General features: G+C 36.7%; 5 protein-coding genes across 12 annotated transcripts; 3 read left to right on the top strand and 2 right to left on the bottom strand.

The window, feature by feature from the left end:
• Nucleotides 1–30542: 30542 nt before the first annotated feature.
• On the bottom strand, nt 30543–35109 carry PDP2 (pyruvate dehydrogenase phosphatase catalytic subunit 2). 3 transcript variants are annotated; one of them, XM_062586405.1, is made up of 3 exons: nt 34455–34515; nt 33862–33923; nt 30543–32672 (listed from the first exon to the last, which is right to left on the bottom strand). In XM_062586405.1, the coding sequence occupies exon 3, from the start codon at nt 32614–32616 to the stop codon at nt 31012–31014; it is 1605 nt and encodes a 534-aa protein (XP_062442389.1). In that variant the 5' UTR covers nt 32617–32672; nt 33862–33923; nt 34455–34515; the 3' UTR covers nt 30543–31011. The 3 variants fall into 3 exon arrangements, with proteins under 3 accessions (XP_062442389.1, XP_062442388.1, XP_062442391.1); XM_062586404.1 differs by lacking the exons at nt 33862–33923; nt 34455–34515 and adding an exon at nt 35037–35109; XM_062586407.1 differs by lacking the exon at nt 33862–33923 and having other exon boundaries at nt 34455–34534.
• An 8876-nt stretch (nt 35110–43985) lies between these two features.
• On the bottom strand, nt 43986–52229 carry CA7 (carbonic anhydrase 7). The gene is made up of 7 exons (XM_062586854.1): nt 52190–52229; nt 50095–50292; nt 47421–47539; nt 46448–46543; nt 46145–46207; nt 44376–44531; nt 43986–44108 (listed from the first exon to the last, which is right to left on the bottom strand). The coding sequence occupies exons 1-7, from the start codon at nt 52227–52229 to the stop codon at nt 43986–43988; spliced, it is 795 nt and encodes a 264-aa protein (XP_062442838.1).
• A 5146-nt stretch (nt 52230–57375) lies between these two features.
• On the top strand, nt 57376–72799 carry NAE1 (NEDD8 activating enzyme E1 subunit 1). 3 transcript variants are annotated; one of them, XM_062586898.1, is made up of 20 exons: nt 57377–57485; nt 58519–58622; nt 58743–58803; nt 59725–59755; nt 60371–60442; nt 60732–60811; nt 61979–62088; nt 62451–62560; nt 63119–63181; nt 63436–63499; nt 64855–64946; nt 66294–66353; nt 66444–66577; nt 68230–68305; nt 68641–68680; nt 69726–69812; nt 70605–70697; nt 71088–71202; nt 71284–71333; nt 72512–72799. In XM_062586898.1, the coding sequence occupies exons 1-20, from the start codon at nt 57430–57432 to the stop codon at nt 72619–72621; spliced, it is 1608 nt and encodes a 535-aa protein (XP_062442882.1). In that variant the 5' UTR covers nt 57377–57429; the 3' UTR covers nt 72622–72799. The 3 variants fall into 3 exon arrangements, with proteins under 3 accessions (XP_062442883.1, XP_062442882.1, XP_062442884.1); XM_062586899.1 differs by lacking the exon at nt 66294–66353 and having other exon boundaries at nt 57376–57485; XM_062586900.1 differs by lacking the exon at nt 63119–63181.
• TERB1 (telomere repeat binding bouquet formation protein 1) lies at nt 72782–90824 on the top strand. The gene is made up of 19 exons (XM_062586856.1): nt 72782–72864; nt 75674–75732; nt 76638–76748; nt 76960–77088; nt 77557–77688; nt 78155–78215; nt 78293–78408; nt 78550–78672; nt 79186–79338; nt 80492–80623; nt 81805–81930; nt 82910–83073; nt 83839–84191; nt 86215–86276; nt 87327–87419; nt 88675–88845; nt 89238–89318; nt 90214–90327; nt 90760–90824. The coding sequence occupies exons 2-19, from the start codon at nt 75699–75701 to the stop codon at nt 90822–90824; spliced, it is 2220 nt and encodes a 739-aa protein (XP_062442840.1). The 5' UTR covers nt 72782–72864; nt 75674–75698.
• A 3216-nt stretch (nt 90825–94040) lies between these two features.
• DYNC1LI2 (dynein cytoplasmic 1 light intermediate chain 2) lies at nt 94041–121588 on the top strand. Of its 4 annotated transcripts, none has more exons than XM_062586905.1 (14): nt 94041–94189; nt 94838–94911; nt 95876–95992; nt 101554–101784; nt 108184–108347; nt 108684–108777; nt 109353–109488; nt 109971–110082; nt 110269–110328; nt 110720–110761; nt 111222–111339; nt 112213–112329; nt 117724–117791; nt 120783–121586. In XM_062586905.1, the coding sequence occupies exons 1-14, from the start codon at nt 94095–94097 to the stop codon at nt 120822–120824; spliced, it is 1470 nt and encodes a 489-aa protein (XP_062442889.1). In that variant the 5' UTR covers nt 94041–94094; the 3' UTR covers nt 120825–121586. The 4 variants fall into 4 exon arrangements, with proteins under 4 accessions (XP_062442889.1, XP_062442887.1, XP_062442885.1 ...); XM_062586903.1 differs by lacking the exon at nt 120783–121586 and adding an exon at nt 118733–120751 and having other exon boundaries at nt 94043–94189; XM_062586901.1 differs by lacking the exon at nt 120783–121586 and having other exon boundaries at nt 94043–94189; nt 117724–120751.
• The last annotated feature ends 308 nt before the right edge of the window (nt 121589–121896 follow it).

Here is a 121896-nt window from a genome sequence, read left to right on the forward strand (position 1 = left end):
AAACATACTGAAAATAAGTAACAGCAGGGTTTCTGTGAAGAGAAGGAAAAAGCAAGGGCCTGGGCAGGGAGTGCAGGAAGCAGGCAAGGGCAGTTGTTCCCATGATTTTTATTTATTTATTTACTGGCTATTTGATTTTGGGTAAGATATTCTTGGTAGACCAAACTATGGTGATTGTATCCCCTCTAAGTCCAGTGAAGTTTTCCTAGGAATTAACTAATTCCTCTTTCTCTCATAAGTCAAAAGTGGGAGAGGATCGATGGCCTCATTTCTTTTCTTGGCTGAGAATATCCAGTGATCAAAGTCAGTGTCCTCAAAGACAGCACTTTTACCATCTTGTCTAACAGACTTCAGTGACAGTGATCTCCAGAGTGTAAAATGTTTCTGCTGACTGTAAGTTTTAGAGAGGCATTGACAAAAGACAGATGGAAGAAAAAAAATTCAGTGTGCACTGTGAGAAGGCCTGGTGAAGATTTGCTGGATCCAGCTCATCCTGTCATGGTAAGAAAGTAATTTCTTACCTTTCCTTAACATTAGTGTGAAATAGGTGAAAAGTCCCAAGCAAATGTGTTATTAGTTATAAAAACTGTATTCCACTGAGCGAGGGGTACCTGACACGAGCAGATTTGAAGGTCTCAAAGATGAAGTGCCCGTTATTCATTACTTTCAGTAAACACCTCAAAAATGCTTTTTATGCTTGTATTTGTATCCTACCAAGTAATTTATTTCCATAGATTCAAACAGATGTAATTGTTGTTATCTCTTCTTTTTGTTTAGCATCTTTATGGCGTATTTTTACCCATCCTGTGAATGCTCTGAACTGTACATTAATGTCACATTTCTTCCTCTTCAGTTTCAGAGGAAATCATTTTTCTTTTGTGGTTCAGTGTAATATGCAGTATACCCTAGGCTCTCTTGAGCCTTTTTGGTCTTTTTTTCAGATTTGTATTGTGGGTAGAATGGAAGTCTAGGCAGGTGAGGTTTACTGTTAGATCCATTCAGCACATGACTAGTGAATTTCTTTCCTTAGTAACCCAGCCTACCCTTTTTGTACCATGGGGAATATTTTCCTAACTCACAAAAGGGCTGTGAGTCTTCTGACAGAGCATTGAGCTCATCAAAGAAAATACACTGGGAAGGTCCTGCTTTGTAAGTCCTATGCTTATATTTGAGATTTCACAAAAGCAAAGTGAACTGAAGATATCAGAGCCCCTCAGCAGTTTAGAAATTTTCTTGTCCAAATGTAGTTCTATTCTATTTTAATACACCTCACGTTTTTAATTCCTTGTTACTTTAGATCAAATTCAAGCATACCCTAATGACAGCAACCAAAGTCATCTTCCTAGTTACATACTAAAAAAAAAAGAAAAGTTTCTGGGATGAGAATGTCCCCCTAACTACTAAGAAAATAGTTACAAATAAAAAAATAATAAAGGGTTTCATTAACATATTTTGTTTGAGGATATATTGTATGCTAATTTCGTGAACACACAGAATAACCCAGCATCTCTAGGAGTTTTGGATTTGAACAGACTAAGTCTAAAGAACAGGGCTGACAGTTCAGACTGAAGGGCTCAGCACACTTGGCTTGTGCTAGTAACCTCTCATTTTAAAGTTTGTTGCTTTGTTTTAATGCTTGTTTCTAAGCATTAAAAATGTTTCTTGGGGCTTCCAAAACCTTCAAAGTAGTAAAGTATTTATTTGATTTATTAATAAAAATTGTAAATCATGTTCTTGTAAGAAACCAAATTTTCCAGTTCTTTAATGACTTTTCCCCAGTGGCTTAGAATTATGTTTTATAAACAAGTTGTCTTTTTTAGAGGTGGGATTTTTAAAGGGCTTATTTAAAATTGGCGGTCAGTTCTCTTTGTGATTAAAACAAGAGCTGTGAAAAATACCAAAATTTTTCCAAATTGCAACCATGGGTCCAGAAACTGTTTCCAAATATATTTTTGGAATTTACTGATACCTTGTAACTTTACTCCAGAATGTCATCATCAGGTTTGAACAGTTTTGCAGAAGAGGTCTTATATTCTCTCATTAGCTGTATATGTGCCTGAATGAACCCAATGGTAGGATGCAGCAGGATGAAGTCTGCTTTCGGTAATATCAGCTGCCAGTAAACTCAAGAGGCCTATTAAAAATAGAAATAGAAATAGTTAAGAAGTGCAGCCACACGATTTTTTCCTGGCGGAAAAGAATGAGGATGTGTTGGAGCTGCTACATAAATTTCAGGCTAACCCCTCTGTTGTGGTGATCTCACCATAACTTCTTCAATCATCAAAAGGTGCTACTTCATAATAATGGCTTAGCTGCAAAGTACCGTTTTTCCTCATTTGATGAAGATTACAGAAACTCCAAAATGACCTTTTTCTGCTCATTTTTTAGTTTCAGAATTCAGTCATTTAGGTGACACATTCAGAAAGCCAGGATATGGTAATTTTTTTGTTTGTTTATGCATTCCCTTATAATTCACCTATTTCTTTTATATTTTAGCCCTGTTTAAGACTGGGTGCCTTGATAATTTGTGGTTTTGGGGAAAATGATAGATAAGAAAAACTAATTTCTTCATTTCAGCTTATCAGGGATGAAGATTTTGAAATTAATTTGGTGAGCTGACTGAGGAGCGTCCACAGAATTGCCAAAATATGGAGTAAAGCTACAAAGAGGGAGGAGAAGAAGTAAGTTTGCAGAGACAAAGTGAGTAGAAAGACACAAAATAGATCTGTATTTCAGAGCTTCCCAAAGTGACAACAAAAGCAGGTTGTTCTTGTGGAGTCAGTAAGATTCAGAAAAGCATACCTAAGGAAGACTCAAAATGTGATGAGATCACAGATTTGAGAAAATGAAAAACAGTCACATTCTTCCTCCAAAATGCCCTTCAAACCTTGGCATGCAAGATTAAAAAGTAAACAAGTAACCAATCAAACAAACAAAAAGTCTAGACCCAGACACAGGTTCTTGCATTGCTGTTGCTTTCTCTCTCTGCACCTGCCACCAGGTCTGGCAAGACTGAGATGAGAAGCTTGGCAAGGAAAGGCGTCTTTCTTACTGGGTGCTGCCTCTCACTGCTGTTAGGAACTGATGGCTAACTGGGGCATGGTGCTCCCCACATGGTTCCTTCCTGAGGAAGGCCTAACCATTTTTCCTGTCAAATCAACAGTTGTGAATGGCACACGAAAATAGGAGGAAAGTAGGTTTCCTCACTGACTATGGCCTCATTAGTCTACATGGGCACAAAAGTTCAGCTCTTCTCTATGGTAAATCTGCTGATACCAACAGGCACACAACAGAGATCATGAGTCAGGACAGTGCCTTGCAAGCCTTCTTGAACAGTCAGTTTGATCTCACCGTGGGAGAGTACCTCAAATTGAAAACATAAGCAGCCTAGTAAAAAGGAATTAAATCAGTTACTCAGCAAAAGGGAAAACTCATTTCTCCCCCACTCTTTTGTCTGAAAAGTCACCTTGCACATTGCAAGAGCTTTCCCTGCCTAACTGACAGCTTGGCAGCCCTGACAAGAACAATTTGACTTTGGATGGAAGCTGGATCTGTGGCAAGCATATAGTTACAAAATAAGTCATGCTTTCCTTCCACTGAGTGGCATGTTCTATTTATAGTACATTCCAGATTATGCAAGGATTCCCAGAACACTGCAAACTCTGGTTCAAAATTATATCTGCATAACATGCAGTGAATTGAGCAATATTAAAAAATCCCATTGATAGCCGAATGAGCGCCTTACAGCTATGTCTACATAAGAGATGAGGTAAATTTGGAAAGATAGCATAACGTAATGAAGAATACTTACAAATCATTTTTTTTGTTCACTAAATCATTTTGATAAATAGTGTATTTTGCAAAAGCAAAATAGGAATTGTATATGAAGCATGAAAAGCCAAAATAAATAGTTAAATTGATAAAAAAGATTTTTATCATGTTTTAGAAAACACGTTTTTAGAATATATGAATGAATGCTTTAGAATAATTTAGAACATAAAAATATTAGAATTCTGACCCTTTTATGTCAATATCATCTCCAAATACAGTTATGACAAAATACAATACCCTGCTATCCATTCAGCCATGGGATAGGAACTTTCAGTGAAACTGATTTGTTTTGTGATGCAAACCTCACAAATTTCATAAAGTTTTAAGTTGAGAATACCAAATAGTAAGCTTGTTTCAGCAGTGATTTAAAAATTGCAGTGATACATAAGAAGTTTCATAGCCTCAAGAAAAGCAATACAGCAGAAGAGCCATGCAGTTTTAAAAGCAGAACAAAGTATCACTGAATGTGACTCTATTTTTCAGTTTCTGTGTGTTTTTCAAGCACACTACATATGTAAAGCATTTCCTGTCTTTTCCTCACTCCTCAACTCTTATGTCATCAAACATGGCATACTCTTATACTTTGAAACAGGTCAACTGACAAAGCTTATCCTGAATTTTCAAATGACTTATCACTCCCAAATATGAGGCAGGAACTTATGAAAGGCTGGTTCAATAATATCAATTGGGAAAACTTGGCAGAATTTTATCAAAAAGAAGTAAGATTCATAATTATATGATAAAGTTTATCATCATTGAATCATCACAGGTTTTCACTGAAACATCAAATACCGACATAGCTTTGGGTCAAGACTATTTAAATATATAAACCACAGTGACCACTTTCATGCCCGTGCTATCTACCAGAATTCACAATCTGGACTAATTTTAAAGAATTGGTTTATTGATTGATTGGATGTCCTAGTCTATTTTGGATAACAAACTCATTCTAAATTGTTATCTGTTTTGTTGGCTCTCTAATCAATCCAAGAACAAACTGTACTCTTTCAATACTTTAGTAATTTACTGCACAATTTCCAAGCCCTATTACCAAATGAACTTTGTAATCTAACAACAAAATATGTTTACAGAGAAAGTCTGCAAAATTATCTTCAATAATAGGTTAAATTAGCAATATGCCTCAGCTTAACTGTAAACTTTTGCAAGGTGTCTTAAATGCATTGTAAAGCAGAGTTGATACATTTAGAATTAAGTAGCTGACCCTCAGATACCCAAACTCAAACATTTTTGCTTGGTTTAGAAACCGAGGGTTGACGAAGTTAAAAAAGAGAGAAAGGCCACATCTATTTTGCATTCCATTGTATATAAATGTTGGTACTTGTCAAAACTCTAATAACGCAGTTGCCATTGGTCAAGAACACAGCATTCAGGTCACTGTATGCCTATGTATCGGATTGTGCAGTGTTTCAGTGTATTAAAAATACAAAATAAATGAGCAAAGGGGAAGGAAGAAAGGGGAATATTTTCAGACACAAATGTCATGTGGAAGGGCATTTTTGTGGAATTTTTATTTAGTAGTATCACCTATACTTTTTGTGTCACTCATATTTTAATCTCTGAGGCACTATTTTTCCGTCAACAAATTATGGAAAAGGTCATGTGAGCTCCTGAGTTGTCTATCCAATTATTCATCATTAATGGGCTGAGTCGCAATGAACACCGGCATGCGTAACTGGAGTCAGAAAGAAGCTAGGTTAGACAGTTTTAATTACCAAAGAGTCATCATTTGAACTCTCTCTTTTCCTATGCTTTCATTTTTAAATCAAGTCTCCAGTCTCACATATAGGTTTTAGCACATCATCCACTAGATACTGGAATAATTTACACAAGGTGTGAAGTAGTCTGTTTTTAGCTATCTGTTATAAAGTTAGCAATGTTACTATTCTTACTCTGCACAGTGTGTAAGATATATTCCCACACTAGGACAGTATTTAGTAAGGTCACAAGGATGCCCAGTCCTTATCAAACACATTCCCTGGAAACTTGGCAGGGCTTTCACTTTACAAGAATTCAGGGGCAAGTCAATGGTATTGTTTTTAATCTTATTTAAAATTTTCAATGTTTGTGCAGAAAACAGAATTTGTATTACCAACTAGTTAAAGAGAATTTGTCAGTAGAATTCAAAGTCTAATTTTGCTTTGTGTACATTGGTTTTGAATCCATTTAAATCACTAACTTCACTAAGGTCACTTCACATTCACACTAGTGAAACTAATGTAAAAGAAGTAGGCTGTATTCACATCAGTGAGATTTATTTTGTCTATTTAATTGTTTCATAAAGAAGAATAAGGGTCATACAAGACTGAGCTTTTTACATAAAGATGATAACATCAAGGCTGCAGGCAAACGCAGATTAATATATGCAAAAAGTGCCTGCAAATATTTTCTTCATTGAAAAAAGATTTTATGTAACCCAGAGAAATAGAAGACAGAAGTGTGCCTATAAATTAAAACAGAATCCTGCAGAAAGGAGGACTTGGTCAGAGCGCTATGCCTATAATCTGTGGGAAAGACAGAAGTATTCCCAGCTTTTGTTGCTTATCATTTTTCCAACATTTTTCTCGAAGTCTCCATGTAGTATAAAGTCACTGTGCATCATGGGAACGTTGCCAGGTACAGTGAGGTACAACTTGAACTCCAACAACTGTTTACCATCTTTGCAGCTCTCCCAGTCTACGTAATAGTACCATCTCTAGATTCTGCTTCCACAGTAAACCAAGCTACCTATCCAGCAAAGATGTGTTAAATAAAACATGTCACAGTGTACCTAGTGGAAAAAGATGTGTTCTGTTCTGTGTACTGTTGAGGATTAGAGAAATGTGAGCAGAGGAAGCCTTGTTTCAGGGAAGTCTTTTTTTTAAAAAAAAAAAAAAAATCTAAGAGGTAAAAAGAAGAGCAGCAGCAGCAGAATTAGTTATTACCATCCACAAAAGCTGAATATAGCTTCAGAGTATAATCATAAGTGAATGAGGGGACTCAGATCTGAGAAAGTGTGTAAAACTAAGTTATGAAACCTAGCCAGTATTATACTGAACTATGTATCCTGAAAGCAGACTATATTCAGACAATCTACAACATAAAATGTTTGCTTTGACATCATCTGTTTTTTGCCTATTTACTATGCATTGAGGCCTACCTAACTTTGTTTAGCCTCAGCACTGATGAACTCAAGAAGTATTAGTTGATATACTGGAATCTGAAGCTGGATAATTTATTGGTTTTAATTAACAGGAAAAAGACTAAGACCTAAATCCCACCCTTATACTGAACTTGTGCCAATTAGCGACTGTGGGTTACCATGTATCCCTTTCTGCCTAAACACAAGGCATCAGACAGCAGGCACATTACAGTGCACAGCAGCGAAGAACAGCTGGCTAAAGTTGCCACCCTATGCTGTGCTTTTCTCTTGTATCTTCTCCCCCTGCACACTGGTATGGCATCTTGCCATGTGCAGCAAGTTCTAGCCAGAAGACTGCGTGTGGAACTCCACTTGAGAAGTCCAACAAAATAAAGTGACTCAGCCTATCCCTCATAGTGAAGTCTTCTTCCAAAGGATACCATTTGCCAGAGGCTGGCAGTCCTGCAAAGGACAGCTACACTTAGAGTATTTACATTCAAGTCCTGCTCCATCAGAAGTTTCTTGTGTGACTTTGAACAATTAGTTTGTCTATGCCTCAGTGTTCCTCCTGAAAATATTTGCAGAAATGTTCAAGAGTAGGACTGCAAACCCCTCAAATACAGTGGTATTGAGAACTAGAAACATGGATAGATACAGGCTTTTTATGGAAGCACAGCTTTCTACTTCAACTATCAAAAAACCCCAACTGTACCAGAGTTCAAGTATGGGGGGTCAGAATAGGCTGTGATAGCTCAGAGCATTCAGACTCTGTTCTTGGGGAATGAACATGTCTAACGACACTTAAACAACCACTGGTGGCTGATAAACAATGCAGCATCTTGCCCTTGTGGCCTGAAAGCAGGGTCATCACACACAGGGCCTTTGAGTTGTTCTGGGAAATGAAGAGATCTTAGCAGACTTCACCAAGAGCAATATAGTTTTGTATTATATAATTATAATTTCTTCTCAAAGACACAAACCTCACAGATGGTTATGTACTCTGGCTTTACTCACGTGAGAGTCACTGTGTTCTTTGTGCAGCATTGCTCTTGGAGCTCACGGTTCAGTAACTTTCTATCTGCCTTGATTGTAAGTGGCAGTGTCAACGCTCAGACCAAAAATAAACCCTCCTGACTAATGACATGGATACTCCACAGGCTTAGAGTCATCTTTTTATAGCAACCCTTTGATTTTAGATACCAAACATCTGCTATTTTTGGCACAAAGACTGGGGAAAACTTTCATGATCTGTAACCTACATGACCAGTTTTGCACACTGCTCAGTTTCTGTCATAGTGCTTGTGGCTTCTGTTAAAGATAGTGAAATGTGTTTATTCTAGCGGGTATGTGTACTCACTAGAGAAACAGCTGACCTAGAAAATGGAGACTATGCTATCACAGTAGATTTTTCCACATTGTTGCTGGGATATTAAGGACTTGTCACTTCAAGAGGTTTTAAAAGGTCTGATGGTTTGATGCTTAATGAGAATAATTTTGAATTGAATTAACTAACAGTGAAATGTCACCAGAGATGACTTGGATGTGTTTCCTCACTTAATGATCTGGAGAGGATATATTTAATTTTTTTTTTTCTCAAGTAAGAGAATGTGTTACTAGTGGCAGATGCCAAATTCACCCTCTGGCAGGTAGAATTTCACTCCTTATTCATAGCACAGACTGTACATGTCCTTATCCAGACTTTTTTTTAAGTCAAAATTTACATCTAACACAACTCTACCAGCCATAAACAACACTAGAAGCTGTTGTATATTGCTATTTCTTGCCATTTTGCCCCATACCAGCTCAGTACAACTGGATAACAGAGTAGTAAAATTTTCGCAGCCCTACCTGATGTAGTCACTGCTGTCAATGTTCTAGTGAGTTATATTTCTGATGTTTACTATTGCAGTCAGAGTCAAACTTCAAGGAAGTGTATATTGCTACTAAATATTTGATAGCTGAAGAATATTTGCCAGATTAGACCTACTTTATCATTTATCATTGTCAGTACAGAATCTGGAAAGATTACTATGGAAGAGAGAAGGTAATTTATTTTCTGATCCTTGTACATCCTAATATCACTGGTCAGATTTTTCAAAGATTACCATTTTCATGATGATGTCATTAGTAGAGGATTAAACACTAATCTAGAAAATCAGATCAACCTTTACCTAGGAAACCATAATACAGAGATGGAAACAGCTATACTGTCTGGAAGGACAGCTTTAAAAGAGAGATGAGGCCATGTGAGAGGCCGTATCTGGAGAGGTATGTTCAGTTTTGGGCCCCCCAGCAAGTAAGGATGGTAGGATCTTGAGCATATGAGCATGAGTAAGATTACGCTGAGGGAACTGGCTTTGCTTAGCCTGGAGAAGGCCAGCAGGGAATTTAGTCATTGTCTTCTACTACATAAAGGGAATTGTTATAGAGAAGACCGCACCAGACTATTCTCGGAGGGACAGAGGAAAAATGCAAAGAGCAGTGGTCACAGGTGGCAACAAGAGAAAAGTATAAGGAAAATATTCTTCATAACTAGAGTGGTTAAGCACTGTAAAAGATTGCCCGGAGATGTTTGAAAATCTTGAAGGCTGAAGATTGCACAAACTCAGCTGGTCAAGACCCTGAGCAATCTGATTTAACTTATAAGTCAGCCCTACTTTGAGCAGAAGGTTGGACTAGAGGACCTCCACAGGTCTATTCCAATCTAAATTTTTCTATGACTCTATTTTACAAGCAAAATATAGTACTCCACATCAGCCTATGGAGTTACAGTAGTTCCTTTATGATCCAAAGCTGTTCATTTCTTAACTTGATGGTTTCCAACAAATATTTATTTAAATTATGGCAGATACTATTAGTTTTATTAGGTTTTATTTCAACACTAGTTCAGTCCTATGGGACTGTAAATTTGCTTTAATGCCTACAGTTCAAAAAGTTTCTAGTCCTTGTACTAGGTGCCACACAAACGTAGAAGACTGCCATCTTAATCACTATTCTGGACAGGGGAAGGTACAGAAGCATAGCAAAATGAAACGCATGGCTGACCAGCAGAAAAACCTAGAATCCTGGTCCTCACCTCTCAGTTTAATGCTTTTTGCCTTAGAGTTACTTGCTCTTGTTCACCATCTGATCAATATAAGCTAACAGTCGATCTATGCTATGACCCTGCAAGTGAAATGTCACTGCTGTGGGCACTGTTGTGTCTAATACACTTCTACCAGTATCTGAAATACTTTTTAAAGTGAATTTCACAAGAAGCCTGTGAATAGGACCCGGTTTCTTCTGTAAATAAATATGGTCCTAAATACCAGTGCATTAAGGCTGCTTAAGGCTGAAAGTAGGATGATTCCCACTTGTCCTATTTTAGAAGACCTCAGGGTATACTTTCTAAGACTACTGAATGCAATTCATTTCACAATTACTTTGAAAGGATTGAAAATCTGACCAGATTAGATTCAAAGCCTGAGTACCAATTGCTACAGCTGGACACAGAGCTTCATATACCTATTTGTTTTAGCTGTTCACTGCTGTTATCACCCACTGGTCATTAAGTCAAAATTCAGTCTGCTAGACTTTCTCTCTAAGACACGAACTTATTTATGGATATTAATCCAGATAGTGAGTTGTTCTTCTCCCTCTGTACATAATCCCCACCTCTTTTTAATGTATGACCATTTTAAACCCTTAAAGAGAGACTATAAATTCCCATGGAAAGCTTTTCCTGTAAACACTGAATTTAAAAGAACAAAAGAAAGCAAAAGGATTGAAAGAATGTGGTCTTCCTGTCCTTGTTGGATAAGTTAAGGGAAAAAAAAGTATTCTAATTCTAAAAGCAGATATACGATTTCTATACATACACCTGTATGTGTATCATAGAGGATATGTATATATCCTTATGCTTTAGCAGATTTCTTCTTTATCAGACCTCTACGATCAGATCTGACTACAGAGAACAGCCCCACAGAAGAGTGGGCCTCTGTATGTATCCTGTTGTACTGTATCTGTCAGTAGGCGCTTTATTTGGGAAAACAACAGAAAACAGGCTAGACTAAAATTAATAGTGAATCATTATATACAATGTAAACCAGAATAGGAGCAACAGAAAAAGATACAGTAAAGACAATCAACTCTTGCAGCATAAGAGAGTGTGGGAGAAAAATCCCTCCTTTACCTTAGAAATTCAGCACTGATTTGTAACTCTGATACTTGTCAGTAAAAATATTAAAATACTGCTAAGTATAAAAGCTTAAAAGAGATGCAGTCACAATGAGGGAGAAGCTGCATTGTCATACACCAGATTTCTGCTGTGCTCATTTTTATTATCTTTATAAAATATGAAAGCTGGAAGATTACAACAGAAGAAACCTTTTTTGCTACACTTTTCTAGGACAGACCCGATCATTGCTGGGGAGTGACTAACAGGCTTGTCTACAGCAACGCCATTAAGCCAGGGTAAGGAAATACTATGTATTATCTATTTTCCAGTACCTCCTGTGTGCATACACTTCAAGAAAGAGATTAACCCATATGCACAAAGATGCTTACTTCAAGCTGAGGACATGCCTCCCCATAAAATGGAATATGGTTCAGATATCCACAGCAAGCTGTGACTAGAACCAAATTGAAGCAGTTGTATCAGCACCACACTGTACTAAAGGTGCTGCCAACAGTTCATTAAATAAGGAACAGCATTGCATCCCAATACCTATTTGCTGTCTTTGTAATCTGAATTGATCACTCTGATTCAGTGCCATGCTGTAGCTAGCTATATTGTTTAGCAAATGAAACTTCACTGTGTACCATATTTCATTATGGAACTCTCTTAAGAGGGCACACAGTTGCCACAAAATAGCTAACAGACTAAATTCATACCATTAATGTGCGGCAATTTCCTTTGTAAACAAGCTCTTGTTCAGTCTTCTACTCATCTTACTATAGACTTCTCAGCTTACATACTCGCTTTAAAGGATGATAGTTATTACCTGCTATGGAGAACTTTGTGATACATTATAAATACCCAAGCTTAGTCTCTGATGTACATTACACTTGCGTGGACTCAGTGACCCCAATGAAATAACAACTCTTGCAGATACATCCACAAGTAAAAGGTCAAAACCTTGATTATTTTCCTTTTCTACTGCCTTGGTTGTCTATTTTGAAATGGAAATACTATTTGTATATCTTAAATACATAAGGGTTGTGATTAGGTTACTCAATTTGAGTTAGGGAAACAATGAGAATACTTGAAACAATACACTTAACCTGCAATGGACAGCAGGTTGCCAGGTAGAAGTGGGTGATTCCGAATTCTCTTCATTTGGAATAAACCTGAATAACTCCAAGAAAAGTAAGTGTCATTATGCAGGCTACAGACAATTAATGTAACTTAACCTTTAAAGGGGGAGGATCAAAATAACTATTAATTACAAAGACCATAGAGCAGTATGTTGTCTTTACAAATACGGGTGGTTAGTTTATTTCCAAGCTTTTTTTAAAAAAAAAATTGATGTCAAAGGTGATATCATTGTTTGAGTACACAGGCAGACTGTCAAGCACATAATCTTTAGGGAGGCTTTTCCTATCCCCAGTTTGATGCGCTAGGTGGAAATGAAGACTCTGCTGACAGCAGGCCAGATGACTGATAATGTACACATCTAGCATTGAGTCAAATACTCCACCATCCCAATATACACACATGACAGAGAGACAGACATTTGTGTAATTAACATCTGGCAAGCAAGAGGCAGATAAGTAGTTAGAGACTGTTTACTAAGAACTGATTTGTTCTGTTCATCTGTGTAATACGTGTACCAGCTGACAGTCAGAGCTTGCGGGGGGGGGGGTCTCTAGACTGGCAGTCATGTGTATTCACCCCTTCTTAGCCCACAAAGGAGGAAAGAGGCGTAAATAAATAGACTTCTTGGCAGTGGTTAATGCAAAGCAGATTAGCAAATTTCTGTATGCACAAGATACAGGCTGGAACTATGGTAAGCTTACCTGATTTAAAGAATTTCTGCAGTCAGAACTATAAAAGTCTAAAGAATCTATGCTGAGAAATAGATGTACTAGAGACATTTCTGGTACAAGTTCCTATCAGGGCTCCTTCTGCATTTTCTCATGCTGGAAATCAAGAGGGTCCTGCAAGTGGAGCCCTATACACTCACAGCAAAGGATGCGAAACTAAAACATCTTTACCTTTTCTTAAAGACAAACAGATCCGAACACAGTACCTTGGCTTCTTTCACCTCAAACTTTCACTGTAGAGCAGACAGTGTTCAGCATCATCTTTTGAACAAGTTATTTGGTCCACATGCTCTGAGTTATGAGACAACTCAGAGCAACCTCAGTCTGTTGCATCTCAGCAACATACTTGCTAAAACAAAAACCTGGAAAGATGCCTTTATCGCCAGCCAGCAAGAGTGTTTCCACTATTGTCTTCCTTCCTTTAGTTAACACTCCAAAATGTCTAGAAATTCTACCCACAGTAGTATTAGTTGAAAAGTATTATTCTGTTTTTGAAAAATGAGGGAAACTTTCTTCTGTGAAATTAGTATCAAAAATAGTATGTGTGACGCATAGTCTGTTCAAGTCATCCTTGCCTTAACATGGTCAAGCATAATGGCAGCTGATAGAATTCAGCAGAATTTCAGACATTTATGGTAGCACATAATTTGTCTCTTCTTTTCACAAGGATAAGTCAATGCAAATATAAGCAAGAGGAAATTCACAGTAAACTAAAAGCTTGAATTCAGTTCAGATTCATTCTAGATTTTATACTACATCAGTGTTTTTCTGGTACAATTTTGAAAATATACCGAGAAAAAGCAAATTATTCATTGACTAATAGCCCTTTCTCTACAAGTCCAACCTGTAGAGAACACCAAACACCCACACCCTGGATGTATAGCCATTAGCAAGACAGATTTTTGAAGTGCCAAATTCACATAATCATTGGTCTTTTTCAGAAAGATGTGCAAGTAAACCCAAAATAGTAGCCATAGAAAATATTCCTGAGTTCACCCATGAGACAGGCAATTTGGATACTGTACAAAATCAATTATTTGTAAGTAAGTCAAATGCTTAAATATTTGGCTTTGGCTGAGACTTTATCACCCTTCCCTTTGCAAACCCAAAGTACATTTACTCAGCCAGAGCAAGCAGTACAATGTAGTAATTTGACAACTCTGTATTAATACAAGTTCATATGCATCCAGTTGTGCTTTTAACTGAAAGTGTGCCTTCTAAACTGTAAACAAAATATATTCTATTTCTTTCTCTTCCCTAATCTTTTTCTGTACAACTGTTGGTTTTGAATTAAATACAATGCAAACAAAATGAAACCAATCATAGAATTAACATTTAAAATGCTGTGTGTATTTGGTCAAAGACAATCTCATCACTTTGCAAATTCCAGTGCCTTGCAAAAGATAACTTTATCCAGTTAGTCCTGTTGTTCTCCTTCTAAGGAGGCAGAACACTAGTTAAAAGAAAATGAAAGTAAAACAATGGATAAATGGTGTTTGATGCTAGATCATCAGAGCAAAGTTAAGCATAGTGTCAAAGCATTTCAAAATGTGCTACATTAAAGTTAGGGATCTGCTCATTCTATTTTGCCTAGGTAGACATAAACATAAAGCAGTTCTTTTTACCCAATCTAACATGCAAGAAGACAGGCATATTTCATTCAACTGATGCAAAATTTCTCTTTAACTTTCTACCTATAAAAAATTCACAGTCCTCACAGAACTCCTTGTCAACAGAGGACATCTCTTCCCTGATTCAAAGAAACACAGCAACAGAAGACAGCTTAAAATGTGTTTATAAGTGTACGCTAGCCTGTTTACTTTCCCATGTTCCTAATACTTTCATCTTGAAACCACCTGCTATTTCAGAAGACAATGTAATAGTCAAAACATCTCGTGTCATCACCTGTGTTTATAGTAAAATTTAAATTTACAGAATATGGGCGAAAAGCAAAATGAGGCTGCAAGTACAGAGATTACATTTTCTCAGTTAACTATTAGAACAGTAGGAACACTGCAATGTTGGAAAATGCCAGATTTCAATGAGGTTTCCAGTGATGGTGGAGAATATTATGAAGACCCTCAATTGTATTTTGGATGTTCAGACTCCTCCATCTGATTTCTGTTCATGTAAACATAAATTTAGTCAGTCTTGTCTCCTGATCATAGCTGAGGGAAGAGTTTTTCCTCCCAGTCCTTTACAACCAAAAAAATGCCTTCATATTGAATGGACATTTTTCTTAAGAAATTTGAATGATAACTTTGGAAAAGAAAACTGAAAAAAAGCAAGGAATAATGAGCCCTGAAGAGTAAATAGAAATGTATGAAACAAAACTGGACCTACGTCAGAAGTGAAAGAAGATGCATTATGAAAATCAAGTGTCCCAGATTTTCAGGGATCCGAGGATTAAAAGTCAGAAATTGAAGCTACAGAAAGTGACAAAGGTAACACTTCTACACAGATCATAATACTGGAGACTATCAATCCTTATATCTTACAAGTGGATTTCACTCAGCTAGTTGAAATCTCCAGATACTCAATGGTATAGGAATAGAGTTTTTAAATTTAAAATGTGAGATAGGAATTGCAAAGCTATGCCAAAAAATCATTTGGTTTAAAGATTTCTCCTCCATTTCCTTGAGTTTACAATTAGCTTCTTTTTAGCTTGACTATATTGCCATTGGGCACAAGCAGATCTTACAGAGTATCTAAAAGCTTGTAATAGGTTTACTGTGCCCATGAAAATGCCAGATTGAACATTTTGTTTTCACCCACTCTCTGCATATATCATTTTACAACAAAGAAGAAATAGACATTTCTAACCATCATTTCATAACAACAGGGTTGTTATGGCTTTCTGATCTAGTGCATAGGATCAGTTTATTTTCAAATAATTACATTCTAGTACCATTGGCACATACACAATCAACCCAGAACTGCTAGCCACCTTTGCAAATTTGCTAGCATCGTATCTCAGCAAACAGTCTCAGATCCGAAGTAGACCTGTTCAGCATGGGATAACAAAGAGTTACTGCTTTCCAAAAAGTATCTAAAAGCTAGACAAACCATTCTGGACCAAATTACAGGAATAATAAATATTAAATGTCTGATTTTATTTTTTTCTTATTATTAATAAAAGTATCTTCAAATGAGTCAATTTCTCTAATCATGAGATGCCATCAAAGAGCTTTCACAATCTTGTGCCATTAGTCAGCTCTCCTGGCAGTATGTTAGATCCCCTGGAATTCTCAGGCAATTCATTAAAATGTGCAATAATGCTAAAAAAAAAATCACTAATAGAAGTCAGCCTGTAGCCTGTTACCATTCATAAAGGAATTTGAAACAAGCAAGCTTTTTGTAAGGAATGATCCATATTTCTACTGTGTAGGAAGCCGCAGGTTTCCAGTTATGGCACAAGTATGAAGTTTCTTCACAAGGTAAGGTGTAAAGAACATGGCCTTAAAGACTAATGGCACTATATCTTCATGATTCAATTAGAATCAGCCTGCTCAAGCTCTAGGCTGTAACACTTAAAAATTGAAAAACGTAAGTCCTTTCTCTTTTTATGTCATTATTAAATATATCGTATTGTATCCTATTAGCTTTTGCATAGCTTAAAGGGTATATGTACTTCATAGGTGCCACTTTTTTCCTGAAAAAAAGCATTTGCATCCCTTACGTCTTTAGGATGCGTTCATTTCACACTGTGCCACTGTGCTGTGGAAGGTTAAAAGATTCCAAAACATTTTTTTCTAAACATTTTTTAACATGAATTAGGAACCTGTAAGTTAAACAGTGGGAAGGAATAAAAGAAGTAATGGGTCTAAAGACTCTTGTTGTGCTACAAGTGTGCTGTGGGACATAAAACAGCTGTTCTGTAACAGCTGTCCTTTACCCACTCCCGAGTGATGAACAAGCTTTATTTTGTCACTTTTATTGGCACTCTCTCTTCAAATGAAGGCAAATGAAAGAATATTGGGCTAGTAATTTTAGTGTTGAAAGGAAGTTGTATTGTGAAAACTTTTGGGGAAAATGCAGAAAGATTTTGTACAAGAAGAGAAATGAGGAGGAAAGTTGCAAAAAAAAATCCTGTGAAATAATTTGAAGATGGTGAAAAGACAGTTAAGATTCTGGACAAGAGTTTCATCCTGGTTGAAGAAGTAGGAAGACATCAGCAATGAAATTAGAGACCGTAATGACATGTTTTTTTCCTGGAAAAGCTCCACATACCAAAGCTCAAGCTGACGTGGAAGGCAAGCCTGGAGGCTGAGATAAAACAGAAAGGTGAAAGAGTAGCATAGGAAACCAGTAGTGATATTGAGAGAGAAAAAAATGAAAGGAGATGAGAACTGACAGCACATGACAGCTCACAAATACCAGTGGACTGGAGATCATAGAAACACCAGCATGATGCAAAGGAGCGCACTCATGAGCCAATTTAGTGGTTCTGAGTGAAGACCAAATCAACAAGAAACATTTTTTGATTAGATAGGAGAGCTGAAATCAGAATACAGGCTGAGCAAAGACATGAGGAAACACACAACAAATAAATTAGATGGGTCACTAATACACAAGTTTTAAAAAATATATCATAGAGGATGAGTAAGAATTGGAAGTCAAATGCAGAGAAGCTAAAAGGAAAGAGTTAAGTGGCAAGTATGTAACAACATAGATGAAAATGAGAGAAGAGCTGGATTTGAAAACTGTAGGAAAGGAAATTTGATCCGAACAATCCAATTTTTGTCATACAGAAAAATCAAAGTGTATCAACAATGTGTGTCTATGAAACATTTCAGTTTAGCTTTTTTCAAAAAAATCAGTTATATACAGCAAAGGCTGTAAATGCTTGGAAACTTTTCTTAAAGAACCTTTTCATAAATTAAAAGTGACCACTTTAATTCACTTCTTCACAGAGACTGCTGTAATGCTGCAGCTTGGCAGATTATAAGTTTTACAGACAAGCTATAAATCCTCCAAACAGACATTAATAATAGAAATAATTACACAGTCTTTATAAAGCAGTATGACCAGCTATAATGCAATATAAAAATCTATTCCCCACTATAACCAATGATGAATCAGATGCCCATTAATGAATAAAGGTTGTGAATCATCATCTTTAAAAGATTTAAGACTGTGCAGTCTAACAGCTTCTTAAAATCTGCTCCCTAATTTATTTGTATTCACAGCTGCATGACCAGAAATGGGTTAACAAACAACTAGAATTTTGATTCACTGACCTATCCTGGGTATTTGTCTGATCTGCATCAAAATTGCTTTGGTATGGCTTTGAAATGCAGTACTGCGTGGTATCAGCAAACTCCTAAGGACAACAGTCCTTGTAGCACATTGGAAAAATACTGTGCCCTCACTTAGACCACACAAAGTCACACATTTTAAAAAGACATTTTCACCAAGCAAAAAGGCCTAGTTTAACACAATGACATTTGTAAGGAGTTTCTTATTTTATCTGAAACAATTCATTCATCCATCAGTATCCAATTAAATGTGGTATGAGTCAGATTGTACATACTATATTGTCTGCTGATGACTAATAAGCCAGGTCAACATCTATACATAGAACTGTTCAGTGAAGATGCAGTGATTGGCAACTTTGATTAAAGTGACCATGAGCACAGTATACATGTTTTAATAATGTATATTATTTTGTTAATCCAGCAGCCTAAGAAGTCAAGATAAGTTATCCTATTGAACAATTCCAGTTTAATATTGCTTGCTAGTGTTTGTGTACTTTTGTTTTGTTTTTGGAGATGGAAATAGAAAATTGTATTCAGGCATAAGAAAAGGAGTACACAGTGAAATTTAAGCCTTCGTTTTCCTTCTTTTGAGTTCTGAATGCACTAGTTATCTGTTTTAATAGCTCTAATTTTACAGAGAAATCCTTTGTCAAAGAGATTTATCTACACAGTTACATCAGAGCTTTCCCATTTAGGGAAGTAAAAGAATGAATTTCAAAATATAACAGTCTCAGACAGAACTGAGGAGGAAAGACAGACATCTCTTTGAAGTTACATGTATTAACAACTGAAATGAAATGTCCAAGAAAAAAAGACAGGACTAAAATATTCATTCTTTTTGCCATTTGAATTAAGATTACAGTTAAACAGAATAAGAACATGTCTTCCCAATTATTCTTTTTCTTATTAGCTGTTCTTGCTTACCGAAAAATAAGCAGACTCCTTATCTGTCAGTCATGCAGACTCACTCCCAGAGAATGCAAACAACATGCATTGTTCAGTATTATCCTAGTGTTCATCTTTGCCATCTAGACCCCTGCCCAGTTCACCACTGTGACACCAGTGCTATGCAATCGACAGTTGTTCCAGAGAAATAACATACATATGCAACTTAGCAGACAGAGAATAGGATATACATACAGGGCTCAATAAAATGCTCTGCAAAAAACCTTTAACAATTTTAACAAGATATATTTGATACTAGGCATGTTCCAGCTGCAGTGGGGGGGGACGCTATCCAAGGAAATGTGCCCCTCTTAAGGTGGCCAGTTCGTCCAGGCAAAGTGCTGAACTGCTACTATCTAGCTTTGGAGCTAGCTCAGGTATCTCTGCATCATACTTGCACCTGCTACAGCATCTCTGAGACTGGTTCTGTATTTAAATTGTTGATGAGAGGTAGCTCCGTATTCCATTAACCCTATGAACCACACAGGCTCTCAGTATTCAGACTGCAAGTCTCGTGATTGTCTAAGAAAAAAACCCACTATGTAAGGAAAGGTAGCTTGTCAAGTCACACACACAAAACTAACTACAGATAGTTCGTATGTCCTTTCCCTTGCTTGTATGAGTGAGTCTATAATAAAGTCTACAGTCCTTTCTGTAAGTTCAGCGATCACCCTGATCACCTAAAAGACACATGTGAAAAAAATAGTTGGGAAAATTAACCACTTGTCTTGCCTTTATCATTGTTTCTTTTCTAGATGCACTGCTATAAGCATAGAAAATTTGTCTTAATCCTTTAGATACAAATATGTTAGGCTGCTTTATTTTAAAAGTAGATTTGTAGTCAGTGCAATTTTTCCAAGCTAAAAGCATCTTTTCAAATAGTCTTGTCAAAAGATCAAGTGCCTAGTATAACTAGATCAGTTTTGCAGTTCTGGGTATCAGCAAGAAAATACCTGATGGGAAAGGCCGGGCTTCCACCAGACACATCTATTCCACACAGCAGAGCCCGAGTTAAGGGCTATGCATGAGCAGCAGCTTGACACACGAGTCCAGTGGCCTGCACCCTATCAGCATTCCCAGGCTTCATCTGCTCCTTTGCTCCCACAGTGGTCTGATCCCAGGGAATTTTCTCACTTTACCAATTTCTCTTTCCACCTTTTATTCCTTTTGGGCATTTACAGCATACTGACTTGGCTGTGAAGTGCACGTAGGGCAGAGCACGACAACCCTGACAAGCTCCACACCTCTGTAATGTTCTTAACAGTTGGTTTTCCCTGCCCTTTATTACTAGCTGCTCTTTAGAAAGGTATATGGTCTGCTGCCACTCAAACCATCCACCCTGTACCTGTGTTTGGTTCATTTGCATTCACAGGCCCCTTATTTAAAGCACAATCATTTAAAATAGCTAGGTTACGAAGAAAATCATGTCATCAGTTTCTCTTGTAAACTCTTGGTTCTAGAGACAACAGATGGACTCATCTGGTTTTAGTATGTGATTAAAAAGCTGGAGTGAAGCAGACCTAAGCGGGCCGTAGAAAACGGTGAGATAATGTCACTGAGACCATGTCATTGTTAAATAAGAAAATGTACATATTCCCAAAAAAGAGCCTGCAGTTTCTCCTCAGTTGCTTACCAGGTACCAAGATTAGAGTCTTCCCCTGTACAGTATACTTTGTTTCTCGGTAAGGAAAGAGGAAGTAAAGATGATACACATTAGTTGGTTTTACTGTCATGAAATAATGTCTTAATTTATCTAGGCATCCATGTTTGAAGCCTACCAGGAAGAGATGAGTTGGGCCGAAGTCTTTGTGCATGCCCCAACACCAGAGTTAAAATTCCAGAGTTTCAAATTTCTGTACCAGAAACTTTTTCAAAGCAGAACTTTTGCATAAATACATTATTCTTGAGGAAATATTTCTGGGCTGATGCCATAAGAGTTTACTCTTCCATGAGAGTAGAGGATTTCTGCATTTTCCATTAGTAATACTAATAATCCTTAGGTAATCTACTTGAGATATTGAAATAGAGTCACATCTCCATAAATTTACTTTACCACTTCAACACCAAATGTTGATAGAGAAGACATACCTGCTTTTAACACATGAGGAAGATAGGCAGAGCTATTTTGTAACAAGAGTTTAATTTTATGCAAGCCTCATCTGAAGCAGATTGCTCAGAATACCAGAAGATACCAAAGTTACCATTTATCCCACTGTGTACACTTCATGCTTATCCCTTAATATTAACTAGTCTATTTTTTTCTCCTTTCTCTCTCTCTTACAATATATGCTGCTTGAATCTCTTTTCCAAATGGTTTCTATCACCCTTAACTGCAATACAAAAATAGTCCATTTGTAATTTAATGGTTTAGAACCAATTATCTAAGTCTTTGCCTCATTTCATCAGCTCAAAATTTCTGTATATCGAAATCACATTGTTCCAGATGAGATCCTAATGAACTAGAATTTCTCATTTTCATGGTTCCTAAGTTCTATTTATAGGATCCTTTCCAACAATGAATTCATCTGTTCAGAAAACAAGGTCTGACTGTGCTCAAAAATAAGTTATAATGAGCCATGTCAGCAAACACTAGATAAAGGTAGTGCTGAAAGAGGGAAATTAATACTTCAAGCTCATTTATGATTTATAAGTTCAAGCTAAAATGGAAGTGGCATATACTGAAGAACAATGGAAATATCTCTTCTTTAGAAAGTGAGGATGAATTGAAATTTCAGGCTTGAATAAGTTATTAATAGATTATTGATCTAAACCATTTCTGTTACCAAAATTCCCAAAAAACCCAGAAGTTCTAAAACTGCCTAGTGATAAACAACAAGTATATCCTACCAGCTAATAGTTATAATATTCCTGTGTGGCCGTAAGACTATAGAACTATAATCACTAGAGTCATTGGTATTGCACATCTAAAACTGCATCTTCATTTGCAGATGCAGTGTACATATTCAGGAGTCTCACACCCTTACTCCTTCCAAGTTTTTCAAGGAGAGGTCAATTAGCTCTGGACTGAGTCCCAGCTTATTATGCTAATGAAATACCATGTGATCTCAAGGAAAAGCAGAATGGGCCATTCTCTAATGCAGGCCAGGGAATCAAAATTCCCAGGCCATTTGTTCAGTTTCTAGTCTACCAGTTTCAGCCTCAGCCACAACTCGGATAATAATCCTGTTGACCAAGTACCTGAAGAAGTCTGACTTGTAGGTGTTGTCTCACATCACTGAACTTTATTTTAAGTGAACACCATCTTGGAAATCAGAACCAGACTTTGACATATTCCTAACGAACGTATCAGAAACATGAAATCATCCTCTAATGAAATTCACAGGAGAGCTCTCAAAGGAGCTAAGATTTTTTCTACCTAGGAAGTATAGAAAACCTCTTTAAATAAAAATAACATAAAAATCACATTTTTATATTACAGAAACACAAAATGTATTTAAAAAAGCAGAATACTTATATTTTTGATTATCTAGGAGCTCTCCTACAGTGCTTGCTTTTTCACACCAAATGATTTTTTTATATACACAATATATATACTATTACATACATATATTATACACATTATTATATATGCATAATTATATGCACATGTATAATATATATAAAATTGCATAAATCAGCCTATCAAACAATACAATGTGTTTCAAATGTATGTCATCTTAATGTGAAAATTTTAACTAGTTATATAAATACCTGTGACAGTTCAGTTTTTAATAACATTTTTTCCAAAATATGGTTTGATGAAAGCTAATTACAGCTAAGTCATTTGTTCATTTTTAATAAAGAGGTACTGCCAATTAAGCTGAGATAATGCTATCAATAGTTTGGCTACTTAAGTAAGAAAAAAGAAATATCATTTAGCTTGAATTTCATTCAAGTTGTGTCTCCTCAGATATCTACATAAATATGTTCTTACGCTGGCTTGAAATAAGAATCAGTATCATGGGTGTTTTCTTCTCATCCTCAATGTATATCACCAATAGATTTATTCTCAGCTCCAGTCCCCCAAGACCAGTAACCATTCTCCTGCATGTATAGTACAACTGCCATAATACAAGAGCACCAGTGTTTGAGGAATAAGGATTTCAGTACAGCTGTGCAAATCTATACTACTGAAATTTTAAAGAAATATAAGGAAAGCCATTTGATTTTTAGCAGATTTGCATTTTACAGTAAGAACCTAAAGGAAGTGCAGATTCACCTGTTGCTACATTTATTGGATTGCATTCTCTCTGTTGCTTTTAATTAAGTCAGAACTTTAAAATTTCAAATTTCTTCAAAAACATATGTCAAAGTAATAGAAAATTCTTACACTAAGGTGAAAAAGGATCTATTACTTTTGTAATGCGAAAGTTTTTGTACTCTTTCAGCAATAGAGGTTTCATGGGAGATTGTTTTCATCAGCAGGATGAATAAAAGATGAGTTGGCAGGTGAATAAGGCAGAAATATTTATTACGAGCATTCATTGAAAATGACACTAGAATGCCTCTAAAAGCCTGGTGAGGGAAAAAAAATAAAAAATAAAAAAAGCTTAAAAAATTAACTAGCACTCCAGGAAAGGAAATGGAGATAACTCAAGACATTTTCCTTGATATCAGCTTGTTAGAAAACCACACAGAAATCAAAGTCAAAATAAAACTGAACCTTTTTCTTCTTTTAGTAACACAATTGGAAAAAGGCAGCAATGTGGCATTACAAGACAATTTTTGCAGATTTTATAGAGGATCACACACTCTATTCTGCATAATGGCACCAGAGAAATTACTAAAAGTTCTACGGCCTGCCAAGATCTATTATATTGTAGACAGAGATTTCAAAGACGTGGGGATAATTTTAAATAAAGTTACAGTAAAAATAAATAAATGTAACCTTTTCAGTGATGTTAACCGCATTTTTCTGAAAAAGATCATGGACTTCAGGGAGTTTACTCTCTACTATAATCATAGTTGAACAAATATGGCAATTATCTCTTACTCATAAACACAGCTCTGCAAATGAGAGAAAGATCCTATATATGTGCCTTAGGAGATATAACAGTAGAGAAAAACACCTGCAAACAGATAAGCTTCTTAATGCATGTTAACATCAGAATTATGGATTGATGCATAGCTTTTATGTGCTTAACAAAACCCTATTCAATATACATGCAAACAGCGAGAGTTAACTACCTTATGCTTTGTTTAAAATAAGAAGGTACAACATGATCCTTTCCCCTACAGGTTTTAATCATGACCTAGTTTCTCCAAAAATCTAGCCAAATGACTAGATTCCATAATAGAGAGAGAACACAGCAAATCATCGAATAGGTTTAGATAAGAACTTGATCCAAGTCCAGTTTTGGAGTAAATTCATGGAGAATGAACTCTGTAACCCAAACAGAACAAACATGTCCAACCCTATTGCTGCCCACATTGTAATCTTTCAGTTGAGCTTCCAGTATTGCCCAAACGCTTTACTTTCAAGGTTAAAATGTTAAGAACAGAGCTTCAAACATAACTCTAATTGAAATTTGGGATAATAAAGAAGGTAAAGTTGGTCTACAAGGAAGATATATGTCTGTTATCTATGATAATGAAGAGGACAAAGCAATTACTCCGTATCTCTTAACACTTCAGTGCTTTCATGCAGGGGATTCAGTACTACACCTATCAACAGTAAGTCATGAAGGTAAAAGCAGAGATTGCAGGGTAACTAGCTGTGATCTCATGTGCATACCTTAAGTTCACTTGGTGAATACAACAGAGGGTTCTGCTATAACTTTTTGGAGAACCACTTGTGTGCACACCTAGCTGAAAGGATGTCCTACAATTCCCTTACCTGCTGTCTTTAGAAGACAGCCATATCCCCCTTTTCATATTGCTTAAAAAAAGTTTGCTCCTTTTCTCAAAGCACTTGTCCAGAACAAGAAACAGGAAACTAACCATGGAGAAAGGGTAAAAGAAGAGTGTGGGGTGGGGGGAAAAGAATAACAGAATAAATATGTAAGAAATGCAAGCTCTGATGGTCACAGCATCAAGTGCAGGCAACTATGTCCAGAAGAAAGAACTGCAGAATAAAACCACTCCCCCCTCCACAATCCTCCCCTCTCCAAAAAAAAAAAAAAAAAAAAAAAAAAAAAAAAAAAAAAAAAAAGAAAGAAAGAAAGAAAGAAAGAAATGCACACCAAGATTTATTTCTCAAACCCTCAGCGTATTTTAGAATCCCAGCTGGCCCAGTTCACAACAAAAAGTTCATGATATTTCTATGAAAACACTTAGGCTGAACAGGAGGTCTCCGTCTCCTTGCAGCAACAGACTCTTGAAGGAACTTATCAATGTAATTCTAAGGCTCTAGATTTGTTCAAAGCAAAACAACTTAACCTAAGCCACAGAGTGGCCATGGAGCAGCTGTGACCATTTGCAGTTGCTGAGCTGCATGACAGCAGGAACTAGACACACAGATAATGGTGGAGCAAAGCTCTCCTCAGCTCGGGAAGTGCTTTTCCTTCTTGTGCAATTGGGGCTCTTTGGGAAATTCAGACAGGTGCCTTGACTTCACTTTCATGTTCTAAGAGTGCCAGGACAAGGAAACTGTTTTCTTTAAAGTTTAGCCACTTCAGGTACTTCAGGCCATTAAAACTTGGTTTTGGCAGAAGACTCAGACTTGTTCAGATTACCCAATTCATACATCTGAAGTACTAGATAGCTGCTAATAAATCCCTTTAAAATGTATTTTGGATTTTTGTTTTTCATTTGTATAACAGCACCTGAAACTCATGCATTATGAACATGAACCTAATACTAAGAGAGACGGAAGTAAACATAGTAGTACAGCTTTCCTTTTGCAAAATACAGCTGACATCTCCTGGCCAAGCTTGGTTCTGCAAGTATGAAATCGAAGAGTTACTCAGTAAAGCACCGAAATTGAAATCCTTTTTGTTAAGAAAAATGCCTCACAGCTGTGAAGCATAAAATAGTAATACAATAGTCATGCTATAGCAAAGATCATTTCAGAGAACATAAAGCAAAACATCCTTAACAACAGTAGAACAAAGCATGTCAGATCGGAGCTTGGATACCCCCCAGGACAGTAAGCCACTGGTTTCTAATGCACATTTTGTAGTCTACACTCAGAAAGAGCCGTTTCCACAGCTAGCATCTCTTTTGGCTGGTTTGAGAGAACTACCAAGTCAGAGACTAAATTAGACCACTCGCTCCAGAGCAAGTGCCCAGAGGACTGGCTCCAAAATTTCAGCAGGGACGCATGACAAGTTCATGATCACTGTTCCTCCAGTCAAACTAGACACTTCCATGGATGTGTAAGCTCTTTCAGGAGCATTGATTTAAACTATGCAAGTTGAAAAAACCTCACCAAAGCCATGTGTAAGTTGGGATTACCAGAAGATGCTTTATGACCCACTTAGCTGCTGCATATGGTTCCTGCACTGCTAATTGCCAGCATCTTTCCCCTCTGCCCTGTATTTAATTTGGAAACATTCATCAAAAGGCAAAACCGGGTACTTTTTTCCTCTTTAAGAAATGGGAAGTGTCCTACTAAGAAGTTTCTTTGCTCATTCTGAATAGAGACAATAATTATATTTTAGACTAATGCAGGCCAACTGGCAAAAGTCCCAGAAAAGTGGTTAACTAACACAGTAACAGAAAGAATTCTTAACTGACTGATAACTCAAGAATCTAGAAGTAGTTTGAACTAGTTTTCTCAGATCCAGAAGACAAAGATTTGGCAAAATTTCAAACATTTTATTTCACAATAATATTTTGAAGTTTAACCTCCCAGCAACAGATAAAGAAGGGAAAACATTTCTTGCATTCTCACTTTTCTGTGCTTTCTACTGAAGTATTAGGCCGCAGCATTAAGTAGTACGTAACACCACTGCAACTGGCCAGCAATCAATGGATATCTGACAATAACACAAGGACTTGTGCACAGTTCTACTTCCAGTTCTTCTCAGCACAGTTACTGTTCTGAACAGAAGACTTCCCAAACAGTGATTAAAACACCGAAAGAGCCTTCTTAAATTTTAGGCAAATATTTTGTTATCCAAAAAAAGTTGCCCAAAAAATGCCAAGGGAGAGGAGAAAAATGAGGAATCTACCCTCCCCCCAATCATTCTCTTCCCTCTTTACTGAATAAAACACTAACAATTTGCATTAATTTGAAGTTAAATCTTGAACGCTGAGTACATGAACACTTGTGCTGCTACAGGTCTGTTATAATTCAAGAATTTTATCAGTGTTTGAATAGATTTTGTATTTCTAGTTTTTTGCATGGTTTCTAGGGCACAATTTGAGCACACATTTTATGTGAATGTTAAATGATTTTTTTAGCTGTAGGTGAACATATTTATCCCTCTATATATGAGCCTATCAAAGTTAAAAATATTCTATGTAGATTGTCAAATTACCTGAAGCACAATTTGGACAGACTGATCATCGAACTCATGCTCCCTCTGCTGACCGATTAGTTTACTGGAAACAGTAGTATCAAGATACTCTGATATTTACATATTGAAAATTATTTCTATAGTGGGAAAACTGCAGAGCTACGAACATTTAAACAAATTCACAATATCTACTCAAATTATTTACTTTTATCCCAGCTTGAACATCTACACTCTCCAAAAAGTGTTTATTAATAAACAGAAAAATGTTCACAGGAAAATAGGCTAGATTCTAGTAAGGTAACTGAATCATTAACACTTTCATCCCTTTAAAGTTTAAAAAATAATTTTTATTAAGTGTAAAATGAATACTTGTATCTACAAAACAGTGGTCCCCCTCATTATTTACAATGAAGTTAGAAAAAAATAAATACATACATGATGAAGGCCTGAAGACTTAAATACAAATAAGTATAACCATTTAGGAACATAGGATAAGAGTTCTGGAGAAAAAGCAAAGTGACAAAGTTGCAGTTTAACCCAAGGATTAAATGTTAGGGAGGAAAAGTATATTTTTTTAGTACCTACATCAACACTTCACCTCAGATTTGCTACTTTAAGTCAAGAGGCACATCTGGGGCTAGTCAGGACTCATATTTGAGAAACAGACAACTGAGGTGAATTTTTGATTGTAGCTTCTGCAATATGGACTGTTAAGGAAGTTAAAAATTGACTTAACCTAAAGCAAGCCAACTGCCTCTAAAGATACTTGTTTCAACAAGTATTTAGGTTTTCATAAGACTGGCATCTAAATGTACTATCAGATCTTCATGTCGTTATGCTTACAGGAGCAGATTAACACATTAAGTTCACTCACTTAAATGTTGTTCTTGCATCTTGAAGTCCCAACACACTCTGCTTATTAATGCCACTAGCTATTTTTGCTCTTACAGATAAGAATGTCTGTGATCTGATTTAAACTGAGAAAATCGTTATAATCACAAGTAAGGACTGATCACTGCTGTTGGCCTGCAACAAAATGTCAGGGAGCATGTGGTTAAATCCATGATTTGTGTTCTTTTTTAAAATCAGTAATTGGTTTAATGTTATCCCTTTCCACAGTAAGATAATTATAGTGCTGCAAGTTAGTAGTACACTTCTTACTGTCAAATGCATTCCTCTAAACGATCATTATCAATTTGCAGTTACAACAACCTATATATAATAGTGTATCTAGGAGTAACATTTTAGATGACTTAATGACACAGTGATTCTCTCAGGACAATGCAGATTTCACCACAGGACTCTTTTTTAATTAGAGAAGGACAAGCCAGCTTACTTTTATTTTAAAACTATATATTAGCTGTTAACAGATTTGCTACACTACTTACACTGTTACAGGTTTGCTCTGTATTAAATGTTTTCTGGAATGTTTTTAATAAAAAACACTTCTTACCAACTCTGATATGTGGTTTATCCCCTTTGTTCTTCTAGCTACACTATTAAGCAATTTCCACCTCTATTAAGAGATAGTCTAGAATTGCTAGTCTTCTACTACTTTATGCCCAAAATTACAACAGGAATGAAGCATGCAACTAATCATACAAAAAACTTTGTAAATTGAATGGAAATGGGCCACTTAGAGCCAAAAGGGTTCAGGAATGCCACTTAAAAGAAGTCCCTTCCTCACCCAGTTGACCTGGAAGTAGGCAAGCCGCCTCTCTGGCTAACACTCAGCCTGACCTTCACTCTTCGTCTTTTTCTGCGGCTCAGGCTACCTAGTACCACTCTCGTGGTTGAGGGCATACCTACCACAGTAAATTGGACCCAAACTACAAGAATTTCAGCAGTGCCTATATTGTCTTACACACACCTGAACTCTTCCTAAAGCCCCCTACCAACAAGAAGATTCAAGTCTCAGATTTCTTGAGCCAATCCTGTTCTGTTGATATCAATGAGAATGAATTTTACCTGAAAAAAAACAGTAATACCTGCCTCCAGGCTGAATTGCTGGATGCACTCCAGTATGTACTAGAGTAGATTGTATTAAAGTGCTAATAGTAGTACCTGGAGTACATAGTATTCTACTATGTATTAGAGTAGATTACTCTAAGAACAGTAATCATACAACTGGTTCTTACTTCATAGCAACAGCTGTCAACAGGCCTCTACTCCCAGTACACACATGCTTGCAGGCAACAATTACTACTGCGCATAAACAAGGAAAAGAGTCACTAGAGAACACCATACCTGAAATTTAAGAAAACACAGCCAACTTTCAAGTTTTAGAGCCTGGCAATCTAGAAAGCACAGTATAAAAGAAAACTATTATAAAGTACACTTACGTATATTTTCTGGGATTAGAACATCCATTCACTACGGAAAATAACTATACAAATCTATGAAGTCAAGCTCATGTCCGAAAGCAAGAAGAAGAAGGGAAAAGATAAAATGTATTTTGGTGAAATAGCAGCTCTGCATTGCCACATTTATACTGAGATACGCTTTTGAACTTCTGGATCTGTAAGACATTTTTTAAATTACATTTGATGGATTTGATGTGCAACAGTTCAAAAATCAATACTTAATAAAAAGGTTATATTCTTTAAGCAGGTTAGACAGTGAACGCTGAAGCCAAGTACTGTTGATCAATGGCATTAGGTACTCATTATATTAAGAATATATAATATTCCTAAGAAAGGAACTATGAAGTCTCTCAAGTGCCTTTGAACTATAAAGGGTCACACAACACACAGAGCATATGCATTCACACTTTAAAAGAATTCCTGAAGAAAATATGCTTTTGTTTCTACAGTAGTTGTTAACGTATGACATTAGGAAAAAAAATCTTTCACAGTCCCAAGGCTGTTTAAACAGCCTTGTTTTGTTAAGCTTCCCAGATACAAAGCAATTCTTTAAAGTATCTGACACTGTTAAATCAAATAGTGGTTTGGGAGTTTATTTATTTATTTATTTCAATTACAGTGTTTCAATAGGAGGCTACTCATTTTGCACAAGACTGGAATGTTTTTTATACTCCAGGCAGCTACAGCTACTATCCATCTGCCTATCAAATTGTACCAGTCTCAGTGAAATTTGTCTCCCATTTGTTCATTTGGAAAGTTTTACTGTTGCTCCCATGGAACCAGACCTGGGTTGGCAATCTTTAGTTCGGTTATATTTCAGTGAACTTTTAGCAAAGCATTTTTCCTCAGTGTGCACAGACCTGGAAACCCACAAAACTTTCACCAAATTGACTTTTAGAAATGTATTATCAAGACTAGTAAGTAACCAAAAGTTTCAGGAACGTCCAAATGATGACACTTGTACCAGCTTGACTATCAGGGAAAACAAACAGCAATGGTTTCCAGTACCAAAAATGGCTAATGGTATAGAACAGCAGTAATGCAAGTCTCTATTCATTGTTTCTGTAATAATTTTCAATTGTTTCTGAATTAAAATACACCACAGTTACTGTGATATCATCTCTGTACATTCTTGCAAGGTCTTCAGGCAGTGTAAGCATTGCAGCAAGTTTCTCTTGGTCCACCTCCCCATACTCATTATTTCCAATTGCATGCCGTATTAAGTGAGTAGCTATGTTCTGATCAAGTGAGCCAATGCCCCTGTTTTTCCTCTGAAGCAGTAAGTTGTGCATATAACCCAGATTAATTGGTTTCTCAAAAGCCAATTGTGGTTTCTGCACATTAAGCTCTGCAAGGTGTCCAGCAACGAGTTTTACAACCTTCTCATTACTTAGCATCTCCCACAGTCCATCTGAAGCAATAACTAGAAACTTATCCTTGCCTCTTAATTTGTGGTATGTGACTTCAGGCTCTGCAGTCAAATAAGGGGGTGTATGGTAGTTTGGAGGAACATACTGATAAATATTTAAAGCCTCAGCATCACAGCTATTCTCCAGAACACTGTGTTGCAATTCTTTACTCCATTTTAATTGGACATCTCCAAAAGCTCTAGAGGGCATGAGAATCCCCAGTAATCTGTCATTCACAAATAGAGTTTTCTCCTCAGATTTTGGGTGTTCTCTCTTTAGTCTTTTAATTTCAGATTCATCAAAGGCATTGTGGTCTCGAGTTAACGGGAGAGTAGACCATGTTCCATCTTCTTCCTGTACCCCTAGAACTGCTCTGCAATCACCAGCATTTGCAACGTGCAAGTGAATGCCATCAACGTGAGCCACACAGGCTGTTGCGCCAGAGAAAGCTACTTGAAGGGCAATATTTCTCATCAATTCATTTTCCTGGGGAGCCTGAACTTCTAGTGATATGTCCGAGTCTAACCTTTTGAATGCACATATCATGGCTTCTTCTAAACTAAATCCTAGCTCAGTGTCTAGGTCCAGTAAATGCTGCCAATAAACCCGGAGGTTCTCAAAATATTGTGAAGTTATTTCTTGATATTCTACATCATTTGGATGCTTGTGCCACTGCAGAATAGGCAAAACTGGTTTCATGCACTCCACAGCAAGCTCAATCTCTTCCAAGGTTTGTCGAGACATGAGAGATACTGCTATATAATGAAGCAGTCTCTCACTTACTGCCTGAGCACATGCAGAACCTGCATGACCATCAAATACCCCGAACATCATCCCTTTGGTCTGCAAACAAGTGGCTGCACTTCTGCGGTCTTCAATCGGGGTGTTGGATGCCAACTGGTTACTTTCAAATCTCAACACAGAATTAGCATTTTTACCATCCAAATCCAGTATTTTATGGGATAATTCACCTGCTCTGAGTACATCATTGATTTGTGATGGAGACAGCTGAAAAGAGAATTGTTCTTCTTCAGTGGAAGTATGTCTGAAAGCTTTTCTTAGGGGAAAAGCATCATCTACACTACAGCTTCCAGAAGGGAAGAGGCGTGTTCTGCAGAAAATAAGCTTCCATTTTATCTTGTTTCTATTTGGGATACATCTGGAGTACAAACGTCCTTTTCCTTGTAAAACAATACTGTTTCTTGCTGAGCTTAAAATCCACGACGATACAGTTCTTGACATCATAAGTCACTCCTCGATCAAGAGAGACTTCTTTCAGTAATGTAGAATGCCTTTATACCCTGAAAGATGAAAATAGGAAATGTGTAAGACTTGTTTGTCAAGCTTCTTTTTCTTCATGTTGTTTTTCCTTAGCAAAGCTAAGAAGAAATTCCAATATTACAAGAAATGTAAATGTCAACTGTTCAACATCTAGCAAGATGCTGAACAAGCAGATCCAGTAAGTTAGAAAAGAACCTAAGAATGACAATTATTGTAACCTAAAAAGGGCAACCTGAATACAACTCTGTCAATATATTCTAAACATCAAAAGCAAGAGAAGATCAGTACTCAAAACTCTAGAGAAAAACTGAAAGATGTGGCAGACAAGCTAATGATTTGTCTAAATTACAATGATCATCACATCTACAAGCCAGACTTCTTTTCTAATTCTGTTCCAGTTTATAAGCTTGAGCTTTTTGTACCTTCAAGATCTTAACCAACCTTCAGTTAGATAGGATTTTTACATAACTGAAGTGAGATTCTACTGCTGGTTTATCACAGCATTGTTTTGATTATATAAAAGTTACAGTAGTTGCATTTATGCAACTTTTACAGCTTTACAGTCAGGCATTTTTATTTGAAGTACAATTAGAACAAAAAGGAGCTTTGAGCTTTGTTGTCAGCTAAGCAACAGTGCTGAAACCTAGAGCAGCAGGCATCTGAAGTTTTTCTGTTGCTGTGAGCAGAGGTGCCATCATATTGTTTCCTATTTTAAGGTATTCAGGGTAGGAGAGGTATAAACTGCTAAACACAAATACAACTAGATGCTTACTCCAGAACAGAATTTTGACCCAAGGATTTGAAAAATTGTATTTACAGCACTGCAAGTATACCCCCCGAAGTACACACCCAAAAGGTCATACTACCAACCCATCAAAACAATACAGCTTTTTATGAGCTCACCACTTTCAGGTTGCCTGTAGCACTATCTGCCTTAAGCCTCAGACCAAAGAGGCTACATACTACTGCAATATTGGATTTTTAGTAAAGCACTTTATCAGAAATAACAAGAAGCCAGCTCAACCAGATGCATAAAAATTGTTCTAAAGAAAAAAAAATCAGAAGGAGCTAAAACCAGAACTGAACAAGTCTAAACAAAAGGCATCCTGATACAACCCAAGGACTTCACTGAAATCCCGTTTGGAAAACAAAAGCAATGTGACACAAAGCGTATACAACTGATATCTGGAGGATATCGCCCATGCTTACCAAGAGAAAGGACAGGACAAGCTATTCCACTAAGGAGCACACCACTATCGCTCCTGGAGACTCTGTGAGGACAAGCCAAGACATGGTATGATTTTACTGCTGATAGAGCAGGTGGCGACGCCAATGCCAGCTCAGTGTTTGATGCTCCCCCACGGCCTCCTGGGGCGCTGGAATCTACCGAGATCGTGCCTGAATAAGCTAAGAGGGAGCCAGCTGATACTGCAAACATCCTCAGCTAAACCCAAAAAGCTCTGACCGTGCAAGACAAGCCTTCTTATTTGTCTGCATTTCCCAGATCATTCTCCATCTTATTTTTTCTTCTTTCTCTTCTCTTTTTATCCAAGCGAGATTGAAACAGTAACTTATGCGTTCTCGACTCAAAAGCTGACAGAAATAATGTTCTGAATAGCCTTGCACTGCCCACACCCTGGCTGACAGACAGGGCAAGCTCTTCCTACCAGCAGAGCTGCCTAATACAACTTGGCGTGTATTTGCCTAAATTCAGATAGCACTGGTCAGCCCTAGAGCATATTCCTGGACCACTACTTCATTTTTCGCCCATAACTACAGTTTCCACGTCCTCAGGTGCCTACCGAGACGCAGGGTGCAGACTCCGCTTCTGCCCAGGAAAGAAGCCCATCCACACTCGTAAGCTACTCCAGCACAATCCAAGGTAAAAGAAAGTTGCAGTACTAATAAAAGCAGGATGCTAAAGACCATTATGTAAGAGCCGATTACATAAATCTCACGTTCCTTGCGCGGCAGAGCTACCACTCTCGGCTCCAAACGCGAACAGCACCACGTAACCGCCGCTGAATTACCGAGCCGCCCCCAGGCAGCCCGCCCCGATATACCCCGTACGCACACACCCACGCAGTCCCCCACGCTCCCGCACCCTTCCCGTCCCCACGGCGGCGGCCCAGCCCCACCACCGCCCCGCAGCCGCCCGCCCGCCCGCCCCCACGGCCCCGGCCGCCCCACGCCGCCGCCGCACAGCTGGCAGCCCCGCCTGCCGGCCTGCCTGACGGCCTGCCAGATCCCCCCATCCCCCGCCGGCGCCCCGTGGGAAGGGCTCGCAGCCGGGCCGGCACCGGCCGCTCCCCGTGAAGCGGCGCGGCCCGTCCGGAGGCGGCTGCGCGGGCGCCTCGCTCCCCCTCCCGCCGGCGCGGACGCACCTCCGCGGCCGCGACGCCCCGCCACGCGGACCCCCGCCGCCTGCAGGTTCCGGGCTCGCCGGCGCGGGGCGGGTGCCGGCGCTGACTGCCAGCCGCGCCGCCCAACCCGCGGCCGCCACGCACGGCCGCCCGCGGGGCCCCGCCTCCAGCAACGGCCGCGCCGGGGATGGCGCGCGGGTTCCTGTCAGGACGGCGTGGGCGGGGCCGCGCGCGCGGCGGCGGCGGGTGCACGCGGGGGGCAGCGCCCCGCCGCCGCTCTCCGCCATGTTGTGCTGCCCGCGCCGGCGGCCGCCGCGCTCAGACACAGCCACAGGGGCGCCGGGGAGCGCTCGCTGCGGTGCTCTCATCGGGTCCCGGGGAGCGGGGCAGCCTCGAGCCGCTCCCCGGGGCGGCCCGCCCCGCCCGGCGCCTCGTCCTGCCCTCGAGCCGCCCGTGACCTCGGCCGCTCCGCGCTTGTTCGCCGGAGCTGCGTCCTCAGCTGCCACAGCGGCCTCCTGGCGCGGACAAACCGCTGCTTTCCGAGCTGCCGCTGGGGGAGGGCCAGGGAGGTTCAGTCTTGAGTTGCTTATTTTCGAAATAATAAGTAACAAAAGCATTCAGATGAGGTGCTTCAGGAAAAAAAGCATCAGCAAAATCATTTTTACTATCACTAATGAAGTTCAGAAAAGGTTATTTTGTTCTCTTGGGAGGGTTCCTCTTTTTTTGACTTTTTAAAATACAGTTGTACACCCCATCAGCCGTTAAGGATCAAAATCACAAAGCCATTTGAAAATGATGGGCTATATGAGTTCGAAGGACAAAACTTAAAGGTTGCTGGATCCGTGGTTTTTTAAGCTTCTATTGTCTACTTGTCTTAGCTAACATTTCCAATGACTGGGTTTATACAATGAAATAAGGAATGCCCTCAAAGTACATGCTGGTTAATAAGTAGTTATTGCTTAAGTATCAGTTACTAGGTAGTTGTTATGTTAATATGTAATAATGATTTTGCAAAAGTAGAAGCTCCGAAGTCTGAAGAGGCTTTGATACAATCAGTTCATATTTTATTCTACTATCTTCTTACATTGAGGCATATTTAATTTAAATAATGTATTACAGGTTCCCTAGATGAGATAAATGCATTCTCAGATTATCTGCCAAATGGAAGGATGTGTGATCGTACTTGTGAGTCTGAACTTTTATTTGTTTCTTTGTTAACACAATGAAAGATAATTTTATGTCAAATGGAAGACCAAAAAAATGGAAGGTCAACTTAGAGAAAAATGCCGGGACGTTGTTCTGGCACACTTGAGAACAAGTTATCTTAAATGTAGACAGTTCTTTTACTTGTCTGAGGAGTCTGCTGAACTGAGGGAGGTCATCTACAGCAGCCCTCACCTGCATCTCCCTGCTTTGTTCGACTGTTCCTGTATGCTGGTAGTGGTTCCTGAGTCCCCAAACAGTCTAGGGTTTTGGCCTTTGCACCATTTACATCAGTGATAAAACCTCATACAGCAGCCTGAAAACTAATTTGACAGTACTGTTTCCTGAGCTACAGGCATGTTAAAGTGCTTCGCTTCAGCTGAAAGCCATCATGCAGTAAATCTATAGAGTCATATGCAGAAGTTGAAATGATTTAGTAAATGTGGAAATGAAAATATTAACAGTCCTACAGAGTAAGGTGAGATGTTGCTTTCATTCTATATAGTCCAAGAACGTGGAGGAGTACTACTTGCAGATTTTCAGGAAACTTAAATGTTTTCAGTGTTAGCACTTGACAGGACAGGAGACTAAGTTAAACTGAGATTCAGATTCTGCTTTGCAGTGTTTGCTTATGCTGATGTTGTGGATCAGAATGACATATAATTAGAGTAAAAAAGTGTAAATGCTACTCATTAATATAATTTGATTTTGAAAAAAACAGTATTGCTCAACCTTGCAGTATTTTTGCCTTCAGAAATATATAATTAACAATGGCAAATTTCTTTGGCAACAGTGGCTTGGTTGCCATAGCACTCTATCTTGCTAATTTGCACTGAAAAAATCGTAATTCGGATTTCTTTAAATGAAGTTAGGCTTTGGTTTTGCTCTTTGTAAGTGAGCTAAAGTTCAGTCTTGAGTGTCCTACACCGGGAAGGAGTTCTTGCCAATAGTTCAAAGGAAATGAATGTAATTCCAAGGGCAATTAAAGTACAGTGATAAGTTAAAATGTAGCAAATGCTATATTTAGATTTTTCAAGGTATAATTTCATCTGTTGATTTGTATAGCCAGCAACTCTGATTCCTTTGCGAATACTTTTTTTTGCTCATTCCTATGTTGCTTGTTTAGGCCATTTTCCAGCTCCCATGAAAGTAGATTGCAGTTTCAACAGACTTCAGCAGATTTCAGATAAAGTGAAATGATTATCTGAGCCTGAAAGGTCAGTCCCAAAAGGCTATTGCATGAAACAGGTTGCGGTCAGGCCCCTGAAGCACATGACTGTTTCACTTGTGATATAAAGTTATTACCTCAGCAGTTTCTAAGCAGAAAATTCATGCCAGGTATTTGAAAAAGGAGTACACTGCTTAAGTTAATTCTGCCAGCTTGTATGTTTGTATGAATGGAGGAATGGGAAACTATGAAAGAAACTTAAAGATGAGTTTCGTATTATGTTGAATTTAACTACTAGAGATGTAGTCATAATCTCTCCTACATACTGCCTCTTCTGTCAAATTTAACTGTCATGTAATCTCATGGCAAATCAGGCTGTCATCAGATTTGACAAGCTAATAATTTGTTTGGTGGGATTGTGATCCAGCTTCTTACATGTTAATATGATCAAATGTTTCTTAAAAAGAAATGGTATATGAAAATAAACTAGGTACAGCTCTGAGTTTTTGATCCTTGGTTTAAGTTAAGAAACATACCTAGAAGGTATGTTGGAGATGGTAGAGAGGCTGTTTCAACTTTTTCATATCCTGTTATCGAAGGAGGCTAGTGTTGTAACTGTCTAGTGAAACTTCACGTTTTCTATCTTACTTTCCTTACACTGATACTGCACTCTTTGAGGCTTCCCTTGTTCCCATTAAACATTCCTTTTGCCTCTCTCCTTATTTGTTTGGACAACTGGCTGTGGCTAATTTTTGTGAGATATGTGTGCAGATTTCCATTTCCAGAAGTAGAAAACAGATGTCCATCAGTTATCACTGCCTTCACCGGAGGTGCTTATGTGCATTACTCTCTAACCAACAGACATTCATGAAATGTGCGGGACTGCTAGTGCTTTGCAAGTCCCCGTAAGGGGACACATGAAGAACAGAATTGTCAAATATACCTGATTTTCTTAAGAAGACAAGTTAAAATCAGAATAATATATCTAATGAATAACTAATTTTTTTTCCCAAGGCTACTAGTTAACAAACACAATTTGAATGCAATAGAAAAAGTTTACTTGACATTTTGCTGAAGAGGGAAGAAGGCCTTAGTCTAGCGATCTGCATTAGAAACTAGCCATAGATGCGAACACTTTTGAAGCTAGTGAATGCCTGTCATACCAAGGAAGGAAGGTGATTTGAATGAATTCAGTCTATGGCCCATAGTATGGAATAATAGTGGGATTAGAACCTGCTTCTGCACAAAATGTGCAACAGTATAACTGTGTTTTTGAAAGGAAACTAGTACAACTTCAGTCCACAAAACACTTGGATCCTTTCATGCTCAGAGCCTAGGTGTTTTGCCCTGTAAGCAATGACATACATTTTACCTGCTGCATTTGGCCTTTTGAATTTTCAGAAACACCCTAGATGCAAAGATGACTTCTTATAAGCAAAAGGATATAAATGAGACCTTGAAAATATAATTTTCCTCAAAGTTTGTTAGAACAATTCCATTTTCCTAGTTTGGAGCAGCAAATTCCAGTCTTTGATCTTTCTATATAATCTAAAATGAAGAGTCAAATGCTAGAAAAGCATACCAGATGCAAAAAATGTCATTGAACAGTGGTAAACACAATGAACAACTGTTGGCAAAGTCATTCCAGCTCTCTGACTTCATTTTACCTATGCTGTTTAGCAGAGACTCAACAGTATGTCTGTATGTGAAGTTGCAGTGATTAAACTGAAGATTCAGTTTAAGTTAATGTAATTGAACTGGTGCAAAGGCCTGTATGATTCCTGTAATTGGGATTTGAACTTTTTCCATGTTGTTTTTTTGCTTATGAGCTGTTTCAGGTAAAACTGAAAATCATGCCTGGACTGAAGTACATGTTTGCTTAAGTTTCTGGACTTTGTGTATAGAAGTGAGTTTAAATTTCTTGGAGACAGTTTACAAGTGCAGGCAATTCTTCTGTCTTTATCCAAAGTGCTCCAGTGTAGAAAAATAATTCTGTTCCTTTCCTCCCTCTTCCCCCTCCGCCTTCTTTGCCTCCAGCAGATGTATTCTGTATTCTGCTGTATTCTCTCCTGTATTGCTGCATTTCATCTTCCACTATACAGTGAACACTAAAGTAAGTGAATTACTGACAATTTACATTACTATATTGCTGTTCACAGCCTAGAGTTGAGTGAGTGAAATTTTTACTAAAATTCAAAGGTACTAAAATTCAAAGGGTAGTATTGTAAATGGAACAACAGAGGTGTGAGTATTCCCTGCCTTACAGCCATGCAAATTGGGAATAATTCTGTTAAAGTCAGTCAGGTTTCATCAGCATACAGCAGTTTCATCAGGGTAAGTGAGATGAAACTGGAGCTCCCAGAACTCCAGTTTAAATTCCCCCCCTTTTTTTCAGTCTTATTTCTGTTTTTTTTTCCTGAAATGCTCTCTTTTCTATCTCTAACCTTTGAACACCACCAAAAGCAGCATCTCATGAGGTACCTTGCAACACTTTTCCAGTGAAACTTATGTTTGGGTCACTTTACACCAGCTGTGAAACCTACCATCATAAATCACTGCTAGATTGCATCAACTACCTCACTGAAATTACTTAAAAATCATTCTGTTTGCAGAGGGTTGAAAAAACCTAAGTTAAACTAGAACTGTGAAAGGTAAAAAGCATCAGTTTCTTTTGTCTGCTGTATTTTAACTGAACTGTCCTGAAAAATGTTTTAAGCATTTTAAGCATTCTAGTAAAAAATGGAAACAGACCACTAGATGGCATTTTTAGTCTAGTTTTTACAGCTGTTCACTTTCAGTCTCTATCCCAAATATAAGGCCTTATGTTTTCTCAATCATGACAAATGTGATCATACTACAAGTTAGGCTAAGTCTTGCTGAAGTAATTAAGATTCAGTTGCTGCTCTTCTTTCAAGACAGTTGTTAAAAGACAAGTATAGGACATGTTTCAGAATTTGAATAACCTTGGTGAAAGAATTTTACTGACTATTGTTTAGACAGAGGTCTGTGCAGAGAAAGAGTTCAGAATGGAAGCAGAGAAAATGAGGTTTCAGCAAATCCTCAAAAAGTACTGATACATAGCACAGGTATTTGGCCCTAGGAAAAGCCTCTGAAGGGAACATTTTGTCAGAGGTGCTAGCTAAAATACTCCTAACACTGCAAACTGGTATTAGTTAATTGATTCCTATGATCTTACAAATGTGGCACTCTTGCAAATTGATCGTCATGTCTGTATATAGACACACCAAATTCTAGCTCAGCTCAAAAGTGGTGATAATAGTTGTTTGTATTTGCATAGTTACTATCCTCTGAGGGTCTCAAAGCAATTATGGTACAGAATTCCTGAAGTTCATTATCCTTGTCATAGATAATAGATAATTTTGGTAGAAGGAATCAAGGAGTTCTTTATTGAGGCTCTGAAGTTAACTGTATTTCAGCTAACATATCAACAAGCCAAGATTTTAAATATGGAATACAAATGAACATGAACTCTTATTCCCAAGAATATCATTACTGGGAGAACTTTGCTAAGTAAAAAGAATCATCAAGTGAGGCTCTTCATGTTATCCCTTCTGAAAAATAGCTTAGATTGATGATTTGTAATCTTGTGGGGAATAGTTTTATCAATACTAGCTTTGCTGCGTTCTTTCTGGAAGACTATAGGGAAAAGATAGTACAGTAAGGTTTTGACCTAACTGAATACTGTACCTTCATTACATCACATTCTTCATCGAGTATACAGTCAAATTTGTCATTTCATATATATTTCTTCCTATAATCTCAAAAAATAAATGAAGTACATTAACTTGTAGAATTTAGTATATAGAATTTATGTAAAAATCTATATTTATGCTGTTTTTAATTACAGCATCAGAGTTTCAAGAGGAAACAAGGAATGCAAAATAAGATTTCCTGTTACCAGTAAATTTTATTTCACCATAGTAAGATGTACCATATTCTTTAATCACACAACTGAAAAAAAACAGTAAATAAGAAAATTTATTTCTAAAAGAAGCTGTAGTAAACATCTCAAACTCTGAAGACCTTGAGGGATTCAACTTCTAAAGCTCTTTATAATAGCTAAGCTTTTTAAAATAACCTTGTGAACTAACTATTATCCTTTTGTTGATGAGTAGACCACACTTAAAGAAGCTTAAGTAGTGTGGTCAAGGTTACAGAATAGACAAATTCTATGGACAAATAAGATTAGACCAAGTGACTACAGTTGGGATGAAGTGGACAAGGTTTTGACATACAAGTCCTTCTTCACTGTAGAATAAGGAAAGGAATCCAAAGAGCCCCTTACCCTGGGATTTTATGAATTAGGCTTTAAGCTCTACTTGAGAGACTCTGAAGGAGCAGAAATCTACTTAATGCTTAGCAGGAGAAGAAAAAAATTACTGAAAGTCTTGAGAAGTGACCTGCCATAGTAATATATGCACTAATACAGCACTGATTTGATTATAAACTATATATACACACACAAACTCATGTGATACCACTTATTACGCATAGCTTAAGTTATAACCATGATAGCATTTTATTTCACACTTGAAAGGGATAATTCTTATCTGTATTTACATGATTGTACCATACCATACCATGGTTCCTATGATGGAGCAAAGCTATTTAATCATTCCTTCATCCAAGACTCATGCCTTGGTGACTTGCTCAGATCCTAGTGGCTGAAGATACTAAGCAATGTTTCTCTCTTAACAGTCCAAGGGGAAGATTAAAAAAAAAAAAAAAAAACACACACACACCCCCACCCACCAGAAGTCTACAGTGGAAAGTGGTCTCTTCCTCCTCTTTCCCTCCATTTAGGTTGGGAGAGGTAGGCTGATTCAAAATAAGGAGGGAGAAGATACATGCTTGCTTTTAAAACCTTATTTATTTCATTTGTTAAAGAAATGAAGATACAATAAGGATTTTTCTGCAATACCCATTTGCATTACTAGCCAGATTACATTAATAATAGTTAAAAGGATTGCATTTTGTAGTGATTTACCATTTCTTGTGAAATTTTGTGTGCAAGAATCTCAAATGTAAACAATGCTGAATTAGCCTTCATGACATCCCCATGAGGTTTCCTAATTTTACAGGAGAGGAAACTGAGGAATGCAAAAGTTTAGTACAACAACCAAAAAAAAAAAAATCTATAGAAGAGTTGGGTCTAGAATCCTGGTCCTCTATTCCTGGTACTATTCTTCAGGGTATCCTTTTCTGTAAAAATTTGCCCGTAGTAGCTATTTCTGTTCCCCTCTACCTTTATTTTTTCCTGCTTTAAGTTGTATAGCTTTGAGGAATGGCAATCTAAGCTAAGTTAGAGAAAACCAACCAGACATCAGCACTTCTACTTGAAGTTATAGAGAGTAAATAAAACACTTGAGGTCCAGAATTAAAACAACTGAAAATAGACTGAGAATAGTTACAGCTAACAACACTATTTCTTCCTGGGCAAAACAGAAGTCTAAAGAATTGCCACCAAAGCAGCAGAAGCAGTAATAATCCTAAAGTACAGCTTTTCTAAAGCAACTTTCTTTTGAGGAGGTAAAAATATTCAGGACTGATGAAACCTCATATTTATAGAGAGTATCTCTGACCTGCAACCATAATTAGGAAATGGTTTGCACAGCAGTGTGCATTTAGTGTGGTCAGTTTCTATCCATGTCAGGTCCCCAAAGCAGAGTGGTATGTCTACAATCTTATGGGAGCAGGGCAGGGGGAGACTACTGCAGGGCAAAGCAGCACATAACTGAGGTAGAGTTTGAACAATATAAAAGCTACAAAGTATGTGCCTGAATTGCTGTAGATGTTCAGCTAGAAGTAATGAGGGCATTATAATCATGCATGCTGCATGGGCTAAGAAAGAATATTCAAACAACACTATGCAGTAAAATGGCCTGCTTTTAAATTCTAAGAACATTTACATTATTTTAATCAATTATAGCATCATAGAACAGTAACTTTAAAACAATTATGCCATTTTTGTACCAGTGCTTATTGGCGGTAAAGAACAACTTTTCTAGTGCTAGTGATGTGCTCTGTTAGGTGTCAAAAGGCATCAAGAATGTGAAAGGACTCTAAGTCAAGGAAACTCAGCAAATCAGAGATGCTAACAAGTAAAAGATCTATGAGAAGTTAACAGGAAGATTTAACCTAATTTTTCTGTCAAAATTTTTGATTATTTCATCATGTATTAAATTAAACAATTAGAAGTTATGGTAATCAGTACTAATAGATCACTCATTTCCTATTTTATGTTATAAAATGTGATAGATCTGCTTCCCATTTTATATTAAATGGACTTTTAATTTCATCTTAATATTTTAGTTTCAAGTCCTGGAGAGCACTCCAGGTTACTCAGCTATCCCTTACATTTAAAAAAGTTTTAGTTAAAAAGATCTCATGTTTTTGAAAAGAAAGTCTTACTCAAATAAAATACAAACAGTAGATGATTTCTCCCCCTCTGAGTATAGAGTGCGCACAGAAAAGGCTATCTTGTGTGCTCCATGAGGGGGAGATCTAAAGACCAGAGTTTGGGTTGGTCTCTCAGATGTGGAAGCTCTTGGATATTTCAGGGCCATTATCAGTTTTCTTCAGACCTTGAAGGAAGCTCGAACAACTCTCCCCCTAAGAGGCTGAGGGGGGCGAAAATTATTCACCATTTGGATCCTCTGGTCTTCCTCACTGGTGAAGAGAAGAGTTCGGAATTTCTCCAGCTGTAAATTCATGTGAAATAACTTACTGCTTAAAGGAGAAATTGATATGAGTGTCTTTGAAAAAGGGCCGAAGGAAAGCATTCAGTACTTCACAATCTGCCAATAGTACAGATAAAAGTGAAGATCCTAGAGAGTATTAATAGGAAAAATAGAAGCCCTCTGATTAAATTATTCACAGCCTAACTTGTCCCTCTGCAAAATGAAACAGTCACTGCCTTTAATCCAAGGTTGAATCCTACAAAAACTGTGAGAATATTGGAAGTTTACCTGTTTCTCAGAAATCCTGATGGGTTCTTTCAGCACTATCCATGTTACACTCTCATTAAGAGGTGGTGTTGTCAAGGAACCAGGATATGTCCAATAATCTAGACTCAAAGGCAGGAGACATTTGGGGTTGAAGCTTCTAAACTGAGCTTTTGTCCCCTGGAAAAAATTGATACTTTAAATTTCTTTTTCTTCTTTCTTTCAAGTGCATATTAAAGGAGTCTAAAAAACAGTGAGAGGGAGGGGAGAAGAAAGCAAACGTATGGTGGTTTGACTGTCTCTTAACAACTGGTACCTAAGAGTAGCATGAAAATAGACTCAGGAAAACATTGCACATTGTATTATGGCAAGTGTGACCTCTATTGCTAGCTTCCTAGGCTTTGAGGGTTCTTGTCCCATTGCCTCTACTAGAGCTCAGCTTTTGTCAAAAAAGGTTGAAAAATAGCATACAAAATATTGTGTATAATGTTGAGTGTGAGTTGAGATAACAACATGTGACCCTACTTAAGGAATGACTGAACTCTGTCTTGTTACTTGCTATTTTCTATGTCTTCTATCTACTTCAGTAGACAGTTTGAAATTATGAAGAACCTGGCCCAAGACAGTCATTGTCTGCTGGACAAATATTGGCTTTAAAATAGAATATCCAAGTCTAAAAGCAGAGCAAGATAGATCAACCAAAAAAAGGAGGAGCCCAGATAATACTTTGCAGGTGCTGTATCCAAAGAAGTGATTGCCTTCAAGGCTACCACAGTTCAGGGCAAGAATTTTCAACCTGTGGTTGTATTCAGAAGTATCTGCAAGGTATTTAGTCACTGACATTAAGAATACTGTTCAACAGTTTAAAACTGCTCGTAAGAAACAGAATGAGCAGATTATCCCCAGTGGCAAACTTGCAGAGTTTCTATCACTACAACTGAGAGGTAACACTTTTTTTTCCTGTAAGTGGAAGACATCACTTTAAACATCAAAATATGGTCAAATATCTACATGTTGCCATTAACATTTATCTTCACTTTCCATCTTTCATATGCATATATGTAGTTTGCATACGTATATAGGCATATGAAAGTATTTTTATATATATATATACACACACACATATATGTGTATATATATATAAAAACACACAGGAATAATATGCCAAAATATGTCTACTCGGGTATTACATATAGTTTATTCTGAATTATTAGGACTCATGCATGTGACAGAATGCATTAACCCTATGGAAATCAAAGATTAACAGTGGTGGCAGACTGTCTAATCAGTCTGAGCTTCAAAAAAATGAAGCAGGTAGCCTTCAGCAAAGCTTTCAGTTGTATCTGTTTAAAGACTACCTCTAGGTCTCACTGTGGAAGCAGACTAGCTCTTACTCCCTGACAGAGCTTTCTAGTAGAACTAAGCTGGACAACCAGCTTTGACTTGTTCAAGGCTAGGCTTGGTAGAAACAGATTATTTTGCTCACTGTAAGAGCTGAACCTGAAGGGTCATGGAGCTTTTGATTTTAGATGGTCCAGGAAACAGAACCTCTGAATGACTAGATGGGATCAGTGTAGCTTTGGGAGGCATCTGAGGATAGGCAAATCAGCCAAAATTTGGAGAAGGGAACGAAGGCATTGGGCAGGGAGGATACAGTTTCAGTGATGTTCTAGTAATGGGAGGATTTATGGTGGGCAGGTTTTCATTTTTGTTGTTTGTTTCTCAGACTTGTACATGAGCTTAATGTTTAAAGGATTATTTCAGAAAGAAAATTTAAAGAGTTTAAAACTTACTTTAAATTTTACCATGTAAAAAGCATCAGTGAGTCTGTTCATATTGGCATGTTCTTTCCCAATCTAAAATAGTAATGCACAGATTAAGAATGACTATAATTATGCTTTGAATAGGTAGAAAATTCTTATCTGAATCTCAAAACTCCCACTAAAGTAGATTTAACAACAATTTGCAATAAGTTACTGCTTCCAATTAAGTCATCTGTTTTCCCTAAGCACCTCTTAAATATGTGGCTCAATTCTCAAACATTTGACAGTATGATGCTTCTCATCATGTAAACATGCTATTTTTGTGATTCTTACCTCCAAGAAAACACCAACTACTGCCAAGCCATCTGGAGCTGCTGCTGCTTCTCCAAATGTTGCATATTTTCTGGCATTCCAGTGAACTAAGTGGAGCTTTAAAAGAGAAATATAAACAAATTAAAGATAAAAGCTTTCAACATAGGTTGCCTCATGTGTAGCAGGCAGCAATACCAATTGGTAACAGAATACAGGCTTTGCTCAAAAGGCATATTTCAGATTAGCAAGCTCTAAATCAGTCTTTCAGATCAGTCAGTAAGCACAGACAGACACTAAGCAAAGAGCTCCTATAAATTTGAAACAAGTCAGGTGTTAAATGATTCTGTGAGCTAGCTAACTTCCCTGATAGGGAAGCACTGTGCTGCAGTCCTCACTGGTAGACTCTGAGATGTTACCCTGTTGTAGGATTTTGGGAAGCACCTGTATTTGGTCCTAGTTTTGCAGACTATTCTCAAGAGCCTCCAGACAAAGCCATTTCTAAGCTATGTATGGCAGCAACAAGGTCATTTTGGATTCAGTTCATCAATTTAACTGTGTCAGTTACGCACTGCTTCTCAGCATCATGTTTGTGAATGTCCTTCCTATCTGCATAAACAGAAGGGTGCAATGGATGGTGTTCAGCAGGCCGTACTAGGCAGCAGAGGACTGTTAGATGTAGAAGCAATTCTGTCTGGGAGCAAAGCAGCTAAACCATGGGACTAGCTGGGTCCTGCTGAACAGAAAAAGATGACTGAGAATCTTGTAGAAAGGGCCGCACTGGGGAGAGACATTTGCATTCCAGAACAGCATCATCAACAAATGAGAAAGCTTCAGCAGGTAAAAAAAAAAAATCCTTACTTAAGTCTGTGCTGACCTAATCATGGTGAGCGAACAGTCAGAATCCCAGTACATTTCCAATCCGTACTACAGACAAAAATTAGTTTGCCAACAGCATTTGAATCGATTAATCCCATCTGTGAAAACACATTGTTACCTCAGAGGGAAAAGGTTTGCCGTCAACCGTATGCTCCGATCCCTGACTGTGCTTTGTCCCCCAGTGAAAGTGAAACTGCTTTAGCCGAAAGGGATTCTCAAAGGGACCGCCACTGATTGCTAAGCAGAAATGAAGAAGGAAAAAATTATATATTCTGACATTTTAACTTTTTACTAAAAACTAACTGGTACAACAGTGGGAAAAAAAACCCCACAAGACAGCATCTCCCAGTTGCCAATACAAAAGGATGCATCATCCAGACATTTAGAAGGGTAAGATTTTTTTCCTGCAAATTCAAGTATTTTCCATGAAGAAATATATTAAAAAGGAACATTTTGAGTAGCTATTTATACAGAATTACATTTGTTTGGCTTTTAAAATAGTAGATCTGACACATGAAACTGTAGTAGCTTTGTTGTGCCCTTCCTATTTAACTTACAGAAAATTGAACTAATTTGAATATTTTTTTAAAAAAATCAAAATATGAAACTTTTGTGCACCTAATCTTTTTGCTATCTTTTTTTTTTTCTATTTTTCTGCTCCTACTTAGGATTTTGTGCAAAGAGCACAGATATCTCAATCAGGTAGACAATTCAGCTAAGTATTTCCTCTTTAGAATTCTTTCCTTGCAGTAGAAGTTCTCTATATTTTGTTTCCTTTAAATACCTGATCCTGTAAGAGAGGTAATGTAATAGCTTGTACTTGACATAACACCATTCAGAGGGTCTCAAATCACCTTCCAAAGGTGGAGAAGTGCTACACAAAGTTTATACCTCCTTTAGAAATAATACCTTTAACAAGAACAGAGGATGAATGTGTGTTAAGATGCCACCAATAAAAGATACTTTATCAGCATATCAGTAGTTCCCTTGTGCTTTTATGGGACATTAAAATCAATAAAATTCTGTCCAAAAGACATGAAAACCTGATCATTTACATTTTTTAAGAAATATTTGAAAGTGGACATAGTTTTGGTACAGCACTTTTCTATCCTCTGTGCTGGCCGTAACATTCTGTTCTTCCAAAAACCTTTGAATTCAGAGCATGCACTGTACCACCACATCTGTGTTGTTCCAGCTGGCCTTTGTACAGGAGATGGTCTTGCCAAAACAAAGCTTTAGTTCAGCAAAGCATACTAGAAGTTACTTAATTGTTAACTAATACTGTGTACTGGAGTGTCATAGTTTTTAAAAATCTAGTTATGATGGCGTACTGTCAGAAATCTGTTGTATAATATATGCAAAGCTGTGAGTCACTAGATCTATTTCAATAGAACTGAAAACACTTTAATCCAGCTTTATACTCCTAGCAGTCTTGTTCCTTGAAAGCATCACAAGGCTTCTCCACAATGTAGAAAGGGTAGAGGTTTTAATTTCTGCCTATGGTCTTGAGTCTGCTTGCTTTTGTTCCCTTGTCTTTACCTGAACATACAATGCACAGTGCTCTTAAAGCTTCTGAAACTGTCTCGAGTTCACTGTTGTTTAGGTACAATCCAGTCTAGAATGAAAGTAGTAAGCAAGCTAATATTTCTAGATAAATTTTACAAATTTTGTAGGATGACATGCTTATGAATCTTTTGGGAAATGCACATCCATAGCCTTCCTTAGGATGTTTCAGTTCATTCAGGAGGATGCCTTGCAGAACTGAATGACTAGAATCTTAACCCTTAGCCTTGACAACTCTGAGATTATTTCAAAGGGTTACCAGCACAGACCAGTTACTTCCCAGAAAGAGTAACTTTGACTATCATATCCTATTTAACTGGAGTCAATGAACATAACCAAATGGAAGATGGAAATCAGTTGATAACAGATTAAAATAAAAATTCATTAGTTTAGAGTCCTGTTTTAAATACACTCTTCAATTTATCAACTACTAGTTTTTGTGGTTTCCATTTTATCTTAATGCTATTTTTACTATAGATGTAAAAGCAAATGCTACCACAAGGCAGCACTAACAGGATCAATCACTTAAAACGTTTGTATTCACTCTGCCAAGAGCTAAAAAAAGGCTAAAATAATATAACTGCAGACAGTGCAAGATACACAAGTTGCTACCAAATCAGAATTAGCTGAAGACACTGTACTGCTATGGGGCTGTGAGGAAAAAAAACAAACAGTGACTGGCCTAGATACGAATAGGCCTGGTGCAATATGGTTATGATGACTATGCTAAATGATCTCATATTTGCTGATCCTCCTCCCTTCCGCTGTGCATGGAACTAGTCAGTGAGCTAGAGAGAGCTGGAGTGTGTGTTGGCATCTCCAATTGGGCTGATCACGGAAATGGAATCGTGAGGATTTATATATCTACCTTGCATGCTGGATAGGATCTAGGAGTGCTGGAGAGCTGTACAGATGCTCTGTCTAACAAACTGACTATCCCTATTTAAAAGAACCACTGCAAACAAACTTCAGAGGGTCCTGTTGCACATTTTTCTTCATGCAGAAATACTATTTTGCTATGCAACATAAAGCACTGCCAGAGAGACTTAAGTCAATATGAAAACAGAAGGCTCAGGAAAACAAAATATAAAGGGCTCTGGTTACATACTTTGTCCTAAGTTAAAAATACGCATAGCATAATATTTACTTCACAGGATGTACTTATTGTTTCCCCTCACTAAGCCAAAAAATGGTATTCTAAGTTAGTTGTCCGTGTGTGCTAGTCTCACCTGTCCTGTCATCGGAATCTTCAAACTCAACCATAACTGAATGGCCGTTGTTGGAGATGTTGAGAGATGTACATGATTCATAGGAGATATTAAGTGGCTTCAGACTAGGGTCATAAACTGCTTTTGCAGAAACTATATCAATAGGTGATTGACGGTTTCCTTGGGCAATAGGATAAGATTTGTACCATTCAGAGGGTCCTTCAAAAACAAAGAAAGGAAAGCACTGTCATTTTTTTTTCCTGCTATACACAAAATATTTACAGATTTTCATGAGGCTTGAAGTAAAGCTTGCTGAGCAGGAACTACTTAGAAATTTGGCATCTGAGGAGTTGACTTAAATTCTATAGTTAGTGTATTTTTTAGTAGCACAGTCAGCAACTAGATGGAAGATTCAGATGTTTTAAGACATACTGAGGAAACTACAGCACATCTACAGATTACCAGATCTCTGGTTACATATGCCAGTAATTTTCGTGTCAGGTTGGTAATTACACTGGAAGGACTTCAGATAACTTCACAAGATACATGTGTGTGTAAACACTTGCATGAACACACACATGCATACACACCCACAGAAAGACCATTTACTTACTTCTTTCTGGATAAGATAGTGTAAAAGCTCCAACGATTCAAATTAGATGCAGATGACTCAATCTTTCAGCTACTGATTATGTAGTTATTTTTAAATCCATTTTATGACTGCAGTAAATCTTTGAGGCAGCTTCATCCTTCACTCATGCCCATTATGGTATCTTTCTACCCCAAGTGATCGGTACAATGTGATTAACAACATTTTTGGATTGCGTGACCGCAATAGAGTAGGGTGAAAGACCAATTAAAAAATATAGCTCTCATGCCAGAGCTGGAACATTCTCATGCAGTTAGAGATAACAAAACCATATCTGTTTCAGAGAATTACTTGTTCTGACCAATTCTTTTGTTCTACTTTTATATTGTGCTGCAAAAAGAAATTATATTTTTCTGCTGCTGATGTTCACAAACTTTTTAACGGTAACAATCTCACTTTAAGATTCACAGTAAGCACATTTTAACTGTAGCATTCAGACATACTTCCACAATATAAGTTTTTCCATTAAGCATAGGTTGAATCTATGCAAGAAAAAATCTATTAGATTCTTATTCATCTTTGGCATGTACTGAAAAATTAAGCATATAAAGTGGTAGCTTTTCCTTTTCTCAGCCTGCTTATAAAGTAGATTTGAGTTTTAAGTTCAGTTGCACAAGCTTAGACAATAAGTTGTCCTTTCCTAAGCTTTGCATTAATATAATATGACTTAATACCTAAATGCATAATACTGTCTACCAGAATTATCTAGCTTTACTGAATGTTCAAGCTTCCTTTTGGATATACAGCAACTAAAGTAATTTTTGTCAGAGAGAGAGGAAGAGTCTGGCTCTTGAAGGCTATGCAAAAACCTATCTTGTTGGGTGACATCAGTCATCACTCTCTGCAAAGGATACAAATGCTGCACAACATTATTTTAGGAAACTTCCAGTAGCTTCATAAATTCTCTCATTTTCTGACATACATTATTGGAGGTGGGAAACAAAGAAGAATGACTAAATTAAAAACATTTTCAAATCAGAAACTGTAGTTTGTTCAATAAAAGACATCTTTGATACTGATCTGTACAATTCATGGATATTCTAGAAGTATATAACATACTTCTGTGGAAGCCTAGATATCTTATTTCAACAGCAGCACAGATCAGAAGATCTGTTACTGCTCTTCTAAATCTTCTTTACACAGAATAGTTGCTTTTAGAGAGACAGTCATTTTCACAGCATATTTTTGGAAGAGGATGCATCTCTAGTATCTGCAGTACTACTTGGTTGCAGAACATTGATTACATTGCAACAATGCAAAGCAGCAGGCAGAAGTTTGTGCATCTTCTGGTGCCAGTTTCTGGGTGCTATTTACTACCAGTAAAGTAGTTAATTACCTACTGTATGTATTTGATGTTTGCAGACAATGAAATGCAGGCAGCTCTGCAAGGCTCAGGCAGCAATATTAAAAAGAAAAGGAAGGGGCAGGGGGGGAAGATAGATGCAGCATGGAAAGGGTGTAACCTACCGTCATCCTGCCCATATCCCCAACCGTGGTGACCAGTCATTACAGGGAAGCTGTGCCCTGCTTTGCTCTCAGCTCTTTGATCAGGGCACTGCTGCTTACCTGCCTTTATAAAGGCTCACTGTGGGATAGAGTCAGCCTCTTAAAGATACAGAGCAACCAAAGCAATTCCTGCAGGACAGGTGTGATCTCTTGCTTCCAACTTTGCTGCAGCTATGCCTGCTGCTGCTTCCTCTGTATCCTAACTCAGCACAGGAAAAGGAAAATATAAAACTGATCTCCTAGGACTTAGGAACCAAAGATATCCAGGTGGCAATTAGCAAAGTTCTTGTACACAGGGATCAAATGTGTCGGGGGTGGGAGGGGGGGAGAAGTATTTTCCCATTCTCCACCCACAGGTAAGCAACAGCCATATGACCTGCCAAAGAGTGAGCATCACTCACATGTGCTGTAGTAACATGTTCAGATTGTAAAGGGATTTACCCTTCTTTTTTTGTATATCTGCAGAAGAAACATCTCCTAGCTCTAGCCCTCTCTTTTCTTACACGTTCTCTTCAGCTGCAAAAAATTAATGATGTTACTACTTGATTTACAATTAAACTTCAGAATCAATGCTTAGAAGAAATGAAGAACATTCTTATGTCAGAAATACTGATTTGTGCTACATTTTAACTAAGCAAGATCATACTAATTATGAATAAATTGACTATTTGGTTTTTTTTCTTTGTAAATCTAAAGAAACTTTTTAAAAGACACCCCCCCAAAAAAAATAAAAAAACACAACTTAGATTAGGGAATAGGACATGGCAGACTCTAGAGAATAGAGCCTGTTTATGAAATCTCAGTTATCTGGTATAATCCAGTAGTTGCCAGCATCCTGCTAAACTCATGAAGAAGCTACACCGAGTTATCCAGTCTGCAGATGTAAAAGCTCTAAGATCATTCTAGCAAGAAAAATGGCTTCTTAGCAATAATCTTATCTGTCAGGGCTGTATTTCCTAAATGTATCATTGATTTTCACACAGAAAATAGCACACAGTTAGGGAATCTCCTGTTACGCAACCAAGAAAATGAAAGAGGGAAAAAATGAAAGCATTTTAAGTATTTTTTTTATATTGTTGTGCTATCTAGTAAGAATTCATTTCCTTTTTTTCGGGAGCTTTCCATAGAAGTCAGATGTAGAACCTTTGAGAAATACTAATCCAAGCTAAATCACTCAAAAAGGAATGCAAACTGCTGTAAAGACATCCACGGAGCAATTTTACAATGATTTACTCAGGTCAATTTCTCAATTTACTTGTGGTAAATGAGTGTGATACACTCCCGAGTAGGCCTGATACTGCAGGTATATCTATGCAGCCAAAGAGCACCATACACAGGTAACTCAAGGTGATTCAAATACTGGAAGCAGTATAACTGTGTTGCCATGGTAAAGCCATTGAGTTAAAATATTCTGCTGCTTAGTAGGACTCATTAGCTGAAAGAAGTTTTGATGCTTCTGGTTCCTATTCTAGTTTGGCTCTGTGCTAGGTTTGTAGACATACAGAGAAATCAGGTATAGACAGAGTCAGTCTGAGGCAGCTAATCAGTAAAACTATTCTAGACCATGAGACAAAAAATACAAAAATTATCAATTTACTAGTGGCAAAAAGAAATGGAAGAGGAATTTTGCATCTTAAAAAACAGTGAATAGATTGGGGAAAATCTGTATTCAGGACAGGAAATACTGAGCACTATTTTCAATAAAAACTTGAAAACTGAGACTTAGATTTTGCTCTCCAGGTGCAGTGCCACTGGAGTGAACTAATATCCATATGCATTTGATACCATTCACAAGAGTGATAGTAACTTAAAGGAACAGATAAAAACAGAATGAATACAATTTTAGTTACGAATGATAGCCAGTGTATTTAAGACAGCGTTTAACGTGCTCACCCATCTAATCAGCCTTGTTTCTTTTAAAGGCAAAAAATAAGTTTTCCTTAAAGTTGAGGTGATACTCATTCATATACAAATATCAGATTATTCTGTAACCCTTATGTCTTTCAATATTGGCAACCTCTGATAACACATTTTCACTGATTATGTCCTCAATATATCATTTAAGAACATCACATAAATAGTTGCAGGTAGTAATCAGATTCTGGTCTTATTTTCACTAGCTTAAGATCACCTTATGATCACACTCATAAGGTCAAATTTACAGAAGCAAAAGAACAGAGACGTGTCCAGTGCTGAGTTAAGTGCAATGCTTGTGATCTTCACAAATTTCCCAAGGGCCCAGGCTACATCTTAAAATTTGTCTGTTTACCAATGAATTATTGGAAGACAATTTAATCTACCACAGGGAAACATTCCAAGCTCCTTTAAAGACTAATTCTATCTTTGACCACCTTCTTCATACTTATATTTTTGAATCCTCTTTTACAGTAATGATGAGTGAACAGATCAGCAGCCTAGGACAAATATATGGGTTCTTTTTCTGAACCTGTCACTGCATTGTGATACTGAACAAATGAGAAATGCTTCAGTTTTTCCATTACTGTATAAAGAATAATTTTATGATTTAATTTGATGTCTCTCTATTAAAGTTGCTATATAAGAACTAACCATTACTATTAGAAAGCTCCAAGCAAGATTGGAATTGGTAAATAAAAGTTCAACATACTAGGCTTTGCAGGTTTGAGAAAACCAGATTTCTGAATCTCTAAGGCGAGTGGGCTCTGTGATCCAGATCTGGAGTCATTTGGAGATATTTGCACTAGGAAATTATGTCACTTGGAGATAATACATTTAGTATATAATAATGCATCAATGTAGAGGGACAGATTTTAGGAGATATGAAAGGAAAGGATAACTATTTGTTTCGAAGATGAATGGCTACAAGGGTGCTGTAAGTGTATTGCTTAAGTAGCTCAGTAATTATCCTTTTTGAGCACCCTTAGTAATAACAATATTTATAATTAATAATGTAATAATTTGAACAAGGTGTCATATGTCTTCTTTATTTAATCATATAAAAGTGTCTGATGTGTCATTGCCTATTGACAAAATATAGCAGAAATACAATCAGTTTGGATACAGGCTGCACACCCTAGAACATTTGAAGAACAATAGATAGGAGCAGATTAAATGTTAAAACATTAATCACTCCAGAGCTTGCCTATACCTCAGGTTGTTGAAAGAGTATCTAGTTTATCCAGACAGCTCATCTCTCTTCTTACATTGCAATTACTAATGCTGCCAGTTTCTAAATGGGAATTACACTACGGTGATACCTTTATAGGAGACTTAAAAGAACTTCTAATCAATCCAAAAACTGTACAAAAATACTTTGCAATGTAAATAGCAGGAGGGAGTGCTGCTGAGGCCAAACATTAAAACTAAGAATCATTTCAGAAAAAAAAAAAAAAAAAAGAGGATGTTTCATTTTAAAAAATCTGACAATCTTGTTTTTTGACAATATAAAAATTAAATTTTGTATTCTCAAGTTTTTCTTTGCAAACACAAAAAAGTGTTCATGGTTATAGAAAAACCCTGAGATTCTCGTGCATCTAATGCAACTACTAAAGCTGGAGTGCTAACCCTTCTCCCACGGCTGTCTTGTGAGTTTCATGAGATTTCAGTGGGAAAGGCCCTGACATGTATTTACTGAGCATCTCTTCCTGGCATAAGGGATAAGCCAAAAAAAGTCTCTAAGTAAAGAAAGAATTGAGAAGAAAAAAACATGCATAAAACTAGCAGACAATTTTGCAAGAGAACAAAGTTGAGTAAAATATGAGAACAGAGAAGGCCAAGAAAAAAGTATGAATTTGTTATGAACGTTCTGGTAAAGTGGATAGAAGAGGGAGGAGGAATTGCGTGCCGGGAGCCCTGGGAGCTTCCTGGCCTTCACATGCTATTTGTCTTTGACCCTTAAAGTAACACGTCTGACTGCTTTATGCTAGAAATAGGCTCTATATTTTGGAACTAAGTCTGAAAAAGTACTTATAATTTATGGTTTGACCAGTGGAAACCATGTAATTGTAACAGATAGCAAGAATGGAACGACCTGACTTTTGACATTGGTAAACAGAATATTCCTACTAAATATTTTAACAGTCACTGAAATTTCAACAGGAGGAAACACAAACAAACACAAAGCCTGAGAAAAATGAAGTTTGGAGGAGATACTGTATATGGGAAAGAAAAGGAGGAAGCACTATACTGTGTTGCAACGTCATCTACGCATCATAAAGCGCTAAATTATAATCGAACTGTTGTGTATTTTATTCCAGAAGCAGATTAAAAGGATAATGTATTAACTTTTATATGCTAACAGATCATCTGGAACGATGAACAGGCTTTAGACCTTTTTTGTTGTTGAAACTTATAAACAAAAAATTTGGTTGAAATTTTTAAAGACACAGAAGATTTCTCTTTTACAAACTCTACTGATCCTACGTCAAAAGATTTTCATAGCAGAACTGAGATGCAACAAATATTTTGATTTTGTGTCTCGGTGCTACAGTAACTGGCGATGATTGTGGTAACGCGCGTTGTCTCGGCGGGGAGCATCTGGATTGATTTTCTGAGCGTCGGTTTCTGAAGGGCTGCCGGCTCGGACTGTTACAAAGTGCTTCAAATCTTATCGAAGAGTGGACCGAGACCGAAAAGAAACATCCACTGTGAATCCCCGAATCCGCAGGCAACAGCACGTTTCCAGAGGGACGTTCCTAGCGGGAGAGCCCCGCCCGGCCCTCGGGCATCGCCCCGCCGAGGGAGCCGCCGCCGCCGCTCCCGCCGGGCGGCGCCAAACCTCCGCACGGAGGGTGGCAGCTCGTCCCACGTCCCGGCCACAGCTGGTAAAATCCCTCTGGCAACACAAGTGTTTCACATATTTACACACGATTTAAGCACTTCCCAGTAATTCCCCTCCGCTTAAAAAAAAAAGAAAGAAATGGGGGGGGGGGGGGGGCGAGGAATGCGTCGAGCCCAGCTCGGTGCCCCCAGCCAGGCAAGCTCGCGGCCTGCAGCGCCAGCTCCTCGCGTCCCGATGACCGAGGCCGGCGAGGGCGCAGCCGCGGGCAGCCAGCAGGGCCCGGCGGGGCGCGCCCGCTGCCCCCACGCGCACCTGCCCGCAGGCAGCGCGGCCGCCTCGCGCCTCCCGCCGCTCCACCGCCCCCGCCCCGCCCCGCCCCGCCGGGCGCCGCCTCCCGCCGGGCGCGCGCGCCTGCGCAGCGGGGTCGTGGGGAGCGGCCGCTATGGCGCAGCAGGGCCAGGCCAGCCTGAAGGAGCAGAAATACGACCGGCAGCTCAGGTAGCGCGGCGGCCGCGGGCCGGGCCGGGCGCGGGGTGCCGCCGGCCTGGGCGCAGCCCGAAGGTGGGGGGGCGAGCGGGCTGCCGCGGCGGCCGGCCGGCCCTGCCTCGCGCTGCGGCGCGGCCCGGGCCGCCGCCCGCCTTGCGGGGGGCCGTTGCCGGCCTGTGGGCTGCGGGCTCTGCAGCCGGGAGCCGCCGCGGGAGGGGCGGCCGAGCGGGGACGGGCAGCCGCGGGACGGGCTCCGCCTCGCCCGCTCCGCGTGTGGGCGGCTCGGGGAAAGGCCAGGCTGGAGGGGGCGGCTCGTGCTGGCCGGCGGCGGCGGCGGGAGCGTGGCCTGGGCCGGCTGTCGTTTACATCTGCTTGCGCGCGTTGAAGAGGCTTAGCAGCAGCTTTCAGGCTGTGCTGCGCCGCCTCGGTGGCCGCCTGCTGAAGAGGGTGCGAACGCGGCCGGAGCGAAATCAGTGGGGCCTCGCTGGTGAGCGCAGCGCGGCTGGCGCCTCAGCCTGAGCCGCGCGTTTGCTGAGGCCCTGAACGCGCTGCCTGGCAGCGCGGCTCGTCAGGGCCGCTTGTAACGCCCCCGCCTCGGTGCCGTGTCACCCCCAGCTGTAACAGGGTGTTGTTTATATTAAAACCTCGGTGCAAGAGACCTTTCAGTTCCAAGATGTTTTCAAGGAAAACTTTAGGTAAGGACTGTTTTGACCCATACTGATTTTAAAAAGTAAAATATATTAAAATAGAAAAAGTTCTTGTATTTATATGGTATAAAGTATAAAATTAGAGAAAATGAAACCTCAGTAAAATGGAGTTCTTCTTTAGAGGGCTTTAGGTTCATCACAGTACATCTTCCCAATGAAAGCTTTTTCTGGCACTAGTGCTAGCTAACTTAACTAGCTACTTAGCTGCTTAACAGTGAACGGAAACTGTTATGCTAACCTATGTTTTTAATTGGTTACATTCTTTCATTTGTTTGTGTTGGCTTTACCTTGTGAAATGAACTTTTTTTCTGAGTGTTTGTGTTCCCTTTTTTTTATAGATTGTGGGGTGATCATGGACAAGAAGCTTTAGAAGCTGCTCATGTTTGTGTGATAAATGCAACAGCCACAGGAACTGAAATACTCAAGAACTTAGTGCTGCCAGGTAAAAAAAAACAAAAAAAAAAAAAACAAAAAAAAACAGTTCTATAATTGCTTAGTAATATTTTTGATAAGTTCATAGTTTTTAATTATTCATAGTTTTTCTTTTTTTTCTGTCCATAAGGTATTGGCTCATTTACAATTGTTGATGGGAACCAGGTCTCTGGAGAAGATGTGGGAAATAAGTAGGTTTGTTAATGATTTCCATTACAAATTGAGAAGTAATAGAGTTTCATAAATATTCATCTATATGCTTTTAGTTATTTACTAATAACTCTATAATTTTAAATCTCTGTGTTTTCTTAAAAACTTCTGTGCTTTTTATGTCATAAAATATGTGATTGGCACACATAATAAACAATTCAACATTAGCTTCTTAATTTGACATGCTTTTTCCAGTTGCTGTTTTGTACTATGAAGGCTTGTTTGCTTCACATGTCTAGTGTATAAGACATGGGTCTACTTTACTTATAAACGTAAAAATTTTTTATTACTTGTTTGCTTGACTTTCAACATGATGAAGTACACTTTATCTTAATGGCCTAATAGTTTTGTTGACAAAACTAAATTCCTTTTAGTTAGTTAATATGAAAATGGGAGTTACATCGCTTTACCTTGTACAGCTTCAAAAGCTACAAAATTAGCTAGGGAATTAGTTTGTATGAAGCTAGGAAGAGAATAAACTATTCACAAAACATTCTAATCAAAAATAATTTTGTCTGCTTATTCTACATTATTTTCTTCTATGGTTCAGGTATACACCTGCAGCTATCTGCCTACTTATAGGGGTTATGTGTGGATATGTAAGGATATTGCCTTACATGAAGAAATGAGTACTAATGGGTCTTTAATTAGTCTAGTGAAAACAAATCTGTGGTATGACACTTGCTTCTAGAGAAGGTTGATGTGTCTAATTTTTCAGGTTGGTGGCTCAAGCATTGAAAAGTTTCATTAAGAAACTGATTATGAGGGGAAAAGCAGATTTAAGTGGGAACTTATTTTGTTGTACGTGAAACACAATAATGTATTACCTTATTAAGGTAACTTTAAAGTTTCTTTTCTTTAGAAATTCATACATAGTATTCTTTTTTTGTCTCCTTTTTCAGTTTCTTTCTCCAAAAAAGCCATATTGGTCAGGTAAGGAGGTTACAAATGTCACTTTAGATATATTGCAAGAATGCAAGTTTGAGTAAATGCACAAATGCTTTTAACATAACATTACTCGTAACACTACATGTGCATGTATTTTAAAATCCCTTTATTCTTTGATTAATTCTCCATGACTACTTTTTAGTTGCTCTTAAGTGAGAACAAAAGCTCAATTCTGGCAGCACTGAATAAAAAAGTTAACAGGACCTGATTAAGAATATTCTTGGAAGGATAAGGTGGAAGAGAATTGTAGCTGAAGGGAGTCAGTCTCAGGTTGCAGAAGTGGACGGGTAAAAGAAAATCACAAAAACATGAGACTACAAAAGGCATAGGTAACGCCCCCAAATTCTCTATCAAAACTGGAAATTAATAAGCAACTGTGGCATAATTATTGTTTTTAAAAATACATTTTAAAAACAATCTCAAACAGATGCCTGTGATTCAGTGGTTTTTTTCTTCAGATAAGTAGAGCTTGGAAATAATAATAAATACTAAAAAATAATAAATGTGATGAAGTTTGTTTATTACATATGCTATGCAATATAAGTACAATATATAAATTACATTTTGAGATACTAAAACAATTATTTTGATTGTTTTTAGAATCGTGCACAGAGTGCCACTGAGCTCTTGCAAGAATTGAATAATGATGTTTCTGGAAATTTTGTGGAAGAGGTTTGTTTTCTTACATTACTGGTAGATTTTTGTGTTACACAATATGAAAGTATGAAATAAGTTATACTCTTTTTTTTGTAATGTTTCTGTTTAAGTACCTCAGTTTTAGCCTTTGAGAAAGTTGTTACTGCTTGCAGCAACTTCATTTGTGTTTTAAAAACTGTTTTTTAAGTTCATAATTTTTTAGCTTCATTTAACACTTTGCATTCAATTTCATGTTGAACAAACTTGCTATGTTTTCAGAAATTTGTACTATATTTCCTCAAATGTTTTTTGCACTATTGTGTAGACTCCGGAGAAACTTCTAGACAATGACCCGTCCTTTTTCAGCCGCTTTAACTTAGTGGTTGCGACCCAACTACCAGAAAGGTAAAGAATCACTTAAAGGTTTTCTTCTTTGTTTGTTTTTCAATTCAGTTGTAAAAGCAGGTTTCAATTGCAGTCATATTCTGGAGAAATTACACAAAACAAAGGTCTTTCCTTGTGAAGGAAAATAGTAGCAAATGATGGCATTTTTCTATGGACCTTTTCATATATTAATATGTAGTTTAAAACTCTTTCAGATCCATGACTGACTCTTAAGTGATATCTCCTGTTACACTTGTTTGAATCTAGTATTTTTTTGTAGTAGTTGTTGTTTATGGTCCAAAATTGCAATAACAAGTATTCTTATGTAAAACCTTACAGGTAATTCGACTGGAGTTAACCTTTAGATTTTTGTGAATGTATTTTATATAGCTCTTTCCATTCTAGCTACATAATTATAATGCATTTTTAAACCTAAGACCACAAATTATTCATTTTTTTTTAACCCGTGCCTTCTTAGAGGCCTCTCCCATGGTGCCTTCCATTAAACAGTACAATTTAAAAATGACTATGCTCAGAGTAGTGAGAAGCTCAAGGGAGCAGAGCATGATTCCATCTCAGAAGTGCTGCCTCCACAGAGGCAAAATATTGCTAGTTAGGTGAAAAGTTGCATCTTGCGTTTTGCAAGGAAGTGACTGTACATCGCCCTTCCCCCCCTGCCCCCCCTGCTTATGGGGGACCTGGAGTTATTGTCTCTTACAGAAGAGCCAACTTGCTGCTTCGTGAAATAGAGGCTCCCTTGCTTTCAGATGCTCCTGAATAGAGTATTTCTTCCGTGTAATTTGAGAACCTCTGATTGGAGTTGCCCCTACTAGGAGTTGTATTAGTCTATGCAGCACACAGATCCAACTCTCCAGCTCCCTCGTGTGCACTCTCTCCCCCCCCCCCCCCCGCACCCATCACAACTCTTGTAAACTTTCTGTTTAACTGATATTCAGAGTGTTTTGGATGATGGAGTTAAATATGAGTAAATTAATAGACAAACAATTCCTGAATATTATGAAGTCATATATAAAATTATTCTCCTTTATTTTGTGCTTGAAATCATAATAGTATTAGACTTTTGCCATAGGAAACTTCTTATATAACTAGTTAATTGTTAACTTCTGGTTAACTGCTGTTGTTCTCTTGTAGACCTAAAAAAAAAAAAAATCATGTTTTTGTTTACAGTACCTTATTGCGGTTAGCTGAAGTTCTCTGGAACTCTAACATTCCTCTACTGGTCTGTAGGACTTATGGCTTGGTTGGGTATATGAGAATCATTATTAAAGAACATCCAGGTAGGAGAGCTTTTTGATATTAAGACTTTTTTAAAAAAATAAAAATAAATGAAAGAAAAAAGCTTCTATATGTAATGTCCCTTTGATTTTTCATCTTTATCTTGTGAGGTATTTAGTATTTGTTAATTCCTTTATAGTTTGCAGTTCTTCACTGTGAACAGTCTTTGCAGTCCATAATTTGTATGTATTTCTCAACAAATAGTAAAACTGAAGGTCTTCCTTTGATATTAAACTGTTACCCTTCACAAAACACTTATTTTGAGAATTAAAGTTACATGAGCAAGCAAGATACTGCATTTGATGTACAGCTCTGTTTTGAGGGCTGGAGATAACATAAAATACATTGTTTAACTATTTCATAGTGGTTGAATCTCACCCTGACAACGCATTAGAAGATCTGAGACTAGACAAACAATTTCCAGAACTGAGGGAACATATTCAGTCTTATGACTTGGATCATATGGACAAAAAGGTTTGTATGTGGTTTGCTTTATGTGCTCTGAGGACAAATATTGACATAGAGCAGGGACTCTATGAAAATAACTCTTGGCAGATGACTTTCTTGTGGTGAAGAGCCTTATCTGTGCAGAAGCAACCTGGTCATGAGGTACTATTTTAAGCCTGTGCCCCAAGTGTTACAGTTCAGATTTAAATTTTAAGCAAGGGGAATCTTAGGAAGTCAGGAATATTCATGGACAATTTTTATTTTTTGTTGTGACTGAATTTTTTAATGATTACTGATTGAAACTGAGCTTTGTACTCTGGGTATTTGTGCATAATACAGGCTCCACATCAGAAAAATTTTGGAGAACTTGCTTCTACCACACTTCTTTAAAGTAAAGGAATTTTTTTATATATGTATAAAATAATAGAGAATATTATTTGTGAATCAAAGTCTGGAACCCTTCTTATTGAGTCAAGTACAGGAAGGGATAATACTCTAATAGTAAGTTATTTTTAAAAGAGATTGTTAATTTGTCTTCTATCTTTGCTCTTAAATTTTACAAATTTCTCTGTTGTTCAATTACAGGACCATAGCCACACTCCATGGATTGTGATTGTAGCCAAGTATCTAACAAAATGGTTCAATGAGGTATATTGCAAAACAGGATAAGCCATCAATGTACTTTTATTGTTATTATTACTTTAGACTTGTATTTTCAAAACTAGATCATTATTTTGGCAACTTGTAACAAAGGAAACAAAGTGAAATCATAAAAATGTTGCTGATGGAAATAAAAATGAACATAGCTGAACTTTGGCAGACTCTTAGATTTTAGTGGTGTGAACACCGTGAGATTAGTATTAGAGATTTTTAAGACAATCTTTTTGTGTTTTTAAATTTAGAAAAGCGATCAGTTGCCTAAGAGTTACAAAGAAAAAGAAGCCTTCAGACAACTGATTAGACAAGGTAACTTATGCTTTAGGAATCACGTCTTCAACTGGTAGAAAAATATAAGGCAATAGCTTGACTTGAAAAATAAGCAGAAATTCTTTCAGGCTTAATTTATGAAAGCCTGCTGGTGTAAAGTGCAATCTTTCTGTTTAATTATTGCTTTATTTGGAAGGGTCTTACAGTCCCTGATCTGCTTATAAATTCAGCTTGGCCATGTTTCTTGCTGTTTGCCACTTAAGAGTATGATTTGTTTGGGAGTGAGAAGTACTGAGAGAATCCCATAGAAAATGTTAACGTGTAATACTAAAAAATGTGATCAAGTGAAAAACATATGGCTTTTGAATCTGGTGTTGTTAAGTGGAAGTATTAGTTGGCCAGTTGGACCACTAGATTGTTGGTAACCATTTCAGTTATGAATGATATATATGTGTATACACACACACACACACACACACACACACACACACACATATATATATATATATATATATATATATATGAATGAGATGTAGGCACAGTGTTCATCTTATACTCCTCTTCCCCCCACCCTCCCGACCATTCAGTGTTTGATACTGACAGGATGAATTATTTTCTGATGTTACATGTGCTGATTCTGCACAGAAAGAAACTAGGGGAATACAGGCTGAGCAAGGGGTTGCATAGTTGCTGAATGTGCTGTAAGTAGTCTCTGAAGGGAAAACTCCATTTATTCAGATCTCTGTTTGGTGCCTTTTGTAGGTGCTAAAGTTAATGAGGCATTAAAAAAAAAGTACATTATATTAAATGACTAATAACATGAACTAAATTTTTGAAACTTCTCATCATTTAAAGCCAGCCTGTGTGCAAATTGGTGCCAAGAGTCCACAGGACTCCAGGGTAATTCACAGATTGGATTAGGGGACTAATCTGGTTGAAAAGACATAATTAGCTGTTTTGAAGTTATATTTGTTACTGGATCAGTTTCTTGATGTGTCTTGGCATGTGGATGCATTTAGCATTTGTGCTAATGTAACAGAAGTGGAGAAAGGAGGGGAAAAAAAACAGACTGGGGACAGGAGGGAGAGTTGAATTGCGTTTTTTTGTTTTTATTGACCTCTACATTCTTTTAGTGATTATAAAACTGGATTCTTCTCATACAGGTTGGTTGATGTTTTGTAAAAAGTGACTTCTATTTAATATTATGGAAAACAGTCATATCCAGACTCCCGAATAGAATTATGTATTTAATTTTATCAGTATCTTACTGATAAATGAATGTTTTTTTGATATGTCAGTGTGCCATGAATGCATCCAAAACCAATATGTTTTGTTGATATAAATCTAAATAAGCTTGAATTAATGGGGTTCTGTTCCCCCTCTTCCCCAACAAGGTATCCTAAAGAATGAAAATGGGTCCCCAGAAGATGAAGAAAACTTTGAAGAAGCTATAAAAAATGTGAACTCAGCGTTAAGTACTACAAAGGTAAAACTATAAGAAATTTTAAGTGTTCGAAGAACTGGGAATATTAACTGCTTCATATTTCAGAGCATACTGTTCACACTTACAAGAATTGCACATGCAAGGCGTATATTTACATAAAATGGGAGTAGTGTGATTTTAAAATCTAAATCTTGCTATGTAAAATAGGCCTGGATTAGCCTGTGCTCTAGCTTAGGGCAAATCTCTATTTGCTATCAGTGTGTTGAATTCAAGTGTACAACAAGTCAGCATCTGAGTTCACTAGATCAGAGTTCATTTAGAAATTTAGTTTAATTGATCTGCTTTTCTTTACAGAAGAAAATCCAGTAAGTGATTTGCTGTAGTTATACTGAACTAGCAGACAGTGATGTGTATGTCTGCTTTCAGTACATTATTAGGAGGGAAACTTGGAAAGTAAAAGATCAAGTTGTGCTATATAAAGTCTGTTGCTACAACATTCTTTCTGTAAATAAGTGAAGGGCAGTAGGGGAACTCTGGGGCATCAAACTTGGTATTTTCATCTTAAATAAGCATGTAATGAAATTCTATAAACGGTCAAGTTGGAAAACACTAAAAGTGAAGCTTGTTGCTTTTTTCTTTTTTTTTTAAATCATGAAGTGATAGCTCACTGTAGTTAGGATTGACTTGTGCTTTTCTTTGAGGAACGTAAACTATAGCTATACTTGCACCAGTTCACTTTTTAAAGCAGCTTTAGCACTGTCATTTGTGATGCTACTCTAGTTAACACTAAGTTAGCTAGTGGGGATGAAAGCATGTTCTATTATGCCATTTCTAGATTGCATTCCATTTTTGTTTGAACTGTGCTAATACTTAGTCAAAGTAGTTAAGTATTCCAGGAAAGCAACAGGTAAAACTTTGTGTTCACATCTGAGCCACTGCAGTCCGTGTCCCAGGATATCAAGAGTCTTTCAGTGTATGTGCCAGACTTTAAACTGCAGCAGTTAAAGTCAGAACCCGTTCACTTTTGCAGTCCATGCTTCCGTTTGCTTTCTCTGCTTTTTTTGCTGCCTTACCTCTGGCAGGTATGATGGACAGCTGGAATTGTTAATACCTTGTACTGATGTTGCTACTGCTTTATAAACTCTCCTCCATTTCAAAGAGGTAAATAAGATAAGATTTTGTTCATAACATTCTTCTTGATCAGAAGTGTGTCTTACTTTCAGGCAATGCTATTTGAAATATGTCCAAGTACACAAGATTAAGAAGAGATTATTTTGATTTGAAACTCTTGAGGTCACTCAGAATCGAATCATTTATGTAATAAGTATTGAAATAATTCAAGAAGTAGAAAGTCAAGTAAATACAAACATGACGTAACTTTTTTCATAGATTCCCAGGTATATTGAAGAGATTTTTAATGACGACTGCTGCATCAATCTCACAGAGCAGGTAATGAGAAAGTAAGGATAAGATTATTAAATGTAAGAATAGTGTTATGAATAACATTTGTATACATGACTGTCTGTTGTATATTTGCAGTCGTCCTCCTTTTGGATTTTGGCTCGAGCAGTAAAGGAATTTGTGGCAAATGAAGGGCAAGGAAGCTTACCTGTTCGGGGCACTATTCCTGATATGATAGCAGATTCTAGTAAATTTATCAAATTGCAAAATGTGTAAGTATTCAAGTTTTTCTTTAGTACTAATTATTGATAATGAACAGTGATGACTTCAGACCTCACAAAATAGATAAAATCCTTGAAACCTTTGGGGGGGGGGAAGTACATGAGGATAGCACTGCAGCCTGAGCTACACCTACTTTCTGCTGTCTGCTGTTTGAAATGAGGATCTAAGTCTTCCATACCTCTCCATTTCCTAAGGTTAGGTTGTAGGTGATCACTTTCCTTAACTTTAAATCTATTGAAGAGCTGCTTAGGTAATCCCCTAGCACAGCTATTGCAATCCAGAACCTATGTCAAAAACATAGCCCTTTTGTCCCCCTTCCCCCCCCCCCCCCCAAATGTGTGTCAACCTGGCTGTAGAAATTCTAGTTTCCTGGTGTATACTTAATTCTAATTAATCCCCCCTGAAGGGATTTTTTTGACAGGTAAGGATGAAGAGTTAGTGGATGAACATCTTAACTGCAGATGCTGAACAGCATCAGTGAGGTTCAAAATTTTAGGAAAGCCGTCTTGCAATATTGCATCATCTGTATGACCTCTGCATGACCGCTGCTGTGCATCTTGGTCTTGGCATTTTGGCCAGAAAGACCTCTTTGCAGTCTTAACATATCTTCTTTGCTGTTGATTGCCTATTTCTCCTTTTCTCTTTAAAAAAAGAGGCAGTATCTTGTAGAAGACTTTGACTTTATTGTCTGTGCAATTCTAATGAAGGTTTTGTAGACTCCAGTTTACTCTTGCTCCAGTACAGAAGTGTTGTTTATAACAGATTGTTTGCTTCTCCATAGGTTCTGAAACGTAATCTGTGCTAGAAAAAGGACTGTATGTCTTTAATAGTGTTAACTAATGAAAATGAAAACTGTAGTTTTAGAGACATTCCTCAAACTGCTACAAATATAATTGAAAAGATGGATATAAAAATATAAATCTGTTAAATGTTTAAAGTTTGATTGTTTCTTCTCCATGGAAGATAGGCTGTATAAAATGAAAGTAAGGCCAAGAACCTATGTTGTTATTTTGCCAAAGTTGTCATCACTTGCATTTGCATAGATATACCCTTGTAAATTTGTATTTTATAACTCTCAATCCTGAACTTGAAAATCATTATCTACTTTGGTTTGTATTCCAAGTAAATATTATATTATAAGGTTTTAATTCCCCAGTAAGTATTTTCAAATGTTCATTCCTCAAAATGAGCTCTTAAATTGAATTTCACAAAATACTGTGTTGCTCAGATGTTTGCATTGCCATGGTTTGTCACAAAATTAATGTACTATAGTTAAATCTATATTAAAAGCAAAAATATAATAAAAGCCCAAGGAAGTACTAATAGCTACTTGTTCTGAAATGTTTTCTTAATATTCTTTCTCTATTTGTAATAATACTCCTTTTGATATTAATTGGTTGTTAAGAACACTGTTATGCATGCAGTTTAAAAAAACTGCAAGTTTAGTAAACATTTCAGAGCTTCTGCAGAACAGTGTTATAAAGAGGTAATAAGAACATTCATGCTCTTGAGGTTTCTCATTTCCATTCATGTTGGTTGTATCTTGTCTTTCTAATACAAGACAAAATGGAATAGTTTCTATATCAAATTTAAATTGTTAGTTTTACACTGTAATCAATAAGGATGTTTTTATTATTAACAGATACCGTGAAAAGGCAAAGAAAGATACTGCTGCAGTGGGTAACCATGCTGCTAAATTGTTACAGTCGCTAGGCAAGGTATGGTCGAATGTATAGTATTTCTGACAAACAAAATAATTTTTTGTAATATGTATGCAGAAACAAACCAAATGAGCCAGATACAAGGAGAGGAAGCTTAATTAGAACTTTCTAAGAGAATGATGTAACTTAACACTATGATCTATTTTATTTCTCTCTTTTGATGTGGTAATATAAAATGAAAGTAAAAGGATATAGATGTAGAGGGATATACTAGTTACAATTTCTAATACCTTTTGTTAGAAGAAGGCATAGTTATTTCAGTGAGATCTTTAATCTTGGAAAACATTCTCTGATAGTTGTTTGTATTGAAACAAGTATATTCTTTCTTTTAGGCACCTGAGTCTATTTCAGAAAAAGAATTAAAGTTGCTCTGTGAGTATACTTGGATTCTGTGGCTGTTTTTATGCAAATGATGAAATACTTGAGAATTTTTGAATTATAACATATTTATTAATCAACAGCTGTATATCTGAATTTTTCAAAGTGCTCAATATCTCCCAGTATCTTGGATTTCCATCTTCAGTGGAGGTTGCAGGTGTTCAGCATCTCTGTCCATGAAGGCTGTTGGTTGCAGATAATTCCATATGCCTTAAACACAACAATAAAGCTTTTAAAAAGATATATTTCTTCAGGTCCAAAAAGCAGATATCCTCTACTTTGTGATTAGTATGTAATCACTTTTGCCCATCTTGTGATACCGACTATAATGCAAGCTCAGTAAACTTTTTGCAGTCTTAAAAGTAAAATGAGGAGGCAGTACAACTCATGTCTGTTATGGATACGTACACGTGTCCTTGCGGCTGTCTGACTCCACTGTGAGTCTCCACGCAAGTGGAAAATTTGCCTCTAAGCAGGTAGGCCAGAGCACATTGCCCCTACTTTGATGGATTTTTTTGCTGCAGTTTGAGAACCTTACAGAGCTCCTCATTTATGAGTGCCTTGTTAATAGCTGTTCATTGGTTTGGTTCTTACAATTGACACTAGTAGAGAACCTCTTGCTTGTAGCTGCACTGTTAGAATATTAACTGAGAGTATGTGAGACAGTGTTAGACACAGGTGAGGATAAAGAGAACCCATGTTCATTTGTAGCGTGGAAGAGGAAAACATGAAGATGATGGCTGTGATCCGTGAATGCTATAAAGGAGAGTCACACATTGTGAGTTTTTATGTTAACAGAACACTTACTTCTAGAATCTAAACGTATCTGTTTTGCTGAAATACTCATGATCATAGATCTGAATGCAATCTAATAGAATTTATTACTTTGAGATACTAGAAGAAATGGAAAAGTGTTAAACAAAACTCTCCATGATAAGTTTTAGTCTGATGTTTAACAAATCAGAGAGATAGACACGTAGTTAGTAATCAGTGATGCATTAAAGTAGATAATGTTCTTCTTTCTGCACTTTCTGCTCAGGCAGCAATTCAGCATTTCTTCGAGTAGTACGATGTAGGTCTCTGTCTGAAGAATATGGTTTAAACACTTTTAACAAGGATGAGATTAGTAAGTACTCCTTTTTTGTACATACTTGAATTGCATTCTCAATTTGGATGGTTTTGTGATAAAAAGAATTGTATATTGTATGGTCTACTTCAATATGCAGTTTTATAATTTGGCATCAACAGTATTCTAGATATGTAGTTTTAGTAAGTCTAGAATGTTGGATTTGGTTTTATTTTGAAACTTCAAAAATGACTTTATAGATTAATGTGTGTTCCAGTTTTTCACATACAGCTTTTATTTTGATATTATGTAGCCAAAAATATTCTGTTTTTCTTTAAACTTTCTTGTATCTCAGTTATTTCTGAAAGAACTGGAAAGATGTTTTCACGTGAGCAAAAATTTGAGAAACTGTATTGGTCTCTTTCAGAACCCAAAGATCTAGAAAATGTTGAGCTGTGTCTTAACTTAATCCATTGTATAATTACAGTCATTACAATTAAATATATAAAGCATGCATGGTAAAACCATATCACTAATGAAATATCTTATTTAAAGTTCTAGCAGCTGGCAAAGTTGAATCATGTACGTATTTTTCACTTACTGAGTGTTATAAAATACATGCATCTTCTTGTCATGTACCCTCTGGATTCAAAATTGTATATTTGACAGTTGACTCAACTGAGAGTCTACCCTTTTTTAAGATTCCTGCTTCCTGCAGAAAAGATATCAGAAGTTTTTACAATTTAAGCACATGGGAAATATTTGATTTTTTTTTTCAAAAAAAAAAAAAAAATGAATCTCTCTTTTTAACATTTCATCTGTACCAGCTAAACTTTTCTACTTGTTTTTCAGTTTCCAATATGGATAACCCAGACAATGAAATAGTTCTGTACTTAATGCTACGAGCTGTAGATAGATTTTATAAGCAGCATGGTAGATACCCAGGTAAGTTAGCACCGGTTAGATATGTCATTATAAGAAATACAACAAATCTAAGTATCATGATACTAGGTATAAACTATAGATTAAATATTTGTTTCTGTGTTAATATGTGACTAGTGTAGAAGTTAAAGTGAAAAGTTCTTTTTGGAAACTTCAGGAATTTGTCTGTATTGATAGCACTGATGTGAGTTAATTCAGCTATGCAGTAATTATCATGAATACCATCAGTAGAAATATTTATTAAATATATTGTTTAGTATTACAAGTTTATTATATTAATCACCTTAGAAGTACCTTATAAAATATAAAATACATACATTGCCACTTAAACCCATTAATTTTGAATATGATGTTACACTCATGTGATGAAACAGTTAATAACTTAATTTTTAGGTGTCTACAACTATCAGGTAGAAGATGATATTGGAAAACTGAAATCTTGCCTCACTGGTTTTCTACAAGAACATGGGTTGTCTGTAGTAGTGAAGGATGACTATGTTCATGAATTGTAAGTGCTGTTAGGATAATTGTCACTTCACTTTGTCTGTAAAACTGACCTGAAAATACTAATTGTTACTCTACTGTCCAGTTGTCGTTATGGAGCTGCTGAGCCACATGCTATCGCTGCATTCATGGGAGGTAAGAATGTCACTGTGTTTCTAAGGTTCCCTTGAAAACAAACAACCTGTAACAATGCCATATTTGAACTGGTATCTCGCTATTTTAATTCCTTTGTAGTGTCAGGAAAAAAAAGCCAGTGAACACAGGCTGGTGTCAAAGATAGCGTTAGAACAAAATCTTTCCCTTTTCTCCAGACCTGGCCTCCTATAGTATGTAGAAAACTGGACATAACTAGGACTTGAGGTCAGTGAAGGAAACTATATAAACTTATGGAAAAACCTCAGTGAACAGTTACAGCAGCTTTAGAAGAATATATAAATTGGCAAATAGCTGCTTAAAACAAAGTAGTAATATTAAATACGTTATGTTAACTTAAACAGAGATGTATTTTTAATTAATTTTATGTTAATTCTCTGTTAGATAGTGATAGCCTTGATTTTTTTCTTAATTCAGCTTGCAGGGATTAAAAATAAGGTACCAATAGATAATTTAATTATTAGTTTAAACTACTACTATAATTTGGCTGGGTGCAGTGCTGAATGTTATATGGATATAGGTTTTCTTTTTTTATGGTTAAGCAAAATTTGATAAGTAGAGTGCTTTAGAAATACATGTAAAGATAACTTCTGTTTTGAAGAAATTACAAAATACTACATGTTGCAGCAGCACAGGGATCACAGTGAAGTGACTTTTTATAGTTTAAAGGGGGAAAACTAAGTGTATGTAACTCTTAATTGAGCTCTTCAGTTTGTTATTAGAAAGGTAACAATTTTTTTATGCAGACACACAAATTTCTACAATTTTTTTACCTGTTTTGAGAGGATATTAGCTCAGTTGCTTAGAGCATTGTGCTAATAATGCCAAGGTCGCAGGTCCGATCCCCATACAGGCCACTCGCTTGAGGGTGGACTAGATGATCTCCAGAGGTCTCTTCCAACCTTACCAATTCTATGATTTACAGTATATAGAAAGCATATATAACAAAATGTATGTGAAGCTAACTTCTGAAGCAACAAGCTTCTTGAGACTGCTTTGTATTAGCAAGTAGTAAAAACCATTTTACCCTGGACTTGTAGCAAGCCTTGTCCAAACTTTAGTGTATTAAGTTCTAGGTGGAAATATTTTACTGATTTTAAAATATGACCTGCTAACTCTATTCTGTGTTCTTTTAATTTCTTTTTTCTTTCTTTTTATAGGAGCTGCTGCTCAGGAAGTTATCAAAGTCATTACAGGGCAGTTTGTAATTTTTAACAACACGTATATTTACAGTGGAATGTCACAGACATCAATGACTTTCCAGCTGTAGAATAGCTATATCACATTTGTTGCCACCAGGCTGTGCTGCTGTGTCCTGTAAATATTATTACTGTGGCATTTTGCCACAGACTGGACTGTTCTGTATTGTCTGAAAATCGTTTTCCTTTATTTGTAACAATTTTATCATATTTTTTGCTGAGGACAAATAAAATCATACCAAATGCTGATTTTTTTTACTGTAAAATTTTCTGATTCACTTTTGAAAGAAAATAAGCAGCTGTTCGTTGGAATGGTAAGTACCATTTACTGTTTTACCAGTTTAAATGGTCTCCAGGTGTTGTGGCAGAGATGAATTTTACAAAACTACACATTTCCTATAAGCTGCTCCTACTCAGGTTGGGGAGGGAGAGGGAGAAGCTTACGAAGCGTTGGAGAAGGGTAGGAAAAGTCGTGTTTGCGGTTCCTGCGCTGCCTGTACCTGCCCCCGCGCGGGCCCCGCCAAACCGGCCGTGTGGCGGCGCCTGAGGGGGCGGCGCAGCGAGCGCCTAACGGCCGCGCGGGCGGAGGGGAGCGCGCGTCGCTGCCCGCGCCGCCTCCCGTCAGCGGCGCGCCTGAGGCGGCGGCGGGCGCGCTGCGTGCGCTGCGGCTCCGCCGGGGTTGCGCTCGGCTCTCCTCACGCCTGCAGGTGGGTGCTGCGGCATCCAGGCGGGGCAGGGAGGGCGGCAGGACTGTCGCCTTCCTCGTTCACCAGAGCTGCTCGTGCTGCGTGGCAGCCGAGTCAAAAGGGAGCTAATCCATGGGGTGTTTCCTGTCTGCCGAGACCCTTGAGAGAGGCTGACAGAAGAGTGCTTCTGCAATTTGATTTGCAGTGTGTTGTGAGCGTGTGTGTGTGTGGGTTTTTTTCCCCCTTTTTATCTTGTATGTATTCTTTTGGAATGATCTGGAGATACTGTTGTTCAGGGTTCAGCTTTGAAATTGAACTCATAAATCATATACGGATCACTTGAGTAGAAAGAGGATGAATGGGATGAATGCTAAAATAGTACTAGAAGGCTAAAAAGTCCATTGCACTGAACAGCGTATTTCTCAAAAGTTAGCAGGCATATCCTTGTTTGCATTTTAAATTTAAATTTCAATAGGACAATGGACAATCTTGACTTGTTCCAACATAATAGGTCAGGATTTGACCACTGGATGTTAAAAAAGAAAAAGTAAACCTGAGGTCCACCCTTTCTATCTTGGCGCACTGCTTAGGGGTGCGTGCTGGAGCTGAGTGGCAGGTGCAGCCCGGGCTCTGCCTCACTTGGGACCTTCATCCTCTAGGTGAGCTCCCCTAACCTCTATGTTACCTTATTTCCAAATGCTCAAGCCGTGTGTTATAATATTGCTTAACAGAAAGATGAATACATCTGTACCTAAAAGAGGTTTGTGGTTTTTGGTTTTTTTGAGGTTTGAGGAGGATGCTCTTGAGTTACTTTATGTAACTGATAACGAAGAGAATCTAATTTTTTATATGCAGTCTTTTCCAAAAATCTGTTGCAGCAGATTCTATTATTTGTTAATTTAGCCATGTGATAAAACAGAGTTGAGCTATTTCCATTTTACTGTGGGCTAGTTTATAAATGCTTTGTGTATGTTTTGTGTGTCTTAAAAAAATGCAGTTAACAAATAATAAAGTCAAGACACTTCTTTCTGCAAGATTATTTATATGAAAGGCTTTTTAGTTGTGTAAAATATATTTGATTAAACTTCATTGAAAATGAAATTGACTCTAAAATTGAACTAATTTGTTAAGCTTTACTTCTATTAAAGAGTACATAGGTAGTTCATATGGTTTCTTTTCGGCTAGCAGAGTGATGTCGGGCCACAGATGAGATGAGGAAGACTTGCAGGTTGTCCACCATTGCGCAATGGTTAGATGTGGGAGAGAGAAATGCATGTATCATCAGTTCTGAAACAGTAAAGGAAGATGAAACCCTTTCCCTCTCAAGGCACATGATACTGTGTGGAAATACATGGAGTATTTTGAACCAATGGAAGCCATGGAGAAATGGGGTCAGTCATAAGCTTTAAATGGAAAGCAGGACTGGCTCCTTTTTGTTAAGATGGCACTGATATTTCCCTGAGACTTGACTTTACTTTGAGAAAGGGTAAATAATCCATTATTAAATTATTTTTACCAATATTTTCTAGTTTCTACCTGGATCTAAATCATTCTTGAGAGGCTACAGAGAGTCTCACATCAACCTCTCCTTATGTTTGGGACTTTGGGTATGGTTAAGGGAAATGAAATGATGAATTTAGGCATAATTTAGCATTTGAGTAGACAGGTTTGAGATTATCTGTTAGTTCATTCTAATGTGCTTGTAGGGATATGGTCCTCAAACACAGTTTAACCATCTTTCTAATTCCAAACCTACATTTAGCTCTGAAGTTTATCTAAAATCATTACTGTACATTTTTGTTTCACCTATGTAATGTGATAATTTCCTTAGCTAAAATAAATTCTTAGCTTAAAGAATGACTGATGTCTCTGTTAATGTCTGTTACCTTCTGGTTTTGTTCCATACTGATAAAACAAAATAGTTGCACTATAGTGATTATAGCTGTAGGTTAGCTGTAGGAGGCTGAAAATGTTATACTGGATTTCAGACATATTTTTGATACAAAATTATTTAGTGGTCCTGCTGTATACTGACTGATAGAAAAGGCCACTTCAAAGGAAAATTAGAGTCGATCATTGTGATAAATAATACATTCAGACACATTAATTGCAGAGTCTGGGTGGTGTGTGTGTGTTTTTTCTTCTGTGCTCCACAATGATATGGTATAGTATGAAATTGATTCAATTTCTGCAAAATTTTAACTTTCAAAACTTGGTATGATAAGGCAGTAGTTACAGTTTACTCCTATAACATATTTTATTTCCAAAGGAAATATTTGCAGTACAGCACATGAAACTCTACATGTGTGTGAGATATTAGTGTAAAACCAGAGAAATGAGAAGAGTATATTTTAAGAAAAATGATTTGTGTATGACATCGTAAACATTGCTGTTTTAAAACAGTAGAGAAAATGTTTTTTTTTTCTTGCCATTGTAGAATAAGAACAGGGATACAACCAGAAATGGAAAATCAAAAGGTGCAGAAAACACAGTGTGGTAAGATTCCTGAAATCACTTGTCATTTTCTGAATCTATTCAATGTAATATTATCAGACTGATAGACCTATCATGATGGTGAACTACTGGAGAAATGTTCTTTTCCTTTTTGCTGTATTTTCGGTTTCTGTATTGGGATAGGTAAGAGACAAATCTAATGACAAAATTTCAAATAGTAAATAAAACCTACAGGAAGTCACCTCTTGCTAATATTTAGGCACATTTTTCTTGTTTAATTCCTTTTATGAAAACAAAACCTTAGATGTTTTTAAAAAAATACAGTATCTATTTTTGCCAAGTTTGCAAATCATTATTTAAGTCTTTTTGTTTAACCCAAAAGACTAAGAAACAGATTTTTCAAAGCAGTTTACAAACCTAGGGATGTATATAGATACCCAGAAGGATTTTAAAAATGTTTCGGTTAACTTACAAACTAACAACCTGATTCATGGTGCTAGCTGTTGTGATAAGTGATTTGGTCTTCTGTAACTGAATATTACATGGAGAACCTTGCCATTTAGTCTCTTCCTTCAATAGATTCTCTTTCAGTTCACTCAGATTTTCAATTGTCTTCACTCTGAATAATTTCATACTTCTGTACTATTCCTTGAATACTTGGCCTTAGGAGAATGTAATAATTTACATGACAGTTACTAATAAATTACTAATAGTTAAAGGCTGGAAATATTAGAAAGGGAATAACAAAGGAAATCACCCTCAATGGAGAGGGATATTGGTAGGTTATTGTACTTTTAGAAGAATAGAAGAGGTATAGCTCTTTCTGGTTAGTCTTTTCCTGTTAAAAGTCATAATACGTTTTTGTGCCATGCTTAGTGCAATACAGAATACACTAATATAAAGAAAATACAACACTTTCTGTAAGTTTTCTGTGTTTACCCTTATAGATGTGAAGACAGATCTGAACTTACTGCTTGAATGCCTTAAATACCAGATGGACTGCCCTGTGTCTCAGAAAGAGGCTTTGATAACTATTTATTCAATCTGTCAACAAAACAGTAAGAATCACTTTATCCTAAGGATATTTCCCTTAGAAACAATATAATCATTTACTTTTTGCAATATATGTTAAGGAGTGGCTGTCACTTTAAAAAAATAATTACTTCTAAACATTAAGACTTAAAGGTATAAAATCTTGGAAGATCTTAATTTTACATAGAAAAAAGGAATATTTTAATTTTTGTTCTTTGTTTCTTCTGTTTGCTGTAGGTGAAGCAAGCGAATATTTTCGAGAAATTGGTGGTTTGATGTTTATAAATGACCTTGCAAAGTCAAGTGTTCATTGCATAGTGAAGGAAGCAGCTTTATTTACATTAGGAATTATAATAGAAAGTAATGGTAATAATAAATAATATTATTTATTATTTCTGAGTTATCACATCTTACTACTTCTGCTTATGCATTGTATTCTCTTCTTGGTTTTCTCCATCAAAAGTTGGATTACAAGAATATTAGGTTGAGAGGCAATAAAGGTGTTTTAAATATAGCTTCACTCACTAGTCCCAGACTTGGAGAAATCCCTCATTGGTTTGACTGTTCCTGCTCCTCAGGATTTGTATAGACAGCATATCTTTATAATAATGTAGATGTACTACTTCAGTTCCTTGTTAATAGGCATGATGACTCAGATTTAAATTTTATCTAGAGCCAGCATAGTTCAGGTTTGACTACAGAGAAACTCTTAAGTCCCTCTATATCACCATGTAGGCTCCATTCACAATATACTGCGACTCTAGCTCTTTATTATGGAAATAGTTAAAAATTCTAAATGGTTTTTGGACTTAATATTTTTATTTTCTGTTTCAGTTTATTGTCAACAGACTTTGTGTACTCCTGCATTATTTGAAGATCTTATTTCATTTTTAATGAACAAAGATTCTGGTGTGAATTTGAAAAGGATGTCTGTTTATGTCATCTTAGTACTAGTTTCAAATAATAGTAAGTTTGGTTTTTCGAGTGTGTGTGTTTATAACTCCAATCAAGTTTTAAATTGTGATTCTGGTTTTGTTAATCTACATTACAGAAATTTGGAACACTAATGTTCTGGTAAGGTTAATATATAAAGATTAATGATGATGTGTAATTAAACTTGAAGTATGTAAGTAGATCATCCATTAGTTGGAGTTCCTGAGCAGAAAAGTAGCTGTAGCAGAAAGTATTTTATTTCTAAAGAATGTAACAGATTTTCAAAAAGTATGATGTAAACCAGTCACTTCTGAAAAATTACAGAACATTTTAAATATATAGAAATAAATAGAACATTTTTATCAGTTTGGTTTTGGATTTGGATTTTTTTTGTGGATGTGTGCACTTAGGAAATGGAAACACGTGAATTAAATTTGCATATTAAGCTTTTGTTCCAAGCTCCACATTTCTTTTGATTCTGGTATGTGTTCATTTTTAGAAAATGGGCAAACATATGTCAGAGAAACAGGCTGCATTGGTCTTCTGCTACAGTTATTCAGGTAAACAAGCACAGTAACAATTAAGACAGAACAATGATGGATTATTTAGAACTTACTTGCTTTGTGTTTCTTAACAGAACAACTCTTTCCATATCTGAGATTAATCTGTCAGATGAAAATATTAATCAGTGCTATCAGCTGTGGTCTTCAGTCTGCAGTACTCTTTGTGCCTGTGTTAATAATCCTCAAAATGGTAAATATTAAAATCCCTACATTTATTATCGTCTGAAGAGAGTTCAAAATGTTTTTCAAAAGCAGCAACAGTTTTTATTGTTCAAGTGAAACAGCATATTACACTTGGATTGGGGTTATTTATTGTTTTTTACTTTCCCAGAAGATAATCAAAACATGTGCTGTTCAGTTTTTTCATACGCAAAAGAGTGGCTAGAAAGTTGCATAGAGCCTGAGATAGTTCGTCCTATCTGTTCATTTGTTGGACTCACAGTTGCAAATAACTGTAAGTACAGCTCAGGCTTTGAACAATTTTTCTTTTGTAACAGTAAGCTTCTGCAGCTTAAATGCATGATTTCTTTTTGCCCATCTCTGTAAGTTCATGTTCTGTTCTGATGACTTATTCTGAGAGGTAGAGTCCACTGTCTTTACTTACCCTAAATTGTGCTTAACTTCACAGCCTTACTGGTTACAGTTTAGCAAAGTATGTAAAACTGTTCAGAAGACATTTTGGTTAGAAATATTTTAGAAATAAAGTCATTAATATATTTCTGAAAATGATTGAAATTAAGTAGAACTCGGGCATAATGCTTGCCATTAGTATGCATGTATTAGGGCTGTGCATTTCCTGTTATAACTATTACTAAATTGCTCAAAATTAACACATATCCAACTTCATTTATCTTATATGAATGGAAATGGAATGATTAATACATGCATACAAAAATCATGATGAGCCTAAGTAATAAAATGCTAAAGCAACTAGATAAATGACTTAATTCACTTTTTTTTAATCAAGCATATGTACAGAAATACTTTGCTTCTGTTAGAGGATTGGATACATTAGCTAAGGTTCTCATCAAGCTGATGCATGATTCGTATATGAGCTACTCGAGCACAAAACTTGCAGTAGTAGTAACAAAGACACTGGATGCCTGCATTGCTAATGACTGTAAGTGAAAGGACCCCTAACATTTTTATATGTATTATTTTTAAACTGCAGTTGTTAAGTGTCTAGCCTTGGAGGCAAAGTAATATGAATGGGTGATAAAAGGCAAGTTATATACATTCCAAATACATGCTATTCTGCAGTATTGTTAAGATTCAGACTCGCATAGTGGGAGTGATTCAGTACACTGGCATCTGAGGTGGGCTGCTTCCCCATTGTGACTAAAATAAACATTGATACTGAAATATAAACCATACTGAGAATCGAAAGTAAGATATCAGAGCTAGTTTTGTGCAAATAAAGCTAAGAATTGGACACTGAGGTCGGTTTGGATCCTGGAGTTGTAGAACTGTACTTCTGTAGCCCTGTGTCTAAGCTAATAAGCTTTATGAGCTTTAGGGGGCTTTAACTCAGCTGTTGAGCTAAACAAATGTGGCATGTGAATATAGCTCATGGTATATCTGCGTACTAGCCTAAGGAGGTCTTCATTCCATCAGAAGGTTTTGAGAAATCTGTGAGCCTGATGAAATGGCACGTGGCCAACAAAACAATCTTGGACACTTCTGCCTTAAGAGCTCACTCAGAATTAAATGATACACCTGGTGTAGAACCTTTTTTCACAGAAGTGGATCTATGATAGGATAAGCATTCAATATGTAATCATAGCAGTGATCTTCCCAGTTTCAGGAAGAGGTTGTTTCCTTTCAGGTCTGTTGGTCAGAAACATTCCTAGCTATCTTTGTGGCAGATATCCTATGAATCAAGTCTTATTCTACCCTCGTTTGCAGTATTCAACTGGCAAAGGGTATGAAAAAAACTGCACAGATCTGCAAACCTTAAATGCTGCAAAGCTCTTCTTTATAAGACCTTCTACTACATTTCTATATAAGGCAGCCTGGGGGGCAGGGGGAGGAGCAGTGTTGTGTTTGGGGAGTAGCATGGGCAGAATTACTGCACCAGGAGAGCGTTAACCTTAAAGGGGGTGAGGGAAGAGGAGGGAGGATGGCAGGGGGAAGACTGTGCAGTCTTGAAGCTGTTAGAAATCTGTAGAGACTTTCCAGGAGAGGGGAAGGAAGGATTTCATACTTGGATGGCACCTATATACTTCCTGTCTAGTTTATTTTTTATTTTTCTTCAATTATTTTCAATGTAATAGCTACAATGGGTGTTGTCTTGGCAAAGTATCACACTGTGTCAGAGCTACTGAAGCTGCTGCCTAATGACACTCTGGATACAGGAGAAAAAGTTAGTGTTATTCTAACAATTGGACACTGTACAGAAGTTTGTGGTAAGATTTCTTTTTTTCTATTTTTACTAATTTTAGGGTTAAAATGCATCATTTTTGTCATTCCATTTAATTTTAGAACTTACGGGAAAGTTCTTTTAAATAATTTAATATTGAAGAAAAGTTTTCTAGAACGTTCCATGTTTAGACTTTAAGAGCTATTAACACACAGTATGTTCAAGAGCATAAAGTTAAATATTATAAAAATTCAGAACTGTCTTTAGGTATTACAAGGTAAAATTAATTCAGTCCTGAAAACTACCTACATACCACACAAATCTTTTAGAGCTTTATTTTAATGGCCTTTGATATATACAGCTTCTGTGCACTGATTACATTGCTGTTATTTTTTAAAAAATCTATTAGTGTTGTTTTTTGAGAAACACAAGCAGCAAGTAACCTGTAATGTTTTTGTCATGCTCCTCAGGGCTAGCTCAAGCACATTTGCTGAAGACGTAACACTTAAGTTGGTACTTCATGCCAGTAAAAGCAAAACAATGTGAAGTTGCAATACACTGACCATTATTACTTATGCTGCTGTCTTTTCTCATGTATGGTCAGAAGCACATCAAAAAGTGTTCTAAAACCCTGATTGATCATCATCCTTGAAACATCAATAAGTAGTTCAGTAATTAGCTTCAGTAAGTTGTATGACTTAAACTTTAAAAACTCCATTTCATGAAGAATTGATTGAAGCAAAAAGTGCTTTGTTTAATAGCAGAAGTCTTTCAAATATAAATGTGATTATCCTACGCAGGAAAAGTTTCTCTTAAAATGTCAACATGAACAAAATAAAGGAACCAGTAAAAGATGAGATGTGATTGTTTTATCAAGTTTAGACAACAATTTTTTTAGAAAAGTTGTCAATTTTATGAATACATGCTGCAGATGATAACATATTTTTTTTTAAAAAAAAAAGGGCATGATGAGCATGAAGTGTCTTTTGTCTGTGGATGAACAGATTAGGCCTGGATTAAAGCCCTGATTTTATTGCTGTTTAGCTAAAGATAAACTTTCAGCTTTTGATATTTCCGTATCTCCATATCTTGAAATCCATAAGAAAAATGAGTAACTTTCACGGAAGGTCAGAAAAAACAGGTTTTGGTCTATAAAGTTACTGTAGGATTATTAAATGTGCATGAGTTTAAATCTGACCTATAATCCTTTACCACTTCCTATTTTAGAAGAAAACCAGTATGAACTGCTTAAGAACAATGGTCTTCCACTTATGATTCAAGTGTTAACTGAGTCTCAGGATGAGGAACTAAACAAAGCTGCTACTTTTGTGCTGCAAAACTGCAAACAAATGAGTAAGCCTACTGTTGTTACTTGAAATTTAGATGAGTTATTCTCCATATTTAAGTTCTGTTGATTTTTCCAAATAATTTAAAGTGTACCAGCTTTGTAATGCTGTGTGCACAAATACGTTTTTTTTCTGCAGAACTGTAGCATATTTACCACAATTAAATAATCATGGCATTTAGAGGGGAAGAAAAGTTGTAAAATTCAAGAATGTTGTAAGACTATATCTGTATAACCCAGGTATGTAGAGCCAGTTCGTAAAGGCTTTCACAGCAATAAATCATATGCAGAATATTAAAACTATCACATTCAGTTAGCATTCCATTTACACATACATATCATTGTACATTGAGACCAAGCCAATAATCACCATGACTGCAATTATTGTGCAGTAGTGAAAAAATATCCATCTTAATTTCTGAAGTATGATGTATTTTGAAGCATGCTGCTCAAGGTTCTTTAGATAACTGTACAATACTGCAGATAATACAGAAAAATACCTTTTCCTTTAATCCCTACAGCACTAGAAGATACTATGTAATTGCTAAATAGTGTTTAAAAAAAAATTATCTACCTTTCTGTAGTAAAAGTCTATCTGGGAGTTTTATTTGGATGTTAAGATTGAGGAGATTGTACTTCTCAATGGCCGACAATATGGAGGCTTGCTTAGAAAACAAACAGATCTATACTGGGAAAGGACCTGCTGAATGAGGATTAAGTGTGTGGTAAAGTGTGTATTGTAAACAACTTGCAATAAACAAGCTCAGCAATTAATGAGGTGGAACATGACACTTGTGACAGCAGTTTGTATTTTAAATGTCTGAGCAGTTAAATGTAAGTTTAACAATTATATCAATTATTATTAAGATATTTACATTTTGCTATATAAATTACTTGGGGGGGCTTGTCCCTCAGGATACTAAAATGTAATAAATATTATTAAGGTATTTGATTTGGAGTATTAATTTTGTTTTATAATTTACAAAGCTGAACAATTGTCCCTGAAAATAAATGAGAATTCATTAAATATGAACAATGCAGAACAGTTGGAAGTGGATGTGCAAAGAAGAGAAAGAACTCTACAAGACTACTGGAAGAAAGCAAAAGAAATTTTACACAGAATACACTTGATTGAAAAAGAACGTGATGAGGTTGGCTTGTTTAACAAGTAGAATAAAACTAAGATCTATCCAGAGTTTAAGGAGAAATAGGAAGTAAACTTTTAAGATAATTTCAGTGTGAGCTAGAAAAGAAAGGAAAACACTGGATGTATATGAAACTACATCCTCTAATTTTTAAATTTGTCATTACTGTGTATTGTACTAGGCTAGAAGTATGCTGGGCAATTGAAAAATGCAGCCGTCTGCATTTTTTAATGAAGCATTTTAGCCTATTATAAAATGAGACTTTCCATAAAATCAAGATCATTTAGGCTGCAAAACTAGACTTTTTTTTTTTTAAATCTGATACATATTTTGAATCTGTAACTTTTAACATCTACATGCAAGAAATGACTGTGTACAACTGTTACAGGGTAACTTATGGACAAATGTGAACATCAAGTTTTATTATTTCCTTCTGTTGTGTAATTAGTCGGTATCTCTGGGGGTAGAATAGCAAGTTTCTGATTTACTTACCTCTAAAAATTAAGATTGAATTAGCTGTTCTGTACTAGTACCAAATCCATTGCTTCAACCTGGAACTGCCACTTGATAACCACTCCCTTCAGCTTCTGTATATTCAACTCCAAAAGCCTTGCTGTGTTGTTAGCTCTCAACTCAGTCTGGGGTTTTTGAGGTGCTGAGGAATTTGTTTTACCTTCAGAGTTATATTGGCCTATCCTAATTAATCTTACTGGGTTTACTTAATATTTTATAGATCTCATTATAGTCACTAACTAGCATTTTTCAATACAGGAAAGAGTACAAAGAAAAATATTTATTGACAGATCTTCAGAAGCTAGTATTTATGCATCAGAATACCATGAAGTGAGTACTAGTGACCCCAAAAATCATATGGAAAAAACATATCAAGTAGGATATCCACGCTTAACCTGTAAGTCAAATGGCTGGATTCTTGCTCCACCTCCAAATTCTCTACCACTGCAGAATGAAATACTGAAGACTGTGAATCCAATAAATGCTTCTACTGGACATAATGAGCAGAGTAATATTCCCCGTTCAGCTGAACGGCAAACAGACAGTTTACTTCAAAGTCATAGTATAAATGAAAAAAATGCAGTTGAAAAAAACCAGTCTTTTCAAGTAAGGTATGTATTTTACATCTAAGCAGAAATGCTAAGTTTTTTTTCATTAGTAATTTCCAAGTGAATGTTAGCCTTTTTACATAATGATTACTGTGTCTTTTTCTGCAAGTGAAAAGAGTTGAGGTTTTTTTTGGTTGCTCACCAGAGAGAACTGCAGAAATGTTTTTGACATCACAGATCAAAGATTGTAGGCACTCATTGCAGTAATAAAGGCTTCTCATCTTTTTCTCCTAATGGATAGGCATCTGATGGATCATACAGGAAGCCTGTTGCTGGCCATGTCCTATTGCTTTGAGCATAATGATGAAAAAAATCACAGAATTCCCACTGATTCAGCAGATCAGACTTTGACCCATTTATTTGAATGAAACCATGGAATCATCTGGGATATGCACCTACTGGAAAAATAGTTCCAGGACTTCTCTGCACAAAATTGAAATTGTATTGCTTATGAAGTGGGAATAAGCATTTTTCCTTGCTTCTTTCCCCTCATTCTGAATTACTTCACTGCATGGGATACTGGCTTGTATTGACATTTACTGTTCTCTTGCTTTGTGTATCAATCTTGCACAAACATGCATTTTCCTCTCTCCTTTTTTTCTTTCACTTTTCATGGTTATCTTTCCTATCAATCAAAAAAAAAAGTCAGTATTAGGCGATTTGCAAGGGTAAGTGCAAATTCAGTTATCTTGAATTTATATTTTGAATGTTCCTCCCCATTCCCAACACTCCTGTTAGACAAAGAGTATGAAAGCTAACAGTATTTCTCCATTTTTGGTTTCCACATTTTTGCTGTGCTGCTTTTTTTTTTTTTTTTTTTTTTTTTTTTTTTTTTTTTTTGTGGCTGGCTGGACTACACCCCTGTGCACTTTCCTAACATGTATTATACCGTGACTTTAACTACCACAGAAATTATGGAAAGTGCAGGGTGTGTTCCATGGTCAGGTAAGTTCTGCTTTGCTACTGACTGATGTAATTTCATGCAGCTTCTTTATTTGTAGTTCCAACCTTCAAAGCATGTATCTTCTCAGAAATACTTTTTGGGCAGGGGGGCACTCTCCTAGTATATGGATTTGTGTGAAAATGGGAATTACCCCATGACCCAGTGAGTTAGGCTTCTTGCTCCTACAGCATTCAGAGGTAGCTTGTCACAGAATGGTTGAGGTTGGAAGGGTCCTCTGGAGGGTCCATCTAGTTCAACCCCCCTGCTCAAGCAGGGTGACCTAGAGCATTTACACAGGATCACGTCCAGGTGGGTTTTGAGCATCTCCAGAGAAGGAGACTCCACAGCCTCTCTGGACAACCTGTTCCAGTGTTTTGTCATTTGCAGTGAAGTATTCAGGTAGAGCTTCCTGCGTTTCAGTTTGTGCCCGTTGCTGCTTGTCTTCTTGCTGGGCACCACTGAAAAGAGACTGGGCCCGTCCTCTTGACACCCTCCCTTAAGGTATTTATAGACACTGATAGGATCCCATATTAGTCTTCTCAAGGCTAAACAGCCTCGCAATCTTTCCGCATAAGAGAGATGCTGCAGCCCTCTGATCATGTTTGTAGCCATATGCTGGACTCTCCAGTAGCTCCGTGTCTCTCTTGTGCTGGGAAGGCATAACAGAAAAGTGCATGATGAAGCATCCCATACTGTAGGATCATAGCAGTTGCATAAAAGTTAATCAGTGCAAGAAAACAAGAAAATGAAGTATCTTTTAGAGCAACTGCTACATCTAGTGAAAAATACAGTGTTGCAAGTAGTACACAAAAGCTGCATATACCAAGTAATCCTTATGTGAACCAGAATTACAAATGACTGGAAACTACCATCCAGTTTCCGGTGCTGGAAAGGATTCTGGATAGCACTACAAGGAATGGTAATCCCAGATCTCTAATATGATAATGACGTGCTGAATATGTCTAGCCTCATAACTTGGAACAACTAGAATCAAGTTTTATATATTATGCTTTGTGTTTTGCCTTTGTAACTATGTTGTGAAGTCTGATTTTAAATTTGTTTGCATGTTCTTGGTTTTCCTAGTGAACACGTGTTTAAACAACCAGCAAAGATTGTTAAAAATCTGAAACAGGCATGCACATCAGGTACAAATAGTTAAACATGTTCCTTGTGAATATTTGGGGGTGGGGAGGAGGAGTAGATCATTTCACTCTTAATAAATGTTCTCTTCTAAGATTAGTCAATTATGCTTACTTTTATTATTGCTTTTGTCAGTTGTAATACTTAATCAAATGACAGACTGCTATGCATAAAATACTATAGCCATTTGCTTGCTTTGAAAATTTTACATTGGATATAATTTTACTAAGAGAATATTTATTCTAGATTTCTAATACATATTTTAATTTTCTTAATTGATTTTAGTTGATTCATTTGTTCAAATGAATGCATCACAGATAAGCATTTTAAATCAATTCTGAATGCAATTTATATTTAACAAACCATTCATAGAAAATGCATCAGGATGCTGGTTTTGTTCTGTACTCTTAAGATCTAGGGATAGAGCCTAATAGAGCATTTTTTTTTCCTGGAGGTATTCCTGCATGTTAAACATAGGTAGATGTGTTGTGGGGTAAGGGTTTATCAGTCTGTCATTGATCTTTTTACTCTAGTATATTTATTTCAGAATTGGCATCTGGAATCAAACCAAATCAAACTCATAATTTATTTTGCTGTTAATTTATGAAATTGATGATTATTCATTAAACCAGAGTTTGCCAGAATGATAGATTTAGAAGGGACCAAGCTGATCTCCAGGTGATGACTTTTCAGATGGAGAGTAAGGATTATTCCAATACTTTGCGTTTTTCAATTTTAGATTCTAAGTAGCATTTAAGCTTATAGAACTTAGTTAATGTAAGTATATAGTTATCCTGGTATGAAAAATAAGCTTCTTTGGGAGAGCAAAGCAAAAGTCAGTATTGAATTAAATGGAGTTATTCTAGATTTTTTAAAAATGGATCTATTTAACCTCAGGATTTTTTTTTTTTTTTTTTGCTGTTAAGTAAATTAGGCTTTCCTAATAATCTACAAATAGAACATACAACTGAACATAGGTATGTCGATGTAGAATTACTGCAGCAAAAGATAGACTGCATTTTCTTTCTTAGTGTTTTTTTTTCTTCTTAATTTAGATCAACATTCATCCTATGCAGAGATAACTAAAGAAGAAAAAAGTATTTTGACTACATTTGCATCTCTTAAAAGAGCAAATTTAAGGTGTTTAGGTAAATATTATCTTAGGTCCTTTCTTCCTAATTCCATAAAAGATGCCTTGTGGAGTCAGCAATTCAGTAAATGGAAATGATACTACAGAAATTCTAACACACGCATTGGATTAACTAATCGGCAATTCTTAATTGTTTCCTTTTCTTTTTCTGCCCCTAAAATAAAACATAAATGTTGAAATAAAATTGCATGTTCAGATTTAGGTCTATATATGTTTATCCACAATAGATTTATTAATAAGCAGAATATAAAACAGCTTAAAAGAACACAAAGTGCTTATTGAAATATAGAAATACTTAGGAACAATTGTTCTGTTGCTTTCTCTTATCAGAGAAAAGGAGCAAAAAACCCCAAAAACTGCAGTTTCTGAAAGTTTTACACTTCCTAAGTATTCTGCAGCCCTTCCAATTTTCCTCCCTTACTGCTGTTAAATACAGGCAGTCTGTTCTATAGTAATCCATGACTACAGCCTTCAGTTACCCCATCTTCTACTTCATGAACTCAATCCTGCAGTAGCTTATGTGAATGCTACTCAAGGTTTATAAGGGGATTTTTGTAATCAACCCTATGACCTTACATAAAAGCTCACAATCCACTTTTGAACGTGATTTAAGATAAGTAATATGAACTGAAGTTGTCCAAGTAGCTTCAACTGGAGCTCTAGTGCTGTTTTATCTCAGGGTAGAACACTGCAGAGATGTACCAGTGCCCTTCCTATAGTTCCCTACAGTGGAGAAAATTCTTCAACTGACTATATAACTGTAAATTACCATAGGATATGGCCTCAGAAACAAGCAGGAAGGCTTTGCTTTGATGAAATTTATATCTGAGTCTGAGTTACTATTCATTCAGGTTAATGCAGATAATTGTTATGATGTAGAGAATGTTTCGAAGTATAGAAAAGACAGCTTTTATATTTGGCCCTTGTATAAAGGACCTGTTTTTGTCCTGTCAATATTTTACTTTTGTAGAGGACCTAATTCAGCACTTCTGGAGTGGAAGTGCAGTATAACGTGCTCCCAGAGGTCATGTTGAAAAAGCATATTTTCTTGGAGAGCAAGTGCAAAACAAAAAAATGAATATTTTCAAGAAGATAAAGGCCTAAGCCTTTCGGAGGTGTATATATGAAAAAATGGAAGTCAAATTGTAGACCATAATGAGCAAAATAACAAAAATGCTGAATTTGATGATGGGTGCTTTAACAGTCACGCTTGCTGTTTCTACAATATTTTTTTTCTTTCCCCCTCCCCCCAGGATGTACAGCACCAGGCCTGTCCTTCAATAGTAAAACCTTTAACAAGATGTTGCAAACTTGTCCATACCCATGTGATCGTCACAAAGTCATTCTGGAAGCTGAAAAAAAATATAAAAAGGAACTTAAGAAACTGGCTGTTTGCAACAACAGTAGTTATGCAGCTTACGAGAGTAATTATGAACATTTCCTTAATAGCTATAACTATTATTTTAAAATATATTTATTTTAGACTTGATTCTGATCTTTTAACAGTCTCATAAACACTGATTTAATTTGTGATTTGTAATAAATGAGATGAGAGCTAGCCACTTTTGAGAAGTATCTATCATGTATGCCTTGGCAGTAGTGATGCATCCTCATTATAGATTTTGATGAGGCTGTAGGCCTTCTTTGCCAGAGTTAGTCAAGTTACATCTAATGTTACATCCTCACAGATGAGAGGCCTCATTCTTAATTAATGAAGTAATTAAAGGAAAGTGCAGCTTATTTTTGTATTGTAAAAGAAGGTATCTTTAATGGTTATTGCTGGCATTTGCACTAGCATACATCTTATACTTTCCAGAAATACTGTTAACACCAGTGACTAAAAGAAGACTGCATAGAGAGACATCAGCTTCTAAGAGCAGAAAGGAAGATTTCCAAAGTAAGGACCCAGTTCTGAAATTAATGTAAAAAGCCCTTATTGTCTGAGTGCTTCTATTGCAAGACTTCTACTGCAAGACTTCCACAAGAGCCTTTGGATAGGGAGTTATGTTTTTGCTGTGGATACTGTCAAAATTCTGACTGAGAATAGGCCAGAAAATGCATATTCTATAATTACATGTACTTGCTTTGTAGATACCAATTTGAATCCTGTCATGTTTACTTGTTTACATGTTTACCCACTATTTTGGGGTTTTGCATTCTTAATTTTTAAAGCAGCAATGCATAATCAGGATCTGATCATAGTGTTAGCTGCATGTTGCTGGATTCAACATTATTCTATTATACCTTTATAGCAGTGTTACCCTGTTAGGGCTGTTTCTGTAGCTGCCTGGAACTCTGCTAAGGAATTGGATCTCTATGTGCTGAACAGCTAAAAGGGTAAAAAACTTTAAAAACGCACCAATGCTAGGGCCAGTAAGTGAAAACAACATACCAGAAAACTAAATAAGAGATCTGCTTGCTTGGCTGGTATGAGGAGTTGAATAAAATTCTACTGATAAGGTAGAGCTGGAAAAGTGAATATAAGTTACATCATTATTTTATTTAATAAATTTCTGATAATATATTTTTTTCTTCAGATTTACAAATTAATTCATTTGGCTATTATAGTCATTGAAGTCCTTTAAGAATAAGTGTTTATTTCATCTCAGAAACCCTGATGACCTTTAGCAAGTACAAAATTTTTTGAAGTAAATTGGATTTTTCCAGTCTTTCTTCTAAGACTAGATAGTAGTGCTCAGAAGATAGTCTTGCTTTAAATTTTAATTCCTAAAATATTAACAATGGTTTTTGCTTTTTCAAGAAAAAGACATAACTCTTATGTTTTTTAAAAGGTATACTTTTGACTCCAATTAGAAAAAACAAAACTGATGCCTCAAACAGAGATGAACATAGTAACAATACTTGGTTGATTGAAAAGTATAACTTGATACCTACATATAAAAGATGTGAGTATTACCAGAAAAAAATAATTTGTATTGCCAGAAAATTAATTTGCATAACTTAAAGATCAAGTTTGCCTTTAAGTCAGGGCGTTGATACAAGCATCTGTGCTTGCTAATGGAGACAAATGGCTGAGAATTGTAACAGGGTTTTTTTTTGTTTGTTTGTTTTGTGTGTTTTCAGTCACAATATTATTTATTTTGAGTTAATTCCTGTTATTTGTTAGCTGCTTTTAAAGCCTAAATAAGCTTGGCATGTTAATGTTATGATGAGAAGATGATACTTCCTTGTTTATCTGAATATTAGTAACTATTAATAAAGCAATATTTACATTTTTAAGGTTATTAGAAGAAATATTCCTTCAAAACATTCACTTTTACAGCAGATTTGAGTTAGTTTAAAATAACTATGAGATAGGTGTATTTATAATTTCATAGCTCGCTCTCAAAGAAAAAAACACTTGAGAGAGTCAAGTGTGCAACTGGATATCATCAGAGCTTAAAAAAACCCTGTATATATTCACTTGGTAAAGATGAGGTAAGTTATGTGAGTCTAATTGTACACTCACGTATTTATAAATGTCCAAATAAAGTCATTCTGAATTGCATAATTTCTTTTAAAGTCACCTTTAACAAGAGGCCAGTACCAAATTGAGCCTTACTAAAAACAGGTTTCTCTATTGGCTTTACCCCAGTCATAATTACTTATCCCTGAAAAGGGATTGCTTCTGAATACTGGATATGGAGACAATAGAGGTATGCTTTCTCCTGCACTAAAGAAAATCTGCATAGTGTAAAAATAACAGAAACCTAGTGGAAGAGCTGTCCTGACTGGAAAACAGATCTCGAAGAGTACAAACTAAGTAAGAACAATAGAGATGAAGTCAAACATCAGGGAAAAAAATACTGTATTTCAGTAAATGGGTGATAGTGAGGAAATGGCTAAACCTAACATCTATAAGAACCACTGCTACTTTGACAAAGTTAATCATTCTTTAGAATTACTTAAGATTGTATTGTCTGTAATAATGCATTAATAAAGTGAAATACTATGTAAATTTACATAATTTTAAATTACACTAAAATAAATGCAGAACAAGGAAAAACGTTTCCTGCAACACAAGGACTTTAAAGAAGAACCCCAGAAGATTTTACCACTGAAGAAATTATCCATCTTTTGCTTCCTTTAGAAGGAATGGACAAATGATGTTCTTTCAAAAAAAAAAAAAAAACAAAAAAAAAAAAAAAAACCACAAGTTGTAGTTAAAAGTTACTGAAATCTCATTTTCTACTATCATATATGCTGAGAGGTCAGTTTTCAGTTCTTGATCCTGATCCAACTTGCCCAAAAGGACAGGTTACCTCCTAGACCGTTACAGAATTTGCAACCCATGGGGTTGCACTTTGTGTCATTCCAGTGCTGTGCCATACCAAGCATTAGAATGGTTTTTGTTATAACAGTATCATGGCTTGTGCTTAAAGCTACATTGGGTACTTCTAGAGAGCTTTTGCGCCACGCTGACCTTAACTGACCTACGAAGAGAATAAGAATTTCATTTAAGCATTCTAAATTAATCCATATATTTACTAGGAAGTGTAAGTAAATATCGAGTTCAAATATCTTTTCTGATGATGGGTTATGAAAATCTTCCTGGCAATTTTTGCTGTATTTAATAAGCGTACTCCTTGCACAAAGATGCTGTCTATAGGTAGAATACATGGTGTTTCTGCTCTTCTTTGGAAATATGTGCAAGTGTTTAGTACCAAGCATTTTTCTATTTAAAACTTTTCTAAAATTGCACCATGTTTTGTGTCAACATTTTTCTTCATATTTTCTCTCTTTTGTCTCCCTTTACAGAGGCAGGGAAAAAAAATAAAGATCATCAATAACATCTTTCAAGAGTATTTTGTATTTTGACACAATGTTGAAGAACAGCAAAATTAAATGAGGTAATAACACGATCTGTTGTTTTAAACTGGTTTAAACATCTTTTTCAATGCTAACATTCACCTACAGAAATTGTTATGGTTTACAAATTTAAATTTAATATAATTTACTTTTTTTTAAAAAAATAATGCAGCTGAAGTAAAATCTTTACCAATAAAAGTTTTTTTTAAATTATTATTTTACTCTAAACTCCTTTATCACTTGATTTATGTGATACTCAACATGGCTTTTTATTTGAATCTTTTTACGGTCTGTTTTGTCCCATTTGTAAGAAAAGGTTACGTTGCTAAAACCAGTATTTTCTGTCAGATACTGATAAATGTTGATATGGTTCTATGTGCATTTTTTCATTCTAATCAGTGGAATGTTTAGCTAAAATATTGTCATGTATTTGATTTACTGTATATACAGGAAATAGAACAATAAACATCTCATGTATACTCCTGTCAGTATATTCTAAGTTATGCAGTTAGGTCACCATTTAGGAGAATTTGCTTTTAAGTAGAAATAGTTAAGAGAGTACAAAGGTCACAAAGGCTTCCAGTAATATCAAAATTTTTTTAAAGATGCAAATACTAATAACTATTGAATTTGAACATAGAAGTTGCAGAGAATGCACAAGAAATTCCATGTGATAGAGAGATTGTCTAGACAGAAGAGTCAGTGTTTTCAGAAAGAAGATTGTGATAGAGCAGGTTTTATTTTTTTTATTTCTATTTGCAAATAATTCTGTGTAAGACAAATCTATGACAGAAAACACCAAATGTACTTTGGTACACTGCTGAATGTAAGTAGGTAAATCTTACATTGATATAATCAATAAATTGAAATAGGTTGTGGAAGTGCCAGAATTTTAGAATGAAAGATTCAGATATGGCCCAGCTAGTGTATTTCTTGAATCGTATTAATGACTGGGATGATATCTATGGACCTATGTAAAACAGTTTAATGTTGAACTAAGTAGAATGCAGATACTGACACATTTACAGTTTGAAACTGTGAACTGAAAGCAGGGATGATGCTGATGGGTATAATAAATAGGTCTTTTAATGTTTTCCGCTATTGTGTTTTTGTTTGTTATATTACCAATTTTCAGGCATCTTCATAAATCTATGGCAGGTGTATTGAGATACCTTTTGCAAAGGTCCAGTCCTATAAACATACAGGATTTCATCTAATGCTATAAATGCATTTGACTTCCATAGTAGATACAGTAGTATTGTTTATAGTTGGTTAGATATGCTTTTTCTTTTTTCTTTATTTCTTTTTTTTTCTTTTTTTTTTTAAGAAATACTTTTTTCTGCTGTGTCATGCAGCATCCGGTCTCATGCAGTATCTTTTTCTTGCACTATTTTCTTCCTCTTGCTGCTTCCCCCTTTAGCTTAGGGCTGTTGGGTGACCTTCACGCGTTGCCGCCGCGGGAAGAGGGCCGGCCGCGGGGGAAGAGCGGGGAGCAGCGGCGCACCGGCTTCCCCGGCGGCAGCGCCCGCGCAGGGCGCCGCGGCTCCGCGCGCCGCTCCCGGGCGCGGCGCGGCGGCTGCGCGGGCGCGGGGCGCCAGGGGGCGCTGCCGGCGGCGCGGCCCCGCGGCCCCGCCCGGCCGCTCGCGCAGGGCGGGGCGCGCTGCTGCGGCTGCCCCGGCGCCGCCTGACGGAAAAGCGGCGCGGCGGGCGGCGAGCTGCCGGCGCGGCGGGCGGCGCGGGGCAGCGCGGCGGCGGGGGCCCGGCCGGGGCGGCGCGGCGGGAGGGAGGGAGGGAGGCCGGGAGGGAGGCGCGGGGTCCTCGGCAGCCCCGGGTGAGGTCACTCTTTGTGGCTGCGGCTGGCAAGATGGCGCCGGTGCTGGTGGAGAAGAAGCTGCTGGGGCCGGACGGGCCTGGCGGCGCCGAGCTCCCCAGCGAGGAGGAGGAAGGGCAGAACCTCTGGTGAGCGCGGCGCGGCGCCGCTGCGCAGCCGGGCGCGGGGACGAGCGGCCGTCCCGGCGGCGGGGGGGGCCGCGCTGCCGGGAGCGGCGGCGGCGCGGGGCCCGGGCGCGGAGACGGCGCGCGGAGCGGGCCGGGGCCGGCCTCGCGCTGGGCGTGCGCGGCGGCAGCTCGCCGCGGGGCCGGGGCGGGCGGGGGCAGAGCCGGCGGGGCGCTGGCGTCGCGCGGGAGGCCTGCGGAGCGGCGCGGAGAGGGTCTCCTGCGCGGCAGCGGCTGAGCTGCGAGGAGCCGCTCTGGGGCTTTCTTTGATTATAATGGGAGGAAAATGTGCTAAAACATAGAGGAGCGGGTTGTGGGAAGACTTAGTCATCGGTTGCAGCGTAAGGTTTCCTTGGCGGTAGCGCTGCCCCTTACTGAGGGAGGAAAGTTGCAGAGAGCGGTGGTGCACGAGCCGTTAGGCGTTAGAAACGCTTCGTCCTGTGCGTGAGGCGCTCTGGAGAGGCGGGCTTTTAAAACGCGCCTGCAGCATCGCCTGCCGTGCGCCCCGGGGGCGAACGGGCCGGGCCGGGAGGCGCCGCCGCCGGGGCCACGGTCGCGGCCGCGGGCGGGCGTGTCCGCAGCAGCCGCCTCACGGCGGTGCTCCTCTTCCAGGTCCTCGATACTCAGTGAAGTTTCTACCCGCTCAAGGTCTAAACTGCCATCGGGCAAAAATATTCTTGTTTTTGGTAAGTAGCTTATATAAGTAGCAAATCTGTTTTTCTTCTTGTGGAAGCAAAATTTATTTGTGTGTTTAAAATAAGATGGTTCTAGTACTGCTGTGAGCAGTGGAGAGGGTTTATTTCATTTAAAAGTGTGTCTAGGTGCTGATTTAACTGTTTTGCATCAGTTTAACTTACCCATACAAGACAAACCAAAATAATTATTGAACTAGAGGTTTTGAGTTCAGATTGCATAATTAAATGCTGGCATTAAAATCACATTTTTTTTAAATAGATTTATTTATGTGTATAGGAAAAGCCTGATACTGTTGTCACACTGGTACGTGTAGGTGTGGCTTCTTTCTATTGAATTAGGTGATAAAACGTCTTTTTGAGTAAAAGACTGTATTTCTCTCTGCTTTGCCTTCAGGATATTCAGACATTCCTTTTTGCTGTCTTTTGTGAATTAGAACCTTCTTTACTTTTTTGGGTCATTTTAGAATATCAAAGGGTCATTCTCTTGCCTGAACCCAAGGAAAAGTGTTTAGTGCTGTGCTATGCTTTTCAGTCAAACTATACAAAAATTCATTTGACTTTTAATCATCTGTCTTGATCGGGATTATATGTTTTCTTCTGTCTTTTTATAGCTAGAAATAACATGAACAAACTGACAATCCATTTGTTAAAATTAGGTTATGTAATAAGGGATACGGTAGTCTTATTTTGAGGCTGGCAGATTTACTGTCTTTCTGCTTTATGCTGCTGTTAGATTCTTAATATAGTTTAAACAACTGGAATGTAATATTAAACAATGGAGTGCTTCTTTATGTTTGTGTTGGTATGAACTGTCAGATTCAGCTGGAAAATAACAAATAATGATGGTTCAAAAATAGACAAGAATACTTTTTGTAAGCATCTTTTAAAACCCTTTCTACAAAAATAAAATAAGTTCTGAATATGCCTTTTTTTTCCTGTAAAAACTTACTGGCAGGTGATGATGGTTCAGGCAAAACCACACTTATGGCTAAAATACAGGGAGCAGAGCATGGCAAGAAAGGAAGAGGGCTGGAATATCTATATCTAAATATTCATGATGAAGACAGAGATGGTAAGTTTGTTTTATATGTAATCTTTCTGCTGTAATTTTTTAGCTGATACATTTTTTAAAATTATGGTTTCATCAATGTATTTTGGGTTATATCCAAGTAGCTGGTCCCAGCATTGGCTTTTTGCACATGCTTTATGAGTTATATCAGTTCCTTAAATGAAACGCATGTTACACTCAGACTGCTCTCTCCCTATTTCCCTTCTCACAGCTTGACCTGTATATGAGGAAAAAGTACACTTGAGCAGCTCCCTCAGGATCCATTTACTTTCAGGACAGATACTGACTTACTAGCAGTGAATTGCCACAAAGTTCAAGTACTTAGAGCTATAAAGTGACACATCCATGAGAACTTAATTCTAAATATGGATTTCAGGGTTTGAGTTTTTAGAGGTTTCTTGCAGGGAGGACTTACCTGAAAGTTATGCTTGTTAAGTATAATTGAGACAATTTATTAGTTATAGCTGAATGAGCTGAATGGAGAAACTTTGCTTTTGCTCCATATCTTTCTCTTTGTTGTGGTTGATTGCTGTCCTCCAGTATGTGGGAGGCAACACACTATTTAACAGCAGGGAGACAGCCATGATCATGCTATTGTTAGGATAGGGACAGGAAGAGATGAGGAATTAATTTATTATCCTTGCTCCTAAATCTACCTCCAGCTGTCTGTTTTTGGACAAACTGTCAGATCTGTGTGTATGTTAGTTTTACTCCTTATAAAATGAGAATCGTGCTACTGATCGTCGTCTGAGTTTTCAGCTTGGAAGAGAGAAACAGTGAGGGTGGTTCGTCCTTGTTCTTGAAAATAGATGAACTATATCCTGTAACAGTGTTTTGGCAATGGCAATGTACTGCAGGCTTGCATCATTGATTAAGTACCATATGCAACTGGTTGTTAACAGAGGTTGGCCTCTGCTCACATGATAGTAAACTGTCTTTGGATACTACGTTAGGCACAGCTTAAGGATGAGTACATTGCTTGTGTCTTCAGTGGCCTTCTAACCTTGTAGTTCTCAGAAAAGCTTCTGTGCTGGAATTTTCAGTGATGAGGCCATTTTTGGCTTCTTGAGGTTCTTAGCGTAAGTGCTTTCTCACCATGGACAATCTTCTTTAGTACTACATAAATACTTCAGTGGAAAAAACCCTACCATTATGGGTGCCAAGATGGTCTGTGACATCAGGCTTTCTGCAGTACCAAAGGAGCTGGTAGGACAAGCGGACAAATGTTTGGTGTGACGCTCTTCCTGGTGCTGTTTATCAAAGTTAAAGTATCTCCCTGCTGTAGAAATATTTTGGGTCTGTTTCTGAGTGTCTGAAAGCCTTAAGTACTTAAGGAGATCAGGAGAAACTTGTCATGAGAACCTTGGCAGCAGCAGCAGGGAAAAAGAAACATTTTTGACTAGCAAACTCAGTTTGAAAATTCAGGTCTTTATGCATCTCTTTAATGGATGTTTTAGCATCTAATAATACCTGCCTTTTTCTTTTCTGTCTTGTTAGTGTCATCAGCAAGCAAAAGAATAGCAAAGTAGCTCAGGACCTCCCAGCAGGCAAAGGATACATCCTTCTTTTTCAGGGTCTTGTTTTCTTCTGTTTTTTTAAACTCTTTGCATACTTTAGGTATGCTTATGCCCAGGTGCAGGTTTGTGAACAAAACCTTTTAACTCACCCCATAATTGTAGGAAGTGGTCAAGAAACTAAAGATTGGCCTTCAGGTGTTACTGTCACTGTTGCTATCAAATCAACTCTGGCTGCTGAAACTGCATAGTGGAGTAAGAAGATCTTTTCATCTTTGTTCCCTGGTACTAGAAGCATTCTTTGGTGTGTTTTCTTTCTTTCTTTTTTTTTTTTCTTTTTTTTTTTTTTTTTTGTTTTAATTTCAGAACAGATTTGTTCTTTACAGGAAAACATACTTTGGCCATAGTGCTGAGTCATTATCTACCTCCCCCTCCCCCCCTCCATGAAAATCTTAAGGGAAATCATCTTCTGTCTTGCTTCTTATTTCTTCCCTTAGCCTCCCCCTACCCTTTCCCATGACCTGTCGTCATCTTTGGGAGATTGCTGAATCAGACTCTCTACATTTGAGGTAGAATTATTCTAGATTGCTAAATACATAATTTAGCTTGTAGTTATTTCTCTGTAAGACCAGCTCAGTGATTAAACTGTCCTTTCTTTTATAGGAATGTTAAGCAAATGCATAGAAAACTTGGATGACAAAGATACATATGTAACCAATAACTTGATAATTAGCTGGTTCAGTTCTATTTCTGTCAGACATTAGTCATTCAATGTAACTTGCATTACTTTGGTCCCTAGGTCTCAAGATAACTTAGAATAAATCCACTACTGAATCTGTACCTGGAAAATCTCCTTTCTAGGGTACTATCTCAAATTCTACCTAAGCTAAGGCGTTTGTTCAAGGAGAGGTTCGGGGACGCCTGACAAGCTATCCTGAGAGAGAGGATTCCTAGATCGTTAGCCTCAGGTACAATATTCTTGGAGCATATGGCTTCTTCTACATATGTGACATCTTAGCTCATCTGAATGAAAGCATTTATAGCACTAACTGTAAATTTAACTAAGAATATTAAGTGACCTTGAAGCTCAGACCCTAGAGTGCTGTGTTAGTGGAATTTCCCAGGGAACATGGTAAGTAAGATTTAAATTTTGACCTTTCTTTGTGATGAGCAATGTTTTGTGCCTGTGCTGGATACTCAGCTTTTGAGAGCTGAGAGTCTTAATGTGTGGGATATGGAAGAAACGTTCTGCGTAATTGTGTTATAAGACCTGTACTTGTAGTGTAGTTTTCAGGATCTCTTGCAGTGATGAGGCAGAGTTAAAGCAAGGATATGCAGCAAGACAGTGAGACATACTACATCAACTGGTAGGTAGCTCATTTTGTAGAGTGCTGTGTAGATTAGCAGACAATTACAAACACCACTGAGAATTTTCAGTTGAACTGCATCAGATCACAAATGCAATACAATCAGCTGTGCAGGTGAAGTAATCTTTTTTTTTTTTTTTTTTTTCCCCTTTAGCTTTCCACAGCTAAAGGGATAGCAAAACATTGACAGGATTTAAAGAGTATTACAATAACTGATAAACTACCCTTTCTAATAAGTAGCACTTTTTTCAGCAGGATCTAATAATTGTTTGCTCTGTTTTATTATCTCATGTCATAGCCACTTTAAAAGATAGAGTTAACATTCATGTCATATGACTAACTGTGAGCTTCATGGAGTGCTGATGAAGTTGGATTTGCCACCAGGTCCTTGCCAAAGGTGTAAACAAACTGATGTATTTTTAAGTGTGTTTTTACATTCACAGTAAATGAAAATCATGAATCATACCTGATGGTCTTCCTTTTATTGTAAGAAAGGAAGAAAACCTTTCATTTCCATACCGTGTTATCTTCAAAAAAGAATTATGTCCTGTATCTATGTGAATGTTAAGTGTACATTCTTCCTGGCAGTTTGATTTCATCTAGGTAGTAGTTTCAGTCTCCATATTCTAGATGTTAAGTAGAAACAAAGCTCTTCAAGTAAGACAAAGGTGCCTAGCAAACAAAAATTCTGTAACATTTAGCTTTAGTCTTAAAGTTACTCAATGAATAAGAATGTTCATTAGTTTTTGTTATCCACCGAGGTCTGACGATCTTCTTTGTGGTGGAAGCACTTGCCACGAGAATCTATGGAAGTGCTAATGCGAGTTGTAAATTTTCACAAACTTAAATTTGATATTTAAAACCTTAATGTGTTCTTCAAGAAGGCATTTGTGCTATCAGATGTCTATTAATAACCTTAAACTGTACAAAGCCCATGGGGTTTTTATTGACTGGTAGGTTTTTTCCCAGTAGTAGACAAAGGATTCTTCTAGAATGCAAGGGATAAGAGAGCCCTACATAGATGTTTCATTTATTGTGTGTATGTTCACATTGTATCTTAACTTACTCTTTCTATTTTTCTAAACTTCTAGGAGATTTTTTTTTCCCCTCAGATTTTAAACACCTTCTTGGTCGTCTTGTAGCTTTAGATTCATACGTGCAGTGCTGTGAGACTCCTTGGTCATACCAGGGTGACATTTTCCTGAAGTTTGTGTGGAAGGATTGGGGGACAAGGAGAAGCAGAGACTAACCTAAGTGCTGAATATGCAAAGGAGCATTGCTTAAGTACCACAACATACTATTTTAACTGTTTACTGCAAATTACAGTTCTGAGGTGCACAGTTGGAAGTGAAAAGATCTCTAATTAAATTAAAAGCATAACTGTTGGCCTATTTGTATGATGAGTGGTGTTTGAATAACTTAGGATAGTAGGAATATAATAAAAATGCTGAAGTAACACTGCCCATCTACTGCATTTAGAGTGTCATCTGTCTTTAATTTGCAATGTTTAGTAGATCTTGTTTAAGACCTGATTAGAAAGACAGTATGTCTATCTCTATTCTTTTCTCCTTTCAGTTTCCATAGTCAAGTGTTTGTCTTTTTCTGGAGCAAGTTTGGTAGTGTTTTTCATCCTCATGAACTCCTCCTTAAAGGTCTCACAGCCAGAGAGACTGTATTTATTTTATGAAATTGAATGATTTAGAGCACAGAACAAAGAAATATAGTGGATCTGAGTAATTATAAAGTAGCAGTTTTGAAAATTCGAGGTCTGTAGTGATTTATTTGCTGATCTAGTTCATCTATTTCAGAATTCACCTATCTTGTATGTAATACTTGCAGAGACAGGTGTTGATGCCGCATGTTTGGTTTGTTCTATTCTTGCCAAAGTTCATGTTTGGGAAATTTGTTTCATGTCAGTTGTCCATCCCAGCTGATTTGTTTTTGCATTTCAACAAAAACTGTCCAGTCACTATCAAAACAATGGGGAGAAGAAACACAAAAACTAAAATACAAAATCTTTTGTCCAGTACTTGCTCTCTGAAGAGGCTACAAGTAAAGCCAATGTTAAGTCAGCATGACTTAAGAGCAGATAGAACAGCTTAAAGCACAACTATTACATTTGGTAGGTTGTGAGTTTATCCTATGTTTACCCCTCCTACTCCTGTCCCAGAAACTTAAGCTGCTTATTACTTGTATCTTGTTTGTGGATTACTTTTGTTGTGAGATGTCTTTAGTATGTTAAAACAGCTTATATATCTGTGTGACACCCAAGGCTTCCCTGCTGGACTCAGCTATAATGATTGATCCCCTTTTGAACTTGGAGTTATGTATATGTAACACATCTCTCTGGTTTACTTGGAACGTACATATTTCAAATTTGGCAGTACTATGCAGAATCTAAAAAAAGATTGTGCCAACTGTCATTGGTAAAAGCCAAAGAAGGTAAGTTACCTTTTAAACTAAAAGATCCTGAACTGCAGAGAAATCTTGTTGGATGGAGGCACCTACAAATTAATTTGGGCATTTACACATGTATCTGTGTTAGAAGCAAAGAGGCAGGACCTGCTGGCAGCCAGGTACTAGTCTTCCATTTAACACTGTAATGCATTCTTCTGTTTACTCATAGACTAGCAAAGCAAAGAGCTGACATCTTTCGAGTTAAAGCTGTACCTTTTCTTTTCAGATCATACTCGCTGTAATGTTTGGATTCTGGATGGAGACCTATACCATAAAGGGCTGTTGAAGTTTGCGGTTTCTGCAGAATCCCTGCAAGACACCATTGTAGTCTTTGTTGCAGATATGTCTAGACCTTGGACTGTTATGGAGTCTTTACAGAAGTGGGCCAGTGTCTTGCAGGAACATATTGATAAACTGAAAATTCCTCCAGAAGAGATGAGAGACATGGAACAGAAGTGTAAGTCTTTGTGCATCCCCATATTCTTATCCTTTCCTATTCAATCTTTAGGATAGCTTTCTAGAATTTTCCTTTTTGCTGACCTTCTTTTGCTATGATAAATTTCTCTGGATTTGTGTTTTGAGAATGAGTTGGCTAAGAGTTGCTTTGAAGTTGTGGTTACAACTCTAATTCAGATAAATTCTATTAGACTTTAAAAGAACTCTTCCATTTTTTCTATGCTAACGAAACTTTAGGTGAATTAATAGTTTAAATACCTGCAGTAATGAGATCTTGGTTATTTAATTTAAAAAAGACCAGGTCTTAAAAAGCTAATTTTATACAGAATCACAGTTTTAAAATAATGATAAAAATCAGTAGAAAAATAAACATACCCACTTTCACTCAGGATCCCACCAGGTCCCATTTCTTTATTGTGCTTATCTCCTATTATCTTCCAGTAGGTTTCCTTTTCTTTTTCTTTTTTTTTTTTTTTTTTTTTGTCTTCTTTTCTTTTTCCTTGTTTCTTATGAGTCTCAGACAATGATCCTGGTATGTCTAATTGTGTCTCAGCATAGCTGTTCCTCCCCTGTGACTTCAGGAATGTTGTATAAATTAACCTTCTTTCCTGACATATCCATGGCAGGAAACAATCTGACACTGGCAAGCAGTTATCACTGCAGAATTGTTCCCTGGAGCCTCAGTTCTTTTTGTTTTATTTATTTATTTTTATTCATATTGAAGGAATTTGTTTTGGAGAAATTCAATGAAAATGATCTTAGCAACGTGCATTCCTTTTCAGCTGATTTAGACTGATCCTGACTGGCTGCTGCTTTTGTTCAGCGCTAGTGGCTAGCATACTGGAGGGTCTAAACCTTGTAAACGCTGTCTAGTAGCTTGCTTGCATTCACTTTTGGGAGCGATGTAACCTGTTTGGCATGTGGACGTTCAGATATATCTGTATAGCTGATCTCCTTTCTGAATGTTAAATACTGCTTCCCAAAAGGGTGGTGCATACAGCATACTGGTTGGAGTTTATACTTAAGGTTTAAAACTGTCTGGGATTTGATCATTAGGTTATTTTTTATTTTTAAAAAATATCTGGCAATTTTTAAGAGAAAAAGCATTCTCACTTGGGGGGGCAATCGATAAGGTAGAAAGGCTATGCTTAGCTACTTCTAGTTTCAAAATACAACAGTTAACCCAGATTTGTATTTTGCTGAGACATACCGAAGTTTATGACAATCCAAATAAATGTGGATCTTTTTGTGCACTTAAAGTTGACTTTTGAGAAGACAAGTGTTTTCAGCTTCACTAAGAATGTACTGTGTGGAAGAGCCAGTTACAGTTGTAGCAACACTTTAGCACAACGTGTGGGGAACCTAGAAGACATTCGAGTAATACTATCATAAAGATTTATAAATTAAAGTGTCTTAGAAGTTACTAGTTTCTCTTGCGCTTTAATAGAATCAAGGGAGAAAGAAAATTTAGGGAGAGCCTCCTACTGCACGGGCTGCAGGACTCTGCTGCCATCCTATGGCTGAGCAGTGAACTTCAGTATCATGATGCAGGTAAAACAAGGCTATCTCCATTCAAACTCTCCTCCCACATGTTTTCTCATTTGCTGTATAGGATGCTTATGTCATCTCTGATTACGTATCTGTTCTTGCATCCAGACTATGTGTCAGGTCAAATCTGTGCTCAAAATTAGGCCTTCACAGTTTGTTATTTTCTTAACAACATAATTGTTCCAAAAGTAATTCCTAGTATAGTTGTGAATTATTATTAACAAAACTCTCTCGAAAGTATAAAGCACACATCCATGAAGAACACTTTGTGACTGTGGTCCACCAAGAAAGCTATACCAGCAGAGTTTTTCTAAGCTATCACTTAGAAAATTCAGAATGCACTGTATTTTAATAGCTCTGATATGAGAAGAATCTGGCTGATCAAATAATTACATAAAGTTGACAGTCAAAACACAGAGGAAGGATCTCGAATGAAAAGATGTACCAGATTCATGCCGGTAAAGCCCCATTGCAGCACAATGCCATGTAGGAACAGTCTAGTCTGTTCCTAGACTTCAGCTTGTATAACTCTATTCCTTTAATCTTGCTTCTAGACTTAAGCTGATCCATATGGACCAAGCTGAGTGTCTGCACTAGCTATTACCCCCAAGCAGTTCCAGTAAACAGTAGTTCTTGTTTACTAGAATAATCTTTTCTTGTAAGCGTTACCCCCACAAACATCCATCTGAAGTGCTGCTAGGTTGTTCTTTCTCTCTTACTAGGATCTTATTACCAATATCCAGAAATCCTTTTGTTAGCTCACTGCGCTCTACTGAATTGGACTTTAGACTGCCTTTTTTTTTTTTTTCTTTTTTTGCCTTTAAGGTTTTTGTGGCCTTTCCCCATCCAGCCTTTTGTCTTGTGTTTACTATTTGAGATACTGACTCTTGACTTTATTGGGTGGATGATGCTAGGCTCCATCTGGTATATGAGAAATTTTCCCTTTGTGCTAAAGAGCTTCAAAAATTTGGAGGGCAGGACACACACATGGAAGCAAAAGGCTGCTTTGAAAGAAACTGAATTATTCAGAGTATACTAAGGACATTGTCTGCACTGATGCCTATTACTGAGCTGCTTATATATAATTTTTAGAACAATGGAAGTTCCTTGTTTTAAAAACTTGTAGATTTAAATAAATGATGTCAGTTCAAATGTTCTAACTTAATTTAGATTTGAATTCTGATAAATTGTTGTTTATGACACACACTGAATTACTTCAAGCGAAATCTGTAAAAATAAAATTTTTTTTACATCCCTAGCAGAGCAGAAAAAGATATCAAAAATCATGAAATGCAGAAATGAAGTGTGCTGGTAAAGTAGATATTGTGTTAATTTCTTTTGGATTATTCAGAGCTAAAGTCTGTAAATACAGTTACACATTTATCTGAAAATTGTTAAATAGTGATGAACATTGGGGATTTTATTGCATCTAGAACAATCAAACCTAAGAATAATTGAATTGCTTTCTTGGCTGATAATTCCTTGCAAGTTACTTGCTCCTGTGACATGCATGATATCTGTTGTTATTATAGTTATCTTTCAGTAGCTCTGTGGAAATCAGCAGTGCATGAGAACAAAACAATTAACAGGAAACTTTTCTTTTGCTTGCTGTGTGAAATGCAAAAATATCCATTTATTCCATTAAATATAAACAAGGCCTTTTTATCTAGATATGTTACAACTTTGATAGATGAATTAGAACACTGCAAATGAAGTGTGTGTTTTTTTTTTTTTTTTAATAGCATACTATCAATTTTGAAATGCAGTAGGCCATTCCTAGTACTCTGGACATTAATGGTAGGTGGCAGAGTGTGAGCTGCTTCTGTTTAGATGACTAGGCATTTCTTCTAGTGTATATGCAGTGTTTTATTTTTGTTTTCTGTTCAAAGATATTTAAACCAAAGTGTTTTTTACCTGCTTCTTAACGAAGAAGAGAGATTATTGTCTGTACCGTATAGAGTCTGATTATTAAATGTGAATTATGTGGAGGAGAAAACATTCATAGTTTTACCTTTTTTTTTTTTTTTTTTTTTTTTTTTTTTTTAAAGAAAGGTTTATGCAAGCAGTTTGGGTACATGATGAACTTTATGTCCATTAAAAGTTTGAAAGTGGAGGTCAAATGAGAAAGTGATAGATACAGGAGGTGAGGAAAAGGTTTGTTAAATTACTGTCTGACAAAGAAACATTTAAACTGAAATGGGCTTTTTTATTTCTCTTGGAATGTAGCTTATTTGTAAGAGGTAGCCTGACCACACTTGCGATACAGGTTTATTTAGGTATAAAAAGACTAAGTTTTGAATGGGAATGTGGAGTGAATAAGGGTTTTGAAAAATGGGTAAGAGTCTGTTAGGAACTGGCATTAAAACCGGTTCAAGTAATTCCAGAAACAAGTGTATCTGTTTTCAAGATCCCATAGTTAGAGGTTCTTAGAATAGGTCTTAACCTGCTTATAAGTATATTTACTTTTTCAGAGTATATGTATTTTCAGAGACCTTTTTCAGCGAAAGCCTAGTGTATTCTATAGCATTTCTCAGTCCATATGCCTCATCACCAATCCAAAACAACAGGTCATATCCACAGCAGAGGTTTTTCTCTCTCCATAAATGGATCAGAGTGAGATACAGCCTTGCTGATAACTGACCGGTGGTGGATGTTGTATAGTACCATTTGTTCCTGGGGAGAGGGAGGAGTTGGGAATCTCTGCTTTCTAGGGCTGTAGTCTTCACACCTGTTAAGCAAAAATCCATGAGGATATGATTCAGATTTCTGAAATTTCTGTGTTGCGTTTGCTATTATGTATATTAGTAAAACTGTTGAGCTAGCTTGAATAAGGGTGTGTCACATTGTAGGAGTCTGTTTTAAGGAGAAACTTTTCTTTCCCAAATTTGTTAGGTTTTATACTAATAAATATCTTATCAAAGGAGAAAGATCTTTTCTTTATTATCAAGCTAATAAAACTAATGCTGTCTATTTAAACTGCTGTATTAAATGGAGAGCAGTATTGTGAAATACTCTCTTAACACCTTTTGATTTCAGCAGATGTATGACAGTGATTGGTATTTATATACACATCTTGACAAGAAGGTATGTCTGTCTTCAGTAAGTGATTCCTATTATGAAAAACTAGGAAGAATCTGTTTGAATAATGAAATGTGTACTTAAAAACCCCTCTCGTCTAGTTAAGTGTTCTAGAATTAACTGACTTTTCTTGAGACAGTTAATAAAAATTTTAAATATGCAGTATGTTTAATATAATTTAAATTTCCAGTTGCTGAAATGGAAATAATATTAGGAAAAAAAACATGTTTTTGAAAACATGAAAACCTCTCCAGCAGAAGGCACTGCATCTCCAATTTCAAGTAAAAGTAACTATATTTGGATATTGCTGATTTTGTTGATTCTTTGGAGATACTGAATTGGTGGTTGAAAGTCCTAATGATTTAAGTTTAAAGAAGGGAGGAGAAAAAAAAAAAAAAAGTGGCCCAAAGCTCCCTTGTCCTCCGCAAGAATCATTCCATTTCCTATTTTTAGTGAAAGTTGTAGATTGTGCAGCTTTGAACAGAATAATTGTTTTTCTGATTTGTTCTTCCTTCCACATCCCCATTCTGTCACTGAAATGTTTCATATTTTGAAAGGGTACCGTGACTTGACTTCATTTTGCAAGCTTTGAGTTATAAACTTTTCCAAACATTTTACCAGTTTCTAATACTCAGTATCTGCTGGCCTACAGTTCAGTAGCAGTTCCTTCCTTGTCACGAGTGGATCTGTTGCACAACTGTCTTCATGAATGTCTTGGAGATTCATAGCTGCTTTAAAGAGTTCTCCTTTCTGTTCACACAGTCAATCTGTTCCCTCTGACTTTTTCTAAAATAAAGACGCCTTTGTGGGAACAAAGCATGGAACTTTGCCCCTTTCCTCTGAGGGCTCCTCATGACCAAGAGGGGGGAAGGCTTCAGGTGGGCATGAGAAGAGAGAGCCCTGGAACCCCAGAAAGTGGGGTACCTGGGACGGACCCCCAGGAAATGGGGTGCCTGGGAGCAGGCACATACACTAAGAGAATATATGAGCTGCAGCTTTCATTCTGAAAAAACACACAAGAGGACTAGGTTGCAGCCAAGTTTTGATAAACCATGTATGGATCACAATGCACTACTAAAACGATACGATTTCTTAGATAAGTCAGTATTTGATAGTACTTAATGCTATTGGAACCATCATCGTTGCCATACACTGTCAGTTTTCTCTAGACTCTGTTGTAGGTTTTCAGAATGTAATTCATTCTCTTTGGATAACATTTAAAAGTCCTTGAATCTAATATTTATGCAGTATATATTTTATATTTATAGCATCTGACTCCTCCTGTAAGACAGAAAGGTAGAGTAATAGAAACTTAAATTGAGTGATAGTTTATAAATAGCAGTAGCTGTTTCAGTTTGGTGTTTTCTGTGTCTATTTACATTTTGATCGTTTCTTTTTTTTTTTCTTTTTTTTTTTTTCAAAAAGTTCAGCCAAATACAAATTCAGTATAGGTTAGATTGCTAAGCTACACTTGCATCTTCTGTTGTGAATACCCCTAAAATGGAATATATTGAATTGACGAATTTGTGTTTACTCTTGCTGCTAGTTTTGGTGTTTTGTAATAGCTCCAAATTATGCTTGATTTAGCTTAACGTAAGTTAAGGGTGGGGAGAACTGTGTTTGAAAGGGTAACAAAGATGCCCTTTATTTAAACATGGATTCTGTTTGCTACGTGAGAACAGAAGTTAGTCATAATTATTTTAATTCAAATTGATTTTTTTTAATCAGAATTAATTTGTTTTGTTTTGCCTGATGAAGATTTCTTTCTTCATAGTTATAAAAGAGTTTCAAGAGTATGTAGAACCTGAAGAAGGCTGCCAAGGATCACCACAAAGAAGAGGCCCTTCTGGCCAAGAGGATGAAAGTGTTTCTTTACCACTTGGAGAAAATGTTTTGACTCACAACCTTGGTATTCCTGTGCTGGTAGTTTGCACAAAGGTGAGCTTCTAGTTCTGTTCACTATTATGGAAAAAATTTAATTATTTTTTACTTTTAGAAGACATACTTTATACTGACAAATGCAGGGCAGAAGGCTGGATTAATAACAAAGGAATTACTTCTTTTAAAAGTAGACCATCAATGTCAATTTTTAGTTTTGAGGAAGGATAATCTTTTTATATGCTAATTACTTTGTATTTTGATTTATTTGTCGCATTTTAAGATGAAAGGCTTAAAATAAATGTGATAAGTGTGTGTGATATTAAGGAAAATATATTGAGATGTGCTGAAATTAACTGGCTGACTTGTTTTTGGTTTTGTTTTTCTCCCTCCCAGTGTGATGCAGTGAGTGTACTAGAGAAGGAGCATGATTATCGAGAAGAACACTTCGACTTCATTCAATCACACATTCGTAGATTCTGCTTACAGTGTATCCTTTCCTGCTCTGAAGAGATTTACTGAAATACGGAAGCAAGGAAATATGTTTTAGTGTAGAGTTGCAGATAGAGTTAACCTGAACTTCAGAATTGCTTGTTATTTAGTAATTTGCTGTGTAGCATTTTTAGTTTTTTAAATGTTTTGAGATGTGTAAAACTTCTGTTAATTTTCAAATAATGCATGGATTTTGAGCTTTTGTTTCTTTACAAAGGGTTTGTGTTGCATTTTTAAGGGTATGTGATTGAGGGTTTTTTGTTTTGTTTTTAACCCCCAAACTTGCAGTTTTCACTTAAAACCTAGGCAAGATTAAGATTACATACCTGGGAAGATAGGTAACTTTTTATGCATGTCAAGTGAAAGCAGTGTGAGTCTTCTCCCATTATTACCCTTCCCTATAGCAAGGGAGGGGAAACCTACTCCTCCCCAAAGCTATAATTTTAACTGTAGATTTCAGCTTGATTTAATACTTAAAGATAGGGCTGTTAGATACGTGACCTTTTTTTTGAAATTTGTAATATCATTTGAAAAAAATATATCTTACATTATTTTCCTTAAACGAATAATCAGATGGAGCTGCCTTGATTTATACATCAGTTAAGGAGGAAAAGAACCTTGATCTGTTGTATAAGTACATTGTACATAAAACATACGGTTTTCAGTTTACCACACCTGCCTTAGTGGTAGAAAAGGATGCAGTTTTTATGTAAGTCAGTTACATAAAAGATACACTTTCAAACTATTTTCTGTTAAACACTACCCTTCATATAAACATAATGAAGTTATTAGTGCGTTATAATTTTAGTTTGTGTAGTATTTTGAAGATACAAATTGAATGTGAAATGCTGTAACAAACTTAACTTCCATATGTTAGAAAAATGTAAAAAAAAAAAAAAAATCTAGAGCATACTGTCTGGTTCTGAAGAAAATTGAATGATTTGTGTCATTCAAAAGCTTGCGATATGAGTCTATTGAAATCCTGGATTAAAAGAAGTTCAGTGCATATTAGTTGAGTTACTTGACTCAGAATATAACATGTTAGCTTTTTATATCTTGAATTTAGCTGAAAATTAGGACAGGCATTTAATGAACTTGCCTTGCTCAGGTAGAGGTCAGTAAATAAACAGTCTCTGCAGAAGTATTTTTTGTGACTGAAAAGGCAAAGCTTTTTTTCAAATTTCTATATAGACCTGCTGGTTGGGACAATGAAAAGAAAATTGCCATTTTACATGAAAACTTCACATCAGTGAAACCAGAAGATGCATATGAGGACTTCATTGTAAAACCTCCTGTAAGAAAGGTATGGGGTTAACTGTCATCTCTGTTCCCTGCCCTTTCCTGCCCTACAAATCAATACAGTTTGGTTGGATGACTGGCAATACTAACATAAGGACTGCTGTTAAAACAGTAGCCTCTTTCTTCCCTTCACCAAACCATAAAAACAGTTCGGTTTCTATTTCTAATGAGAAAATATGTTGTTCAACAGTTAGTCCACGATAAAGAGTTGGCAGCAGAAGATGAACAAGTATTTCTTATGAAGCAACAGGTAAGAATGGAAGAATGAAACAAAGTCCTTATTAAACAAGATTTCATTTTAAGCTTTCCATTGTTATTGCCCTGTTTTCTACCTCACTTCACTAGGTACCCACTGTGCAGTTTTGCAAATTAAGATGTAATTGTGAAATAAGACTTTTATTTTAATGCGTATGAGTAGAAAATATGGCCACTCATCTTGGTGTGCTGAAAGAAAAAATGTGTTGAAAACAGAAAACATTTACATTTCAAAGCAGAAGAACAAACAAAGCATGTGGAATTTCGCAACATAGATGTGTTGCTCTATGGTCAGTTTAGCTTCACTCTTAATTTATTCCTTTAGTTTTTCTGAAGTGTATTTAAAATCCTTAATGCAGTCATTTTGCATTTACATGTTTTTGCAGTCATTCCTTGCCAAGCAACCAGCAACGCCTACAAGAGCATCAGTAAGTAGACTCCAGAGAAGAGTAGTAGGTGTTTTCTTTGGTTATTGAAAAAGGCCCATCTCTTTTCTGAATTAAAAGCTTTATGATGAACAGTGAATGATTGTAATTTCTAGAGATTCAGTTTGTAAATATAAATGTAAAATACACAATCTGCTCAAACCGCAGAATATTCAGTGTTTGATGGCAATATTTTAAAATCGCTGTGGGAACATAGCAGATTTGCAGCTCAATAATCAGATATTTCTATGGCAGTTTATCATCTCAGTTAATGTAGAGGCACATGCCCAAATTCAACTTGTGTTGATTTTTTTTTTGCCTTTTTTTTTCCAGTGTACATTTACACTGCAGTACCACTATAAAGATTAAAAAAGCAATTTGTATTTAGTGTTACATTTACTTTATGTAATTAATCCATTTAAATTGCTCACTGACTTGTGTGATTTGGACTATCTTGTTTAAGGAATCTCCTGCAAGAGGACCTGCAGGATCCCCAAGAACTCAAGGCAGAGCTGGTCCCACCAATGTACCCAGTGCCTCACCAATAACATCAGTTAAGAAACCGGATCCAAATATTAAAAGTATGAATTAGCATTTTTAGTGTTTTTATCATGGATTATTGCACTTTAAAATACCTTTTATATAAAAAGATTCTGGAGTATACTCACTAATTAGTTTAATAATAGGAATGAATTTATGACATGAATCCATAGCTGCAGCCTTGATTTTCTACTACTTCTAAGAAACCAGATTAATTCCTTAAGTTGGCTAAACACATTCATTATGCATAAGTTGGGTGGTTAGAATGGACATTAAACTACATGTAATTCTGGAATTTGTATTGCTTATTCTGGAATCCACAATGCAACCCATTCCTTTTATTAAACACTCATACCCTAAGATGTAGCTCCACATTTTTGACTGGTTTCTTTCTTGTCTGTACTTTAAGAAACTAGATAGGACGAATATTGGTTTAAACTCTGTATTTAATATTGTAGTTCACTTTACATGGGTTAAAGTAATCATCCAATTCTAGATCTCATCTCATTGCTGTATATCCAAGTTGTGACTAACAAAAAGTAGTGTGGCATGGAAGACAGCTTTAAAACTTCTATAGCAGTTTATTTTATAATAAACATATAAATTGTATTTTAATTGCACATTGTACAATTATATTTTTGTTTCTTGTCATCTACATTTAGAAAAAACAAAAATATACAAATGTTTAGATTGAAATTGTGTCCCTCATCCCGGAAGAGCAGTAATGTGCTTTCAGTCATCTCTGCCTTTGCTGAGCAGTGCAAAGGACTAATGCCTTAAAATAGGGATTGAATAAGGGAGAGACTCTCCCACAGTGAAAATTTATCTCCTTGATTGGCATATGCATATGTATAGAAAAAACGAGTTGTATGATTCACCAGTAATAACTCTGTGTGATTTATTTGTTTGTTTAGATAATGCTGCAAGTGAAGGCGTCTTGGCTAGTTTCTTTAACAGTCTCTTGAGCAAGAAGACTGGCTCTCCTGGGAGTCCTGGTGCTGGAGGAGTGCAAAGCACAGCCAAGAAATCAGGTATTGGATGTGTTTTTTGCAGGCTGTTTTGCATGCTTCGGCTCACATTGATCTGTCTATATTTATTGTTTAAGGTGGTCGGGGAAGTGGTAGAGCTTGGCAGATGATAGAGCCAAAATATAAGTTATCTCAGAAAAGAACTAGGCGACTGCAGCTTCACAACTCTAGGGCTTCTATTAAACCTGTCCTAACTTAATTCACTGCATGAAATTGCACTGCTGTGAAATAAACACAAATGAGTCTTTATTGTATTCAGAAGGTGCTGATTTTTTCCTTCAGAATTCACTACCTCTTTGGCACTTAAATACTACTTGAAAAGAATTCAGTTTATTGGGTTTGGACTGTAGTTTCCAATAAAACCACTGATTTTTTCCCGGATTTCAATTTAAATGAATTACTTCCTGTGACAGCTTGAAGTTATTCTGTCATGAATTATGTAGTATTTTATTGTAATCCAGCACAATTGATAGCACAGATTAAATGTATTCTTCCTGTGTGTGTGCGCCTGTGTCCTGGTTTTATGAGCTGTTTGCTGATAAGTAATTGCACCAGCTGAGGTGAAAATAAAAGAAACCGATTGGAATATTTAGTATCTATACAGAATTCAGTTTTCTAAATCACAGATGTTCCATCCAAAATTAGAAAATCACTTCTGTGCTGATATTTTAACTGTTTCATTTTGGTATTCCTGTCACTCCTTATCTTCCGGAGCTTTACTTACTTCCAAAATTATTTCACTGCTAAATTATTGATAGAAGTTCTTCTGATGCCAGACTTATGAAATCACTCAAAACTAATGGTGATAACAAAGCCACAGTTTCTCATGCTTAAAGCAGAGTGTAAGGCCCAGATATTCTGAACTAGGTATAGATACTAAAAAGTTAGACACAGAGATGATAATAGGCAGTAAGAAAATCAGAACAATGGTTAGAACGTATGTATTTGAACTGAAACTATTTGTAGAGAGAGAAACAAAGGGATCTTTTGAGATAGGGAGGAGGTTTGCATGACTTTCCATCTTGTGAAAGCTCAAAAATGACTAGAATTCTGCTTATGGGAGATCAATATTTTTGTGTTTTAGAATGATGAATTCTGTGAATTTTGTTTCCATTGTACTGTAGTGTAATTACGTAATTGTTTTTAACAGCTATAAAAATGCCTTGGAGCAGCCCTACAGAAATGGCTATTATCTGAAATAAAGTGGGTAGCAATGCATAATATAGTAGAAAAGACTTAATCCAGAGTGCCCTCTTTGGTTAAATACTGAAAGGCAACCCCTACCTCGTGAAGTGCAGCTTCATGCTGTCACAGACTGTAATATCATATTAACTGTTTTTACAGAAATAGGATTACAAGTAATTTTAGAGGTTTTCTCATCCATGCCCATTATCTGGTCAGGATCAATTACATCAGTATTCCTGGCTAGATTTTTTTTTTAAAAAAAGGAGCTCCCATATAATGGATATAATTTCAGCCCACTGGGAAGTCTGTTCTAGTACTTTATTTCTTGGGTTTTTTTTCTATTGAATATTCTACATTTTTTAATCCCAGTACTACTTGTCTTGTTCTAGTGGACATAGAGAACAGTGTATTCCCTTTCTCTTTGCAGCAGTCTTCTGCATACTTGAAAACTATTATCATTTCTTCTTTCATGTGTGTGTGGACTACAGAAATAGAATTCTGTTGGTCTTTCCTCGTAGGACATATTTTCTGTGGCTCTAATAATTCTCACTGTTCTTCTTTGAACCATCTATTCAGATGATGTTTCTTTTGGAGCTCAAGAATGGACACAGTATGTCAGACAAGGCTCTGCCAGTTCTAAGTAGGGATTATTAATGTTTTATGTATTGTACTCCTGTTCAAAACATCTCAGCATGATGCTGAGATGCTTTTTTGCGTCTATGGTATTGATCAGGATTTGTTATAACGACACAGTCGATTTAATACAATTTGTGCTTCCTGGTAGGATGTTTTTCAGCTTTTATTGTATTACCTGAATATTTCCAAAGGTAGTACTTTTTATTTTGTCATTGTTTGGCATTCTATCGTTATGCCCATTTTGATAATTTGTATGGATAATTTTTTACCTCTAATCCTGTCTTTCAAAATCCTTTTGTAGTTCCTTCTAGCATGCTTGCCTGCATATCTGATAACATAACAATGGAGCAGAGTAGATTGCTAAATAAAAAATAGTGGCTAGTGCTATAGGTAATTAAGTTTATTTTTAAAATTATAATACATTCTACTTATTTTTCTGAAATATTAAGACTGTCTTCTTGTAGTTATGTATATATGACAGCCATGTTTGATGTGATACTGACCACTTCTCCCTTCTACACAGAGAACTCTATCACAGAAGGGAATTTGATTGGCTTGACAAAACATTTTGGTAACAGATCAATGTTAATTGTGCTGGTAGGCTGATTGTAAACCCTTAAAACACTTGCAATTTGTGGAAAAATACTAGAATAAAAAATAACTAGTGTGTATTGAGCTTGAGTCTTTTCCGTTTCATTCCTCTTGAACTTTACGTGCCTTTCAGGAGATTTCAAAGATACCTAATGGATATGTGTATAGATACGTACATATATTTATCTTGTGCTAACATTAACTTCTAGTTAGAGTTGTTCATTTCTTTCCTTATACATCTAGAAACCGTAGTCACCTATCCTATCTTGACTTTTCTTTGTTAGACTAAAATAGACAAGTTCCTTTCTTCTGTTAGAGATTGAGCTCTATTTTCCCTAGTAGTTTCTTCTTCATTAGTTCCCATTATTTAGTTCGTCTTTCCTGCATGTGAGTTAGAATTGTATGCAGCACTCCAGATGTATCTCATTATAGAGCCTGATACAGCAGCAGAGATGCTTCTTTCTTTGGTGGAAGTACCTTTCCTGAGTAATCCCAGGATCTCAGTTGGCTTTTCTTTGCTGCATCACATTGGCAGCTCATGATCATCCCCTGATTTATTGTTTTGAAGAGTCAGCTTTCACTTGCAAGAAAACTTGCCTGTTCTTTGTCAGCTGATGTTCTCACATCTTATATTCAGCCAATATAAAATTAAAGTTTTCTGAGAAGGTAAGGGCTCCTGATACTGGTATCTGAAGAGTTCTTGTTTAGTTTATAAGGCAGCTGGTACTGGTGGTAACAGAAAAGCATACTTTTTTTGAGTTGAGGAGAAGATCTTAAAATCATGACCTTGTAGCCTTGTTTATGGCAGACTCTTCTATACTAGTAAATATACTGAAATGATCTTTGGGATTTTTAAATGTATAACCTTAACTGTTCAAAGAGCCCTGAGTTTTCAGAAGTCTGCCATTAAAAATATTTAAAGAGACTGTCTTATTTCTCCCACAGCTGTGGATACCCTGTGGTTGAAATTTTGAGATTCTGTCACAGGATGAAGGAAACATTGTGGACCTCAATTTTTCAGCCAGCCTAAACAATTTATTTCTGCTATGTTAACTCATGTTTGAGAGAACTCTCTTGTCCTGGCAGATGCTGCTGTTCTATCTGTTTGCATGCAGCCTAATTCTTGACCTGTCTTACTTGCCTTTTTGTTGTTGGTCTCTTCTTTCCAGGCACAGATCTTGATACTTTAAAGAAATTCAGTTGTGGGTGGGTTGTGCTGAGGATTTTTATTCTTCTCATGGACTTCTAGATATAAAAAGTTGTTATTTTATATTCACAAGAATATTCTCTCAAATTTTGAGATTTGTATTCACTCTCCTTGTGCAGTAGATGAAGAACTATGGTTCCTTGCTCTCACTCTAATCTAGAAAAGAATATGTATATGAGTACGTAACATACATTTAGTTGACTGAGGCCAATACCATCCTTGACAATATTCTGTAGGAAAACTGAAAGCAAATGCCAATTTAATTTAGAGTGGAGAGGAAATTTTTATATTCCTAAAACCAATTTCTTGTATTTCCTTTCATTTGAAAGATACTTGCCTGTGATGGCAGTAGTGGAGGGTATGTAAACCTACATATCATAGAAAAACTTGGCAGTATTTTTCCAGTGTAAAATGAGGTAGTTGCAGGAGGCAGCTGTTTGGTGTTACCTTGGAGGCTTAAGAGTCCAGCTCATCCAGCAAACAAAAAACAACTTTTGTTCAGGCTTACTTTTTGTTTGGGATTTTTTGTTTGATTTTCAGTGTTAGAGGGGTTGGGGTGTGTGTGTGAATTTGTGTATATTTTTTGACTCAAGGTCTGCTTAGCCTACAAAAAAAGGGGTTGTGTTGCAAGTTATAAATACATTATTACAATTAATGTACTATTTTTTTTATTTCCTGTAGGTACTGATGCTTTGAATAGATTCTATTAATTATACTGTGGATTAAGACTAGTGTTTAAATCTTAAAAACCTTTTCAGTGATTAAAGATAACCTTTTAACTTCGTTATGTCTTTGTACTTTGGAAAAAACACTTAAATCTAACAGTCAAGCCTTGCTGCCTTAATGTTTTCAGCATGTACCCTGGAAAAAATCCACCTAATATTTCACACACATCTGAGCTGGAAAACAGATGCTTGTTAAATTCTTTGGCTATGTAAGGAAGCGGTACATGGTTATATAATCTATTTTTTTTCTAAAAATGTAGCTTTTTAGCCTTAAATGCTCGTATGCTATGAGCATTAGACTGTATTGTTCCAATTTTAGTGATTAATTTGTGGGTTTAAAATTTTCAAAATAAGTGAATTAACTCTAAACTGATAGTTCAGATAGAGAATTGGTGCAAAGTTCTGAATCTAATATTAAAATGTAAGATACGCCTTTGCATGAAATACTTCAGTGTGTCTGTTTCCAATTGAAGGAGTCCTTTGAAACGAATTCTCTGAGTTATTAAATGAATATGCAATTCATGTCCACTTTTTTAAGGGGAAGCATTGTCTGCTGGAATAAAAGAGTTCCTCCTATTAGCTGTTTGATATTAAAACCTAGCAAGTATGGGTGTAACCAAATAAATATGGCTTTGGCGGGAGGGGAAAGGGCAGGTACCTTACGTATCTAAGAAAGCTTATGATTAAAAACTAGGTTGTAATAAAATGCTTGCTATATATGGTAATAATAGAACTATGTGCAGATGGTTTTTTTATAGAAAATTGTAAATGTGGTTGCTTTTAAAATGTCAGTTGCTATCAGATACATCACAGGTATTTTCATACTTTATGCTACTGTACAATTCAGTGTTTCATCTCTTGAAAGCAAATCAGTCCTTAATATTTGTAAGTCTTTCCATAAACATTACCTTGCATTGGGTCAGGCTTAGATGGTGAAATAATAAATTAAATAATAAATTGATGGATAAAAATGACTTTATGAATATTTGTATTCATTAGTTAAAACACTTCCTTGAAATTGGATTGCTTAAATCTTGTCATTTTTATTTTTAGGACAAAAAACAGTTTTGACAAATGTTCAAGAGGAGTTGGACAGGATGACTCGCAAGCCAGACTCTATGGTAACAACAAACTCTCCTCCAACAGAGAATGAAGCTTGATAACGCTTAAAAATGCATATGTAAATGACCAAATAACTATGTATATTGATCTGATAAGACCAGGAATTTTCTGCTATGGCAGATGCTATCAGTTTTCTCGGGGCAGGGGAAATGAGCTTACTATGTCATTGCCTTGTCCCAGCAAAAAGTGCACATTCAGGAAGTTTGCATATAAAATCCCTCTGTATAAGATAACCATTTAGAGTTTATATAGGGCAATTCTTTTGATTTTGGAGGTAAGCAGGTGCAGCTGCATTTCCTGTTGAGAAGAGCACAGAGAAGCAAACTGCAGAATTCTTAGTAAAATACTGCTACTGACTGCACATAAGAAAGAGAAATGGAATCCTTTTTCAGAATTAATGGAATTGGCTGCTTGTATGTTTGCAAGTGCATTATATACTTGGAAGGGTGTTGGTGGTGGTGTAACAGAGCATTAACTAGATGAAAGAATCCTAGGTAGGGAATGCAGTCCTAAAAGAGGAAACAGATCTGGTTCGGTAAGAAACTAGAATGTTGGATTGAATGGAGAGGAGCAATGTTACTAAATCCTGTGTTTCACAAAGCATAATAATCACTGTTTTAAAAAGACTACTTTACATTGGAGATTTCCAAGCCAAACACTAAGCATCATGGGAATTTATTCTTGTTATAAATCTCTTTAGTTTTAAAAAAGTCTAAGAGATGCCCTTTTTGGTGTAGCTGACAAAGGGAGAAAATAAACTTGTTTAGATCCAAGTGCCTGGCACAGCGTGTGATGTGTCTGTAGAAGGTGCTTGAACTTACTGTGCACTGTAGTACAAACAGTCACTGTTTGGTTTTATTTTAAAATCAGTAGTTTGGCAATTTGTATTTAATTTTAAATCCTGTTTTCTGATAGCTTCTGCCTTTTTTTATGCCAATAGGCTAGCTTATGAAGAATGGTGGGTGACATATCATTTTCCCATAATGAAATGTGCTACGGAATACGCAGTATTTTTTTTTCTTACTTTTTATAACTAAATATTAGCTACCAAGCTAAAATTGATTCCTGCCTTACACCTATGGAGGTTTTTTGAAACTTTCAAGGCCCTTGTTTCAACCACATCTGCTGCAGGTGCAGCAAACTCCAATTCTGAAGGTAATCTGAAAAGGTATGAATGTGTACATGATGAATATAGAGTCAATAACTGGTATTTTGTATTTCCTTTAATGTAGCATTTCATTTGGAAAGATGGGTTGTGGTTGTCCTCGTAGCTGTAACAGAGTTCTGTCCATAGTCACTTAAAACCATCATTCTGTAAAATCAAACAAAACTGCTATGGTTACTGAAATGGCACTTTGATTTTATATACAGTATGCTTGTTTTACATGTGCACACTACCATAAATTAAAAATACCAAGCATATTCTATGCTCTTAGCGCTGAAGGGAAAAACCACAATTTGAATTATGCAGAGTTTACTTTTTATTGATATGAACTTGTTGTACTAAATCTGATGTCTGGATATAACTTCCCTAATATATATTGTTACTTAAATATAGAGAATTAGATTGACCACTAACACAGTACTGGTTGTTAACTTCACATCCTGTTACGTCAAGAGGCTGTTCTAGTAAGTCTGTCTAAATATTATCTAGAAAGCTAAGAGTATTTACTTGCCTCTTTGACAAACATTAACACAAGTATGTTATTTGTGCCATTTTTTTTTTGAAAATATTACAAAATTTTTTTTTTTACTTTTTTTTTTTTTTTAATAAAGGGTAAGACCTCAAGTTACTCATTTGTCTAGATAACAGTTAAACTAAGACTGTGGATGGTTAGCACCATGTGAATGTACTTCCTGGTGTAAAGGGTGCCAGTTGCAAGTTACTACACCAGAAGAAGTAATTACATACTGCCCTTCTAACGCTAAGAATTTGGACTGGGGATTTAAACATCAAAAACAAGACAGGAACATTGAAAAAGTGTGTTCAGAATAGGATATAGTCTGAAAACCTCAGTATAAAACAGCTTTTTTCTTTTTTTGTATTCTATCATGATAAGCACTTTCTCTAGCAGTATGGCTAAAACCTAAAATTGAAGTATTTTCCATTTTTGTAAGAATGTTAAATTTACTAAAATTGATCAAAACTAATAATGTATGGTAACATACCGGTTTTGCAGAAAGATGCTTCTGACAAAACAGAAGCAGAACCAGATTTCTGGTTTCTAATTGCAAGTGAATGCTCCTAGCTTATTGAAAGAAAAGTTGTAAGTAATGAAGTGTCCTGTAGTTGCCAAAGTCTGTCAGCTTTGGTGAGCTGCACAATTGTTCTTCTGGTGTCTTCAAGCATTGGAACCAAAGGCCAAATTGCAAACAGCCTTTACATTTTCAAGTAAAACTTCATTTTATTTGCAGATACACTTGTATGGTAGACTGTTTAAACTATTATATGACTATATTTATATGCATTATAGTGACTGCATTTACTGTTCATGTTTAAACTGAGAAAACAAAAGATGAAATCATTCAACTTGAATGAATTAAAAAGTTTAAGGATTGGCCCTCCATAAAAATGCTATGGTTATGCTGCTTGATTTTAAGTTTGCACTTTTTTATTGACATTTTAAAAAACAGTTTAAACTGAACAGAATTTCATATTTTATTTAATTTAACTACATTGAAAGTGACTGCTTTGTACATCATGAACTTAACAATATAAATGCTGTAAATGAAAGTTCACTGTCCTGTGTACTAAGGTTATTGTTTTTTTTTATTATTATTATTTTTCTCCAAACTTACAATTAGGACTGCAAATGTATCAAACACAAACCTTAGTCCAGTTGTATGGCTTTAACCAGGTGCAGTATGCAGTCATGTGGAATCTTGCTTTCTAGTGCTGGCAAAATGAGGACATGTCTTGAATTACTGGCTTCAATAAACATGAATCCAGACTGCTTTATGCTGTGCTTTGTTTGTTTGTTTGTTTTTAGGATTACCCTTCTATAGCTGTCCGTATGGGAGCAGAATATTAGTGAGTCCTGTGAACAGGAGAAACGAATTGGCTTACGCAGTCCACTGTGTGGAAGATATCTTAGTAACAACTTCCTTCTTGGGAGGTCCTATACCAGCCTTTGCTACTGCAACTTCTCTCTGGAATTCAGAACATGTGTCTTGTGTAAATCAAGCCAAGCTGGTCTAGCTACGTGTGCAGACGGAGGTGTGCTAGCAATAGCTTATGATGTGAACAGTTGTATCAGCAAAACTGCTTTTGGTGTAAAGCAGTTTCTTTCATGAAATTGGGAAGTAGTTGTATGTCTTCCCAGGTTAAGATGTATACCATATACCTTTGCTGGAATACTGTATCAAAGCAGAGCATTGGGCTTAAATTTGCAGGATTAAATTCTAGGTTACCAGAAACTTGAAAGAAGTTACTTGCACAGTGCAAATGCTTCATCCACCAATAGCAAAGAAAAACATTCTCCCTTTGACAGGCATAAAGAGTTCATCCTACTGAGCATAGAAGTAGTAAATTGACATAACTAGGGTTTGTTTTTCTTGTTTTACTTCATTGTTACTTTAACTGGATGCCTGTACATTCTGCTGCATATATTGAAGTTCTAGTTTTATAAGTGTTTCTTGAGTCACTTTATCTTTTGAAATAAAAATTGATCAAGCTTATAGTTTCTCAAATAAGTAATTTCCACAGAAGTTAATCCTTATGAGGCCATGAAACAGCAATCATTTTAGAATTACCCTAATGCTTCATGCTGGTAAAGATTTTATTAATGTACAGTAAAGGATTAAATGCAGTAAATTTTAAAAGAATAAAATAACATGGTATTTAGAAAAATACTTTGTGAATATATTAAGAGAATTACCTGTTACATTAATTTGGGAGATACATTGCAGGTAAACTGAATGAAGATTTAACCTTCAGATATGCTAAGGTTGAAAGTGACTTTCTTCATAAAGACCATAACCATGGATAAATCGGAAGAACACCACTGTAATTTTTATGTTTACTTTGCTCTTGTTTATATATGTGTACCTTTTTTAAAAAGGAAAATGTCTCCAAATTAAAAAAGGAAAAAAGCCCTTCTACTT

The sequence above is a fragment of the Rhea pennata genome, chromosome 13 (genome assembly GCF_028389875.1).
Source record: "Rhea pennata isolate bPtePen1 chromosome 13, bPtePen1.pri, whole genome shotgun sequence".
NCBI classification, from domain to species: Eukaryota; Metazoa; Chordata; class Aves; order Rheiformes; family Rheidae; genus Rhea; species Rhea pennata.

What these genes read in the sequence shown, in the direction of transcription:
- DYNC1LI2 (XM_062586905.1), top strand. Translation starts at nt 94,095, where the DNA reads ATGGCGCCGGTGCTGGTGGAGAAGAAGCTGCTGGGGCCGGACGGGCCT. An exon ending in GAGGAAGGGCAGAACCTCTG is followed by an intron (nt 94,190 to 94,837) that starts GTGAGCGCGGCG and finishes CTCCTCTTCCAG; the next exon opens with GTCCTCGATACTCAGTGAAG. An exon ending in GAAAAGGATGCAGTTTTTAT is followed by an intron (nt 109,489 to 109,970) that starts GTAAGTCAGTTA and finishes ATTTCTATATAG; the next exon opens with ACCTGCTGGTTGGGACAATG.
- TERB1 (XM_062586856.1), top strand. Translation starts at nt 75,699, where the DNA reads ATGGAAAATCAAAAGGTGCAGAAAACACAGTGTG. An exon ending in AATTATAATAGAAAGTAATG is followed by an intron (nt 77,089 to 77,556) that starts GTAATAATAAAT and finishes TTTCTGTTTCAG; the next exon opens with TTTATTGTCAACAGACTTTG. An exon ending in TAGTTATGCAGCTTACGAGA is followed by an intron (nt 88,846 to 89,237) that starts GTAATTATGAAC and finishes TATACTTTCCAG; the next exon opens with AAATACTGTTAACACCAGTG.
- NAE1 (XM_062586898.1), top strand. Translation starts at nt 57,430, where the DNA reads ATGGCGCAGCAGGGCCAGGCCAGCCTGAAGGAGCAGAAATACGACCGG. An exon ending in AAAAAAGCCATATTGGTCAG is followed by an intron (nt 59,756 to 60,370) that starts GTAAGGAGGTTA and finishes GATTGTTTTTAG; the next exon opens with AATCGTGCACAGAGTGCCAC. An exon ending in CAGCGTTAAGTACTACAAAG is followed by an intron (nt 64,947 to 66,293) that starts GTAAAACTATAA and finishes CTTTTTTCATAG; the next exon opens with ATTCCCAGGTATATTGAAGA.
- PDP2 (XM_062586404.1), bottom strand. Translation starts at nt 32,616, where the DNA reads ATGATGTCAAGAACTGTATCGTCGTGGATTTTAAGCTCAGCAAGAAAC.
- CA7 (XM_062586854.1), bottom strand. Translation starts at nt 52,229, where the DNA reads ATGACTGGTCACCACGGTTGGGGATATGGGCAGGATGACG. An exon ending in GGGATATGGGCAGGATGACG is followed by an intron (nt 50,293 to 52,189) that starts GTAGGTTACACC and finishes TTGTTTTTGAAG; the next exon opens with GACCCTCTGAATGGTACAAA. An exon ending in AGATTCCGATGACAGGACAG is followed by an intron (nt 47,540 to 50,094) that starts GTGAGACTAGCA and finishes ATTTCTGCTTAG; the next exon opens with CAATCAGTGGCGGTCCCTTT.